At 41.6% G+C, this 114,922-nt stretch overlaps 6 protein-coding genes across 7 annotated transcripts; 3 read left to right on the plus strand and 3 right to left on the minus strand.

Annotated features, from left to right (window-relative positions):
• Nucleotides 1–9,064: 9,064 nt before the first annotated feature.
• Nucleotides 9,065–23,630, plus strand: LOC117257809 (amphoterin-induced protein 3). Its single transcript, XM_033628136.2, has 3 exons — nt 9,065–9,196; nt 15,893–15,989; nt 16,953–23,630. Exon 3 carries the CDS (start codon nt 17,001–17,003, stop codon nt 18,381–18,383), a length of 1,383 nt encoding a protein of 460 aa, XP_033484027.1. The 5' UTR covers nt 9,065–9,196; nt 15,893–15,989; nt 16,953–17,000; the 3' UTR covers nt 18,384–23,630.
• A 6,875-nt stretch (nt 23,631–30,505) lies between these two features.
• tasorb (transcription activation suppressor b) lies at nt 30,506–46,030 on the minus strand. 2 transcript variants are annotated; one of them, XM_078169953.1, is made up of 23 exons: nt 45,634–46,030; nt 43,978–44,123; nt 43,742–43,834; nt 43,582–43,654; nt 42,597–42,688; nt 42,371–42,505; nt 42,138–42,262; nt 41,995–42,026; nt 41,527–41,632; nt 41,200–41,303; nt 40,198–40,307; nt 39,660–39,732; nt 39,470–39,544; nt 38,304–39,173; nt 37,450–37,760; nt 37,241–37,343; nt 36,262–37,136; nt 35,445–35,567; nt 34,981–35,140; nt 34,777–34,885; nt 34,486–34,664; nt 32,736–32,870; nt 30,506–32,490 (listed from the first exon to the last, which is right to left on the minus strand). In XM_078169953.1, the coding sequence occupies exons 1-23, from the start codon at nt 45,914–45,916 to the stop codon at nt 30,965–30,967; spliced, it is 5,838 nt and encodes a 1,945-aa protein (XP_078026079.1). In that variant the 5' UTR covers nt 45,917–46,030; the 3' UTR covers nt 30,506–30,964. The 2 variants fall into 2 exon arrangements, with proteins under 2 accessions (XP_078026079.1, XP_033484973.2); XM_033629082.2 differs by having other exon boundaries at nt 30,506–32,493.
• A 1,961-nt stretch (nt 46,031–47,991) lies between these two features.
• asb14b (ankyrin repeat and SOCS box containing 14b) lies at nt 47,992–52,326 on the minus strand. Its single transcript, XM_033628395.2, has 10 exons — nt 52,237–52,326; nt 51,550–51,712; nt 51,422–51,474; nt 51,201–51,332; nt 50,959–51,117; nt 50,293–50,538; nt 49,903–50,071; nt 48,944–49,478; nt 48,407–48,560; nt 47,992–48,310 (listed from the first exon to the last, which is right to left on the minus strand). The coding sequence occupies exons 2-10, from the start codon at nt 51,672–51,674 to the stop codon at nt 48,135–48,137; spliced, it is 1,749 nt and encodes a 582-aa protein (XP_033484286.1). The 5' UTR covers nt 51,675–51,712; nt 52,237–52,326; the 3' UTR covers nt 47,992–48,134.
• A 2,740-nt stretch (nt 52,327–55,066) lies between these two features.
• On the minus strand, nt 55,067–81,002 carry dnah12 (dynein, axonemal, heavy chain 12). The gene is made up of 74 exons (XM_033629360.2): nt 80,899–81,002; nt 80,500–80,727; nt 79,233–79,320; nt 79,111–79,137; nt 78,816–79,005; nt 78,652–78,721; nt 78,398–78,556; nt 78,107–78,302; nt 77,740–77,928; nt 77,474–77,627; nt 77,294–77,385; nt 77,001–77,179; nt 76,769–76,904; nt 76,544–76,669; nt 76,320–76,454; nt 75,081–75,274; nt 74,756–74,999; nt 74,464–74,649; nt 74,159–74,359; nt 73,809–74,003; nt 73,589–73,710; nt 73,366–73,501; nt 73,133–73,279; nt 72,862–72,981; nt 71,863–72,019; nt 71,594–71,766; nt 71,332–71,484; nt 71,004–71,243; nt 70,170–70,415; nt 69,938–70,057; nt 69,715–69,824; nt 69,386–69,569; nt 69,137–69,277; nt 68,959–69,042; nt 68,606–68,794; nt 68,406–68,525; nt 67,982–68,170; nt 67,753–67,904; nt 67,449–67,587; nt 66,478–66,644; nt 65,968–66,223; nt 65,547–65,843; nt 65,111–65,289; nt 64,704–64,896; nt 64,382–64,543; nt 64,077–64,271; nt 63,670–63,803; nt 63,428–63,590; nt 63,235–63,315; nt 62,968–63,144; nt 62,734–62,865; nt 62,541–62,630; nt 62,260–62,400; nt 61,923–62,164; nt 61,695–61,842; nt 61,449–61,594; nt 61,114–61,328; nt 60,833–61,025; nt 60,341–60,533; nt 60,053–60,225; nt 59,368–59,508; nt 59,071–59,229; nt 58,651–58,946; nt 58,324–58,577; nt 58,085–58,225; nt 57,833–57,970; nt 57,520–57,753; nt 57,249–57,437; nt 57,038–57,141; nt 56,749–56,953; nt 55,895–56,032; nt 55,695–55,786; nt 55,530–55,597; nt 55,067–55,377 (listed from the first exon to the last, which is right to left on the minus strand). The coding sequence occupies exons 2-74, from the start codon at nt 80,709–80,711 to the stop codon at nt 55,184–55,186; spliced, it is 11,925 nt and encodes a 3,974-aa protein (XP_033485251.2). The 5' UTR covers nt 80,712–80,727; nt 80,899–81,002; the 3' UTR covers nt 55,067–55,183.
• Nucleotides 81,003–82,798: 1,796 nt separating this feature from the next.
• LOC117258437 (glucose-induced degradation protein 8-B homolog) lies at nt 82,799–85,385 on the plus strand. The gene is made up of 5 exons (XM_033629359.2): nt 82,799–82,887; nt 83,252–83,381; nt 83,506–83,702; nt 83,825–84,022; nt 84,294–85,385. Exons 2-5 carry the CDS (start codon nt 83,264–83,266, stop codon nt 84,465–84,467), a joined length of 687 nt encoding a protein of 228 aa, XP_033485250.1. The 5' UTR covers nt 82,799–82,887; nt 83,252–83,263; the 3' UTR covers nt 84,468–85,385.
• A 2,426-nt stretch (nt 85,386–87,811) lies between these two features.
• slc17a9b (solute carrier family 17 member 9b) lies at nt 87,812–101,027 on the plus strand. Its single transcript, XM_033630135.2, has 13 exons — nt 87,812–88,443; nt 90,779–90,976; nt 91,478–91,617; nt 93,074–93,173; nt 93,467–93,597; nt 93,708–93,804; nt 94,484–94,580; nt 95,783–95,870; nt 95,966–96,000; nt 96,136–96,251; nt 100,103–100,158; nt 100,299–100,328; nt 100,703–101,027. The coding sequence occupies exons 1-13, from the start codon at nt 88,310–88,312 to the stop codon at nt 100,879–100,881; spliced, it is 1,401 nt and encodes a 466-aa protein (XP_033486026.1). The 5' UTR covers nt 87,812–88,309; the 3' UTR covers nt 100,882–101,027.
• The last annotated feature ends 13,895 nt before the right edge of the window (nt 101,028–114,922 follow it).

Here is a 114,922-nt window from a genome sequence, read left to right on the forward strand (position 1 = left end):
GCAACCCGAGAATGGAGGAGCCATTCCTCTGTTGGAGGGATTTGTGTCACATTAGAGGGATGCTGAGCAGAAAAGAACTGGGTTTCAAAAGATCCCTTAAGGCCCCCGTTCTGTGGAGACAACCTCTTCCCTCTCACGGGCTCCTTTCAGAATAAGATAAGGAAATTTACACTGGCAGAAAAACGTGACATTTTCCTCGTGCAGGAGCTGCTTAAGAGGAGGCTTCATAGGTGGGCAAGGCTGATAAGACGACAGCCGGGATTGGAGGGGCTGGAAAACCAGCGTGAAAAGGAGATGACAGAAATCAGCAAGAGTGGGATTTCTCCCGCCCTTTCATTTTCTTTTTCTCTTTTGAGAAAGATCCACCAACAGGGAGAGGTTCGAGCAGCGGTGACCTGCCCGCACTAGACCGGTGCTCCTCTTCATGCTTATTTCTTTATGGTAATCTCTACCTCAGGGAGCTGTTTGGCTGCCTTTCCTGGCTGAGGCTCATAAGAATCTCACCCTGTTTAGAGGCTATCAAATGGATTACAGACTCATTATCAACAGTGCTGTGTGGCCATAGAAGCCTGCCGTTTACACCACATTTCCACTGTGTCAGCCACAACACCAGATTCCATGGCATGAGAGTGTCGAGGTGTGTGGTTTCTTTTTTGTGTATTTGAGAGGGAAAAGTGCCTGTGCTACAGGCAAGGCTGATCCAGTTTAACACGGTGTCTCATTCCTGAAGTTGGAGCAAAGTGATTGGCCATCGAGTTTACCGACAGACTTAAACTTCATGACCATGGCAGGGAATTACTTGCAAATACATAGCAGCAGTATATTCACCGGTGTATAAAAAATGAACAGACACGACTACTTTCTTTTTCTGCTCTATTTTTCTTTTTACTGCCCTGACTGCAGTGTTGCACTAAACCTAGACATCCATAGTGGCTGCGGAGTGCCGCGGTGTGGCATGTTGGTGTGATGTAATGTGATGTGGAGCTCTCTGAAGGTCTAGGCTCAGCGACGCCATACATGAGACAGTTTAACATCACTAGCCATTATGAATTTACCTGCAAAAGGTGACGGAAGAAAAAACTAGTATTATTCAGCTTGGAAATGACAGCATTGGCCAGAGTCTCTCTAAATCAGATTGATGATCCATTTTCTCTGCCCCGGGGCCACAGTAATGTAAGGGCCTGGGATCCACCGAGGCTGCACAGAGACAGATGGGACCTTGTCTGCTGTGACCTTGCTGAGCTAATATTTCTCCCAGGCCTTGTCTGTTGCCTCATCATTAAAGGTGCCACGGCTATTAACATTGGGGGAATACTTCAAAGACACTGTTTACTTGGACAGGACACAATCCGGGCGGAGAAAAATCACAGCGGTAGAGTAACAAGGCAAAGAGTGATTTGGCAAATGGAGAGAGTGTCGTGTGTATGTGTGTACAATCTGTTTCAGAGATGCCTGTACTGTCTTTGAAAGCATCATAGTGCTGCGTGTGTATATGCAGTGTACTGTACAGGTATCCAAATAAACTGCTTGTTAAAAAAACAAATCAAGTTATTAAGTTTAATTTACGCAATAAGCCACGAGTGGCCATGATTTACAGTGACTTGTCAACAATGTCAGCGTGTCTCCTTTCTTTTTTATCTCCCTCTTCTATCCTGTCCATGTCTTTCAACCACAAATCCATGCATGGTCCACACAGAAAATCAAAATTCATAACAACATCTGACATTCTGCAACAATGGTTAATTAGCCAGTAACACTGTATGATGCTCCACACTCCATATGGAGTATTTTACAATAGCTTTGACCACACCTCAACCAATCATAATCAAGGAACGAAACTGTTCCTTTCAATTTTGTTATTGTTTTGTTATGATTGATGGTACAGCTGAAATAATTAGTCAAACAACAAAAAATGAATCAGCAGCTATTCTGATAGCTGATTGATTGTTTAAAACTAGAGTGTGGGACTTTTGCATGCATCTATATAAATTAAGTTTTGTTACATTCAAGCCCTCGCCAAACAAGTTAACACAATGCAGATTAAGCCTATCATCACCAGGGAAGGCTCTCTGTATTTCTCAGTATACCGGAGTTGCTGTCAGCCAGCCAGAGATTAATTTACTTATCTTACATTAGATTTGTTTTTGTTGTCTCGTTCTGTTTGGCACTGCTTTTCGTTTTGTTTTCTCAATGCTTCATCTGTGTGCATGATTCATTGATGTATTACTGGATCTAGATACTGGACCCCAAGACGGAGCCTATTCAGTTCAATGAGAATTGTTCACCTGGGTTTAATTCTGCAGTTTGCGGCCAACTGAATGTGTGCAGTAGTGTTTCTCCCACTGGCCCCACCTGTGAGTTCCTGCTGGGCCCATAGACTCTATATTGTGATGATGTCACTGATATTTAAATAGCGTTTCACAGCTCAAAGAAAGTTTTACAAATATAAAACCTCCATGGATCAAATATTCATGATAGAAAGAGTCATAATTGACCTTGTTTACAGTTTGAGGTGTTCTGTTAACAGTTTTACAGACATCTCTTTTATAATGGTGGTCCAAAGATAAAATGCTTTTTGGGCCACAGGGGATTTTTGGGAAATATTGGAAGCAAGGCTGAGTGGTGTTCCTGGGGGGCTGGCATGATTTTGATGTTTTGTTCTGATACTATGCTTGTCGACAGCTTGAAATAAAGATTGGAAGGAAGTGGGGAGAGACCATGGCGACAGAGCAAAAGCCAGGAGTATGGCGAGTCCTAGTTAGTTTCTGGAGTGGATGTCTCAAATAAAAAAGACACTCAGTGTTCAGAGGAAGGATTAAAGTACAATAATTATAATAAAAACAGCGCTACTAGGGGCAGGGGAGATGCAACAAGCTCACTTGCAGGCATATGTTACAACCAAGCATCTATAGCGTTACTCTCACTGCCAGAGGGGGAAGACAAAAGTCACACACTCCAACCTTAAGTGATTCTTCAAAGTAAATTAGCAAAATTTAAGTGGTTCCAATTTGACAATTTTATGAAGTCTGCCATCAAGTCTTTTTCGAAATTTTTAAATTCTAGACACAATTGCTCTGAAGTTCTGTGGACAGTTTCACAAAGACACTTGAGACGGATCTGCAGTGTGAGGCTTCATTTTGCTCTTGGATTAGACTGATGATTAGACTGCTCAAAAAAATAATTTTAAGCCTAAAAAAAGCCACCATATCCCAGGTTAACCATGTTTCCATGGTAACAATCAGTGACATCTGCTGACCAGTGTTTCCATGGTAACAATTAGTGACACCTGCTGACCAGTGGCACCAAATGACAAAACAGAGGACAACATGGCTTATGATTTGTGGTTTGGTGGGTAATGAGGAGGGAAAGACTTTTCAGACACCGCAGTAACCTGTTGAAAACATGCAGTGGTGAGAACACTGTCAGTCATTTGACAAGGAAACTATCAGTCTGACTGCAGAGGTAACAGAAGCACCGAGTCCTGCTGCATTAAGAAGCAACAGCAGCTCAGTGCTGCTACAGGAATGAACTGTGTTAAGATTTTATGCTGCTGTATGTTTTTTGTATGGTGACACTCTTTGCTGAATTTTCCCAGTCGAATGCATTTTGTAAGTGTTGAATTCTTCCAGAAGGCAAACATTTCCAATGAGCTGATCGGTGTGATGCAGATGCTTGGTCAGCCATGTTTTTAGTTTGAAATCCAGACTTAATGTCAAATGAATCCTAAAGACAGTCAAGGTCTAAACAGCTTTGTGCAACGAATGAAATTAGACGTCTATCTTAAGTCTGTTAGTTTGATTTAAGCTTTAAGTGTTGTGCCATGTGAGCATTTTCATTTTCCACTTTCATCATTCACACCATTCACATTTAGCCTTCTCATGGCAGCACGTTAGCTCCATGTTCAACACGGCAGTTGATTTTTATCATTTTTCTTTATTGGGCGTCGTTCTTTTGCTGCTTTGTGGGATTTTAAGCCTCAGAATAAATCCACTGACATTAGGAATGGATTGCAATGCAGGAGTCAGACTAAGAAATATGGTCTAGGAAGCAATCCAGCGGGTCACTGTTACTCACCACCAGCCAGTAAGAGAGAGATAAGGAAATAATCAAAACAGAGAGGCGAGGGCCAACTTCAGCCAGACTGCACTGACAGATGGGCTCCCACTTTTATTCGTTGGTACCCCTCTTCTCTTATTTTATCCAAACCAGCCGACGCTCTCCGTGTTGATATGTGCTGGCTTATGGAGACTATTTAGTCTTTTATAACCTTTCCGCACAATAAAGCAAAAGAACAACCCGCAAGCCGAAACTCCTTTATCTCCAGTTTCTTATCTCTCATTAGCTCTGGCCTGTGATGAGTGTTGGGGCTTTGCAGGAGGGGGGATAATCTATTGAAATATGGTTTCATTTTGGATAGACTTTATCAGCAAAGCAATTTAAATTGTGATAATGAAGAACACTGTAAATCCCCCAAGTGCCCTTGTACCGCGGCGTACATACAGCACAACAGTACGCAGCGGGTGGTAATCATTGTGTAATCACTCACACAACAGTGCACATCCAAGCCCCCGAGCCTCCAGCCACTCCCCAGGCAGCCCAACCCCTGATATTTGCTGGGCGTATGATTTGTTCTGGGATCTGAGCAATAAGTAAAGCCTCCTCGTGGCCTTGTAGCCAGATTGAATTGCAAAAACATGTTGCACCTGGTGCAGCTGGAACGGGAAGGAGAAGCAGCAACACTGACTGCATTCACTATCTGATGGCTGCAACCGTATTGAAAATCTGATAATGATATTTGGTGAGCTTAATGGTTGCCCTCTGCAGGCTACAATCAGTCTCACTCAATCCTGTTTTCATACCCACCGCCCCACATCCCCCCTTCTCTTTTTCATCTTCTGCCTCACTTTCACAGCGTGCGGCTGACAGCAAGAGGCATGATATACGGCCGCTTGGCTCAGTTTTAGAACCGGCGGCACCACATCATTTTTCCTTTGCATTTTGTTTTCAAATAGAATTAGTGTCTGTGTTAGTGAATAATCAATGAGAATCACTGCAGGTGATCAGCGCGTGTCTGTCCACTTGTTGTGCCTATTCTGTTCTGTTATCTTCAGGTTAAGCTGCACAACAGCAGGTGTGCCGCTGGTAGAGATTCATTGTCCTGCTCAAGGACACTTCAGCAGCAAAGATGCTAATGTGGCAGAGACTTGAACCTGGACTTCGTCATTAAAGGCAAGTCTTCTCTCTCATCACACCCCCTGCTCCTTTATGTAGGATGCCAATACATGGTATATGTTCAGAGCTCCCCTCTAACATGGAGGTGTAATGACCCAATTTGCCCACAGGGAACATTAAAGTTTCATCTAATGTGTTCTAATGGAGTCATACAGACTTTACAGAAAGACAGTGTACATCTAAAGCCATCTATATGCTGTTGTAGCTGACTTTAACATTTTATTAGGGCTACTTCCAGTGTGAACAATACATCACTTCCTCTGAAACACCTAGAGGCTTTCAAGCTACATTGGCATTTTCATTGTAACACATTTGCAATAATTAACAGAGCTAACTTTTTTATTGTGATTAATAATAGAGTAGAAGATAGCATTATTGAGCCACACATTAAAACCGCACTCATTAAATTCACTATCCTGAATGCACCAACTCAGACTACTAAGCAGGACCGTGGAAAGGTCAGTGTGATCATTATATAATTTAGCTGGAGAACAATTATGAAACAGTCTAATAAGAGTAATTTCTAATGTGCGGTGTGAGAGTGACACCTCCTTCACCGCGAAGCTAATTGTCAAAATGTGAAGATCCATTTCAGAGCTGAGAGATGCAATCCAAACATGGAAGTGCCAAAGTCAAAGCTGCTTAAGGTTCTTATGTACAATTTTACTTGTCTTTCCTAAAGTATTTCCATTGTACCCTATTTTATACTTCTACTCTGCTATATTATAAAAAGAGAATTGTTATTTCAGAGAGAAATGTTGCACTTTTTACTACAGCTGACAGCAATAACAGTTTAAACAGATTAACATTTTATATTCAAACTAGAATTATCGCCTCACAGTTGTATGCCTCAGTTTGCAGTTTACATCTATGTCTGTCTAGACTCATAAGTAGCCATGACAGTTGACAATGCTTCAAATATGGATGTTGCTGCAAAGAAGCCACAAATTCTAAATTCTTCACACACATCTTCAACTCAGCAGCACAGAAGGTCTACACAATCAGCACAGTGTCAAGGTGGGCACCCAAATTTAGTGTCCAACCAAAGGTCTCCCTTGTGTTCCTGAGTTATAGCATTGAATAACGGCAAGGACAGTGTTTTTACAGAAGATTATGATGTCACAGTGAAGCTGACCTTTAGCCTTTTGGATTTTAAATGTCATCACTTCATCATTTTATCCTATCAGACATTTGTGTGAAATTTTGTCATGATTAGCACAAGTGTTCTTGAGTTTTGGCCAAAAACTTGGTGGTTTGGTGAGGTCACAGTGCCCTTGACATTAGACAACCAAATTCTAATCAGCTCATCCCTAAGTCTAAGCAGACATTTGTGCCAAATTTGAGGAAATTCCCCCAAGGCCTTCTCGACATCACGTTCATAAGAATGAGACAGACAGATGGACAACCTCAAAACATAACGCCTCTGGCCACAGCTGTCACTGGCATGGAGGGATAAAAAACATTATGAGCGCTTTTAAAATACAACACATTGTTACACTTTAAACCAGTGGTTGTTAACCTTTGTGTCCTGACCTCTTACAAAAAAAAAAGTGTATAGCTGGGGCCCCTTTCACTTTTCGGATGTCTTTAAGTTATAAGCACTTCCACCAAAGAGATTTTCCCTCTAAACATATCACATTTTTATTTAATTTAGTTTTAGTTGTATTTAAACAACTGTTTAAGGTCCAGCTAGGTCAAATCATCCAATATTTCCCCCAAAAAACAAATGTTAAAAAACCCACAATATAAATACAAATCCGTGTAAAAGAACATAGAGTTTTGCCCTCATCTTTAACCCATTAATCATTTCACAACCACTGGCTTTAACTGCCGAGCTGCAAAAAAAAAAGTAATTAAAACACTAGCTCGCCCTCGACTAGCTGCAACAGTGAAATGCTACATTAGTTTTAATAGTGTAATATGTTATTTCACATCAGTTCCAGACACAATTTTCTGGTTAATGAGAGCGTTTTAGATCCAGTAGCTGCAAAAAGCCAAGTTAACTGTTAATAAGTGTATAGTAAACTGCAAATGAATGCATAATTAAGATGTATTACTCTTGAAGCAACAAAAGCAACAAAAGAACTCAGTAAAGGATTAAAAATGACATAATAGGTACGTTAGCAATGATGTCAAAAAGAATGATTTATTGATACATATTGATTCTGAATATTAATTCCAATACCCATTTTCGGCAGTATCGATACTCCGAGACCAGCAGCGCTTTCTTGCTCTCTATTGTTAATGTGTAGTCCAGTCATTCTGCTATTCTCTGCTACCAACCAAGAAAAGTTATAGCCTTGTTATATTTATCTTAATAATCAGAAATTTAATTTGCATGCCCCCAATGTCAATTTTTCCAGTGGTATCGAAAATGGTATTGAATATTGATGTTTTTCAAGGTTTTGTAACAACATAGTAGAGTATTGTGATAGCACTCTCAGTAAGGAAGACTCAATGCTTAGTCTGTAATGCTTTTACCAGCAATTTATGAGAAACATTGTTCAGCAGTCTGTAAATTCTTCACAAGTTTGTTATCAAGTAAAATGAACAATTAAGGTGTTTGTGATGCCAACACTTGTAGTCTTATCAACATATCACATAGTAAGTACCTTATACAGACTTAAGGGTTTTACTACCTATAAACTAACCCTTATCACAAGGTACCTAATATATAAATACTGAGCACATCATCTTTTGCTGTTTCAAATTTAACTTGATGTTACTTTTACTTAAAGGTGCGAGTCCCAATCAATCCCAGGTGGCCAAATACTGATATTTTGGGTTGGTAGTCAGCCTGAACCACCAACCCAAACATCGGTCTTTGTCGACTTGGGAATGAGACTCAACTATCAATTATCTTTCTCCATTGTTACATACGGCGCCTCTATGCAGGATTTTTTAAAGCAGAACTTTTACTTGTAAGGGAGTATTTTACACTGATGTTTTGCTACTAACTTAAAATATGAGTGTTTCTTTCACCACTGGGGCTAAAAGTTAAACTGACACATACAGTGATCTTTTTTTCACTCATCCTTTTAGAAAAGAAGCCATTCATTCCCGTGTGTGGAGTACAAAGTGGAATCGAAAAATACATTTCAAAAGTTTTGGCCTCTCATCGGCTTCTCTACAAATTCATTCCAAATACAGTATTTTCCCTCCTGTGCAGGCAAATGCCTTTGACACGGGGGGCAAAGTTGGGAATGGTTCCAGAAGACCAACTCTCTATTTTGTGAGCTTCAGCACTCAATAGCTCCATGATTAAAGCCAGTCTATTTTATTGATTGAAAAGGAAGGAAAGAAAACCCAGAGTCTTTCTGCTCCTCAGTCTCCGCTTCTCCATCTGTAAAAGTGGTGGAAAAGCCTCCCCTGACCATGTCCAGGCAATTTGGTTGGAGCGGGCCTCTCCTGTTGCACTCACTGACTCCGGCCATGCTCTGTTACCTCATCTCATCAGCTGGGAAAGTATTTGTGCTTGTAGCTCAGGAGAAGGCGGCCACGAGTTAAATTGAGTTACCTGTTCAGAGATGGTTTCATTTTCCACGGATGGCCCCAGAGATCCTTGATGGAACTGCTAACTGCTCATCACCCCTCATGTCCCCCAGTGTCTGTCTGAGCAGGGAGCAGCGACACGGCGACAGCGACGTGGCTCAGGTGGCGAAGACAGCTGGCTACAGGATCCATCACACTATCTCAACTGTGGAGTGCAGTGAGATAAACCTGCAACACATAAGACACTGCTGTTTTTATCTTACATCTTTCGGTTTCTCTACCTGCCCTCTCTTTTTTAATACATGTACAGGTCATAAACTAACTCCAGCTACTTTCTGTTGCATTTGCTGACTCTCTCAACTTCACTTATTCTTTACAGAACAGCACAGCAGAGGTAAAAGCAACTGTCTGCCTTCACCGCCATGCACAAGGACACGCACACCTGCAATCAAGCCTATCTGAAGATATATGGGTAATGGATTCCCTGAGTAATAAGATAATGATTAATTTTATGGCTGTGATTTATATGAAATCTCTATATTATGTACATTAATCCCTATTGATTAGGACATAATGGATTTTCTGCAATACGTCAATCTGCCCTAAGTGATCTGGAAGGGGAAGAGGCAAGAGGCTTGGCTCATGTCCTGTCTGTCTCTGTTGATAACCGCAGGGCAGGGGATGAAAGGCTGAGAAGAGAGGTGTAAAAAAGGTGATGTGGGGAGATAAGAGTTGAGAGGATAAACGAAAGGAGAGGAGTACAGGATGAGAGGAGAAGGGACAAGAAGCAAAGGAAGGGAGCGAGAGGAGGCTTTAGTGGATGAGCAAAGAGCGGAGAAGATATGAGAGCAGGGGAGAGAAACAAAGAGATGACAAAAAGGGGGAAAAGAAGAGGAAGGAGATGAGTGGATAACAGATAAAAGAGCAGGGGAAGAGCAGACAGCCTGCCACCCCACAGTCACGTCACACAATTTACTATGTTCTGGCCCATAATGTTTTATAGCACAATCACTGATAGCACAGTAGTCAGTAGTGATCTCATTTCACAACCCATATCCTTCGGTAATGTGAACACAAAGGGAGAAGCAGAGCCATTAGCAGTGTCCAGTTCTCATCTACTGCTACTCATGCATAATTGGCTTCCATGGTAGGAAGCAAGAAAGGGTAAACAGCAAGCAATCATATTAACTCCTGTGAGTCCTAATTGAAATCCGTTAACAATCAGTGCAGATGATAGAGGCCGAGGAGACGTGGGGCCGCTCATACCCCGAGCCCTGCTTCCCGCACGCTGCTCTCTGTGTATTGACACGCGTGAAGACGTGGGTTTGCATTATAATCAAGAGTTATGCTTGATTCCTGTGCTCGTAGTTAGCGTAAACACAGCAGCTTAACATCTGCACACGTAAGCAGTCGGTGATCTTTTTTTTTTAAATCAAATTAAAAATTAGCTCTGGTGTCTGCCCATCTTACATGGTGTGAATCAGGTGGATTTAAAACGGGGAAATATCCAGACTGTCAATGTTATAATGGATGCATAAAAAGCAAATAATAAAATAATAAAGTATTAATCTTAAAGGATGGTATGGCATTGTGGGAAATACTTTTATTCACCTTCTTGCTTTAGTTTTAGATGAGAAGATAAATACCACTCTATCTGTTTGTTAAACACAACATTACAGCTAGCAGCCAGTTAGCTAAGCCTCACATTAAGACTGGAAGCAGGGATAAACGGCTAGCCTGACCCTGTGTAAATGTAAAAAAGCCCACTTACTAACACCTCTAGAGCTCACTCATTAATACGATATATTATGTTTGTTTAATCTGGACAAAAAACAAAGTGTAGAAATATGCTCCTTGACACGAAATACCTTCTAAATGTGTTACAGCACTCAACTCCCCAGTAAAACCACAACATGTCATTTTTACACCACTGTGGGCAGAGCTATGCTAGCTGTTTCCCCCTGTTTCTTTTTTTGTGCTAAACTTAGCTGACCGCTGCTGGCTGTAGCTTCATATATTTCCCCACAGATATGAGATATGGTGTCAAGCCTGTCATCTAACTATCGGCAATAAAGCTAGTGAGCCTTTTTCCCAAATGTTGAGCTATTCTTTTAAGAGATACTGAGAATAGCCTTCAGTTTTAATTATGCAATTATTCAAGTATTATCTGCCTACTTGTATTTTTAATTTTAGTTTTTTTTCCCCTCTGATTTTTAAAATTCTTATGTCATTTATTATCGGGATGAGTTCAAAGATTCAATTATAACATTTCAACTTCTACATCAACATCTGAATGTTGCACAATTTATTTATTTATTTATCTCGCATGTCTATTCTTTTTGATTAAACCTGGTATTTCTGCACAGTTGCAGATAAGGATCTGGCTACACTAATGTTATTAGTATTATACTGTTTGTAGAATTAGATTCCAAAGGTGGCTGTGTAGGATTGTTTTTGACACAAGGGCTCCAAACATTTCTAACGACTCCAGAGCTCAATTCAAAGATGTTTTTATCGAAGGAAATATTCAGCCACATTTGTTGGCATTTAGCCCATAGACTGTATAATAATAGTGAAGACAGATGACATGACATCTCCCCAAAACTGAAGCCAAAACAAATCAATTGCCCTTAGGTGGCTGGCTGCAGAATAGGTAGTAAACCACGCCCCTTCCATGTTATCAGATGGGACGTGTCAAACTAAAAGATCAAAGATCACATCAAATAAATTCTTCACAAAGATGGTTTTGGTAATTTTAAGTAGTTCTTATCCCACTGATGTACGTTCAGGTGTTAGTGTTTCTTATAAATTTGGTTTGAAATTGTTATTTGATGGTATAAAAAAGGCAGTTTGACGTCACGATTGACAGCTGTGTGTGCCAGTCAGCGTTGGCACTGGGAATGGTCTGACGGGTGTATGGGTGGGAACTCAATACCGCAGAGATCGCTACTGCACCAGTGCAAGATGGTGATGTCTTTGGCTTCATTTTTGTACAGTGGGAGGCAGCGGAGACATGTTGTCCATCCTTATATAGTCACTGGTTTAGCCTCTTAAAAGAAAAAACAAAATCATTTTCACTGCGATCACAAATTGCTCTCCCACCTGCAGCACATAAAGGGAGGAATGGTCCTGTATTAATGGGCTGTCTAGACACAATGAAACAGCAACATAAATGACATTTATTCATTAAAGAAAGTTATTTCAATTAAAAAAAGAAAAGACAAACTTATTTAATCAAATGAATTTATTCAAACTGGGGATCGACATAAAACATGAAAAAAGCTTTGCTCGAAAAAACCTCAATCGAAGCTTGCAACGTAAAAAAATATCATTTGGTACAACCCTATCTATTATTCACAATTACCTCTACTTAAGTATTTCTTAAAATGTATTTGTATTCTATTTATTCTTATTCTAATATGTAGCACCACTAATAGTCATGGGGAAATGAAAGAGTGCATTGCATGCTTTATATTCCAGTTGAGTCTCACACCACTAGATGGTGTGCTTGTCTCTTCTCATTTACAGTAAACCACATCCCCAGATGGGTTGAGTTGGGAAAAGCTCTAACTGGAGAAGACAGACTCATATTGTCTTTGAGCATTATGCAACATACAAACCCGCTGGCTCACCAGGTTTTGGGGGGGTTTGAGTAAGACGTACTCAAATAATGCACTGCAATCACTATGAATACACAGCATATGGAGCAGCCGAGCAGCTCCTCATGACAAGCAAACAATCCTGCACTGTCTGAAACTCCTTTTCAACAGAGGGCTCATCCAGACTGCAAATTCACCCGCGGAGAGAAAAGAAATAAAACTCAATCCTCCGAATCTTTATCCAGACACTTACTCATTCATATTTGAGAGTCTGGCTGTCAGCCACGCTAACAAAAAGCTGTTGAAAGGCAGAATAAACACTGAACAAGGGGTGTGTATGTTCAGGTTGAGGGGTTCAGAATTGGCAGACAGAGGCTATGGAAACCCTTCAGCTCCAGTGTTTACAGAGTTGCTTTTAGTAGTGTTGGATATTTCAGTGCATGCCCTGTCACTTTGTCAAATATTTATTCAATAAATAACATAGAGCTTGTTTATTTCCCTTTCTTTAAGTTTCAATTTGTATTTTCAGTCACATTACAGTATGATTTTACAGGAAGTTATAAAGCAGCTGGTTGGTATTCAGCTAATATGGATGTTGTTAATATCAATTTAAGACTTGCTCTTTATGAGCCTACCATTAATTTTGAAGTCTAGAGAAAGAGCATCTTAAATACATGTCTGCATTCCTCCATTCCAGTGCTTTAATGTTCAGCAACAACATTCATCTTGCATCTGAGGATATAAAGCTTTATATTATCGACTCTTAGTGAGCTTCGCTGTTTCTCAAGGGCAAGATAAGAGCAGACATTTCCCTGTGCTGTTTTTGTGTTTCTTTTTTCCCTTTCCTCTGTAGCAGATGGTAAAGAGAAAATCACTTTCTGCTGGGGGCAGGATGCATCAGGGTCAGGGTTTAAGCTTTGAGGTCCACTCTAAACCTGGCCGATTTGACAGGACTATTTTGCATACGCTGAGTCTAATCAAATATATGCGGAAGGAGAAGGCGGGATTTGCAAAGCAGCTTGATACAGAGATACTGATTAGTTTAGGGATTTTACAGAACAGCAGGCTGGAGCCACACGGTCCAGACTGACAACAGCAACGTGCAGAAACAAACAGAGACTCACAGAAAGATTTTCAGTCCACACAGAGAGGAAAAAGGGGGTAAGAGATGATGAAGGTGTTAATATTGACAATCCAAAGGACCTCATTCGGTTTAAACCACGTAGACTAATACTGTATGATGAGAGGCAATCAGCAGTAAAAGGCAAAAATAATTGTCTTGCAATTCAAATGAATTGAGGTCTGCATAGAAACTTGACTATCTTTCAATCTTGTTTACCTGTTCATGCTTTGATTGAATTGATCTCCGAGGACAATGACAAATGATTGGACTTGAAAATGACGGATCCCTTACAGAATTAAAGTCAATGCCGAAAATAATGAGGCACTGAAATGTTCAAGTATGTCATTGTTGTGTCAACAGCAGCAAAACAAGGGCTGCCTGAGAAAAATCAACATGCTCCCCGCACAATTATACTGTAGCTAAAAACGAATGCAGCCACTGACATCATGCTGGCACGATGATGCACCTTATTCAAATGCTTCATATGCTCATATTGTTCTGAGCGCAGCACACCATGAATCATTACCAGCTTATGCAGATGAAGCCACTGCTTTATACGTCTTATGTGATCCATTTACAATTAGGGACTTAGAAAAGCACCACATACATGGTTGGAGCGGCCCGATGAACAAACAGGACTGTTACATAATACCTCAAATCAATGAAACATGTATATTTAAAAAGCTGCTCGGAAGGAGGTTTTCTTTACAGTAGGACAAAGTTCATTTTGCAGGAAAGGAGGCAAATTACTTCGAGGCCATTTGAGCCATGATATAAGCCCACATAAACATAACACCTACAAGGAGGGCCTGTTTAGAATCCCTTTCTAACATATCTCAAATGTACATGCGTGGGCATATATATTTCTTACATGTTCCAGCCAAGCTGATGACTAGCCTTGGGACAAGATTGTGCGTAATGCCACAAAGCTAAAGATGGTGATGGCTTGTTCAGTTCGACACAAATACATCCAAATGTGTTTTCTTACCCTTAATCCTATTCTTAAACACTGAGGAGGAATATTCTAAACTGATCTCAGAGTGAAGCCTTCCACCTCACATCACTACTTTCAGTTTCAAGCATCCATCTTCCCGTGGACTCCACATCTGCTCCCATCAGCCCACCTTTAGAGAAGTGAACCCCATCCGGCGAGCCCGGATCCACGGGGAACCGGCTCTGTGCCTCGGTGTGGTGCAGCGTGAGTGAGTGAGTGGGAGTCAGTCAAAGCCCCGAGCACTTATAGGGAGGGGGGGGTGGAGGGTTGGGGGTAGCAGTGAAGAGGTGGCTGCTGGGAGGCAAAGCTAATTCACTGTGACAGAAATCAGAGCTGTCAGGCCCACCATGACCAAACAGCATGGACAGCATATATCCAGTCAAACCCACAGCCAACGGGAAGGAGGGATGTCGGGGGCTCAGAAAGAAAGGGGGGATGTACTGATTAAGGCACTTAGAGAGAAAGAGAGAGTGTGTGTGAGTGTGTGTATGTGTGTGCCGGGCAGGAGTAGGCAAGCAACATCCATCCACTCAAAAACCACTAAAATAGAAACGACAAGGTAAAGAGGCACACAGGTAAGAAGAGACCTTCACAGTCAGCAATACTTTCAACACAGGACAAGAGATGAAGAGGGATGGACGGAATTTGCCAAATTCAAGAAAGAACAGGTGTATTTACAATGATAAGTAAACCGCCATCCACACGGAGTGAGACACACACAAAAAAAAAGAGTAAAATACAGTAGGCATAGCTAAGTTTCAGTCCTCTGGGATTATTGGTGAAAGGTTACCGGATAACACATGTAATATTCATGAGGAAAGCTCCTAGGTTCTACTAATCTGTTATTAAGCAAAACACTAAAAGTTTAATGGAATAGAATATTAATAGAATATTGTGAGAAAACTGATATTGTTGAGAGACGGAGAGGGAAAGATAGAGAGAGAGAAGGGCAGCCACCAGCATCATTACTTAATGATGAGAGAGGGAGACACCAGGCTGGTCTCTTAAATGACACAGAGGAGGAGGAGGGGATTGTGGGAGATTAAGTGAGCTCTGTGCTGTTTGTTATACACTGCAAAGCACTGCAGGATGTTTGTTGAGCGGCAGTCTCATTTGGGATGAGGAGAAAGCCGGCAGGGGGACCTTAAACTTGGCTGAGGAGAAAGGCGAAAGCATTGTTACTCCAGCGCCTCGGGAGGAGGATCTGAGTAGAAGATAAGGATTAGACAGCAATGTTATGGGTATTCATTGATAGGATACAACTTCGAAGAAGAAAAAGCCCAGGAAAGTTGGAGCCTCATGTTGCCGCTAAGCAGTTTACTTTGGATTTGTGGTTTGAAGTGGGTCCCTTTTTTTTTTGAGGGGAGAATGGGATTAAATAAGTGAGCCAAATTGCTCACTTGTCTGGCAGTGGTATGAACTTTTCCCCTTTCTGCCTGCAATTTCATACAGACTTACAAGTCAGTAGAGGGAAATCTTTTTGAACTGATCTCGGATGTTCAACGTCAAGTCACCTGATAATAACTGGGAAGAAACATCTTTTTGAGGTGTAAGTATTTGTGAGTATGACTTCTAAACAAAATATGTTGAAAAGTTTCAAACTTATTCAACAATGATTCACAGCTGCAACGATTAGTCGATCGACAGGGAATTCATTAGGAACTATTGTGATAATCACATTAATTATTTTGAATCAAAGCTCCAGTGTGTAGGATTTAGAGGCATCCATTAGCAGGGATGGTATGTAATATTCAGAACTATATTGTCATCAGTTTATAATCACCCGAAACTAAGAATCATTGTGTTTTCATTGCCTCCGAATGAGCTGTTTATATCTACATACAGAGCTGGTCCTCTTCCACAGAGTACACCATGTTGTTTCTACAGTAGCCCAGAACGGACAAACCAATCACTGGCTCTAGACAGGGTCATTCACGGTTTTACATAGGCCACTGTAATTCTTCTACACGCTTGGCACATAGGAGAAGTTTCAGTTCTGCAACCTGACCACTAGATGCCACTAAGTCCTACACACTGGACCTTTAAAGAAGAAAATGCCCAAATTTTCTAGTTCCAGCTTCTCACATGTGAATATTTTATCTTCCATAGCAGTGAACTGAATACTTTTAAGCTGTCAGATAAAAATAAGACATTGTGAAAATCTGTAGTGCATTTTTCACTGCTTTCTGACATTTTAAAGACCAAATGATGTATCAATTAATCAAGCAGCCCTACAATGATTACTGCACCAAATAATCATTGTACACATAGAAACATCTCTAAATAGTCTGAGGTGAATATGTGTGATTCAAAAGCTGAAAAGATTTTCCTAGGGCAAAAGGGACATTTAAACCATTTTCATCTTCTGCCACACATAAAGAGGGTTCCTGCATGGCATTAACCTTGCAGTCATATTATGTGTCTGTTGAACTGCTCAAACAGCAGGTGGGTCAAAAAAGAATGGCTTTATAAATATATCTTGCTGTTTCTCATTTGATTCTTATCTGACCAGGGGGAATCAGAGGGATTAGAAAGCTTGAAGGATCTGACTTCAGGAAACATGACCTCTGTACTGAATCCAGGCCCTCTCCTGCTGCTGCTATGTCTCCTTCATGGCTCTGAGGAGACCTGTCCCTCCATGTGCCTCTGTGTATCCGACACAGTGAGCTGTAGCTCCAGTGGTCTGGCAAAGCTACCTCAGTCCCTGCCACCCTTCTCTGTCACCCTCGACCTCAGCCATAACCATCTGTCCTGGCTGGGTGCGGGCAGCTTCAACAGGATGCCCAGACTGGAAAACCTTCGGCTGACCCACAACCAGATTGGCTCCCTCGGCCATGGGTCGTTTAACAACGCCTCCAGCCTCAGGCACCTTGACCTGTCCTCCAACAAGCTGCATGTGGTGGAGCAACACTACTTTCAGGGGCTGTGGAGGCTGGAGGAGCTCCTTCTCTACAATAATAAAATTGCACAGGTGGAGGCCGGTACCTTGAGTGGCCTGAGCAGCTTGAAAAAGGCTTACTTCAGCCTCAACCAGATCACACACTTTCCGTTCTTCTCCATCCAAGACCACAGCCATCCTTTTCTATCCATGCTGGACCTCTCGTCCAACCGTATGAGTCGTCTGCCATGGGAGGATGTGAAAGCTCTGCCTGGGTTGGTGCAGCGGGGGCTGTACCTGCACAACAACTCTCTGATCTGTGATTGCTCTATGTACAGCGTGTTCTGGCATTGGGATCTGAGGGATTATGACTCACTGAGAGACTTCACGGATGAGCACACTTGCACCATCTATGGGAACCCACGAGCGTCCATCCGGTTCCTGCGACACTCCCGCTTCTTCCAAAACTGCACTTTAGAGAAAGCAGTGTCAATGCCAGTGACCGTGCTCCTCTCCAATGTGGTGGTTTTAGAGGGAGAAAGAGTGCATCTAGACTGCCAAACGTCCCTGAGTAGCACAGACCTCACATTTACATGGCTCTCCCCCAGCAAGGGGTACATCACCCAGAGTAGCATAAATGACACACTAATTAGCCTGTTTCCTAATGGTACCTTGGAGATCCAAGCAGTCAAGGTCAATGACTCAGGTTTGTATGTGTGCACAGCGGTGGATATTAAACAAGCACTGAATGCGACCCGGGAGGTGAATGTGACGGTGCTGCTGCCCCCAGCAGAGCCCTTCAACACCGGCTACACAACATTGTTGGGCTGTGTGGTGACCATGATCTGCATCCTCGTATACCTCTTCCTGACTCCGTGTCGCTGCAGCTGCTGTAAACAGCCCAAACCTCCAGCCATCCCAATTGCAACCTATGACCCCAGCACTCTAACCTCTGTTTTCTCCCCCTCCATAAGAGACCAGCACAAAATCCAACCTAACAGGCACGTAGCATTCATGGAGCCAATGTTAAGTGAAGAAGGAACAGAATGGACACCTGAAAGTTGATGCTGAACAAGGTTTTCTCCTTTTTCTTTTTCGAAGTGGACTCCTGGACAAAGTAAAACTCCTTACTCAGGAATTAGCTCAGAGATGCAATGAGAGGTGTGTTAACGCTGTAAAGGAAAAAGAACATCATGTCTCTATCCCGACTGCCAGCTGCAGTTAAACGGCCTCCTGAACAAAAAAAGCAATATCTCCTGTTCCAATTCTGCTTCTCTCTGTCATCTAGCCCAGTAGTCGAAATGAAAGTTTCAACTGTGGTTTATTGCCCTCGGTGTACTGACATTGCTAAATCACAGTAGAGCCATTATCAGCCCTAAAAATCAGCTAATAACTTCTCTGTGTACTCAGGTACGGCACTAGGGGGGAATATTTCTCGCGGGATCAGAGAGTGAATCTGGCTCACTTTTCACAGAAAGTGTTTAACGAGGATTAAAACCCCCGGAAAAACGCTGCAAGTTCATGACTGTGACAGACTGCAGAAAGTAAATTCATCCTGTGTTGAGTTGAGGTGCTTTAATTGGTGTGGTAGAGATAGGCACTTGCACTGCATCAGCTGAAGATAACTCATAATATACAGCTTATATTTCTTATACTATGTAGCTTAAACACGGAGCACCTAAACTCTATCCAACCCCTGAAAACTTATGTTGCCTGTGTTCCTAATAAAGGATTTGTTCCCTTTAGACCAGTTGCCTGCTCTGTTGATACAGTTTTGGTTTTGAAGGCAATTTTAGCAAATCCATTATAAAAAAAAAGAGGAATTAAGATACAGCAAGAAAAGCAATGAACATTTCAGTGCAGAAGCCATTGCTTTCAGCAAGCATTTAAAAATCTTATCTAGCAGAAAACAGAGGTGCATCCTGCAGTGATCCATCATACATAAACATATCGCATATGAACCTGGCAGCCAAAAACAATGACTCTCTATCTACACTCTGCTTATCTGGCAAATAGTGAAGTACAGAAATCAGGAGTGTCAACAAACCAAAAACAAACAGCAATTGGACTGCTCTTCAAAGACGACATCTCTTTGATCAAACACAGCAGAGCACTTTGAACACTGCGGAACAAACACAACCACAAAATTTGAGCTGAAGTGACAAATACTTCAAGCAGCTCTGACGCAAACCCCCAAAGAGCATTACTTTGTACAGCTTTGTTTTTTCTTTTTAATTCAGAGTAACATGCTTCATATGACAGAATTACACACAGCAATGCCAGAGATGAAAGATGCCGAGGAAGGACTTGCATGCACTGCCATGAAAGAACATAAGTGTGTGGGATGAGAACATTAAGTCGATGACATGAAAGACCAAAGAGAGCATATGGGTGGTCAGGGATGAAGGGATATTTAAAACCCGATGAGAGAAACAGTAGCCTCAAAAGAAACAAATCAATTTCTTTAAATCCATGCATCCATAATGTTAAAGATTGCACTTTAATCTTAATGCAAACACAGGGTGGGACTAAGGATTGCATCGAGATTGAATAGGATTAGATGTAATCCTTCGTATAATGTCAGAGAGAAGTTGTCTGTAACCACGCATCTCACAAAGGAGAGCATGTCGTTGGAGGAGGGGCCTTTGATTATTTCTAAATCCTTAATTAAAACTTGACTCCTTTCAAGCCCGAGGAGAATATTGTTGTGCAGCTTGAATGTAAATTGAGAGACAAAAAAGGTGGAAATCTAAAATCAAATGTGCAGCCGTGCATGAAACTGGGACAGACAAGCTCTTTGACAGTGCTCAGTTTCATCACTATTAAACTCCCGGGGATTAAGCAAAAATCCGTAAGAGACTAGGAGAGCACTATATTGTGATGCACCACTCTGTTTAATCACACCACTACCGTTATATTTAGCAAAGTTTTCACAGTGGTAAGCAACATTCAAATTTCTGAACGATTATGTAACGCTGTGTGTGATGTAACATCTCGTATCAGAAACATGACCCGTTGTTTTTCAGAGACACTATATTAGAGACATTACATGGTGCGATGCCTTGGGGTTAGGTTTTAGGATATTACCACGAGGATAAAAACCAGGTGCTTTGGCAATTTCAGTGTTTTTAAATCCTTTTAATCAGGTTCCACTCCCTGACACAGCACACACAGCTGGGTTAGGATTTATTGTTTCTGATATGATTAGCAGACGGGTTAAAACATAGAGGACATGATGTGAGCATTTCTATTCAAGGGCTTTCTATTTCACAGAGGGTCCACGGGTGACCCCGGCTGTGTAACCACGCTGCTGATTTAGGGAATCAACCTCAGTGTAGGCAGCATGTCAGAGTCAGAATGAGTGAAGTTAGTATCCTGATGCCATTTGGTATCCAGCATTTCATTTTAACCTTGTGACAGCGAGTACTTTACCGATAATGGGAGGCCTCAGCAGTGCATTTAAAAAAACACAAGTATAAAAAGCACATCATAAATTATAATTTTTTGCTTTACGAAAATCTATACATATTCGAGTCATTTGAAATATAAGGAGGTGGCAGACAGACAGATTTAGTTTGCTGAAATGTTCTGAATAGTCCCAATAATTACATTTTAGAGGAGCTGTATGCGACATTCAGAGCATTAATATAGCAGCAAACAACTATTTGCTATGTACAGATATGGTGCAGTAATGGTGTCCTGAACAGAGAATAAAGTGTGTGCTGTAATCCGATCTTCGCTGTTGTTTGTTGTGGTGGTCGACCCAGATGCAAATGCTTGTTAGTGCATTTAAGTCCCTGTGTGTGTATCTCACTGGCTAGCAGATTGCAGGCATTCTGCACTGTGCTCATACGGCGGTTTCTGCTGCTAAATGGTAAATGGACTTGCATTTATATAGCACCTCTTTAGTCCTCTGACCACTCAAAGCACTTTACACCACATGCCATATTCACCCATTCACACACACATTCATACACTAATGACAGAGGCTGCAATGCAAGACGCCAATCTACCCGTCAGGATCTACTCTAATATTCTGATCACCCGATAAGTGGACGATCCTGTTTTTCCTCCTAAACCACTGCTGCCCTGCTGTCTGGACCCACGGTGGCGTAACGGCATCATCGTGGAAATGCAACATCAACCCTCTGGTTCCCTTATACATTAACACCATTAGCTCTGTCAGTACTGTTGCCTTTGTTAAGGCACTGTTAGCACCATTAGCTGCCGGCTCCACCACCTCCATGTTAAAAACCGTGTGCAGGCAATCCTAGCTAAGACTCTGATTCACAACTCCTTTTACACAGCCAGTTCAAGACAGGAATTTTTTTGTTTGCATGCCTTACTGTTCTTTCTAAAAGGTACAGTCGCAAAATCAAGGTACAGAGCTGTCTCGCCTTTAAGTCAGTAGCAGAGGTAGCAATAGTACCAAATCAATGTCTGTGTGAAAAGGACAGATGGCAGGACGGGACCATGGACGAAGCGGGTGTAACGTGTTGACGACATATAATGTGTGTGACCTATCACTGGGAAATTTAAAAAGCAGCTAGCGGAAGATAGCAGCTAACTTAAAGGAGAAGAAAAGCACCAGAAATGGTCCACAAACTGGGGAGACAACAAGGTCCAGGAGCCGCTTACCCTCCGCTCAGAGGGCAAGATCAGCTGCCATATAACAGGGACGATAAACGATTGTTATTGCTATGTTCTGTCATTCTTATTGTTCAGAAAGCGCTGTATGTTTAGAAAGACGTGTGTATGTTATATAAATCAACAGTCGATTTCCTTCTTTTAGCAAAATCCTAAATGACTGAGTTGGTTTTGTTTCCACGTGGACCTTTATGCTCTGCCATTTCTCCTCTAATCATCACACTGTACCCTGTGACAGGCTGTTATGCTACGATAACTACTGCACAGTCACATATATACATATCACATATATGTATTTTTCACAAGTGTCACGAAGGTTTGTGTGTTACATGTCATGCTCATCAGACCTTCTGTGTAAAAAAAAAAAAACCAAGGACTGTAAAGAAGGGCCATTATAGCAGCCCTATGGCACAATCTCTATGTAAAAAGGCCTATAGATATTCTCTGAATGTCGCATGCAGCTACTTAAAAAAAAACACATCAGTATTTCCAGGCTACACAGAAGGGTGCAAGACTGCATTGCTGTGTCTAAAAATTACCCTGAACTGCACTAATAAATCACACAAATGTAAAAAGACCAGTTGATGCTTTAAAAGTTGCCCCTCTCCAAAGCAAAACACTCCATCAGGCTTCAATTAAAACATGCACTCCCTCTCCAGATTAATTGTTTTCCCTAGTTCATCTGAGCTCCAAGGGATTCGAAATCATCTTATTCAAGAATCTAATTACTGTGTAAGGGGTGTTTTACTCTGAATAGCACAAGTTGAATTGCTTCCACTAGAGGAGGGCTGCCGTGACTGTCAACGGGGGCTATTACTGAACTGTCAAAACAGTCATCAGGCAGAAGTGGAGGCATCCAGCTGTGGCAGATATGTATACATCTTTCAGACGCTGTGACACCCACAAACACAAGCTCGGCTGAGGCCCAATGTCACCAAGCTGACTGAAACCCTTATTTCATTCTAATTGGACACTTTACTTGGAATATGTGCTCCAAAAACACACACACAGCACTTGTTTCAGAACAGTCCACCAACCGGCCATACTTTACTGTAGATCTGTTTTTTTAGGAGGTAAGCTGGTTTGCTTCCCAAAAAAGACTAAAATAAATGTGGACTGCTGCACACCAGACAACAGGCTGTTTATCATACCTCTGCACTGAATATGAACGCAGGCCATTTTCTGTGTTTCCAGCAGGATGAAGCAGCTGGATGTCCAACAAGTCAAACAGGATTCTGGTCTCAGGCCGATTACTGTGGGGGACATTGCACATGACTGCCTCATTAATCACATGCATAGATCCACTCATTTCATTACAAACAAAACAAAAATCATATGCAGTGATACGCCTTTATCTAAGCCATTCAGCATGTTGGAAACAATATTCTGGCTCACTGTCTCTCCAGGGCTGTTATGGGCTTCAGTGAGTATAATTTAGCTGGATATTATAAGATTTGACAAGCACAATGACTCAAAGTATTTTAAGTTTTACATTGTTGCTCACGACCACTTTTCTACAACATCCTCTTGTCTTTTTATTTTTCCTCTGTGCTCAGCTTGTGTCATTTCTTCCACCAGCTTTATTGTACCATGTGGTAATGGTGCTTTCCTTGTTATTATCTGTCACACTTGTCCACTAAAAGACAACAATGAACTCTGATGAAATATGGCTTTATTATTTCCATTAAAAAAGACCTGTGCTGTCACAGACAGTATAGGTATCCTATCTGCAATGTCTTATAGTGTCAGTGATACTCAGTAAAGTAATTTATGGTGCTATTTTCTTTTCTCTTTTTTTGCCATACTAGCGGCATGGCTCTAGGGAAGCACTGTCACTTGGTCCACTACTTTGGTCCAGACTGAAATATCTCAACCACTAAAGGATGGATTGCCATGACATTTTGAGCAGACAGTCATGGTCCCCAGAGAATGAAACTTGCTGACTTTGGTGATTGTCTAGTGCAGCCAGCAGGTTGACATTTATTACTTTTAGTAATATATCTTGACAACTATTGGATGGATTGGCAGAGAATTTGGTGAAGACTCTCATCATTCACAGGCGATGAGTACCTGAGACTTTGGTGATCCGTTGCTTTTCCCTCTAGTATCACTATAAAGCTCATGTTTGTGGTCTTGAGTGAATTCTCAACAACCGGTGGTGGAGCATTTGCCTTGAAATTTGGTACAAACATTCATGAGGTGGCAATTCGAATTCTGGCAACCCCTTAAACTCTCCTTGTGCAACACAGTCAAATCACAATTGCAGTGTGTCCTGCACTATGATTTTTTGACAACTGACCCATCAGTCTCAGTTGTACCTTGTGTTTGGTGCTAAGATAAAAACATTACACCTGGGCCCTTCAGAAAGCAGGTTTAACAAACTCTGAGCCTAACCCTGAGCTCTTCAAAATTGCAATCAACTCTGAGTATGTTCACTGTGAGTTAAGCTTGTGCTCAGTGAATAAAAAAAGCCATCATCAATAAAGCTCCAATACTTCAACTCACCATGGCAACAGGTAAATCTAAGGCAGAGCCTCTATTTTACTAAGGTAGTTGTAGAGATAATAATGTATGCATATGCAGACTCTGCACATTCACAGTGTTTTCACATTGGTCCTTTTCAGCCCTCTAAACAGACTCAGAGCAGTGACTCAGTATTTTTGGATATATGTAAACACTCCGAGAGAACTCAGACCCCTCTGAAGCGAACCACACTCGAACCGAAGTGGTCTGAGTTCAGTTCGCTTTAAGTCTGCAGTGCGGTCCCCTCAGTTACCACAGTAACTGACCAAGAATTTAAGTTACCCCTCTTTCTGGAGCGGAAATCCAGAGTTTCCCTCATCTCAGGGTTCACTAACTCAGAGTTTTCATTAAACCCACTTTCTGAAATAGGCCCCTGCTTAACATCAGCATGTTAGGGTGAAAATGTTAGTGGAAAGCACTGCCATGTCTGAGTACAGCACAACAGAGCTGCTAGCAAGGCTCTAGAATATTAGTCTTGTTATGGTATCACTATGTCACTCATATTTCTAATACTCATATAGATAGCCTCACAAAGCATTACTGGATTAGGCTGTTTTACTGCGCAAATACAGTCATGTCCATTATCTTGAGTGTCTAATCACACCACAAAGTTTGGCGTTTATAAGGACTATAATACTTTTTAAATAGGTCCCTTAGTATTTTCTGTTGGGATGTTTATTGGCGGTAAGTAAGTTAACAAGGACTTGTGTTTTCCTGAAGCCTGTACTACGAAGCAGGACTTGGGGATAGCAAGGTAACTGGGTCCCCCAGGAGGAGCTGGAAAGAGTTGCTGAGGAGAGGGACGTCGAGGGTGCTTTACTTGGCCTGCTGCCCCCACGACCCGGCCTCGGATAAGCCGATGAAAATGGATAGATGGAAATCATTATGGTAACTTATGCAGAACAGCTAACCTGCTCCAAAGCAGGTCTACTTCAGAGGACTGAATCACAACCTGTCAACATCCCAGCCACTGACCAATCTTATCACTGAATAAAAATATGTATAATATATATGTATGTATATATAGGTCAGTAGAATAATTTCATTGTTTCAGCCTTTCCATTTCCACTTCACTTAAAACAGAGCTTCTAACAAACAGAGATTGTTTACTACACTGAACACATGATGATGATTCTAGCTGCATTTTAATTGTGCAAAGTTTATTTTATCCCCGGAGTGATAGCTGACAGTGTGGTTGATTTTACTCTCTGGTTCCATCGCTATAACTCAGAATAACATGAGACAGCTGTGTGATGAGAACAGGAAATAAAAAGATTGTGTTTAACTAGAGAAATAATCCACACACTGTTAATTCATTATTATAAATGCAACATTTTAGTCTGATAGACCTCATCTGTCATTAGGCTAATTACTTCTCCACTCTTTACAGAAAGGCATTGCTTCCAAAGTGTTTTTATGTGACATATTCAGAGTAGTTTCATCATTGTCCAACAAGGCTATATAGCAAAACATACTCTATATCTTACATATATTTAATAACACCTGCACATATTATAACCCTTGGCTTACTTCTAATATTGGGCAATTATTTCTAGTCTTTTCTGTTTTAAGATTAAAGGCCATTGTTTACATTTCACTTTGATGAATATGACTGTCTCTAAAACATAACATTATCATCACCATTTCATCTCATATAATGAGAACGGATGCTACTTAATTCATAGTACTGATGATGTCGGTTTATAATTAACAACCACACCCCTTTCACATGAACACACTCATGGCTTGATAGGAAAATCCACAGTTGAATGAGTTAGTTGATAACCACCTTTGTGATACCAGTTATCCAGACAGCCAATGTTAGACTTATTGATGCCAGATAACCAAAAGATATCCTTGGTAAGTTGAACGGGCAGATAGAACAGGCCCCTGGTCAGGCCCCACTCAGAGGCAATGTTGCCTCATAGGCTGCAAACTAAATAAAACAGCAGATATTGGAGGATTTCCACAATCTGAGGTGTTGAGGCGCGTAACAAGAGAAGTGATACTCGGTTACGCTCATACAAGAGCAGAGCCACATTTCATTCTGGCCTAAAGCCCTACATCCTGCAAAGGCAACAAGAAACTCCACAGCTCACTGATCCCATTTGGCCAACTTTGGAATAGTGCACAAAGCAAGCATTTTCTTCTCGATGTGTTTACTTCCCAATCCAATGATATTAATATATAGATTTTTTAAAAACTGGAATCAAATTACTATTTGCATGTGAAAGAGGTGGCTTGCAGGTAGTGTTAGATCCTTTATTACAAAGATTATAAAGTGAACTGTTTCATTCTGAAAAGCATGGCACAATTTAAAATTTTGTTTCAATACAAAACTCCTCTCGATAGCAGGGCTTGACTCTGGCTGTAGGCGAGGAGAACTGCTGACCCGGGCGGGGATATTGTTGAGCGATGGAAAGAGTACTTTGACAAACTCCTGAACCCGACCAGCACATCCTCTGTGCAGGAGGCAGTGTCTGAAGACTCACAGAGAGCGTCATCAATATACCTGACAGAGGTCTTCGCAGTCGTCAAAAAGCTCCTCATTAGCAAGGCACCAGGTGTGGATAAGATCCGCCCCGAGATGCTGAAGGCTCTGGACATTGTTGGGCTGTCTTGGCTGACATGCCTCATCAGTGCCACGTGGGGGTCGGGGACAGTGCCTGTGAAATGGTAGAACGGGGTGTTAGTTATCACTTTTTATAAAAGAGGGGAATGGAGAGTGTGCTCCAAATTTAGGGGAGTCACATTGCTCAGCCTCCCTGGAAAGGTTTACGCAAATTAATTGTACTGAAAAAGAGGCTCCAACTGATCAAATATGGACCAGTTTACCCTAACCCTGTGAGCGGGGCTGCTACCCAGGGAGTCCTGTGGGGGTACTGTAGGCATGTGGGGTACAAGGCCCTTGCTACAAGCCATCCGGTCTTTGTGCAACCAAAGCGAGAGCTGTGTCTGTTTAGACTGAAACCTAAAAGAAATCCATAGGCTATCAGTTTAAATGTATGCTATATTCAGAATATTTTCACCACTTTATCTTGCCATGAAACAGCTCTTCACAACATGGAACTGAAGCCATTATCTCTGAGACACCAGACTCCACTGACGGAAACATTTTTGAATATGGGAGTTGCTGGTCTACCACTGCCTGAATCTGTTAGTGTGCACAGTAAAGCAGGCAGAATATTCCAAATGTATCAAACACTTAAACTGATACTGATTTTTTTAGGTGGCTCATTTTAGTTGTCTAAAATTGCCTACATTTTGCTGCAGCCCACGTCCGTTACATTGCTTGGCTTCTGTGCCAGGAGGGTTGGTTCATCAAGGTCGCCAGTAAAGCAACACAGTACATAAAACAAGCACAGCAGAAACATCACATATGTTGGACCACCGGCTGGTAGGGGGTCACGGGGTAGACCTAGAACACGTTGGAGGGGTTATATATCTCATCTGACCTGGGAACGCCTCAAGATCCCCCAGGACGTGCTGGAAAATGTTCCTGGGAAGACTGATGATTGGAATGCCGTGCTTAGCCTGCTGCCCCCTGACCTGGCCCTGCATAAGTAGAAGATAATGGATAGACGGATGGATCCTCTATCCATGTCAAGCTACCAATGTAACAATGTCAAAATGCTCCAGCATAAGTTCCTTCAATCAAAATCTAACTTCATTAAAAGTATGTTAGTATTATGATTCTGCAGAAGATCAGCCCTCTAATACTTATGCAGCCAATAATTATTCATGATATCATCAAATTGATAATACTGATGCATCAGTGTGTAAGCAGCATTGTACTGTTGCAGCTGGTCGAGGTATTTATTGTGTTAACTTCTACATATTCAGTTAGTTGTTTTGTCCAGTGGTTTTCCAAAGGAACCACTGGACTAAACAACCTGCAAATTTCCCATCCCAGCTCTGGGGTAGGTCACCAGATAAATCTGGCTTGTCTTAAGATGAATAATCAAGTAGTAAAATTCTGCTACACAGGTTTTTATTACAAGCTTTGCAGTTTTTGTGAAGTACTGGATAATTATACTCCTTTGTGCCTTGAGCAGTTATTTAAATGAATAGCAGAGGTTTAGAGGAGTAAATTATTTTTAATTCTATTCAATTTTATTTATAAAGCCCAATATCAGAATCACAGTTTGCCTTAGAGGGCTTTACAGCATATGACATAATTGTATATTTCAAACAACTCATCAGAATAAAAATATTAAGGGTCTGCATATTGATTATTATTTTTATAGTCTATGGGTCGGACACTGCTGTTTTGTAATGACTTGTAAACCAAAAGAAACCAATGTATTAGTGTCAAATCTTAATCTGCAATGTAACTAGTTAGGCTACAACATCTGTACAACATGTGGCAGAACAGTATATTATGCCTCTGAAAGAAAGTATAAGTAGAAGACAGAATAAAAAAAATACTACAGTGCCTCAGAATTTGGCTTCAATACTCAAGTAACTGTAACGTTAAATGTACTCAGTTACTTTCCATCGCTGAAATAGTGATGAGGGCAGCTCTACTGTAGCAACATAACTCAAATTATTGTTTAATTTTTACGACCCACAACTTAAATATTTTGTTGCACTCTCTTCTCACCAGCCCCGAGTCCAGGCAGATATTTTCAGTGAAACAGCTCTGATATAGCCGTTGAGACACCTGCCCAGTGCCTAACGGCAAACAAAGTTAGCAACTAGCTAACGGTAACGCTAATTAGGCTAACGTTAGCTGAACATGGCGGAGTATTTAGCTGCTAAAGAGCAAGATATTCCCCTCGGGAGTTGATGGAGAACAAAACAGAGCTAAAAGAAGAATGAATATTGAACTTACATCCACCAAGTTGCCGCATATATTACTCCAAATGATTGTTGCTCCATATCTCCTGGATGTGTAAACTGGCAGCTGTATGCTAACAGGTTAGCCTAATCAAACTTGACAGGTGGTATGTCAGTGTTGAGTTTAGAGCCTGTTGGGGCTGCCCCCAAGTGGTTAAAAAATCAGCTCCTGCGGGCTTATTTAAAGCGACAATTGTATATTCCTGCTATTTGAATCCCTATGTTGTATGTTCAGTTTTAATTTATATATTGTATCATATTTTTCTCCCTTTAGTTATGGACACTAATTGAATCAATGATCAATGTTTCCCCTCCATCATTAACATCTCTATGGATTCCGTAAAATTTTGAACGCAATCTTCCAAAGCTCAGCTCTACTGTATCTGCAGTAAGCATCCAGGTGTAAATTTAACTGTGTGGAGATGGATGCTGTAAAAAAAAAAAAAAAAAAACCATCATGCTCGGTGTTTGTATGATGGGTCTTAGCTGCAATTGATTTAATGGGGTAAAAATGTTCTCACAGTTTCCAGTTACCATAGCACATGCATTGCACAACTGGAATGGGGCTCTGGAGATAAAGTGTTAACCTATTTTCCACATTAAGAGGGAACGGCGCCCTCTGGTGTTTAACATCACCAGGCACGCCACTGAGTTAATGACACAGTACAATAAACCCACACAGAGGACATCAACCCTCTTAATGATCCTTTCAGTGGTGAAGGGTTGAGGGGCCAATGGCACTCAGCATGGAGTCTCAAAAGGCTTTTAAGTGCTGCATTTCCTCCAAACTGCTCTCCACACACAGTTTACTCTGCTGGAGAAAATAGATTTAACTGATTTCTACCGCAGTGCCCTGCGCCTTGTCATGGTCAGAAATGATTTACATAATATCTAAAGGCTCTTTAATGCTCCAACCAACACACCCCTCCTCATAGAAATTGACCTCTTGATTCATATTGAAATTTTTCAATTCAATCATTTTACTTTCAGCGTGTTTTCCATATTGCACTTTATTTTGGTCTATTACTATTTGAGGTTTATCGTTCGTCTTTGCACTGCACATAAAAATCGTAGGTAGCTTGAAGTATGGAGTTTGAGTAAAAGGACAGTAAGCCAGCTGTGATTTATATTTTTTAATAGTTTGCTAGACACTGTCATCAAACTGGTCACACAAACAAGATTTGAAATGTTTTATTTTAATAGAATTTAGGACAACCAAATATGTAAAATAAAAAAAAGAAAACCAACAGCAAAAGTGAAATTTAATTCACTAGTTTGTTTTTTTTTTCCTTAAAAAAATATCAGCCTTTCCCCTTGTTCACAAACCGTTTCAAAACCTGGACAAACAGAAATAACGAGATAAATTCCGAGAAGCTGGAAGGCCATTAACATTTGTTGGCAAATATAAATATAGTGGTTTGAACAGGGTCTCAAACAGCTCACATGGAAAGAGTGTACAGTTTACATGGTAGTAGGACACTCGGCACTGCCTGTATCAATTTTTATTAATGTAGAAAACCAGGATCCTTATTTACCGATTTAAATCAATGTGTTTATGACAAGGAAATATATACATTCAGCCAGCTCTAGTCTCTGGAGTATGGCGCTTGTGTTGCCCCTTCGATCACATTGATTGTCTATTCAGGGGCATAATTGTGAGTGTATGTGTAGTCCGAGTAGTAATCCTGTGTCCCACCCCTGCCTGCTGGGTAACCCCAAGAGCAGGGTCCCCCTCCAGTCCCGTCCCCCAGATCATGTCCTCGTCCTGGACGAGGCCAAAGTCCTACTGGTGGGACTCCTCTCCCTCGGTAGCCCCCTAAAGAACCAGGACCCATACCACCCCGCATAGGCCCATGATCCATATGTCCAGGGATGCCACCTATACCACCATAGCCCACACCACACATTGGATGTGGAGGCAGCTTAGGTCTGACTATTGAGCCCCCCCTGGTGGCCATTGTGGGCATTCCCACAGAAGGTCCAAGGTTGTTAGCGCAATTCACCTGAGTCCTGCCCCCCTGATTAACAGGGTTGCTGCCTCCGACGGATTCCCCAATCTTGGGGAGCCCACTGGGGTCAAGTGGGCCAGATGTGACCACACCCTGGCTGCTAGCAGTCTGACAAGTGCTGGTCCCTGCTGTCCCCCATAGACCCTCCCCAGGTCCACTTAGTGTCCTATCATGTTGCGTGGGGGTCCCGCTAGCATTTTTAGCAATGCCAGGCATGTAGCCTGGCTGGGCTGAGTCATTATGGTCTGTGTAGGGGAGGGAGGAGGTGAGCGGAGAGTCCCCAGCAGCTCCAGCTCCTCCAGTGTCCGAGCCATACGTGTGGCCCAGCATCATGAGATGAGGTGGAGGTGGAGGTTTGACCTCCAAAGGGAGAGAAGCCAGGTTGGCTAGAGGTCCTGCAGTGGCCATGGGAGGTGGAGCAGGGACTGTGGCCATGGGAGGTGGGGCAGGGACTGTGGCCATGGCAGGCGGGGCAGGGACTGTGGCCATGACAGGTGGGGCTGGGACTGGGGCCATAACAGGTGGGGCTGGGGCTGTGGCTATGACAGGTGGGGCTGGGGCTGTGGCTGTGGCCATGACAGGTAGGGCTGGGGCCATGACAGGTGGGGCTGGGGCTGTAGCCATGACAGGTGGGGTTGGGACTACGGCCATGACAGGTGGGGTTTGGCCTGGGGCCATGACGGGTGGGGCTGGGGCTGTGGCAGAGACGCTTGCTGGAACTGGGCGGTATTCCTGTTCCTGGGTGCTGCTGCAGGGTGAGGCAGGATAGGCAGGGGAGGCCGCATAGCTGGAGGAGCCAGTGTAGGATGACCAAGAGGCTGAAGGACACAGGAAGCTCTGGTGGGGATTCACTGGAAAACCTCCCGGTGACAAGCCGCCAATGTCTGAAGAGCTTATGCCCATCTGGTTGGAGGCCTTGAACTGAGAGATGGCCGTTTTCAGAGCACTGTAGTCAGCCAGCGTTGGAGTTCTCTCAGGGGTGGCCTGCTGGTCTGGGAGTGGAGGACGAAACTCCTCCGTCTCTGGCGGGGGCGGCAGTGGAGGCTTCCCCTTCTCAACTGCCTGGTTCTGCTGGGAGGGATCTGATATGGTGGTTGGCTCACCATCGTCAGAGTCTAATGACATGTCCTCCTCTTCAACACACTCATCATTCACTACTGGGAGAGCAGGAAAGGGCAGAGGCAGAGAAATGGAAAAGTGGAGAGGAAGATATTATCAAACAAATGTGTTACAGTTGCATTAACAGCACCAAATGTGTTTTAAAAACTCTGCTGGGTAGCACAGACATCTTTAATTGGTGAGATAACAAAACGCAATTTAGCAAAGCAATTACACTGCAGCAAAATGACAAGGAATCCTGAGTGTTTTGGTGTTTGGTCCTGCTGTTGACGCTACCCACCTGTGGAGGGCGGTGTTGGAAGCTCATTCTGATTGATGGAGCCAATCAGACTGTGGAAACCGCTCATAACGTCATCAATGCTCCCTATCACTATTCCATTTCTGGAGTACTGTAGGAACATCTCAAATGGCCTCTCTGTAAAGACACATCAAAACAAGAGAGAATACTTTTTTTTATCATTCTAATAATGTAAAATTTAGAGAATACGAAAGGAAAATACATCACACCAACATCTCAACACAGGCCTGAGCAACATGGCTTGCAAATAATATCTCATATTTTTGGGTTATGCCACAATATATGGTACATATCTCAATATTATTATATTGCCTCTAAAATAACATAACTGTTTGATTCAACCTTTTGATGCGTATGATCGTAACAGTGTAATTATTCTAGTAAACTAATCAGAACTTAGAGGGCGCACAGCTCATATTTAACACTTTAATGGGCTTTGATTTTTTGAGTTCAACATCTGAATGTCCTGATATCGTCTGAATGACGCTCTTAGGTGTGGTACTGTCACTTTGAAGTCAGATTGGTCTTGGTAAATGTATTCTTTGTTAATAATAAGACTTTATTAAGGGCACAGAGAAAGGTCCATGACGCACTAAATAAAGACAATATGTACAAAAATACAACAGATACAATAAATAAATTAATAACTTTACATACATTAACTACATTATAAAACTTTATATGAAAAAGAGAAATCAGGAAACTGCACCCACAAAGTGCTTCCACAGACTTAATGAAAATCCAAGTGAGCTCAGCTCAAGGCCTGAATAATCGTTTAAAAAGCATTCTCATACCATTACTACAGGCCACATTAAGTCTCTGTATGTTGCCTTTTCTACAGGAACGACACAAATGGGCAGTATATAGCAGGGAACAAATTCTCTAAATTAATCATCAGTAGCTGAGCACATGCTGAGTTAGTAAGTTTGATTAAATATTCACACAATTAAAGTTCAATTTTTTTCTCTAAAATACAGTTGGGAGGCTATAGATTTTATTTTTAAGTATTATCAAATATTTCTTCATTTTGTTTTATTTTACTTAGTATATTTATTATTTTTAATTATTGACTTACTGAATGAATGTGAAGTTCAACAATTGCTTTTATTTTGAAGTGAGTTTTTAGACTCTCTTGCCTAATACCTAGTGTATACACATACTGCATAACAATGTGGGGGCTAGTTTGACCGTCTTTTTCAAAGTGGGGACTGGCTTAACTGCTGTGTTCTGCACTAAGTAGTGTTTTAAGTGATGGAACAGATTAATGGTACTGCCACCTTTAGCAGCAATCATTCTGTGGCATATTTTAAGTACAGCAGTCTGTTTTACATCTGCAATCCTGAAACCAAACCACCTACAAAGAGTATAGAAGCCTTTGCCATCTCCATATGATCGGCCCACTCCTGGATCTTCCCCCATTTTGAATTAAGGTGAACTCAATGATTGACATTAAATTGGTGGGCGCATGATTAGTTTAGGGAGCCTGTGTGTGTATATGTGTGAGTGAGAGGGAGAATAACTCTCTTTTACATACACGGGACCCTACTTTTGGGCTGCCTTTTTTCTGATATTGTCATCTGCCATATCCCTCATAAAATGATACTGGAGTATATTAAAAATGTTCGAAACATCACCCACTCCTACCTCCCACTGACACATAACTTTGTAGTTTGATGCTTGTTTCAGAAGACTGGTGGAAAGATGTAGTCTAAGCTGATGAGGATGAAGATACCTGTGAGGAAGATAAGGTGCCGCTGCTGTGTGTGCTGGGCTTGGAGCTTGATCAGGCATTCCAGGTCTGGAGCCTGACGCGACTGGGTGTCACACTCATGGTAAGGGAGGAACTCCACTAGGTGCTTCTTCTGATAGGCTGTGAGAAGGTTCAGCAGCCCCATGGCATTGGTGTTTAACCTTTAAGAGAGCAGAAAAAGTAGATTCAGACAGTGTCAAGATGTTTATTCACAGCTCAAGATGCTTAAGACCATTTTGATTTGATAACTAAAGCTCTTATTGAGACACTCACCTCCCCAGCTCTTTGAGCTTCTTCTGGGACTTGCAGTGCACCTTCCACTGCCAGGGGTGTTCAGGAGTGCTCTGCTCCTCCAAGAACTTCAGCAGGCCCTGCAAACGATCTGCACGAAACAAGCAACATGAGCGCTCAAGTACTGTCCACCTGATGAATTTCCACTGCGCTCGCACAGCTCCCAAGAAGAAAAGTAAAACTTACCCTGTGTGATAAGGTCAGGGTTGAGGACAAACTCATCAGACACCATGAAGCCTCCAGACACAAACAGCTCATTATAAGTGTGGTTCTTGACATCGTCCAGAGTGTCCACTCCAGCAAAGCTCACTGAAGGCAACTTCTTCAAAGACACCAGAGCCGGGATCTGCAGGGGTGGAAAGATGAGGTTTTTACAAATGAGTTCTTCTATTGCTTCTTCTATTAAAACTCTGCTCACATAATCAATCAATCAAACATGTTTTCATGTAACATATATCATGATGCAATATGCATATAATAACCCTGTGAATTAACATAATCTAACAGAGCAACCAGATAAAAAAAAAATAGGCTGAAGCAGATGTTTGAATTCAAATAGAAGGAAGTTATTATTTCTGTTTGATCACTGTCTCGATCAGCTGATGCCATGAGACCGTGACTAAGACGTAGAGGGTGTTAGGTGACCATACCTTGTGCACATGTGCAGCGATGTCCTCGTTCTGAATGATGATGAGGAGTTTATCTAAACTGCCGCTGTTTTCCAGAAATGTCTGCGGGCTGCACTCGCTGTTGCCAAGACTTTTCAAGTACTCCTTTGTGACAGACGGGAAGAGACGTAATTGTTAGAGACAGACAGATGAACGTGTCCTTCTTTCTTACACTTACAAATACTGACTGACTGACATACAGAAAGAGCTGAGCACCTAGACATGGAACACATAGTGACAAAGAAGAGCTAGTGTAGCCTTTCACATTCCCACTGTCGATCTGATCTGCAGTGTCACTTGTGTATGCCTGTGCAGTTTACCACTGCAGAAATCTCCTAAGCTGCTGCAATAAAAAAGTGAACTACATTAAGTGTACAAATGAGGAATATGAGAGAAAATGTATGTGCAAAGATGTAAAATCATTAGTAATAATAACACTGATGTAGTGCTGAAATTATTCGATGAAATGAATCAGAAAATTATTAGATAGCGATTTTAGGGCAATTAAAGTTAAAGTAGTTTCTCAAATCAACCACCAGTTCCCGTATCTCAAATATAAGAAGTTTATATTTAGATGTACATTTAAAATCTTTGGGTTCTGGGTTTCTGAATGGACCAAACAAGCAAATTGAAGATGACATCTAGGGTTCTGGAAACTTCTGAAAGACATTTTTCAGTATTTCCTAACATTTTACTGACTTAACAATTAATTACACAAAACCATCCCACAGATTAATCAATAATGTGAATAACAGTCACTGCTCTGCTTTCAACACCACACTGAGACCACATATCGTACCTTGATCTCCTTGCAGACAGTGCTCTCTTCCCCCTCGTCCCCGGAGTAGATGTAGAATTTGACTGTGTTCTTGGTGACATCCTTAAAGATCTCCACCAGGCTGCTGAAAACTTCAGGCTTCAGCTGACCAATGAGGCTGCCAGCCAGCAGGTTGGACCCACTCCCAGAAGCACGGCCTGGGTTTTGGGACCTGTGCTCTGGAGAGTCTGCTGTGACTTGAGAGGGAGAATAGATCTCTCCCCCCAACTCTGCTGATAAGCCTTCAGTTTTAGACCTAGCAGGTGCCACCCCTTTGATAGTGCCCATTTTACCCCTGTGTGACGCGGTGCTCTTCGACAGCGAGGGCTCCTCTTTAGTTTTGGAAGTCTGCATAGGGGTGGGGGGCGGTGTTGTAAGATTAGATGTTGTCACTGGGGGAGGTGGGGAAGTGACTTTGGAGGGAGCAGGTGGGGCCGGGATCAACTTGTCCATCTTCTCACACAGTGCTTTGACATGCCCCTGAATAGGGACGGGGGAAACGTACGGTACGACATAGTCTGAGAAGCAGCTGCTGGGCTGCCAGCAGTGGCGTGGAGGCAACCGCGGGGGCAGCTGCGACGAATAGCAGATGCGGTGCGTCGTCATGATGTTTTTAATGTCAGAGGTGAGACTGTGTATTTCCTGGTTGAGTATGGTGTCCAGGCTGATGGAGGGCCTGAAGGGAACTTCCTCAACGACTGGTAACGTGGGTGGTGCAGCCGCCTTTTTTACTTCCACTGCTGCAGGCGTCTTCGGCTCTGGGTAGCTCTCTGCCACCATCACAGCCTCCGGCTCTGGCTCAGGCTCTGGCTCTGGCTCGGGCTCGGGCTTTGGCTCAGTGAAAGGCTGTGCTTTGTCTGGAGGAGAGAAGACAGAAGAACTTGTCACAGTAATGCCTTGTGAACTAGATCTAAACATGCCTCCAGGGAGAGATCTGTGTGCTACAGACTGCTTTAGATACCTTCATCGGCGGGGTTGACCCAGGCTGGGTTGTCTGAGGTGTGTGCTTGCTCTGTTGGGGAGCCAGCGCTGAGTGGACTACCAGGGCTACAGTCCATGTCCTCCTAAACAGAGGAAACACCAGTGGTTATTTTTAGATGCACAAACACGTTTAATTCATGGTAAAATATTCCAAAACAACAACCCTAGTATCAGCTGTTCACATCTCACCTCTGTGTAGTTTGTTTGAGATGCAGGCTCGTTTTGTTTCTTCACATCTGGTTCAGGGAAGGCGGGTTCCCCCCTCCCTGGACCGGTCGACGGTTCGCCGTGGTTTGACTGTGCAGACACTGAACCCTGAGCCACAGCTTTGTTGAGAGTAGCCAGAAGGATCTTGAGGAGGCGCTGGGTCTCGTTGACCGTAGAGGCGTTGGTGTTGCCATGAGCCCTCAGGTCAGTGTCATAGATGCCCATGCTTTCCATCACTGCTGTCAGATTGTCGCTCTGTCCACCCTCGTCTCCCATCTCATCCGCTTGGGCTCCTAGCAGGATACACACAATTAATTAGAGGCATGTGTTAAATCTGGTACATTAGCGTACAAGAATATCCTAAGCTCCTTAATAACCAAAGCTCTGTGTGCAATATATAGGGAGTGTAGAGAAGGTGCTATAGTTGAAATGTTATTCACCGTGGAAACTGAAACTACCTTTATTGAGATGACAGATTTTTCAAGTTTTACTGCACTGAACTCTACAGTTGATGCACTGGCACACAGGAATAGGAACAGCTATCTGGATTAGCAACAAAAATGCATCTTGACATTTAAAAATGTAAACGATCAAAGTAATTTCATTTGTAAGCCAATACACAGGCTGCTTGTTAATCTAGTGCCAATGGGCAGCAATGTTTTTTTAATTTGCAATGCAATTACTGAGAACTAATCAGACTGTGTTGTGAGACTAATATAATATTCATTCTTTCAGAGGAACTGACTTTGGAAGCAGTAGGTGGAAACTGTCCAAAAACTAAAATTAAATTACACATTTTAAAATTAAGCTGCACAGACATCTGCAGCCCCCCTCACCTCGACTGGGTTCCCCGTTGCTCAGCGGATCTGTGCGTGGGTGTTTGTTCGTGCCCCCCCTCTCGTCTCCCTCAAACTTCCTCTTTAGACTGTTGGCGTCCCAAGCCACGTCCTCACCCCGTTCCTTCCCAGGATCCTTCACTAGTGCTTTCTTATGAAGCTGGATTAGCTTAAGCAACTGTTTCATCTTGTCTTTATCATACTCGTTCTGAGACAGTCGCAGCCTCTGAGCGGGCTGCGGCTGGGGCTCAGCGTCGGACTTGTGCTGTGGCTGGGCCCCATTTGAATGCCCCGACCCTTGCCTCCGTCTGGTGCCGTCTGAGGGCGGCTTCTCCTGTGCTTGCCTTTCTGGAGGCGGCCTCTCCTGAGGCAACCTCTCTGCGGGTCTCTCTGCGGGTCTCTCTGGCCTGTCTGAGCCCCTGTCCGAGCCGCCCCAGTCAGAAACGGGACTGTATTCCACTGGGGCCGGAGCAGGTGTGGGTATGGGCATAGGTATGGGTACTGGGTTCCGTATTCTTTCAATGATGTCCTTTGTCTTGTTCAGAGATAACATGTAGTTGGTAGGGTTGTGGATGTAAGAACGCAGCACAGCTTCCATGTTAAATTTGGGTCTGGGCACTGGGAGCGGGTTGGTCCTATCGTCCACGTTATATTTGTAGTCGGGCAGAATGAACGGCCGCACTGTGCCCGAATCCATACGAGTTAGGTAATCAGTGGCCTGACGCTCCACCCCGAGGCTCAGGTCCTTGCCCGGGTTGGGGCGCAGCTTGAACAGTGCGTAGTGCAGAGCAGGGATGAAGGGATCCATGGAGGACAGGATAGCAGGCTGGGGCTCTGCCGTCAGTGGCTCCGGCTCGAACAGTCTGGAAGCTGCGATGGAGGACACATATATTAGTGTTATGTTAGGTGAAGACCTGCACTATGAGTCTTTAGAGACAGGATCTTATTAACAGGAGTCAGTGTTGTGACATTGAAGCCTCTCAACTCTTTTTTTGATGTGCTTTTTATTTTAAAAACAGAGGAGCCTTCAGTAGGCAGATGTGAGAAAGATTTCTGTTGTATTTCAACATTCTCCCCTCGCTAATAAAACATTCCAATCGGGAGCTTCATGCAGACGCTGCCACTGGGTCAGAACCAGAGATGGATAGATAGCGAATAATACTTACAGTACTTGACAACCATCCTTGACTCCTGAAAGATGAATAATGCTTGCAGGTTCTTCTCAACGCGCCCCCGCCGCTCTAAAAAACAAACAGCACAGATTTTTTTAAAGCTTAACCCTCACCGAAGGCAACAAGTAGGTGTTCAAATGACACAGCAGAGAGTTATGAGAGGAGAGTAAAAGCTTTTCGGCACCTTTGGACTCAACCATCTGCGCTGAGGACAGCAGGAAGAGAAAGCCCCTGTCGAACAAGGACTTCACCAGCACCTAAATAAGGAGAGTATGCATTACAGTCAGGAGCACCAGGGTGTATCATTACCAGATAATGTGAGCCATTATAATACAGGTTTGCACTTATTCCTGTGTGTATACTTGTATACAGATTTATTGTATTTGTTTATAGTTACTAAAACAGTTTGACAGATGTTCTCCCTGCACTAGTTTCTTGTTAAATAGTAAAAAAACTCTTCATTGAAAAATTAATTACATCAAATGACGATGCTAAATGCAACACTGTGTAACTGACTTTATATTTATTCTTATTCTTTTTATTCTTCTCAGATTTTGAAACAAGAAGGATCTAAAACACAAACTTTCCATTTAAACTGGACACCCTAAGTCCTTGAATTAAATTAACCACTGAGTATATCATTGGCAAACTGATTCAGTGAACTGATTCTGGGGGTTTTCATGCATGAGAGCCTGGTAGGTAACAGCTACAGCGTGACTCACCATCCTGTCCCTCTCCAGTTTGTTGACCAGTGCTGCCAAGCTGCCGCTGGTTGGTTTGCCTTTTCCATCCACCACCTCAAACAGGCTGCAGGACATCCCACATTTCATCACTGCGGACAAAGAGAAGCATTTTGGAATACAAAGCAGACCTATAACTCATTTGTGGTGTACCGAATAGTTCGAAGCTTCATTCATAACCTTGGCATTTGAATTCTAAATCGACATTTGGATGCTGCGCAGCTTTTATTTGTAGGTCTATTCATTCTGTTTAAACCGGGTATTTCTGTACAGTTGCAGATAAGGATTACACACGCTACACTTATTTTATTAGTGTTATACTATTTGTAAAATCAGATTCCTGTGTAGGATTGTTTCCTACTTATTCAAACAATTCCAACAACTTCAGAGTGTTCTGTGGTCCAAAGGTCAAAATTTTATGGAAAAATGTAGATGTAGTCGTTTGAAAAATTAACAAAACGGTTTTTATCTATCAAAATATTTTGCTTCACTACATATTAGCTAGCGTTAAGCCCTTCAAAAACAACATTTTCACAGCAGTCAAATTTTTTTTGTTGTATTTATGTTGCTGAGACTTAACAAAGATCACTAAGTCATTTAATATTATGAACCACTTTATTCAAATTGAGGACTTTTGATTTTTGCTTAAGGGCGATGACATCATAAAATATGATAGGAGAAAGCTTAATTTGAAAACCTCAATAGCAGCATGAACATAAAAAAAAGAAATCTGGTACAGCCTTTTAACTCATCTATGTAGTGGTTCTTTTCTATAGGCTTATTTTTATCTTAAATAATGCAGAGCACCTTGTTAATAATCATATCGATGTCTTTAGTAGCCGCTTCTCTTGTACATGATGCAGCGTATGCATTTAGAAAAACTTTATGGATTTAATTTCAGGTAATGCATTACCATCTACATCCCCAGGGCGATTTCCTATCATTTAATCATGAGGTTCACACATAGGTGTGGTCAGAACTGACCTTCCCGTGATGCAGTGTAGGTGTCCCAAGAAAAGAGCACGGAGGGAATCTTGCGCTTCACCTGCTCCAGCTGCATGCCTCGACTCACCTCCAGCTTCTCAGGCCTTGGTGGGGATTTATCAAACAGCAAATCACAACAAATTCCAAGGAAAAAATAGTCTGTATATTGAACAAGAAGTGAGTTCTAACTTCCTCTCAACCGTGTTAAAGGTCAGCACATAAAAGTATTTTGTGGCAAAAAGTGTCTTTAATAATTAAGAGTGGAAACTCTAATAGCACTGTGGAGGTTTTCTGGAGATACACAGAATTATATAACAGTTTACTCACAGTTTGAAAGGGAGGTAGGGGCGTGAGGAGGATCGTAAACAGATTGGGAACAACTCCTGGCCCTTGTTTACTAGTGGACCACTCCACACAGTGTAGCAGCTCTTCCCTGCAACACAATAAAAAGCACAGGTCAAAGGTCAGGAAAGATACAAAGAGAAAGCATCGTTCATAGCTTTTATTTACTGCTGGGTTGTCAATGAAAAGGCACATATTTTGACACACACACACACACACACACACACTTCTTTAAACTCTTATGAACTGGCAGTTGTATCTAATTTGGATAATTTTGGGGGCGCATTACTGAAAATGCACTCTTCTATTACTGATAAAAAAGTGTGCGTGCAAATCAAAGTGTTTAAGATAGATCTTGGGTAGCTGGTTAAAGCAGTGTTTCCACTCCTAGTGTGAAATGGCTTGTGATTCATTAAATATTTATCAAATATATAAGTTTAAGAAATGTTTTACCTCGACTTCCTTCAGGGGAAATAGTGTTAAACCTGTTACGGAGAGGAAAAAAAAGCCTTGTTACAACACAGAACGCCGTGCATACCTCCCCAACCACCTGAAGGTACTTGCTGAGTTTTACCATTTCCTGCAGGAATACGTACCTGTGTGAAGTCATAGGAGTCGCTGCAGCTTCCTTCCCTTTGTACTTAAAGGAAACCACAGCATAGGGGTACACATGCCTGGGCCGATTCTTGATCTCATCAAATGCAAACTCGAAAAAATATTGCTACAAGACAAGAAAGATACATCAAAACTCACAAGTTCTGTTCAAGAAACAAATGACTTTGATAACACAATATGTGCAGTAAGTGAATGTAAAAGAAGCCATGTTTACCTGTGTGAGCTCAAAAGCCCTGTAAGACAGCAAAGATGTGACCCTGTTGCCACTTTTGGACATGTGACAGTCAAACTTGGGAGTAGGTTCCATGGCATTCTTAGGCATGTTCTCATGAATGTGCTTTATTCGGCCCTGGGAGACAAAACACACTGGTCAGCTGAAAGTCCCGTGAGCATCATAAATCAGTCAACATCTCAAAATGAAAATAGAATGGCAGCCATACCCTCATAACTTTAAAAACGATCATGTCTCCAGACGAGCCGACTTCAAAGGGATTCATTTGTAACAGATCAGAATATTTGGAGACATAAACACCTGCAATGACAAACAGAAAATCATCATACTCTGTCACATTTAAATGTCATATTCACACTCTAAAAATCAAACTAGGGTTGGGAAATACATCAATATTTTATTGATATTGAGATGATGAAACTAGATATCATATTAGATTTTAGATGGTGCTATATTTAGTGTTGTCTTTTCCTGGTTTTAAAGGCTGAATTACAATAATGTAATTTTCTGAATTTACCAGACTGTCCTAACTGTTCTATTATTTGCCTTAACCCACTTAATCATTATCTCCACATTACCGATGATTATCTATCAAATGTCTAATTGTGTAAACATTTTGTGAAAGCACCAACAGTCAACCCTAGAATATTGTCGCAACATCAATATCAAGGTACTTGGACAAAAATATTGTGATATCAGATTTTCTCTATTAATCACCCAGCACGATATCAAACCATAACAACCATGTCAATTAGAAAAAGACGAAACTTTCATTTCTGAGTAGGCAGCTGTGAATCAGCATTTAAGTGACATATTGTTGGATAGATCAGAGTCATTCCCAGCTGTTGATATGGCATAAGAAAAGATAAGATAAGATACACCTTTACTGATCCCATAAGCTATCTGTAGATGTAAGTTTATCAGGTCAAAGTGTCAATAAAACATATATTGTTTCAAATAAAATCCATCAAAACAGAAAACTAATGAGACCCGCAACCCTTAAAACAATATCATATCTCAATACTGGGAGAGGGATCCCTTCGCAGTTACTTATCCTGAGGTTTCTTCCATTTTTCCCCTGCTAAATCCACTCTAAGTGTCCAAGGACAGAGAACATAGTATGCTGCAAATCCCTCCATTTTTAACAATAGTCTCCTTTCGAGGCAACAGCAACATGCAAGAGAGTAATTTACCTTTTAATGGATTCCCTAGTGTAGTTATCCTGGCGTGTCCAACCGACAGACCCTTCTCACAGATCAAGTGGAGCTAGACATACAAGAGAACATACAAAGCTCAGAATCGTCACATGACAAGAAAGAACACTATGCTTTCTAACTTGTTTATCATCAATACCTTGGATTTGTCTGGGTAAAGGAAGCAGTACGACTCAGTCAGTTCTTGTTCTGTCCGCCCTTCCTGTTTCATCTCTCTTCGCTTCTCGATGAACTGACAAAAAAAAGGGCAGCAGCACTGTTATTAAATGTTGCTCTATTTGTTCCTTTAAACCTACAAAAAGGTTCCATCAGTAACAAAGGAGCAACTAAAACGTTAACGCTGACATTGTTGGATACAGGAAGACAATCACTAACCTCCTTCTCAAGCAGCTCATTGTGAATGAGCCTGGCCTTGCAGTAGGAGAAGGTTCCTCGTGATGATGCATCTAGATAAAACGAGGACACAATCTTCACAAGGTCCTCAAACTCCCGGCTGTCAGGGGGCAAAAACTGGTACAAGCCTGCACACAGAGAGGTGAAATCAGTGGATTAGCATATAGCATCTGCAGCAGATGTGCCCATGTGCAAAGGAGGACAAGCACAAGTTGCATAGCATGCCAAAACTTTTAGTCAGACCCCGGCAGACAGCAGTATCATCCTCTTCTTTAATTTATAGGGTAATATTGGATGAATATATCAAGTCTGAAATGTGATTTTTTTTGTACAAGAAGAGGGTAGACGTGACCTGTGTTTAAACTCCAGTGCAATGTCAAAAAGTCACATGCCCCCGTGTATACGACATTAGGTACAAGAGGAAGTGATATGCCTGCAGGCAAGAACTCTTTGCGTACTTTTAGTACAGCTCAGTGAGGTTGCAATGAACCAGCAGCATCCCAGGCTAAACTTGTTTCTCATGTGCTACAGCCAGCTTGTGACAACAGGTTGCTGCCCTTTAGAGAAACAGTTGAACATTGATCAATAATAGTAGCTAGGTATCCCTAACATCAACACATCGCTGTACAGGTGACAAGCCTTGCATCTGTCTGTGTTTACATGGAGCTCATTATGTTGATTCAACCACATGCAAAGAAGAGAAACCACCACTAGCAGACTAAGGGATGGTGCATCATCAGCCTGGGGTGACAAGTAGTAGACATCTAGCGTATGAGACAAAGGGGTGAAAACACACACAGCCAGGTCTGTCTAACAGTTTCCAATCAAGCAGTAAGATATTTTATACATTATATATGCAGCCTGGTGAGTTGGTCAGATACTGCAAGAAAACTAGGCTTCAAATATGAAGTCCAGCAACTCCAACGCAGCTTTGCATATATCCAAATAACAGATGCATGATAGCAGAGTTTGTAATCTCCACGCTGCTCAGGGTGCCGCCACCTATTTGACATGTCGGGACCAGTGTGGTTGTAGTTTACTGTGAGGACTACTGAGGTGAGGTGCAGAGGGGATGCTCTGATATAGCAGTAACACCCCTTATAGGATCTCATTGACAGTGGCATGGGGCTGTGAAAACATTTTAAATAGACGGGTCGGGTGGATAAATCCATGCCCTTCACTGAGGTCAATGAGACACGCACATGTTGTCAGATGATGGCTGCAACACACTCATGACACCAACAGCACCACTCAATCACACCACGGTCCCATGAAAAGGTGAAGAAGCCAAACAAGGTGGCCTTTCACACGGGCAGTCCTCAAAGTGTTGCTTTCAGGCGCCTTCACAGGAAGGTAACGTTAGCTGCCCAACGTTAATGCTCTGTGGTAACTTGGATACCTGGGGTGGGCTAACAAAGCTATGTGTGCAAAAACATGTCACGCTGCATCTGTCAAGACCATCCGCGTGCTTACACAGTGTGACGTTGCTTTAATCTGAACCTAAAATATCCGTGAACGTTTTGTTAAACTCGTTAAAACTAGCGAGACCAGCTAGCTAGCTAGCATGGCTAGCAACATGCAGCAGAATTATGAAAGACAGGACAGTCTCTGTTCAAAATAGCAGCGATATAGCACCACCTTTCCGTTCCCTGGTCTTCCTTGGGATTTGAAAATTCGGTCTCTGGCCCGGCGAAGGAGAACTGCTAAAGCTCCGGGCGTCTGCCTGCACTCTCCTCCGCCGCTCAGGGGCTTCTTGGTCGGGCATTACACCGTCTCCACATCCAGGCTGATCGCCATTTTGGTTGGCTGTGGCCGAGGTGGCGGCTGAATTCTTCGGGGGTTCGCCGCCTTCCGGCTGGAGATCGTCCGTCTCGGTACATTCTGAGTCCCTTTTCCCCACCGCGTTGGGGTTCAGGGCCATTTTCGGGCACCGTGCACGTTTAACGGGCAATGGAGCTCTAACGATTACGGCGCCGCTTCACACACACACTCTCCTCCTCACCCAGCCTCCGCCATTGTGAAAATGACGTACACGTTCTTCTCCACCACTGCAAAACGCTGCCGTCACTATGTTTACATACGAGAAAATCCGCGCCACCCAGCGGCGGATGGATGTACTGCAGCTTTCCACTATTGGGTGATGGACGTGAACATGGAGATGAACGGTACAGTAGGAATAAAGTGGAGGATGCTGCTGTTCTCTGCTGGACTGTTGGACTGCTGGATTTTACACCTATTATGTATACCTTTCTATATGTTGATATATTCTGCAATTAATTATATTATATTTGTATCATATCATATCATTAATATATGATACTACACTATATTACATTTAGTGTTTTATATCATGTATATCCTGTCTATTAATAGAGACAAAACTAAAGTCTGTTAACAAAGGCTTACTGACTCTACAGCTTTTAATCACTACTTTCTGTTTACCTTACAAATTTTGTTGTTGTTTTCTATTTTTATTTTACATCGTTATATTATATTATTTGAATTATATAAATTATTATTATTATTATTACTAAAAATAAATACAAAATTATTATTGCTTTGCTTTCTATCTTTTATCTGTACTATTGCTGTCCTTGTGCTACAGTGAAATCCACATTTCCTCTGCAGGGATCACTATCTTATCTTATCTTATCTTATCTTATCTTATCTCTTTTAATCTCAACTGTCTCTTCACCTTATAATTTTTGTTGTTTGCTGTTTTATATTTTTTTGTTTTAGCTATACTACTACTACTACTATTACTAAATATAAAAAATGAAAATACTATTATAAATTATTTTGCTTTATCCCTTTTATCTGTACTATTGCTGTCCTTGTGCTACAGTAAAATCCACATTTCCTCTCAAAGATCAATGGAGGTTTATCTTATCTTATCTTGAAGCCTTGAGTGCCCTGATTACTGATTACCTTATTTCAACATCTTTAGCAACATATAGCTGGTAGGTGACATCTGATACAGGCCTACACACACATACTGTACAGCCCAGGGTACATCACTCAAACATTCTCAAACAACAGAGAACGAATACCAACGTCCTCATGTTGGCAGTTGTCTTAGTATATGTTTTTACAACTTACTGACTATGGCACACAGATCACACCGGTCCAAACAAAACAGCTGCCCAAACTTAAGTCCAACAGTTGACTACGAACACTATAAACACACAGAACAAATCCCACTCTTGTAATATTTCATTCTACCACCAGGTGATGACAAAGAGGCGGAGATTCCTCCATCCATCCATCCTACAAGAAAGACCTCAGTACTCTGCGGTTTTTAATGTTTTTGATTACGTTGTAAATGTTTTACTGGGTTTATGATGTCATGACATGTCTCCTTTAAATTTTCTATATTCACATCATAAAATTGACTACTCTCTTTTTAATAAGAATCTGGGTGTGACATAATCATTCTTATAATAATAATAATATTGTTATAATAATAGTCCAGAGACATGCAGGTTAGGTTAATTGGTGACTATAAATCACATGTAGGCATGTAGTGATTACTAAATGAGCCTACTGGGCACAATAGTTAGGCAGCCTCCTGGCCTTCACTTGCAAAATGTCAGGTGTCAAATTAACACCGACCGACCAGGAAGAAACTTAAAATGAACAAAAGACACACAAAATTACCCCAAAGAAACAAAAAACGACCACAAGGGAATAAAATCCCACAAAACAATGCGTAACGGCCACAAAGAGACACAAAACTACCACAAAGTCTGCGTGTCTAGCTCCTGTGTAGGACAGGTGACGTGGCCCTTTGCATATCTGTGCCCAGGGGCCCATTGTCTCATTATCCGCCTATGCCCCTAGGTGTTAATGTGAGCGTGAATGGTTGTCTGTCATAATGTCTCAGCCCTTTGATAGTCTGGCAACCTATCCTGGGTTTACCCTGCCTCTCGCCCTTTTCTGTAGGACCCATTTAACCAGGGTAGTCACTGTAATGGTAAAAAGGAAAGAACTCAAAAGTACATACATATTTTATGCTTTGCAATATTATGGAAAACTACATCATTTCCAAAACACATAATATCAATGCAAACAGATGATGTATACTGACTTTCTCCGTCCCATTATCACAGTGATATCTGGCAACTGTCAATGTGTTGTCACTATAAGTTGACCATGCTCCCCCTGCTGTACACATCAAACTCCTTGTAGCGTAGGTAATCTTTCAGCCTGGGAGGAAGAGGAAGGTAGCTGATGAAAACTGGGGCTCTCAAGCGCAGGCGACTGAGATGCTCCCTTATCCGCAACCGACAAAGGTGCTTCAGGCTCCGCGTGTTTCCTAAGTGTAAATAAAGTCCATTAAGTCAATGAATGCACATAATGATCATCAATACACTTTGGGTGACAGGTAGAAAATAACTAACGCTGCTCTCACTTTGAATGTGGCAGATCTCCAGCCACTGTTGCTGCTCCTCCAAAGTGTCCTTCAGTTTGGTGCACAAGGGGACATGGTCGGTGTAGTCCAGCATGATGCGCACCACTTGGGCAGATAAGTGCTTCAGCCAGGACACTGTAATCACCTCACAGAACTAGAGGGAGACAAAGACATGTGGCAAAGTTAAGACGTGAAAGAAAATGTTATTGTACTCCACTGGTTACCCCATGCAGTTCATTCATCTTGTTTCAATGCTTTACACCAGTGGTTCCCAACTGGTCCAGCCACGGGGTCCAGATTCCTTGGTCTTTAGTTCGAGGTCCCACAGTGTAATGCATTCGGCAGCATACGTGGCCATGTTGTTGAGCTAGTTTGCTGTCTCTGTCAAGAAGCTGCCCAGTCACTCTTTCTGCAGCAGGAAACTTTACTTCAAAATTAAAGGTTAAGAATGGACCCACAGCCTACTTTGGGGCCGCAACCCACCAGTTGGGAACCATTGCTTTACACTATTCTCCTTTCAGACAAGCTTCGCCTCACCACCATGTCTTTGATGACTGAAGTTGTCCAAGGACCGTAGTCATGGGAACTGTCGCCATACGGACAGTCGAAGCAACGCTTTACATCATACCCGTGGTTCAGAATCATTCTCAGCATAACCTCATCTTTCAAGGCGTACTGCAGTGCTGAGGGGAAGTGAGTGGTGTTGACACGGGAGTAGTAGTTTACATTTGCCCCAGACTTCAGCAGTGTGTTGATCAGTTCATAGTTGCCCTGTCTAAGAGCCACCTGCAAACAGTTGATAGGATCCTGGTTCACCATTGCTCCAGCCTCTAACAGCAAGCGGGTGCACTGAAGATCATTGTTGGACACAGCGAAAAAGAGGGCAGACCTGCGCTCATCATCATAGTTGCGGCGCACCCTGGGGTGCAGCATGAAGTTTGGATCATAGCCAGCTTTGAGCAGCATCTCCACACAATGGGCATGTCCCCCAGCAGCTGCCGAATGGAGAGGACTCATCCCACTTTCCTTTACAGCCTCCAGCTTAGTGACTGGGATGAGGCGCTCCAGTGCCCTGTCAAAAAGGAGTCGTTTTTTTAAAGGGACAGTTAACCCCAAAATCCAAAATACATATTATTCCTCTTACCTGTAGTGCTATTTATCAGTCTAGATTGTTTTGTGTGGCTTGCCCAGTGTTGGAGATATCAGCCAAATATACTCCCTCCTGCCTTCTCCCAAATATAATGACCTTCTTGTAAGCAGTTTCATGTAGGAACTATTTTCTTTCTTCTACACTATACTGTCCAAATGTATCACTGTGCAGAAGGAAGCAGCAACTCACACCAAAACAATCTTGCTTGATAGACAGCACCACAGGTGAGAGGAAGATGTGTACTCTTGATTTTATGGGGTGAATTGTCCCTTTAAAAACATGACAGTGGTTCAAACTCTATTTGACAAGTGGGAAAGCTAAATGTTGTAACACAGATATTCCTCACAGTATGTGTCCATGGTAGGCCACACGGTGAAGCGGGAGGTGGCCACTGTAAAGAGGTTGGTTGGGATCTGCTCCATGTTCCAGCAGCAGGGAGATCACGTCAGGGTTTCCTGACGCTGATGCTTCAAACAAGATGGTGCCTGACTCCGATTCACACCACACATGGGCACCTACAAAATCAATACAGATACTATAATAATATGTATCTAATAGGTGATTTTCAGTCCTGGAAAACAGTATGGAAAGATATCTGTAGAGTCTTGCATAAATAATTTTTTTAACCTCTATTACTGCTCCATCAATTGTCGGAACAACTAAGTAAGTGAAGTAATGGAATCCAGATATTTTTTGAAATCTTTAGTGGGAGTTAAACCACCTGTATCTCATATACCTTTCTGTAGCAGGACCTCCACCACGTTCAGATGTCCATTCTGTGCAGCCAGAGCCAGTGGGGTTTTCTTTTTGATGTCACATGCATTTGGGTCCGCACCAGAATCTAGGAGCAGATAGACAAAGTTCTCCAGGCCTAAAAAGGCACACTCATGTAGTGCTGTCCTGTTTAGTGGTCCTGTTTGGTCTACCGTGGCACCGTAGCGAAGCAATAGTGTGGCCAAGTCGTACTGGTCATTCAGAATAGCTGAAAGCAGTAGGAGAGAGAGGTTTTAAATTAGCAAATATCATTGGTTGTCTGTTAAAGGTCCAGTGTGCAGGATTTAGTGGCATCTAGAGGTGAGGTTGTAGATCTAAATCTTCTCCCGAGTGCCAAGCCAATCCCACTCTTACCTAAACCAGCTAACTACTAACTACTTGGTGGCTTAGTGGTAGAGCAGGCGCCCCATGTACAATGCTGTTGCCACAGTGGCCTGGGTTCAATTCCAGCCTGTGGCCCTTTGTTGCATGTCACTCCCCCTCACACTTAGCTATCCCATCAATTGAAGGCAAAAAATGCCCCAAAAATATCTTAAAAAAAAAAAAAAAATTCTGCATATAGATGCCCCCTAAATCCTTCACACTGGACTTTTAAAAGAAGTGCATTTTTCATTCAGACGTCATATACCTGCAACTAAAGGTGAATCATGCTCATCATTCTGGAGATCCGGGCTACAACCGTTCTGTAACAGGAATGTAGCGTTCTCTCTGAGTCCATGAACCACAGCCAGAAACAATGGCGTCTCACCCTTTAGAGTACGACACTGGGCTGCACCCGGGGATGATGCTGGAAGACAAGTCAACTAATAAACCTGCCAGAATTTAAAAAGGGGTCCAACATTACAGTCATACCTTTAATAGCATCCCTACCTGAGAAGATAATCTCTAGTATCTTTTTATTCTCGCCTGCTGCAGCCTCATGCAGCGGGATCCATCCTCGTTCATCAACTCTGGACAGAGTCTCTGGTTGCATCGCCAGTCTGTTCAGTGCATCTTCATCACCTAAACATGAAGACAGGATGTTACATCGGAACATCTGGCAAGATTAATAATAATCTGCATCAGCTCCGACAGGTTAAAGATCATCTTACCTTCCTTGATTGCTTTGAAAATCTCATCAGGGTCTTCACTGGATTTCAGATCACTATTGAAAGAAATTTAAATGATCAACAAGAGATACACAACATAGAGAGAAAGATTTATGTGGTTGGAGATTAACCTTGGATTCAGTCCTTTGAGCTTTCTATACTGAATCAGACTTTGTTCAATTATGTATTGTGTTGCCTCATCTTCATCCAAGTCATCCTCCGACTGATAAAAGTCATCTTCAGTCTCCGTGTTCATCTGTTAGTCCAGAAAGGGTCTACGCACAAGAAGTTGCTCTGGGGAGAAGCCACCATAAGGTAAACAAGACCATTAAATCTGGCACATGAGAACTCGCACACCACTTGCAGCCCTGAATGCCAACAGGGAAAAGTAAACTACAGCACAGTGCAGCTTAACACGGAATAACAGCAGTTTTAGTCCTGTTGTTGAGTTAGATGTCAGAGTTTAAGTGGCACTCAGATGCACTCAAGATATTGAATTTAACAGGTCCTATCAGCATGCATATTTTGTTCTAGTTTTTTGCCCTATAGCTCTGAACTTTATAGGCCATTTGAGAGCAAATCTCCAGCTGACAGTTTACAATATTTCTTTCTTGTAGCGAAGAATTCCTACTGCACAAATACCTGCCGTGAGCCTTTCTTAAATCTTAAAGCAACACAGGAAAAGTCATTAAGAAAACTTAGGCCACAACATGTAAATTCAACAGCAACAAATCATAAAGCTTGTCTATTCTGCAAACTCCACACTAACAACTAACTTTTTCTCCACAGGCATTAATTATTTATTGTCTTGTGTTTACCTTCAGTGAAATGGCTGTGCACCTTCGATGGCTTTTACAAAAGTTGAGCCAGCAGGCTCCACAGTACGCACACACACTGCAGCTATTTATATCCCTCCCCCTATAAATATCAGATCACGGGGTCTTCACAGCCAGCTCCTAGCTTTGACTCACTGAGCACTGCAACAACTGCCCCCATTCAGCTCGTGTGCACATTCACTCATAACACAGAAGCTGTTATTAAAAAACACAGCAGGCCCTTATTTACATATGTAAATAAGTTAGTGTGAGTGTAAATTTCCATATGGCATGTATCAAGTTCCTTTTTGTTTCCACTTTGTATTCAGGGATCATTCGTGAAAGCAGTTTTACCCATATTGTTGCTGTACTATTTTGGGTGCACACCGCATAGCCTGTTGTAACAAAGACAACAGATGATAGCATACACATTAATAGCTTGTAGAGTATTCAGGTTTGTACATACACAGGGTGGAATCAAGAGGAAGGTGATGAACAAAAGCAAGTTGGCGCTGAGAAAAGGAACAAAGGCCCTAACACGAAGGAAGAATGGAGAACATACAGAGGGTAAAAACCAAAAAGCAAGATCATCAAGTTTTTATGGCAGAGCTATTTGAACACTGATGTCTCTAGTCACTAGTATTTCTAGTTCTCATTACAAGCCAAATGTTTTTAATTTTAGAAAGTAGTTTTGTTTGTTTTCCATTTGGCATGTGGCTGCACTACTGTTACAGTACACGGCTGTAAATATGTTCCAATAGCATGTTACACATTTACCCAGCTTGATGCCAGAAATGAATTCTTGTGAACTGGTGTAAAAACTCAAACGGCAAAAGTGAAGAGCCTAAATTAGTAACAGTGTAAGTGTAATTAACATGTAAGTTGTGTTCGGGGAGGCGGCATGAAATATATTTAAAACAAATGCAGCACACTTTTTACACTTGTTTTGGAATCACTTTAGGACTTGCTTTGGATTTAAAGGTGTATGTTGTCATCCTTTTCCATTAAAAAGTTATAGTGCATCTGGTACACATTTTGTTACTGCCATGTTAATACAGTCAGGTCCATAATTATTTGGACGATGATACAGTTGTCGTCATTTTGGCTCTGTACACCACCACAATGGGTTTTAAATGAAACAATGACTACCTGCTTAAAGTGCAGACTCTCAGCTTTCATTTAAGGCTTTTTTCAAAAATGTAGTATGAACCGTGTAGGAATTACAACCATTTCTTCACACAGTCCCCCAACTTTAAGGGCTCATAAGTATTTGGACAAACTAACATAATCATCAATTAAACAGTCAGTTTTAATACTTGGTTGCAAATCCTTTACAGTCAATGACTGCCTGAAGTGTTGGACACATAGACATCATCAGATGCTGGGTTTCTTCCCTGGTGATGCTCTGCCAGCCCTTTACTGCAGCCGTCTGCACTTCCTGTTTGTGTTTTGGGTGTTTTGCCCTCAGTTTTGGCTTCAGCAAGAGAAACGCATGCTCAATTGGATTCAGGCCGGATGATATGACTTGACCATTGCAGAACATTCCACTTCTTTGCCTTAAAAATGTCTTTGGTTGCTTTTGCAATATGCTTCAGGTCAATGTCCATCTGCACTGTGAAGCATCATCCAATGAGTTTTGAAGCATTTAATTGAATCTGAGCAGATAATGGTGCCCCAAACACTTCAGCTTTCATCCTGCTGCTCTTGTAAGCAAGACAAGACTTCACTAGAATAAATACAGAGGGTTTATCACAAGATGCAAACCATTGGTTAGCCTTAAAAATGGAAGGCCAGATTAGAGTTTGCCAAAAACCATCTAAAAAGCCTGTACAGTTGTGGAACAGCATACTATGGACAGATAAAACAAATATCAACTACCAGAATGATGGGAAGACAAGAGAAGGAAGAAAGGAAGGAACTGCTCATGATCCAAAGCACACCACCTCATCAGTGAAGCATGGTGGAGGTACTGTTATGTCATGGCCATGTATGGCTGCCAGTGGAACTGGTTCTCTTGTATTTATTGATGATGTGACTGCTGACAAGAGCAGCAGGATGAAAGCTGAAGTGTTTGGGGCACCATTATCTGCTCAGATTCAACCAAATGCTTCAAAACTCATTGGACGATGCTTCACAGTGCAGATGGACATTGACCTGAAGCATATTGCAAAAGCAACCAAAGACATTTTTAAGGCAAAGAAGTGGAATGTTCTGCAATGGCCAAGTCATATCATCTGACCTGAATCCAATTGAGCATGCGTTTCTCTTGCTGAAGCCAAAACTGAGGGCAAAACACCCAAAACACAAGCAGGAAGTGCAGACGGCTACAGTAAAGGGCTGGCAGAGCATCACCAGGGAAGAAACCCAGCATCTGATGATGCCTATGTGTCCAACACTTCAGGCAGTCATTGACTGTAAAGGATTTACAACCAAGTATTAAAACTGACTGTTTAATTGATGATTATGTTAGTTTGTCCAAATACTTATGAGCCCTTAAAGTCGGGGGACTGTGTGAAGAAATGGTTGTCATTCCTACACGGTTCATACTACATTTTTGAAAAAAGCCTTAAATGAAAGCTGAGAGTCTGCACTTTAAGCAGGTAGTCATTGTTTCATTTAAAACCCATTGTGGTGGTGTACAGAGCCAAAATGACGACAACTGTATCATTGTCCAAATAATTATGGACCTGACTGTATAAGTGCCTTTCAGTTACAGTTTTTCGGGGGAACATTATGACAGAAAACTCTATGGCTTTGTATTTTGCAGCAGCAACTGAACTACAAGGCTATCCCCAAACATACTTGACCCATAGTTTTGAAACACGCACTCTAGTTGGTCACAAAAAGAGGTTATGTTTATTTTGAATTGTGAAGGAAGAGAGACCAAAAAAGGCCTCAAAGTGTTTAAAGTGTTACAGTAAAGTGCTCAAGTCTTTAACAGTTTGTTAAGTCAGTCATCAAGCTGGCAGAGCATGGCCACACCACGCTTGATCCAGTGTTGAGGGCGCCTGCTTGTGGGCAACACCATGGAAATGACAAAATTGGTGGAGTGGCCTGTGGTGGAGAGGGTTCCCTTCCTCTCACTGGTCTTGTAGAGAGGGCAGACGTACAGCTCCTGAGTCTGATTGATGCTCTTCCTTTCAGCTGTGGGGGGGGGGAGGACACAAAGAGATGAAGCAGAGAATCAGGAAAATGACTTAAACTTAAAGGTTTGAAACAGACACCTGAAGACATAAATGGCATGCTTTTCATTTGTCAGGCATTTGGCAGTGTAGCCAGGATGGCAATGTACATACTGGGTTTTATCCAGATGATTGGCAGCACATCAAACAGGACTTTGGGTTGCTGCTCAGCCAGAACTCCACTAATAGGGAGACAAACAGTTTTATCAAGTCTCCTTGCACTTCACTGTTACAATGATTTATAAGGATCTTTTTAAAAATAATCCTAGAATTAACTACCTTTCTTTGTCCCATCGGGCTCCATCCAGAAACAATCCCTTGACGTAAACACCATCCTTAGGCGATGTGTCTGACTCATCAATGGGAAGAACCTGTAAGAGAAAATCATGAAAACAGAACTACAGATCAATTTACTCCTGGGACTATGAGAAAATCTTTGAAGTGGAGACAGAGGGATTACAAAGTGTTCATCTTTTGACCTGAAAATCAAAGCCTAGCATGTCAATGGGGACGTGGTATTTCCTGGCGTAGTTCTGCATAGCCCCAGTCAGGAAGGCCTGGGTGAAGAAGAAGCCAGACAGCCAGAACACGTTGGGTTTACTGGTGTCGTACCAATCCTACAAGCACACAAGGTAAAAGGGAAAGTTTAAGTGGAGTAACAAACTCAACATAAATAACCATAGTCCTGTCTGTCTCCTGTTCATCTAAATGTTCTTAATTAAAGGAAGAGTGTGTAGGATTTAGTGGCATCTAGTGGTGAGGATGGCAGATTGCAACCATTGTTTCGGTTTTTACAAGGGGCCAAATTATCCACAGAGGTCTCTTCCTCCCCAAAACAAATGGACCAGGTGATTAAATCGTGCAAAAACACTGAATGAAGCAGTTTCAGGTTACACATCAGTGTTCCTGTGACACTAATGGGCCACTAGCTCAGCACCTGCTAATGGGTGCTCATCCTTTTTCTCTGATAACTTACGATCCAGACGTTCAGGGGGTTCTAAGTTGGAGCTGAATATCCACAGAGGTTTCTTCTACTCCAAAACAAACAGATCCCATAATTTAAACTGGTAAAAACACTGGATAAAGAAGTTTACGTTAAATATGAATGTTTTTCCGACGCTGTTCGGCATTTTGCAGTTTGTCTGTTTTGGCAATCCCCATAGACGAGGACCTGCTCCCTATGTAGATATGAACGTCTCATTCTGAGGTAACGTAAACACAACGATTCCTTTTCAGGTGATTATACACTAAAGAAAACATGCTTATTATCTCATATTCCACTCTGCAATATATCGCCCTAAATCCTACACACTGGACCTTCGAGCAGTCTCACCTGCAAAAACTTGAGCCTTGAAAGAAAATCGGTAATGTAGCTGCCCAAAGGCTTGAGGCTGGGGTAAGAGCGCTTGGCCCATTTCTCCGGGACCTTTCCAACTATCAGACTGACTGCAACTGCCTCCAGCTCTGCATCCATCACCACCAAACCTTTAATGGCCTTCAACAGATTCTGCAGACTCACGCGGATCGTACTACACAGCCTGAGAGAGGGAAAGAAAACAGTAGGTCATACAGGTGATGATGCTGTATGTCTTCAAGTTCTGCCCTGAGCTGTTTGTCCATACGTGTTGTAGCGCTCCATCTCTTGCACAAGCACAGTGTTCATACTCTCCTCGTAGAGCACTGGGAACTTCAAGAGAGCTGCCTCGGTGTCAAAGTTGGCTGGAAACTGGGGGAAATAAAGTGGGCTAGTTAAAAATGTACGATGCAGTGCGTTCAGATTACAATCTAGGTGAAGGAAACGCCAACAGAAACAAAGGTTTGATTAGTTTATACCTTAGTAAGGATGTCATTCGCTATTTCGTACAGTGTGTTGTCACTCCCAGAGCTAGCCCCTCCCTTAGCTCCTCCACCCTGGGTGAGTAGCAGTGAATCAAACAGCAGCTTTGTCTGCTGGAGATCTTTAGAAATGTCGACATTTTCATGCATCCCAAACACCTCTGGATGCTGGCTGAAAGGAAGCCCCTAAAATACAACAGAGATATTGCTACTCAGTTGGAAGTCATTATATAGAAATAAAAAAATGTGTTATCTCAAGTGGCTTTACCTTAATAAATTCAAGGTAGTCTTCATAGATAGATTTAGGTGGGGCAAAGTATTCGCCGCTGGGTGAGAAAGGGTAGTTAGCTTTCTCAATGATGTCTTTGTTGTAGAAGTCGGCCAAGATGGTCATCAGGAGCCGCCTATCCCAGTCGTCTGTCACGCGGCCGCCATAGTTACACTCCCCGGTCAGGTAAGTTATGGCTTCAAAGGGCACCTCTTCATATTCATTCACAAACAGCTAAAGAGGAAAACTAATTAAATGCACTTTTAGATTCTTGTGATGCAGAAACATGGTCACTGAAATACTAAATGAATACCTGCAGCTGTCTGATGCTTATGCGTAGGTCAGACTCATTGAAACCATAGGGAATATTCCAGCCCAGTGGGCCAAACTTCTTCCTCTCCTGAACTAGAGCATGGAAGAAGCAAAGTCCATATAGGAGCTTCTCCCAAATCTAGTGGAGAAATTCAAAGTTCAAAGAACATCATTCATGATGATAAACTTTCATCTGTTAACAAAAGCTGATTTCTATCACATACAAATCTTAAATTTGCATCCCCCAACTCACCAGCTCCTTATTGGGACAGTTATTGAAGAAGTTTGTGTCGGAAACAGGATCTGATAAATAAGACTGTAGCAGGTTGAGTCGGAGTCCTGTCGGAGACTCGTTTGTCATTTTCACCCCATTCTGCAGGATGGTCACTGGAAACTGATATCAGAAAGGTTGTTTAGGACTATAATAAAAATAAAGCTCTGTCTTGCTGCTAATTCATACACATGTGCTAAATGAAATGCATCTAGCGTTACCTTGGATGAAGGGTAGCTTGTGAGCCAGAGGCGGAAGTCTGGGTGGCATGTTGCTGGACTGAAGTCCTCACAGGTTTTCTCTAGGGTGGACATCCAGGAAACTGCCAGGTGACAATTCTGCAGACACACCCACGTCCCATCCTTCATAGCTGTGGATATCATTTGGGCTGCGATGGGTCCCTGGCCCTGCCCCAGAGAGATGGACTGGAACTTTGCACCACCCATGTTCATGTCACTGGCAAACTTCAGTAAGCCTGTAGAGGGACATTGTTATTTGTAATGATTTTGGAACCTTGACAGTCAGTCACTGGTACTGTAGGGACTTACTAGCCATGGGATCAGCTCCTGCAGACAGCACGAACACAAGTGGGATGGTGGAGTTGGAGTCCAGGTAGCTCTTACTCAGGTCAAAGGGAGGTGGCTGGACAAAATTCTTTCCCAGTTTGCCCTTCACAAATTTAGTCACAGCTGGAACTATCTTATCAGGCCTGAGACAGCGAACAATGATCATCTTCTGCAGTTCATTCAGTTGTTCACACCATGGAGCAGGCAGAGGAGTGTTGCTGGGCTCTTTGCTGTCATAAATAGGTTTAAAGTCTTGTGGGTTTTCAATGAAAGCCTCTCTGTGGAATAAATAACATGTAGATTCACTTCATTAGTCAAAGGGAATTTATGACAAACAGGACAGTGAAGTTGTAAACATGTCATAAAACAAGCTTTTTTGGTTGAGTTAGTGCTGTTTGTTACTTTATTCCCTGTAAGCCCGGCAGTTCACTGGCTCTACAGATCTCATCCCAGCTCTTGTCCTGTAGCCAGATGGGGTCAGGGTTAGCGATGGTGTTCTGCAGGCCCACTCCTCCGGTCAGAAAGAACATGAAGTCAGAGTATTCAATCTCCCCTTTTGCTCTGAGTAGAATGAAAGAAGATGGCACAAATTCACATAGTGTATCATCATATGAACATGTGGTTAAAAGCTGAAATCAAATTCTAATAATATTCTGTAATTTATGTGACCAATATCCCTGCAGTAGCTTTAACACTTACAGGAGGAGATTGCAGCAGAGGAGGAAGGAAAAGAGGAGTTTGTCCTTCTCAAACAGAGAGCGACAGACGTTACAGTACAGGTTATAGGTGAAGTGACTGATCAGGTATTGAAGCCTCCTCTCCAGGATCTTGGACTTGTTACTGATGAACAAAAGACAAAACATAAGAAGCTTCAGATGAACACGGACTAAAAGTTATGTAACCCTATGCTAAAAGTTCATGTTAGCTAAATCTCTGCAGACTGAGTAAAGTGCTCAGTCTCTTGCCACTAGTTGCTTTCACTTAAGACAAATATGCTTAGAGTACAATGAAACAGATTCATAATGTTTACAATTGCTACTTGTGATGACATAGTACAAAAATGCCTATGCATCATTGTGTGTACAGGGCACGTCTGCAGCTCCACAAAAAAAAGTTTAATTTGATCCCTCCCACTTGCAGCAGGGTGCAAACCACAGGGGAGCCAGGCAGAGCTTGGCCTCTTAATAAGACATGAGCTCCCCCGATGACATGATTTGGAAAGTTTTGGGGGGGGTCTCTAAAATATTGACAATATGCTATTTTTGCCATGTATTTCTATTTTTGTCTGATTCTCAGCACTGAGTGACACAGCAATAAGAATAGAGGGGAAATGACAGAGCGTACAGGTCCAGGTAAAAAGAATACACTTTATGTCCTCACTCACCTGTCTTGTATAGAGTTAATGTAGAGGTTAACAAACCAGCTAAGAGAGTACTGGTACATCGGGTCTATGTTTGTGAGGTCAGCGATACTGAAGAACAGGATTGAAGAGTGCTTGGCGATTGCTCTGTAACCCTCTCTAGACTCTGCTATCTTGATCTCCGTTTTCTCTGCAATCTGGGGAGTAGGTAAACAGTGGGAAGTTAGATTACTAATGATTAGACTCTTGTTTACAGTCTGGATCTCATTTTCTCTCGACAACATTTAAGACTTATTTGTGCATTGCCCACACCTGCTGTTTTTTGCTGATCTCACTGGACATGATCTTTGCGGAGTCTAGAATCTGAATGGCACTCTCATCCTCCAGGATATTTCCCTCAGAGGACTGCAGCGTCTCCAGGATTTTGTCCTCAATTTCCTTAAGCTGCCTCTTATTGGCAGCTGACTGCAGGATTAGTGCATTTCTCTCCTCTTCCAGTTCTGGCCTGCACAGCAGATGAAGCAGAAAGTATGCTCTGAAGAAGTGATGCAAAGTATTTAAGCGGTATAGCTGAAGGCACCAATCTCTAAATACCTTAATCTTAAGACATACATTTTTATTCTCTTAATCAATTTTATCTCAATTTTTTAATTTGTTATCATTTCCTTTAATTACTGTTTACTTGTATTGTATAATTTTCATTGTATTGTCCAGCACCTCATGGTGCAATTTTGCATGAAAGGCGCTACATAAAAAAAGCTTTATTTGATTTCATATACCATGTGACCATTTTATGATCATTACCTCTCCTTGGCAACCACAATCCCCAGCAGCTGGTCCTCCAAGCCCTCTGGGGTGATCATGAAATTAAGTAGAGACACCTTGGTGGCCAGTTCTGGGAGGTAGTGTGGGTTCCTCAGCTTAGTAGTGATGTAGAAACGGAAATCGCTGGAGTACTCAATCACACTCTCCCCCAGCCTGATGCAATCCACACCGCCTTGGTGAAACAAAAAATGAGTGAAGTTAGAATTTTCACAGTTTTAAATTCAAATATCACCCTCAGAGCCATCTCATGTTCACAGCACCTTGTTTGAAAGTTTGTTTGAGCAGCAGTGGTTCCAGAGAGGGGTCAAGCTCCTCCCCGACATTTTCCAGCAGCAAGGGTGTTCCAAATTGAATACAGTTCTCCAAAGTTCGCATGTAGTCCCCGTCTGTTAATTTGATCACACTCAGGTTGTTTTCTTTCTCTGAATTCTTTACCCACTTGTTGGCCTGACCCTGAGGGTCAATCATCAAGGGCCTACGAGAACACAAACACGAGGGATGAGATTAAACATGGGTTAAATTGTACACGTTTTCTTAATATTTCCTTTAAGGTTTAACTTAACTTTAAAACAATTTTTCAGCAATATGGACTCACCATCTACGTGAATTGCTGACAATGACACCATTATCAATAGAGAAAGAGTCACTGGGAAGGCCTGCGATGTTCCAGGCCCTGATCTTGATGGGATCTCCAAGAGTCTTACTGAGAGAGAAGTCATCTGCTGATGGAATGTTCTTGGACTAGAGATATCAAGGTAGGTGAAAAGAAAGATATCAAGCAGTTAAATATTTCAAAGAAACTGACAAAAAAAGTATGAGTACAGAACCAGAGGACTGTTACTTGGCAGAGCTTGGTCCACGACTTGGTGCATTCCTGCCTGAAGCCAGCAGTGAAGGCCCCCAGGTAGGCGATGACACCAGCGGAGATGAGAACATCCCCAGTCAGGTTGTCGTACGTGTTCTGCAGGTCATCTGCTGCCTTTGACCATCTAAAGAAAGAAATTAATTCAGTCAGTGGCATACTGTAATTACCCTATTTGTAGAAAATAATAAAAAACAGAATCCTGACCTGGTCTTCTCTCCACCCAGACCACCAATGAGTTTCTCGGCCCTCTCCAACTTTCTAGCACACAAATCCACCTGAAACTCCAGCTGGGCCTTCTCTTGTGTCTTCTCTTCAAAGGTTTTCTGAAGGGCAGCCAAACGGTCCTCGACCTCCTTTAGCTCAGCTCTTTTCTGGTCGAGTAGGGCCATGGTAGTGGCAAGGGACTCCTGCGCCTCTGCGAGATTGGCCTTCTTAGGAGCCACGACCTACAACCAAAGAGTGGTTGAGCTCAAAGAATAAGTGAAGTATGCATGCATGCATGTATATTAAGACTCACGCAAAGCTAGAAACATTACTGCACCTTTGCCACCCTGTCATACACCTCCATTGCTTTGATCCACTTGCACAGGCCCTCTGCTGCAGAGGAGGCTTTGGCCACTATACTTGGGTCAAAGTCAGGATTAGTCATGTACTCACTACGGATTTTTTGCATCACAGAGACCTGAAAAGAAATAGAGGAGTTAGTCAGAGCAAAATACAACTGTAAGTGTTTAGAAAAAAAAAATAAATAAAGTGGAAACAGACAACACCCAAACAAAGAATGTGTCTATTTCCACTTTAAGAATGTAGCTTTACACTCACAGGAATATTGTCCTTGTCATATTCTTTAAGATCTCGTAAAAAGTTCATATCACCCAGCAGCTTCTTGCTTGGACCCCAGTAGTCTAAAACCTGGACAACAAAGAAAACATGTTACTCAAATTAGTTGTAATGATAAAATGCTTTTGGCAAACAATTATGATATCTTTATAAGACATTTTTTCTTCAGTCTAACCTTTTTTCCAGTTCCAGCTGGGTCAGCTATCTTATCTGGTTTGATCTCCTTCATCACACACACAGCAGACATCACCAGCTTCACCCCCGAGGGAGGATTTTTCATCGACTTCACAATTGTGACATCAGAGGGCTGAAACGAAACAGGCAGCTCAACTTACTCAACTGTCTAAACTGTGCTGGATTGAGTGGCTAAACTTGGTGCAGTGAAGCAGTGCAGTTGAAGTCTGCTCACCTTCAAAGTGTCCAAGGCTGACAGAGCGGCCTCCAGGGCAGGGATGGCCTCAGCCAAGTCACTCTCACACTCGTTCTTCAGAGCCTGAGCCTCATTGGCTTTTATAGTTGCTGCCTCCTCGTCGACACGCACAACTTTACTTTTGGCTTCCACCTCTACAGATTCCACTTCAATCACCTGAGAGTCACCACATTAAACAATTACATTCAGTAAATTCATATACACTGGTACTCTAGGTTGATGTTGAGTCTGAATTAAGATATTCACCTTCATCATTTTGTTGTTGTCTATCTTTGCCTGTTCCAGTTTGGGCTGCAGGTCTACAAGTTCCTTCTTCATTTCACCAACCTGCAGAGAAACATCAAATGAGTTAAACAACTGTATTTACAATGTTTTGTAATTAAAAAGAAGTAGACAAAAAAAAACAATCAAATTCCTGCAAAAAATGAGCTGCATGTACCTGAGATTCAGCAAAGGCTAGTTTGTCCAGACCGTTGGTATACCTGAGTTTTGCTTTCATGACAGTGTCTCTTTTCTGAGTGAGCAGCAGACGGAAAGCTTCAATCAGCTCGAGGTAGGACGTGGGGGTCACATAATTATGGCGACCCAGCTCAGACAGGAATCTGCGATGAAAACAACAGCGGGATCAAGGACTCTGCTCTACCATTAAATATACAAGTAATAAATAACCAAGTGTCTTACCTCTGTGAGAGCTGTTTGGCAGATGTATGGAATGTTTTGCAGATGGGTACGACCTCCTGCCTTTCATTTTCACTCATCTCCAGTGACTCCAGGAAGGAGTTGGCTACTCGTTCAAGAGCTTCCTCTGGCCATGGCTGTCAGAGCAGAGATGAAAGGACAGTGAGGATAGCAACTAAGGCGAGAGCATGCAAAGACAGACTGCTGACACTGCTGATAATAGTATCGATAAACTAATCTATGTCTCTTTTTTCTATGTCATCTCTGGTCCAGGAAGCACACATGACTACAGTACAGTAACTGTCTGATTGACTGACACACTGTCACTATCATCTATCATATGGTACATTTTGCGCAAGACAAAATACAAAGTACAAGCAATCACGCCCTTCCTAATGCCTATACAGTACCTGGAACCAGTCAATGGTACAGCAGTTGATAAGAGATGGAAATTGGCGCAGGCGATTTCGAAAGGCGTCTCCGATAGGACTGAAGGCCACAACAATGTGCAGGTTCTCTCTACAGCGTGCCACGAAGAAAGCGAACAGAGTCAAAGGACTCAACTCCAGATTCTTATTACCAGCCTGAGCAATGGGTCGTACTGTCTGGATAAACAGAGATGAAGTGAGAGTAATATGAAACATAAATGAGTATGTCTTTTATACAAGGTATACATTGCATTATAAATGTATACATACAGTTTGTGACAGCCTACCTCCATGATCCCTTGCTTCTCGTCTATTGCAAACAGATTGGGCACCTCCCCAGTGTTCAGAATGCTATCCACGTCTTCTAGAAAAGCCTCATCTTTGATCTGAGCATCAGTGAGCAGGAACACAGTCTTCTGACCTTTCAATCCAGCATTTTTTAGCAGCATCTAAAACAAAATTAAAGCAGGGAGACAGGGTATTGTTGAAATCTTCCACAATTGTTTGAAAATGCAAAAGAATTGCAAGCACAGTTAAAAATGGAAAAAAATACATGTGATGCATTAGAATTAAAGGACACAAAAGTCTGCCCTAAACCACGACGCTGACCTTGAGGTCATCTCTCCACTCAGTTATCCCATAACTCTTAGAGATCTCAGGCTGGAACATGGTCATGTGAGCCATGGATGTGGCCAGACGAGTTATAGACTGACGTCCGCTGCCTCCCACTCCCACGAGTAGAGCATTACCTCGTGGCTGCTTCAACACACGGCTGATACGGGACAGGTGCTCCAGGACATAGCTACATAGTGGCAACATTTTTTTTTCTCAGTTAATCAAGTTTCCATGCGAAGACAGTTATAAATTTCACAAAACTGGTTGAGTCATTTGGTTGTTGTTCATTCTAAAGCTCTTATTTTTGATTTTGTTTTTATTAATGAGATAACTAACAGCTTAGGACCAATATTTTTGTGGAGCATGTTGTTGAACTGACAATCAATATCAAAGCTTTTTACCGGAAGATGACGAGGTTCATGCGATTCTTGTGCATTTGGTTGTATTCCTGAAGACACGACTCCACCACTTGAGAAAAGCTTTCCATCGAGGGCACCTCAGCGTACAAGCGCTCATCATCCTCCAGGTCAGGGTTCATGTAGTCACCAAACAGAAGGTTCCGCATGTCTTCCTCAACCAACTGAGAAAGGAAGAAAATGTATGATATAAATTAAAATTTTAAAAAAATTCCTACTTGTCTCTGAAGTGAAAATTCTGTATCAGTAGAGCAGAAATACAGTCAATGTATCCAAAAAAAGATATCAAGATCTTGGGCAGTGAGGAGTGAAAACAGGCCAAAGCAGCTTATCTTCTTTCCTGCATTTCATAACATCCTGTAAAACATGACAATAGTGAAGCACATGACACTACAGGAAATAAAACTGAATCTCATCCTACTCTGCTGCCTTGTTTAAGGTGATCAAACACTTGTTCAAAGGACTCTTTGAAGTGATCTTTGAGGATGCTGCTCATCAGCTGGTAGAGCCACGCTTGATCTTTGTCATCCACCAGACGGTCATAGTAGACGCGGAAGACCTCATGGACAAACAAGCGTATCATAGTGCGTTTATTCTCCAGAGAGTCCTTCTTCAGCAGCAGGCAGCCTTGGATAACACGTGAGAAGTCCCGCAGGTTAAAGGTATAGTGAGACTTTGCTGGAGTTGGAAGCAGGTTCTCCATGGCTTTCTTATACACCTTTGAAAATTAAACACATACAACGTATTAAAGCATTGATAAAGACTAGATATGACTGATAAGAGCCTTTTACACATGCACAAATAACATCCACCTCATATTTCTGTGTTTTGGGGGGACTCACTTCCATTGTAGCTGTCACTATTTGGTTGCCAACGGTAAAATATTCAGGAGGGAATTCATTATTTTTGAGATAGAAGGCCACCATGCTGGAGAAGATGCGAACCATGGTGTCATCACTGAAGGCATTGATGCTAAAAATGTTGAAGTGCCGCAGGAAGCGGGATGTCACAGCATTTCTTCCACCACCAGGGGGGCCCATGGCTGAGATGAGCTGGAGGTCGACAAGGGAGATCCTGGAGGTATCCTTCAGGTCATACCTGCCAGAGCATAACAGATAAGGTCTGTCTGTTTACTGAACCATGCTTAAAGTCCCCCTCCACTCAGAAATGTGTTTTTCTTATGTTTATGTTCCCTTAAATGTCTGACCTTGACTATATTGATTTGTGTATGTGCAAAGCTAGAGTGGTGTTTTCACATTTTTTAACTGAAGGGGGCGACGTCTGTGCATTTGCCTAATATTTGAGATTGGGCTGAAACATGAAAATGGCATCCAACAGTGGATGGTTCATACCAGTGTCCATGGTCTATATACTGTCGAAGAAGCTCCACAGGAGGCTGCGCTCCAAACTGCTCAAGAGCAGGCATGTTCATGTCATCCACAAAGATGATACACTTCTTTCCCATGGGGGGCCCGTACACTCCCCTCCTTCTCTTATCCAACCTGGACATGATGATATTCTGGAAGATAACAAATACAGAATCTCAAGTTAATTTAAAATTAAAGATTTACCCTTTGTTTGTTTTGATAAGGGGTGCCCAATTTTTTCTTTGGCAGGTCAAAACTAAAACTTAAAGGGGAACACCACCTGAATTAAGAATTCCAACACGTTGCCATGGCCCAGGAAAGTTAAATCAATATTTGTGAACATGAGCGAGTAGCCAGGAACTAGAGAAGAAAGCCTCAAACTTGTAATGTCATCAGGTATTACATCAGGAGCTGCTCTATAGACTATCTACACTGTATATGGAATACATATTGGAATAATGTGAATTTTTAAAATGGGAGTAGTTCCCCTTTAATGGTAGGCCATAGGCCAAAGGCTAGCACCTATTGTACCATACTGTATTGTGTTTTTAATTTGCAAAATGGTACAAGGATCCTAAGTTACCTTAATTGAGAAGCCTTCTATCTGTGTTCCACTGTCTCTGCATCTCCATTTTTCTTCTTACCTCACTCAAACTGACTTCCTGCGCTAAGTGTCACACTGCCCACGAGGCTAAGTTTATGAGAAGGGATCCTACATCTTTAAAGAGCATTTTACCTCACAAAAAAAGTAAAACAGCATAAACAGAGAGTTATGTTTTTGCTAGAAACATCTCACAGTCAAATTCAAATCTTTTGGCAGACCAACTTTGGCCCCTGGGCCTCTGGGCCTCACTTATGACAACCCCGATTTAGATTATTACATCTAATAACATTCTCCTAGCAATCCAGACATTTCTGCAAGGACATTTTTGCATCCCAGCTTCCTAAATGCTGACCTGAGTTTGGTTGGCGCTGGTTCGAGCTGAAAAGTTGATAAAGAAGGGTAGATAGCGGTCTTTGTCCAGATTGTTCATCAACTTCTCCTTCACATAAACTGACTTCCCAGTGCCAGTAGGACCAACAAACAGGAGAGGCCTGACCAGAGAGACAGAAAAAGGGTTTTGAAAAAAAAAATACATTTGATCAGATAAAATGTAAATAAATTCAGTTTAAAATAAAATGAGAACTACTTTAAAGAAATCAGTATATGGCACAGGTAGGAGTCAAACAATAATTTAAGGAAATAATGACAATACTAACACTCCGTAGCTTATGCAGAGGTCCATGAGGTAGGTGTAGCGAACTGTGTCTATGGTAGGAACAATGATCTCCTGCACTTTGGTGTTTTTGTCCCCCAGGCTGACATTCATGATGGCATCATTCCAGTGAACCCAGCGGCCTTTTCTTTCAAACTGTCAAAGATATAAAAGTATGATTTACTGATTCAAACAAAAGTGAAACACCTGTGAGTGATATAACTACACAATACCTGATAGAAATAGTCATACACCAGGCCTTTCTCATCCATTGGACACTCCCATTTGCCCACAGTGGCAGGGATAGGATGCTCTTCTGTCTCTCCTGACACAGCCGCCCTAAAGAACTCACTAAACTTCTCTCTGCTGTCTGCGTCACAGCTGCCACCCACAGACCACACCAGGGAGAAGGCAAAAGCTGCCTGCGATCATAAAGGAAGACAAGCGGGAGTGTTATTCAAAAATGTGATTTCACTGATATGGAAACATTTTGAATAAATAATATTTATGATTCCGAAATGGGTTATTCTGCATAATGATTACTTATACTATTGGTACTTTAAGCACATTTTGATGCTAATACTTCTGTACTTTTACTGAACTAAGATTTTAATTTTCAACACTGATTCCAAATAACAAATAATTCAGTCCTTTTACCATGATCCAGGTGCGAATATTTTTATCCTCAGGACTCGTTTTCACAGGTTCAGTGAGCAGCATCTCAAACAGTCGACACAAGGACACCACAGTGTTACTGTTGTTCGTGGAAACAACTTCCTGCAAACAAAAACCATAATCAAGGATGACAAACTTACATTTGTAAATGTTCTACAGATATTTGTGTCTTGGTTACTTACTCTGCAATGTTTTCGCAGCATCCTGAGGGCAGGCGGCAGCAGCCATTGGAAGAGCTCCAGCAGCAGGGAGCGGTTGTCCGGGGTCTGTAGAGCATCGGGAAGATTGTTCGTCCAGGAGATCACTAAGGGCTCCCAGCCCAACTGAGACGGCTCCATGTAGATCATACCACATCTACTGACTGTGGCAGGCTGCAGCGGAAGAAGATAACCAAATGAATAATCAATCAATCAAGCTAGATACATTGTTTATTCCCACTGGATAGTCAAAAGTGTTCAGCATCTGAGGCAATTGTTAAATTTTAAGAAAGGATAGTGAGATAAATAATCTATTAAACTCCAAACATGTAACTCACCGAGGCCTGAGACAGATCCATTGCTTCAAAAATCAGACTCATCTGATTCGACATCTGGATGATCTCACCACTCATCAGGCACAACTGTGGAAGAAGAGAGAAGCAAAAAAGATCTTACTCAAGTATATGAAAAACAAAAAATTATAAATATCAAATGTTTTTGCTGTGTGTTATGAACCTTTTTGTTGTCATCCAGCACAGTGTTCATGCTCTCAATCCACAGTGTGTCTATGGGACCATCAAACACCACCCATTTACGGTCTGGTGTGTCAGCAGAGGCAAACTCACGAAATGTGTTGGCCACAATTCCATCCGTCCACTTAGAATGAGGAAAAGGAAAAAGTATACATTTATACTGTAAATACACAGATCTTTTATTTATCTGGGATGCAGAATAAATACAAGAGGATGTAAGGCACAGGTCTACCTCATGGGAAACTAGGTCAAACTGTCCAAAGAGCTGTCCCATGGTGATGGACTTTGGGTTCAACGTTCTGAAGATGATCCTCTCTGCCTCAGCACACCCTCTCTCATTCATGAGAGTCAGCGTGTCAGCGAGAACATGCAGCACTTTGGTCTTCCCAGCAAAAGGTTCACCCACCAGCATGAAACTTATACAAAAAATAATATCTTCACAACATATCATGTTTCAAATATTCCTTTCAAGCCCTGTCCCTGTCATGTGATAAATGTATACATGCTATCATAATAACAGGTTATCATAATATGATACAGTGAAATTGAAATACCACATACCCATGCCTGACTATCATCATCTCATATGTCTGGATCATCTTTTGTAAGAAGACCTGCGTTGGCTGTACATTGTGATTTTTACAGCACTCTCCAGCAGCCTCCAAAAACAGCTGTCAAAGACATGGAAAAACACTGATTATAATTTACATAACACTATTAATAAACACACAGATATTGTTACATTCAGGACAAACAAATAAATAATGCCATCAACATATCTAACCTTATAGTCAGCCTCAGGCAGGGCGATACCCGGGAACAAGTCGCTGGTGATTCCATTGAACAGCGGAATATCATGGGAGAGAAACTTGGGCTCATTAACATCCTTTATAGACCTCAGGAGCTGGACGTCACAACATGTGGAAAAAGTGAAAGGGTCAAAAACTGACAAACTAGGGGAGTACATAATTGGGGCAAAATCACATTTAGAAAATGCACTGAAACAGTGCAAATACCAGTATGTCTTCATTCTCATCAGGGTACTTGAGCTTGAGGTTTCCTGCAGCCACAAGAACAGCTTTTACGGCCCTCATGCCGTAATCGTAATGGAACTGGGAGGACAGCTGCTCTGAACAGAGCCTGTAGGTCATCACAATCTTTACTGACAACGGTTTGGCATTGAGGAAACCGTATGAGTACAGAGAGATCTCTGCTATAAGTGCATAGTTGGGGACCATCATGGCCACGGTTCGGAACAACACCTGCACAGAGAAGTGGAAAAAGGTTTAGTTTAAGTGTTACTGCCAATGTTAGACACTCACACACTTCTTTCTATTATGTTTGATTATACTGAAGGGGAGAGCTGGGATATATGAAGAAAATCAAATTTCATGATATTTTTTAACAAATACCTTGATCAATATTATGACTATATTATAAGGCTGACTATCTTGCTTTAATAAAACATTTATACAATGAGATTTTTAAGAAATAATCATCAGTAATGTGGACATAATGACTAAGTGGGTAAAGGCAAATAATAGAACAGCTAGAGCAGTCTTGTAAGTTTTGAAAATGACATCACTTTGCTGTAATGCAGCCGTTAAAAATACAAAAAGACAACATTTACGATATTACAATATACCAAAATCTAAGACATGCTCTACTGAAGGGGTATAAAAGCACCATCAATGTATCACAGTGATGTTGACAAGCTAACTGGAGTGATTTAACGATTTGGGATCAAATAAAGTAGAGTATATTAGCAATTTTGTAGACGTAGTCACAGACAATATTTTTGTACCTGTGCCAACCCACAATTCATAATTCATAAGTCATTAATTAAAGACCTTGAGGTTGTCTGGGAGTTCTGAGCGTCCTGCATAGCCAGGGTTCATTGTAATGGACACAAAGCAGTTGGGATTGAGTTTGAGCATGGTCCCTTCGAAGTCAAAGTGCTCCAACTTCAGCTCAATGGCCCTCTGGATGCAGAGCACCTGCTGGGCCACTACGGACAGCACCTCCAGCTCAATACGGTTGAACTCATCAAAGCATGCCCACGCACCAGATGAAGCCAGACCTTTAAAAAACTGAGAAAATGCACAAAAGAATTGGTTAAAAAATGTTTTTGCATTATAGTTTTGGCATTGGAGTCAAGAATATTCCTGCTGGTGTTACTTTGCCCATAGCGAGGTAATCCAGTCCGTCAGAACAGTTGAAGACGACACACTGCACAGCTAGAGCTTTGGCTAAATCTTTGGTGGTTTCAGTCTTTCCTGTTCCAGCTGGACCCTCGGGCGCACCACCCAAATTCAGGTAGAATGCTCCAATCTAAAACAGAAGGAGAGCTTTGGAATTAAATGTGAGAATACATGATCACTCAGCATTATTCCAATTAAAAAGCATAATGTTTAAGCAGGCTATTTGTAAGATATTTTACCAGTGTTCTGTAGCATCTGTCAGTCAGCGGAGTGATGACCAGACGTGGCGAGTTCCCCAGGTACTCATAGGCGTACTTAACATCACAGTTGATGATGTGAACACGAACATTGTCATTGCTCCAATAGTAACGGAGCTGGGCCAGCCACTGGAAGTCTGTTTCATTTGATACACCTGTTTAAAACGGACATGTACTTTTATTTTTCAAGCATATTTTCTTGATGCTATTTCCAAATTATGGTTCACATTGTCTTTGGTGCCATTAGTGACCTTTCTCGATAAGCTCCAAGACCACGTCCCTGGCATGGACATCAATAGTGACCAGTGCTCCCAGAGTGGTTCGTGTTTGTTTGGGAAGTTTCCCTCTCACCAGCTCCACAATGTCATTCAGCTGATTCTGGAGTTGCTGATGATAGTTCTTTAAACCCTGCAGAGAGCAAAAACCCTATTACTATTTTTTTTTTCTCAAGGTGACACTGTGATGGTGTCATGCTCATCAAAAGAAAAATTCAGGTATGTTGGTCAGCAGTAACACACATCACTGCTTTGTACCGCTACACTATAAAAATTCCATCCAAAAAACACTAAACATATTCATTAAAAGAACAGTTCACCCCTTAATCAAAAATACATGTTTCCCCCTTAGCTTTAGTGCTGTTCATTAATGTAGATTGTTTTGGTGTGAAGATAATAGCTAAAAATATCCTGAATTCATGACCTACCTTCTTAAGATAATCCACATACCTTGCTGTGAGCAGTCTTATGTAGGAACTACTTTCTGTCTAGTGAAGTGCACCTGCCAAGCATATCACTGCACAGAAGCTACATCTACTCATGGATGAGAGGCCCCTGCTTTTGACAACGCGAAAAGTAAACATTAATTATATCCTCCTCTGCAAAGCTAACTCAGTGGTGCTAGGTGAGTGTAAAGTAGATGCATGTTTCCTTTTGCGCGGTGATACGGTTGCCAGGTGTAGTTTGGTGGAAGGAAAATAGTTCCTACATAAAAATGCATACATAGTTTTTCAAGAGTATATTGTGGCACTTTGAGCACCACAAGCCGAGTGCAAACCAGTTCCATTATATTCGAGAAAAGGCAGACAACTCTACGGACAGTATCTCCAGTGGTCGGCAACTCACATCAAAGGTGGGAGGGAAAATATGTATTCTTTATTTTGGGGTTAACTGTACCTTTTAGCTGCAATTAGTAGTATTTATAAAGCCAACGAAAAAGTAACATTTTCAGAGAAAGAAGATATAAAAACCTACATCAGCTCCTGCTCCGATGGCTTCATGAACCTCCAAGGTCCAGAAAATCTGGGAGGTGCAGAGCACCACCTGCCCGGGCCACTCCTTTACCCACTGGCTCCGTGGAGTCTCAGCATAGGCCTATCAGTACAACCACACTCACTGACTCAGGTTATTGTTCACAGATAAGGGGAACCTCAGATGTAGATGTATCCATACACAACATGATGGTATTAGAGTTAACAAATCACAGCACTGTTTACTATCTAAAGTATGGGAACAGTGATCTCACCACTCTGGACCGGGCTATTACATCCCTGACACTGCAAAGCATCACATCCTCCACCTGCACCAGCCACTTCTCCACAGCTCCTTTGGCTTCAGTCGTGGAGATGAGCTGGATCAGTGGGACACGCTCCCCTTCACTACTATACATGGCCTGGGCAAGAACAATAACTTTAACAATTAAATAAAAGTTCATCAACCATGGTGTCATGTAACAATAACAATGTGTGACTGCCTTGCCTGAATATCCAGATTGGGTAGAAAGTCCAGTTTGGAAATACCCTCAAAGCACTTCTTCAGATGGGGCTGCACTAGCAGTGGATCTTTGGTTTCAGACAGAATCTCCAGCATTTCATCATTGGACAAGAAGAAGAACCTGGCAGTGGAATTGACAGTCAGTACCAAAAAATGTGATAATAACAAAGCATTGGACACAAGAAACACTGCAAAATCTTTTGTTTACCGTGGAAAGAAGAGACGCTTTTTCTCCAAATAGGCATTCAGTCCTTTCATGATGCTGTCCAGGAGGGTGTTAGAATTTTGCAGTTTCTCTAGCAAACCAGGCAGCGAGGTTGCTGGCAGAATCTACAGTTATAAATCATCAGGTAACACAAAATGTTCATCTTTAAAATTTTCTTTTTTCAAGAATAATGTGTCCACCATAAACTTTTTTTGCTGACTACCTTAGGGTCCTTAACGCAGTGCCTCATGACCTCTTTCCAGTTTTTGTCAACAGTTTGGAAAAGTCGTCCCTCTTCAGGAATCTGCTGCATTATGTCTTGAGAAGAGAAGATGGGCTCCAGGTAAAGCCACTGGGCCTGCACCTTCAGCCACTCATCTATGGTTTCCTGGATATGAAGCAGACGCTCCTCCCATTGCTGAGGTAACAGAACAAACAGTTAAATCTCTGCAGGACTGGGTAAGGGCAAAGTTAAAATTACTCCCATGTGGTAGAACTCCTATGCATCCTATGCAAATTGTAAATTTGTTTATGATCATTAGACGAATAAACTCTCTAAAACTTTAACCTAACCTTGATCTCATTTTCAAAAGGTTTGACGAACGGTGAGCCCCTCATAGTCTGAGTCTTCACAATCTGGTCATCTAGCATTGTCTGAATCTCATCCAAGGAGGTCAGGATGGACACTCCAGTCTCCCTGTAAGGTTGATGGTGGAAGGAAATGCCATCCCAAATATGCATCATGGTTTGCATAGCCTTCTCCAGAGAAAACTCCTATCGAGACACATAGTTGGGGTTTATAACATTTAGCACATTGATTTAGTATTAAGGTTTTTATCAAACTCTGAAGAAGCAACACAAATTTCAAGAGTTCTCACTTTACTAGCTGCGGTGCTGATGGACTCAAACTCTTCCAGGTAAGAAGCCAGGTTTTGTTTGAGAACTTTGCGTAATGTGGTACCAGAATCAGGAGTGAGATCATACCCCACTATCTCTGACATCTGGTCCCAGTGGCGACCTCTGATGCCTGGATTACACAAGATGGATACCACGGGGATATGGTCCTGGTGATACAAACACATTCCACATAATGGTTTAGCATCCACTAACAAGACTTCACCTACTATAAGACTTGATTAATGCGCTCCTGTGAAATGTTATATACAATACCTTGAACTCTTTAATTTGTTCCATAACAGTGGAGCACAAAAGTATTGTGGGGCTTTCCAGTGTCGTTGGTTCATCCTCACCGGGTCGTTGCCTCATCCTCAAAGCAATCTTCTCCATCTCTTGCCCAGCCTTGTTCTGCTTCTGTTGGAAAACCTTGAGCATCTTGAAGATCTCCCTAAAGAACTCATCCACCTTTACCTCCATACTCTCACCATCCAGGTCCTGGAATGAACCATCCATCCATCTATTCACAAAGAAGATTAAAGGTTATACGGGGAAATATATTTTCATTAAAACACAACAGCCCATCAAACTGAAACCAGACCTGTTCTCTGTGCGCTGCCACTTCAGCACAAATCCAAACAGCTTCTGATACGGGTCAATACTGTCTCTGATGACCTCAACTTCTGGGTAACAGGTTTGGTCCATTTCATAAAAGGCCTCTTCTTTGTTTATAAGGACGATCTCCTCCTCAGCCTCCTGGAGAAGTTTCTGAACTGTCCTGACATCTGTCATATACTGCCCGAAACATAATGACAAGACAACTATCTTACAACTGATTGTAAAACCACATTAAAATACAATTATTGATGGTTTTTATACCATTCTGATCACTACTTACATTACACTGACACTGACAAGGAATTGAAAGGCATATTTTAATGTTTATCAAGTTATTTCAGGATCAAGTTCATTTGGAGCTATAGTCTACACCACTTTCACATCCGTCTGTTTCATATGGAGCTGGAGCCAGCCGGCAGATAGCTTAATGTAGCATAAAGACTGTAATGTGGGAAACAGCAAAAAAATTCCCCTGCGGCTCAAGATGCACTTTCTCCATAGATCCCTATTATAAAAGAGGTGTTTGTAAACTACTGACAGGACACCTTGAACTGCAAAAAGGTCGGTTATGACTCTTTCTGTTAGGATATTTAGATTCACTGAGGTATATTTATTTGTAAAACTCTCCTCAAGGCAAGAAAGCGATTTAAAAATCTGTGACATCACAATGAAAAGTCTCTGGGCCTAGCAGGAACTTGCAGGTGGGGCCAGTGAGCAAAACACTACCGTACATTTTCAGTTTGGGGCAGACCATGGAAATAAACCCGCAAGGTAGACACTTTTTTGATGTGTGTGTCAGGAGAGCAATTCTCATTGGACTAAGTAGGCACCATCTTGGGGTCCAGTATCCAGATCTAATAATACATTCAGGGTCTGAAGCTAACAAAGTAAACCTAAACCTAACTAATTAACTATTACATACAAAAACTTAAGTGTAAAAACAACAATTTTAAGGTGGGTTAGGAGACTATTTGTTGCCCAGGGACAGTGACAACCTGAAAGTGCTGGTTGTACAGAGGCAGTCCAGCTGTTTCCCCTTATTCAAGTAATTATGCTAAGCTAAGCTAATCAGCTACTGGATGTAGCTTCATATTTTAGTGATAAACATGAGAGTGGTATTGATCGTCTTATCTTACTCTCAGCAAGAAGGTGAATACATGTATGTCTCAAAGCGTCAAACATATTTCTTTAAGGTTATCTGATAGTGCTAATGATACCGTACCTGTTGCATCATATCCAGCTCAGAGCAATGTGGGAACTCCTCTATCCTGCGCCCCAGCTTTTCCAGCTGTATCATTAATCGTTCTCTTTTAGCCAGCAGCTCCTGCTCCCCTTTCTGCCTGGCCTTCTGCATCACCTGGAAAATGACACAGCCTTTCTAGAATGAGGTCATCCTTAAAAAACAATGATGATATACTGTTGACTGCACTGATAGGAGAGCATTACCTCATCACTGAGCTCAAAGACTTGGAGTAATTTCTGCGGCCAGAGAAAGACAGTTGTATTAAGCTCCAGATCTTCTGGCTCAATGATGTGGACATCCAGGAGGTAGATGAGTCGACAGTAAACTTCCTATCAGAACACAATGTGGCAGTAAATTAGGTTAGAATACGTATAAGATAACTCAATATGCTTTGGTGTGAGATACAACAGCATCATCAGGTTATTTACCTTAATTCTTTCATTCAGTTCTTCAATACCCTTTGTCTTATTGAAACCAATGTGATCAGTGATCTGAGCCATGTCCTCTGTACTCTCTGGTACTTTCAGAACATTCTTGCTGATGGTTTCAAATTCAGAGCAGATCCTTCGAATAGACACAAAAGGCATTGTGAGAAACACTTTAGCATTTTAAACACAGATGGATAGTTTAGTAAAAGAGTGTTACAAAAAAGTGACTCACTGTAGATTTTGCTCTCGGTGGCTGGTGATCAGCTTCTTCAGAAGAATTTCAGCATAGTTTTTGGCTTTGTTGGCCAGCCCCTGTTTCAGCTCTTCACAGTCCAGATGGACCATCGAGAAGTGGGCTTTTGCTGGGAGGCTGATAATCTCCTTTGACAGAACACGAAACTCCTCCACTTGCTTTATACAGCAGTGAGATTACACACATTGACAGTCATCAGCAAAGAAACTGATGACAAGGCAAGAATAGGTCTTTAACATATGCAGCATGATTTAACTTTTATGATTTGTTACCTTAGTGTACTCATCAAAAGAGTGCTCCTCTTCTATGAACTTCCCCACCCGAGCCTGTGCAGTTCCATTGACAAGCCAGTCATAGTTGCTGACTGCAGAATGAAGCAGAAAAGTCAGCAACAAATGGAATTAAAATCAATGGGGCTGAAGATTGGAATTTATTGCATTATAAAACATCACCATAGTTCTGAAAATGTTTGTCAGGTTCCTCTAGATTCTTGCACACAGCAGTCTTCACGGTGACCTGAGCCCAAGTCAGGATGTGATCAGCCACCTTGGCATCCACAAATGAAGATGTGGCTTGTGTCAGCCATGACTGCACCGTCTGTACTTTCTATGGATCAATGTCATAGAAATCAGTACCAGCTCAAAATCTTTTTTTTTTATGAAAAAATGGGCCTTAAAGTGGTAATTTTCCTTTAAATGGCTAATAACCATAACCTTACCTGCAGAGTGTTTGTGATGGCATTAAGAATCTCAAAAACAGAAGCCTCCAGATCCTGTAAGGTGGGATAAATTTCCATCTTTTCATCATCAAATGTCAAGGCCATACGAAAGAGGGGTACACGGTCGTGATTGCTTGGATCAAACACACTGACAAACTCCTCTACACTTGTCTGGAGCAGGGATTTCAACTGGGAATTGACAAAAGAAAAATGTCAGTGAGTAACATACATACAAACAATGCTACAGTATCCATGTATTTTATAAAAAAAAAAACACACCAATAAGTGAAATAACCTTAATTCAAATAGTATTAAACTGTTCATTCTGAGTCTTTTCAAGCTCAAAATCAAGTCAGCCTTTTCTCACCTGATTGGAGATGAGGGTGGACGCACAGTCAAAGAAGGAATCCAGTTTCTCCTCTTTAACTCCCTTCAGTGTTTCTTTACTTGTTAATAAGTGGATGACTTTGGGAAACCAGGTATTCATGATATGATCCTCTGTCCTCTTACACTCCAAAGCCATTTTGTTCTGTAGGCTCTTACAGTCCACAGGTCCCGAAGCCCTGAAGCCAAAATTAAATCAAAAATCAATGTGAAATATCGCTGATAGGTGCTTATTTTAGCAGCCGTGTGTTGCATTTGTGGAGTCTTTACTTACCTGCATTTTGAAAGATCAACCAGGATCAGTGGAGAAAATGTCACGTAGCCAATATCCAAGACAGTTTGCATTACCGGATGTAGTATGTGCAAATTTGCTTTTATCATCTTGCGGGTTCGGATGAAGTGATCATGCCAGGGCTTGGAGAAATCAAGAATTCTGCAAAAGATCGCAACATACAGAAGGGCATTAAAGATAAACCAATCATTATTTAGTTAAAGTGAAGAAATCATTTGTGTACATTAGACACTCACTTTGGTTGGGCAGCTGTCTGTTCATCTGAGACTGATCCTTCTGTCTGTGGATTCTTCAGTACTGTGTCCACTAAATGGAGTGAATATGGCATCATAAGACTTGGCTTGTCTACATGTTCTCTGTGAACATACACGTACACAAAGACAAAAACAATTGGCAATACCTGTGTACTTCACAATCACATTGTGGAAGTTGTTGCTCACTTCCTCACAAAGCTCCTGTAGTAGCTTATCTGTGTCAGGGCCCTCTTTAAGTTTGGGAGAGACTCGGGCAACAATGGAGTCCAACCACTCTTGCTGGATTGGAGCGATTGGGCGGCTCTCTACACACTGCTTCAGGAACATGTAGTTCATCTACAATTGGGATGAAATTTAAAAAAAAGAAAAGAGGCAGGATATGCATTTGAATACAGTTTAGTCTCTACACATGTGAACTTTAATACTGAAAAGAAAACATACCCTCCGTTTCCGCTCCTCACTAAGCATCTGTAAAGGAAGTTTTGAAACATACCACATTATACTGTACAATATTTTTATATAGATATATAACAAAAATGTGTGCATCTAAATAACTGTCATACAGAAGGTGGGAACTGTGGCTCTGGTGACTGGCTGCGCACTGCTCCCCTCTCTTTGCTCTGTCGGTATTCCTCCATTGCTCTGGACACGCTGTAATAATTCAGTCAACAAACTGTCACACTGCAGGAAACTCAATGATCTAGGCCTACATGATTTCTGCCTAAGTTTAGAGACTGTTCTTTATTTGTCAGAGGAGGGGGATGGCTGGGGTGTGACTTTGAAAATGCATGACCCTCCCTTCTAAACTCAGATTTAGTTATGTTTTATTCCTGACTGAAGTGTTTGTCGCACATGATGTGTTCAAGGACTGTTGTGAATTTAAAAATCCAATTATAATTTCTGTTTTTACAGTTTCTGACAATGATGTAAATGTCTAAAGGTTGTAATTTAGCAGATTTTTGAAGAAATTATGCCTCCAAACTGCGAGTTTGAAGGGCATGTGTTCTTTAAAATAAATACAAAATAAAACCATATAAATATGTATGCCCCTCCCCTAAGCCAAATTTTAAAAAAAACCCAAGTCCCTCCCCAATAGAGCACCTGACCGAAATCGACCCGAGGGCGAGACAGTCATAACTGAGCCTGGCCCGACTCCAACAGACTTTCTGATTTTTAAGCCAGAGCCCGACCCGAGTCAATCCCGACGCAGTTTGTAACCTGACAGTTATCGTGGTTACAGCTTGTCTGTTTACCGTGATCACACATGGACAGTGTGTAAATGACCATCAAACAGCTGCTGTTACACACAGTCAAAGACAAATGTCAAATGCCTCCATACCGCCAATGATCCTGCAGGGTTTTTGGCAGTTTTAAACTTGTAGATAGCAAGTTTTGTCTAGCGTCCTCCATTTTCATTAGTTCAGTCTGAATATTTACCACCTCCTGCCTGAAATGTAACTATTGGCCTGAGTTGCATTCAGGGGTTGTCACATAAATAACAAATTCCAGCACTTGAATAAGCCATAGCACAACACAGCAGTATGTCAAGTGTGCTGAACCTGAACTGAACCCGAGCAAAATTTCTGATTTGTTATCCGAACCCAGCCTGACCTATCGGGTTCCCATGGGTCCCGTCGGGCTCAGGTCGGGTATCCATATGCTACTCCCCAATGCTTAAACAGTTATTTGACATGTCTCACCCTATTTACCCCACCCCCTTCCCTCTCATAAATAACGAACAGTCCCTTACTGAGATCATTCTTTACAGTTATAGCTTTCATTGAGGTGCTGACAAAACAACTGCAACGTCTGAGCTGAAACACAACATACAATATCATATGGAGTTGCTCCTGTTGCACTTTACTCCTTCTGTGCCTCAGCAGTCTCCTCTGAGCCTTTAACTTCCTCGCTATCTCCTCCTTCGCTGCAACGGCTTGTTCAACCTCACTCCGGCCCTGCGTGCCTTCAATCGGGGGCAGGACTGGAAACTGTGACATGCCCTTCACTGCTGGGGCTTTGAAAACTCCGGGGGAGGAAGCCATCTCTGGCAACAAGATGCTGAAAAGAATCACAAGGAAAAAAAACGTAACTTAACGGATATTGTAATTAACGCTATGCTAACTTAGTTAAGCTAACGTTAGCTAACTAGCTACGTTTGACCCTAAATAAGCAAAAGTTATGTCGCAGTAGTAACTTCAGAAAATAACAACAGTGTAGCTGTCACTTTACCTGGTCGTTCATTCAATATCTTCTCTCTTTGGTAAGTTTGATAACAGCTAAAGTTATTTAACACAATTTAGCCTCTAAATGAACTCCTGAGGCTAACGTTAACAGCGTGGTTACCATAGAAACAGTAAACATGGTAACCATGGGAGGGAGGCGGGGCTAGTCATGTAGCTGCTAACGTTTATGAACTAAACCAGAAACACTACATACAAATAGACAACATAAATAAAATATAGCTAATGTTGGAAAGTAGTTTGCTGCTGGATAAGTCAATGTATTAGTCTAGGAATATTTTTTAAATAATATTTTTTTATTTCTAATGTGTAGTTTGCAAAATTAAATCCCCTTTTAATCCGCTATATCAGTCAGCAATATCACCCACAGCTCCCAGACATTTTTCTGATGTTCAGACAGTGGTCGCACACATTGTACCCATTTAAACTGAATCATTTAGCCTGGATGTGGGTTTATTTTTTTTTAAAAAAATCAATAAACTAGGAGCTATACTTATGTAATAATGTGAAATGCACTGCTGATAGTTCTGCTCTTTCTCTGTCTTGGTTTAGGGAGGGGTTGTGATGTCTGTAGAGTCCCTCTGCTACCTAAAGCAACCTACAGTTTGTTGTATTTCATGATTACACCAGTAGAGGTCGATTTAGTTCCCCTTATTTCAAGTGTCAATTGGACTGCTGTGTGTGATGCACTGCCATGGCAGAAAAGTAGCTATAAAAATCAATATAAAATATCAATCTGGTATGTACATACACAGACACACTCCCATTATCCTCCTCTGAAAAGCAGGATTGATGCCTGCTTGTGCCCTTAAAAGAAATTTAATGCAGATACAGTACATAAAGGTGAAGAGAGAAAGAGTGAAAACATAAATAATTTAAAATACATTCATAAAAAACAGGGAGTGAGAGAGATGATTGGGTATTTGATATGACATTCAAGATATAAAACCAACAGTTTCCATTTGTAGAAAGTAATCACTCATGCATTGTACTCAAGTCATTTTATGGTACTTGTTTACTGGGTTTTTTTAATTTTATGCGAGACCTACTTTATATGAACAAAAATCTAGTTGTTAAAGTTTCCAAATAAATTATTTTCTACCCAATGTCAAAAACCTGTACACATTTTGTTGTTTTCTTTGAATCTTTTGCCTGTCTAGTAAGATTAGCATAAATCAAGCCTATATGGGGGATTCACAAACACAATTTATGGCTATAATAAATGTAAAATCACAGTGGTTATCCACTGTAACACATTATTATATGAATTTAAAGAGGATATTTCTCCAATATGTTCTTTCTTAAAACAGAAATTGATTAAATGTCTCATTTTTGTCTATAAGTGTACCTACTCTCAAGAATTGTTGTTTGAGCTTCTCCGTTAGTTTATCTAAATTTTAAGAGATTGACAACAATATTAGAAGGCATGATCATGTTTCTTAATTGTTATACAGGCTCACAATCTACTGATAATGCTCTCAAGCTTATATGGCTTGTTGGCAAGTATCACATCAATATGGTTAGAGTGCTTCAGATTACATTGAATATCCGTCTGTCTTTGACTATAAAATAAAAACGAACAAGAAAGCTATTACAGCCTCTCAAATATTTAGTAAAATGTATCTAATAATAACAACGTGTATTATATCTGGGTTTTCATCTCCCTCGTGCAGTTTAATGTATGCATTGATCTTTATGTTATTTTCTTTTGTTGTATTTAATTTTATTATTTAACATGTGATGTTTAAAGATAATCTTTAAATGTATATAATAAAATATGTTTCTGTGAAATATGATCAATAAAAAACAAAAATACAGTCATGCAATGCTTTGAGTCGCCTCAGGAGGGCAGCAGCGCGTACTTACAGTGGAGATTACGGTACCGGAAACAGACAAGAGGAACAGGAACAAGAAGAAGAAGAAGCTCTCCTCCGCTAGCTAGCTAGCTACTGCTGGGAAGTAGCGACAAAATTTCAAGGTATTGTGAATTATTAAACGATATTACTCGTATATGACTGTATATACACGTCGATAGGAGACAATAAAATTAAACAGCACTCGACCCGGATGTGTGTATCCGATATAAATGCACCTAAAAGGTTGACGTTGTCTTTGTTTTGATTCGTGTTGTCGACACTCAGGCTTCAATGTTGTGTTTTTCATCGAAGGCCCGAACTGTTGTGACTTGTGATTTCCGCTGTTGCGTTGCTGTCAAACAGAAGAGCTATGTACTAAAACGGTTATAACGTTATGTGATTGCTATTATACATTGAATTCAGTGGTTTAAATGCGTGAAATGTCATTCTGTCAACTCACAATGTAATCTCTCTGTACTCGTTTAGGATATTACCATAATGAGTTATGCAGAGAAGCCGGAGGACATAACAAGGGAAGAGTGGATGGATAAACTCAACAATGTCCATATTCAGAGAGCTGATATGAACAGGCTCATAATGAACTACTTGGTGACAGGTGAAGTACCGATTATTTATTTCTCAAAGTTTGTTTTCGGTTGTCTGTAAAGATTAATTGCGCAGATATGCACGGTGCTTGGATGTGAACTGTGCAGGGTTTCACCACGGTTTCTGTTCAACAGAGGGCTTCAAGGAGGCAGCAGAGAAGTTCAGGATGGAGTCCGGAATAGAGCCCAGTGTTGACTTGGATTCCCTAGATGAAAGAATTAAGATCAGAGAGATGATCCTGAAGGGACAGATCCAGGACGCCATAGCGCTGATTAACAGTCTGCACCCAGAGCTGCTGGATACGAACCGTTACCTCTACTTCCACTTACAGGTAAAATAACAGAATGCCCGTCACTTTGTAGACATCTATGTTTTGTGCTCTTAACAACTCATTCTGCTGGTCTTCTCTTGTTTTCACTGACTGTTGCAACCTCTGGCTTTTTATATTTGCAGCAGCAGCACCTGATCGAGCTGATTCGTTTGAGGGAGACCGAAGCCGCCCTTGAATTTGCCCAGTCTCAGTTAGCAGAGCAGGGGGAGGAGAGCCGAGAATGTCTGACCGAGATGGAGAGGACACTGGCCCTGCTGGCATTCGACAACCCCGAGGAGTCACCCTTTGGAGATCTGCTCAATATGATGCAGAGACAAAAGGTAGGGTCAAAGCATATTAGTAAAGCTTATACTTCTCTTGTCTTGCACTTGGTTTTTCTGAATTTATATTTCTTAAGAATCAGTTCAAACTGCATGGCACCTGTAATTCACACTAAGTTAAAAAAGCTGTACCATTCTCTGCAGCATGGGGACACTGTTCAGTGTTAGTGTAATTAATAACATATAAAGGAGGACTTGATGTCAGGCTATGATCCACTGTCCATATTTATAGTATACAAAGCAGTAACATGTCTTTGTCCGTGTCTTTCAGGTATGGAGTGAAGTGAATCAGTGTGTGCTAGACTATGAAAACAGAGAGTCGACACCCAAGCTGGCCAAGCTCCTGAAGCTACTGCTGTGGGCTCAAAATGAACTTGACCAAAAGAAAGTGAAGTATCCCAAAATGACAGACCTCAGCAAGGGAACCATCGAAGACCCAAAATAAGGACCCCCCAGTGAAAACATACCACGACATTACAAAATGGACACATTTCCTTTATCTATTTATACCCCAACAAACTGACTCATATAGAGTACAACCTTTTCTTTTTTTGTAAGGGTTGCTTTTTGATACTTTAATAACTTAGAATGTGCAAACTGGATCGATGGCATTTTAAAATGACCTCTCACACTATAGTAACATGCAGACCATTATTTACTTGGTATTATGATTTACATATTTGTTTATGTAAAATTAGTATAATTCAGTTACACTAGTTTTTCTGTCTGTTGGCAGGGAAAGATGTTGGCATAGGAGGTCGTGAATAAAGCCTAAATTAGGCTGTCACTTTCTGTGTGTGACCAGTTTGATGTTCAGGGAAAATGGTTGGCTCGGTGTGCACTGCCTCAAATAAACACACACTTTTTTCCTTACAGAAGACATACACATTTCAACTAGTAGTTTTTAGCTGGTACTCTATGTGACGGCAATAGCCAAAGCAAGATACTTGGGATCTTTCAAACTACTGTGACTTGAAAGTTAGATTCAGCGTAGGACTCGTACTGCATTACTGCTTGATACATTATAAAACGATGCTGACATAGACAAGAACAGAGAAACTTTTATCGCGGTAGCACATAACAAGCGGGACAAGGCAAGATTCCTGGAATGCTAAATAAGTTTGCAGAATACTGTGACTGTGCGAGCTTAAAGGCAACCTCAGTTTCATACGTTATAAAATACCACGGATAATATTAAAAGATGTGAATGGTTAAATCTGTGTCCACAGACTTGGAGACACTTTTACAGATGGATTATTTACATGTATGGAATAAGTAGCTCTTTTGCAAAATTTGATGTGCTTTTTTTGCTGGGATATTATTTTGCAATAAAAGTGAATTTTTAAACTGCGCAAGTCATAAAGGACTTTAAAGCTTGGTGTGTTTTTAATCCTGGGATTTTCAAAGTGGTACAGCAGCAGAGGTGGGACAGTAACTCAAGTACTGTACCTGTGAACAATTTTGGAGTACATTTACTTTAGTGTTTCCATTTTATGGCACTTCACTACATATGAGAGAGAAATATTGTACATTTGACTCCAGTTATACGACAGCTATGGTTACTGGTGACTTTGCAGAGTAATTTTTCTCACAAAAATATGATCAGTTTATGATATATGATCCACTGTTTCAGACTAAACCCAATTACCTAAATAGTTAAAATAAGCTCCACTCTGGCCAGCTGCAATATGAAAAATAATAATCCTATCAAATGTATATTATTGGGTGCAGAATTGAGAAGAAAGGTTTCACATTCTTTAAAATGTAGAGGTAGCAATACCATTATATTAAAAATACTCCATTACAACTAAAGGTCCTTTGTTGACAGTGCCACGTAAGTACAAGTATGATTACAAAACATATCTAAGTATAAAAGTGAATGTACTCAGTGCAGAAAAATGGCCAACGTGAGTGTCATATCATCATACTTCATTGGAGTACTATTACTGATACATTAAAGTGCTTTCTTGGCAATTGGAAGCAGTGGAGCTTTTTAATTATGCAATGTACTTTTTGTGTATTATAATAGTACATCATATTTTATGAGTTCACATGTTTGTTTCGTAAAATCAACCTGTAAAGTAGTAAATAAATCTGTCAAATAAATGTGGAATATTTAACTCTGAATAGCAGTGGAGTAGATGTATAAAGAAGCATGAAATGGAAATACTTAGCCTAATAAATATGTTCAGTTATTCCATAACTATTAATAAATACTTTAACATAAAAGATACAAATGATCTTTACTTAGGTAAAATGTGTAGAAAGTAACTCAAGTACTTTACAAAAGATTTTAACATTTCAAGCCCATTTTCATATATACAGCTTATTTGCTTTTTAGTTTAAAATTCACTACAAAGACAAGAAAATAATAACTAAACATTAAAAGAGATGTGGGCTAATAGTAGAAGATAATAACTATTAAGTTCTTATACAATGTACGCATTTTTATATATTAAATACAATGATTATAGTAACAGTCTCTCATCTTCTATAAAGCACCTTTCCTCAAACAACTCTTCCCTAATCCTTATTTTTGAGTCACTTTCTCTGTGGATTTTACTTCTTGAATCATACTTTTCCATTTTATTCAATTTGGAGACTTAGTTTTTTTCCACCCTTTATCTGTTTCAATGCTGTGATTCTCAAGATTGCGAATAGGTATTTTTCATCTTGACTAAGAGTAGCTGAAGGCGTTCCCAAACTGATGTGCTCTGCTTTTAAATACAGAGTTGTTTTTTTTAATCTTCCATCAATGTAAATACTTTGAACCAATATGTATTTAATACTTTACACGAGTAGAAAATATGTAAATAGTTAGCATGGTCTTCTCCACAGTTCCTCAAGCACTGAGCTTGAGCTCTTCTATTTTGAGATAATGTCTGGAGTCAAGAAGTAACTCATGTTTATCCTCCAAGCAAATTCCCCCAAAAATAAGGAACTGATAGTTTTGTGCATTTCAGTGAACATCTGTTCCCATTTTGTATCTGTTATTTATATTTCCAACTCCTCTTCCCTTTTTTCATCATGATATTGGTTGTATTTCCTTGTTTGCCTTGTAGAATTTAGTATGCTTTGCTCAACTTGTTTTTGTGTTTTCCATTATAGCTCATAATATGTTTCAGAGGAGGATGAAAGTACAGTATTTTTAGTACTTTCCACTTTGTACTACTTTATACTTCTACTCCACTACATTTTGGAGGCAAGTACAGTATTTTCGCAGATTTGCAGATTTAGATTAATACAAAATATAAATCAATTAATGAATTAAAATAGTATTAAAATTTAAGCTACCCAGAAGTATAATAAGTAATATAAATAAGCCCCACCTTTACCAGCAACACTGAAGTGATGCACACATCACATCACTAATCTAATAATATATGATTCTGAATGGGCACTTCTGCATAATGTGTAGCCTACTTTACTTTACTTTATTTTGATGCAAATACTTTTGTGTTACTTAAGTAAGATTTTGAATGCAGGACTTTTACATGCAGGACTTCCCCCATCACTGTGTATCACATGTATAACTTGAGTAAAGGATGTGAGTACTTCCTCCAGCACCATCCACCCTGTATGGAGCAGCTAAAAGTTGTGCTAAATGCAGAGTCTTATATAACGACTGCCTGCTATCTTACACTGCCAGGGGCAGACGGACCATTTAAACAACCTTGTAGGCACACTGCGCATATCTGTGCTCCACACAGCAGCTCCTCAGCACGGGCACCGTCACGTCTCCATCCGGCAAGGACGGGTCAGGAGGAGACTACATCCTGGTGCTCGGGCGATGCTCCCATAGACGACACAGTAACATTTCTATATTGCACCGTCATGACTGGAGAGGGACCAGAGCCAGAGCCAGAGGCGTCTCTCTGGCGTATTGGATGATACGGAATCGGCAAGGAAAGACAGTTGAAACCGGTTTTGGGGAATACTAAAGAGAAAACACTTCCAGATTAACCCTACCGATCAAAAGAAGAACTGCGTGGCCGGCGGCAGGAGGAGACTGTGGTGAGAAAAACTGACACGTGGATTACTCCTCCTAGGGCATCAGGAAAAACAGACTCCCTCCTCCAGCTCAGTTCCGTGACCATCGCCTGCTGTGTTCCCGTCAGCCCAGCCGCACAGGTTATGGACCAGAGTTACGCGTAGAGATATGATTGCGCACACACTTTATGATAAGGTCTGATTTCTGTCTACTTTTCTCTGACTGATTGACCGGAAACGCATCGAAAGTAAACAGCCGAGGCGGTTGAGAGGAGGCTGCTGGTAACTCGCTGTTGAATGGCAGTTATTCAAAAATATGGCAAGAACTATAGTCCAGATTTGGTCTGTCACAAGGAAAACCATCCGTCTGACAAGATCGGAGCTGCTGGGTGTCACAAGAAGTGGCCTGAACACAACACCAACTGGTCAAGGTAAGGCTTTAATCCCAGCAGAGACACATTCAACAGTGCTGCTTCTCTTTTTCTTTCCTCTTTAATCACCAACGTCTTAGCTACTTAGCAGGCTAACTAATGTCCCCAGAGAAATGTGATTAATCCAAATCAATACCGATACTTTTTGAGCAACTCTTTCCTCTGTAACCCTCTATGTTCCTCTATCAGTAATACAGCCATTTTGCAATTAAAGCACTTCAACATCTGGGGGTAAAATGACACGTATCAACTATGGCGCTTCATATAGCAATACTCTTAAGATGTAGTGGCAGTGCCACATAGATCAAATGGCTCCTGAAGTAGGAAGTAGTCACCATATTGTTTTGGCTCCATCCTCTTAAAGTCATTTCCTTGAATTTCAGCACATGAAATCCCCCAAATTATAGCTGACACATGTATGAATTTAAGTTAAATGGAGATAGAAGAGACTTTAAAGGGAAGCTAGGCCCATTTTCATAAATTCATACATGTTACTACTGTGGCCAAAGACAGTCCAAAAAATATTGTTAAACATGAACAACACTTTCACAAGTCCAAAAACTAGAGTGCTAAACCTTAAATTTGTGATGTCATAGGGTATGGAGTAGGGTCAACTTACACTTCTTTTGGTTGTCTGGCTTCACTAACCCTAACAATGATGTAGCCTCCTTCATATTATATGAGATAAAACGGTGATGATAATTATCTGCGGGAATGTTATTTTTCATCAGAGTGAAATGTCAACAATAGCCTATAATCTTGAATGGGTGGGGGAAGAAATCGATACAGCACAGTTTCACGCTATTTTTGTGTGGCAGTATCGTATCGTCACACAGCGCCAAGTATCGATTTTTTTAATTACATAAATTACTACATCACAAATACAAATTAAACATCAGGTAGCCTGCTAGAATAATGAATAAATACATTTTGCTGCTGCAAAAAAAAAATGTCTGAACAGATGTTGGCAATGTTTTCCTTTGGGTAATATACCCCAGTATATCGCAATATGTGTTGTCGCAATACTTAGCATATCACAACATGTTTAAAATCGCAATAATATTGTATCGTGATTTAGATATTGTGATAATATCATATTGTGGATCCTCTGGTGATTTCCACCCCTAGTATTTAGTCTGGAGCTGCTCCATAGACAATGCATGGTGATATATGTTGTAGATGACGTCAAGGGCACCTTAGGGAAAGTCCTGAGTACAGACTGAATCACAAGGATAGTTTACAATGACTTCAGGGTAGAAAATCTATGTGTCGCATACATAAAATCATATGACTCTTAGCAAACACTGCCTCAATTGGCTGGTTTTAAGTAGTCATGGGAATCACCAGAGGATCTACGATACAATATTATTGCGATTTTTAAATATGTTGCGATATGCTGAGCATTGCAATAAAATTTATTGGGATTTATTACCGTATTTCAGCTGTAAATTATGTTCCCCAAAGAAAAACTTTGTCAACATCTGTTATATCCAATACAATAAAGTTTTTAGTCTCACTTCAGACTTTTTTTTTGTAGCAACAAAATGTATCTAGTGGATTTAAGATTTAAGCTACCTAAAAATGGACCACCTAAAAATACATATATATATATATATCAGTTTATATCAGTTGTTATATCAAAGCCACCAAACTCCTTTAACAGAAACAGTAATGTTACTCAGCAGAGCACTTGAGATGCTGGGTTACTGCGGCCTCAGTTGGTTAGTGTGTAAGTTAAAGTGGAGCAAATATTCAAACATAGTTTACACTTACACTAATAATGATTGTTTTATAGGTGCCTGAAATACATTTAGCTGCGGCCCTGTCCACAGCAGTACGTTGGTTATCGTCCGTGCTGGTAGATTTGGTTTATAAAAGGTGATAGCAAAGCAACAGAGTTCATAAAATAAGCATAGCAGAAACATGAGGATGGTGGGACCAAAGTTTATTACTATATGTCTTTAAAAGTTACAGTTATGGCTGAAAATGACAACAGAAAGAAACAAGGTTGCTGACTTTACATATCTCCGCATTTAAAATTAATTACCAGTTGTCCACCTGGAAGTGATTGCTGTTATGTCATGGTGATTTTCTATGGGTACATTTTCATGTTCACAAATATTAATTGAACTTTCCTAATCCAAGGGAATACATCATTGGACTTCTTGAATATGGTTGTGTTCCCCTTTAAAACATGTTGCATGTAGTGCAGACAAACTTGGAGCAGTGCCTTCCCTCCCAAAGTTAGATAAGACCTCCTTAACTGGTTTTAAGTCCAAAGTTTGCCCCCACACATTGCCTCTGCTCAATCTATTCTGTTCTCCCTCTCGTGCAGGCCTGTAGCGAGGGTATGGACAGTGGTGCTGCTGCTTGGGACATGCCTCCTCTACTGCGCCCGTGTGGCGATGCCCATCTGTGCCGTCAGCATGGCGGAACAGTTCAGCTGGAGCAAGAGGGAGACCGGCATGGTGCTGGGCAGCTTCTTCTGGGGCTACTGCTTCACCCAAGTGCTCGGAGGCTACGTCAGCGACCGGTGAGGAGCACTGGAGCTAAAACAGTAGTCATGTTGTAAGATAACAGTGGCCCTGGTGAACTGAACTCTCCTGTGTGTTACCCGGATGAATGCTGACAGTCAAGCTTGTTTTCAGTTGGCACCTGTTTGAGCTTTCTGCTCATCAAGTGTCATTTGCATGAGGACATTATTGGCAGTGACGCAAACAGCCCGTTTGTGTTTGCTCAGAGTTAACTGATAAAACAGTGAATGAAGCGAGATGTTTCCTCTGTAAACACACAGTGTCATCAACAGAAGAGAATTTATTTACTTCAGAACTGCCACACCAAAGCTAATAGTAGCAAAAGTGTAATTTTATTTGTGTAAGTGTAACAGAGAAAATGTTTATGGTGGGAAAACAGTGCTACTAGTGTTACGAGACATCCAAGAGGTCAAAGTTGTGCCACCTCTCATAACGTTTAGCTGATAAAAGCAACTCTAAGGTTAAAGATTATTCAGTATGTCTGTGTCCTGTGTCCACAGGGTGGGAGGTGAGAAGGTCCTCCTGCTGTCTGCAGCAGCCTGGGGGTCGATGACGGCCTTCACGCCCATCCTGGCCCACTTCTGCTCCCAGCCAATTTTCTCCATGACACTGGCCCGCTTCCTCATGGGCTTGTTGCAAGGTGAGATGGACAGTGTGAATGAGACGAATCACATCTCGAGGTTACTGTAAGTCGTTGAGGTGAAACATAATCCAGACCTTGAAAAATGAGTGTATGTGGTTTTTTTTTCAAAGTCCGGAAAGGGCATATACATTCATCTATTTTTAAAGTCTGCTGTCTGTGTTAGGGGACTGGATACAGGCAGACAACGTGAAAGCACATATAGACATGTTAAAGTCATAGTGTTGTTTTTCTCTAAAAGTACATTGTATGGTAAATTTTTATGCAGTGTGACAGTCTTGTTGAAAGACACTTTAAACTGAAAAGCAGTCCAATTTTTGTATTTATCTAAAGAATAAATTGATGACTTATTAATTTATTGAGTAACCATATCTAAATAAAATAGTCATTCATTTCCTCTTTAGATAAATACAAATTGAACTGTTTGTTTATTGAGTAACCATATGGGCAGTACAGTGGTACAGTGCTTAGCATTGTCTCTTCACAGCAAGAGGGTTTCTGGTTCAAACCCGGGGTGGGGGTCATTGTGGGTTTTCTCCGGGTACTCCGGCTTCCTCCCACAGTCCAGAGACATGCAGGTTAATTGGTGGCTCTAAATTTGCTGTAGGTGTGAATGTGAGCGTGAATGGTTGTCTGTCTCTATGTGTCAGCCCTGTGATAGTCTGGTGACCTGTCCAGGGTGTACCCCGCCTCTCACCCAGTGTCAGCTGGGACAGGCTCAAGTCCCCCTGTGACCACCAACAGCATAAGTGGCTACAGAAAATGATTGAATGAGTAACCATATGACATTCAAGCCTCGTTTCAACCCAGCAGTCCGGTTAAGTTTGTTACACATTAAACAGTTTTTTTCCCATTGTCAGAAGCTGTGGATGGTACCAATAAAATCCCTCTGCTAGCACACAGATCTGATACTAAAAGTTTGAGCTAGAAACACATCAGTCTGTTGATTGGTCAAGAGAGAATCATCACTCGTGCTTTACAAGGACTCAGTGCACGATCCTGCTGTTTTTAAATATCCCATTGATTGTGGCATGGACTGCAAGCACTCCTTTTTGTTCTGAGAATGTTAGCGTGTGACCCCGTTGTGTGGACCATCAAGAAGGTGCAGACATTCCTCTGCATCGCCGGTGAAAAGCAAATAAAGGGAAAGCTTAATGGAGCAGTTAGTAACAAACACTCTGCCTACATTAAGAGTGCGTTAAACAGATCTACCATTTAGAGACATGTCTTTAAATTCATTTTAGCAGCACGCACTTGTTTCAAAACCTAGGTGCTTATGTTTCAGCCCGTGCCAAATTATTTGCTGTGTCCTTCACTCCTGCCCTCATTTCCCCTCAGATTTATATGTTTGTCTTGTGTGTTGAGGGTGGTAAAATCCTGGTTTTATTGCCTTGTTTATTCCTCCCTTTAATTTCTTCCAAACGCTAACCAATTATGTTTTGTGTCCTGATTTCAGGAGTTCATTACCCTTCTTTGGCGAGCCTGTGCTCTCAAAAGGTGGTGGAAAGCGAGAGAGGCTTCCTCATGAGCACCGTGGGTAGCGGTTCCTACCTGGGGTGAGTCAAGCGTTATGCAATAAATGGGGATTGTGGGAAAGAGATGAGTGTTTCCTCCGAGGAAATCGCTGTTGTCAAGTGCAAAGAGGAGGGCTTCATTTGAAAGCAGTGCAGATTGTGATATGAAATATTGATTTCATTATCTATATGCAGATGTGTAGACAGTTTTATTATGACATCCTGGTATTTGTTTGCATTCAAAGTTAAGCTCATGGAGTGTATGCGTCTACTCGATAAGAAGGGTGTGTTTTTTTGACTTGTCGTGTCTTGTTGTGACCTTTGATTCTCGCCAGCACTCTGGTGATTGGGGGGGCTGGCTCCCTCATGTTGGACCTGTACGGCTGGCAGAGTGTTTTCTACGTGTCGGGTCTCCTCTCAGTCCTGTGGGCCTACTGCATGTGGAAATATCTGCTCAAAGGAGAAGGCAAGCGAGGCTTTTAAATGTGTCCACGGTATCTTGCAGCGGCTTATTTGTACAAGAGGAGTCAGTGTCCTCTTGTGTGCTCACGTGTCTGTGTTCGTCTGTGTTTGCAGGCCCTATCATCACCCTGGAGTCCCTGGGAAGCGGTGGGCCCCAGTCCAAACTGTCCAAAAGACACTGGTTACGGCTCCTCAAACAACCTGCAGTCTGGTGAGATAAAGATAAAGGAAGTGTGTGGAGTGTGTGCGAGTGCAAGTGCAAACCTCTGTGTATATGTGTGCATTCTGTACTCTGTGTAGCTCCCTCGCCCGTAGGCATAGAAATTTAGAAGAATAATTTAAAAGGAAGAATGTAGAAATGTATAAATCACAGTTTCTGTACACGATGATCCAGCTTTTATATGCACCAGATTTCAGAATAGCGAGCCCAGTCTCTGGCTGCCTTTAATGTCTCTCCTATCGAGTTCTGACGTGTCCTTCCAGTCTCTCCCTATTGCCTGGATATTTATATACTGTAACGCAACTGATATGCTCCATTTCCAGTGACAGGGAGAACCTCTGTGGTTTTATTTGACGTATCTGATCCACCTTGAGAGAAACCGGTTCGATGATAGTTTGATGGCTGTGAGCTTAAAATAGTCACAAACTCTTGATCCTTTCAATCACATGCCACTTGTCTCAACACGAGTATGACTCATATACGAAAACAATAGATGACGAACATGTGGCACAGACACAGGTTTCAGTCAAATCTTGAGAAGGAGCTCAAAGAAATGGGACGATGCCTTTGTTAACGACAACACCGTGCAACCTTTGGTATATCTACAGTTTTTATGAACATAGTTTCAATGTGCTTATTTTGTTTGTTTCTCTCTCTTCATTCTGAACAGTGCTGTGATCGTTACACACCTTTGCACAGCGAGCACCTTCTTCACTCTTTTGTCATGGCTGCCAACATTCTTTAAAGACACTTTCCCAGATGCCAAGGTAACCTTATGTGAACTTTTGATCACATATTTGACCCCAGGATAATAGGAATAAGTAAAGTAAATAGCCACGAGGGTTGAATTCATATTAACATGACTAAGTGTCTACTGTGAGACTGTACTTGGGCGTAGCAGTGCTTTGGGCTAACAACAGCTAACAGCTATTGCTTATGTCAATCAGCAGCCCAGTCACCAGAAGAGAATGTTGGCATTGTACGTCTCTGGATACCACAGATACATTTCTTTTGCACTTTTGTACGTACCATATCATAATTTCTGAAGTGACGTAGAAGGCCTATATGAGCGGGCTTTGTTATCGGGAGGTGGAGTGGATGGTGGATGCCTGACATCCACCATCCAGCCACGCTGTCCAACAAGTCCAACAAACAACAAAACAGATTTTTTTTTAACAAGTCATTGCCGTGTTTCAAGCGCGACTAATGCCACAAAAAGTGGTTGTTTTTTACCGAGATGTGACTGCCTTTCCAGCGGGGTTTGTGCCCTCAAATTTGGTATTTTAAGCCAAAGAATGATCTTTTCCTAACCATAACCAAGTAGTGTTTGTGCCTAAACATAACCACACATTAACCACAGTGTTGTTGAAATGCTGTGATACATTTTAAAGTATCCGCTACATCTGCCACATCGTAATGTGCAAATTTCGTGGTTTGCAGAAATGTACAATGCCATTTTTTCTTGTGATTGGGTTGTAATCACGTATGACGTTAACCATGTTCACCATCTTAGTTTGGCCTGTTTGCATGCTAACATTTACTAATGAGCACTGAACACAAAGTACAGCTGGGGCTCGTGGGAATGTTATTAGTTTTGCAGTTTTGGTCATAAGTATTGGACACATTTAAATTTAGACCTTATGGTGGTGCTTGAGGAAAAGTAAGGTGACTACAGACATAATGGTGCATCAGTTAGAAACCTGAAAATTTAATGCCAATCTACCTGGTAGATGCAGAGTTTTTTACAGGGTAAATAAAAACTTTTACGTGCTGGTGGCATTACGTAGATTAAAAAGTCAGGGATCATCAAAGTCATTGGATTCATCCTCTGGGAACCATGGATAGCTGATATCTCAAATTTCATGGCAGTCTACTTAATCGAGACATTTCAGCCGGATGGCAGTGCGAGATAAAAATTTAGGAGATGTCTGATGATGTCTGTACCAAAGAAAATATGTTGTCTCTCCAGGGTTGGGTGTTTAATGTCATTCCGTGGTTGGTGGCCATCCCGTCCTCCCTCTTCAGTGGCTGCTTATCTGACCACCTCATCAGTCAAGGTAGGGCGACTGATGATGAGCTGATATCAGAATTCTTTTTAGTGACAATGCAGCTGTGTAATTGCCTGTTCTTATCTCTCTCCTGTTCCCCACAGGCTTTGATACAGCCTCTGTGAGGAAGTTGATGCAGGTACGATATTTGACAGTTGCCTTTTTAGTGCATGTGTATGCTATTTGTTAACTGTATGAATGTCTCTTTATACTCCAACATAATGAACTGTGTAACATTGTATTTGATTTGTCTTTGTGTGCACTTGTTCCTTAGTTTTTCTCCATGGGTGTGTCCAGTGTGTTTACCCTTCTTCTGTGTGGCAACACCACCTTCCCCTGGGCTGTAGCATTTGTGTCTGCCACCATGGGCCTCACCACCTTCAGTCACAGGTACTGGCACCTAGAATATCTGTACACTGTTATCTCTCACCCTGAAACCACCACCTTTTATTAGATTTAAATGTGGTGTTGCCCAAGGCTCATTTTTGTGTTTTGTATTGCTGCCTTGAAACCATTTTAAAACCATTACATTCATTTCCAGTGCTATAAGTACTGCAGCACTTAGCAGCCTCTGAGACATGCTGAATTCGTCAAGAAAGTTGGTTAAAGCTATTTTTTCTTGTGCATGCCTCAGGTGAACAAAGAATTTCAGAAACTGAGAAAATTCTTGATGAACAGGAGTCACAGAGGTCTGTGTGTAACAACAGCACAACTATATCAGTTTATAAGCTCTGACGCAACTCATGCAGTATAATCCAAGTCTCATTTACCCAGGCAGATGCTCAGTACTCACAAAAAAATTACTATATAAAACACAAATTGCAGGTGCACTACTCGTCTGTGCCAAGACTTTTTATGCAGAAATGTTTGTGTTCGGGAAGTACTGAGCATATGACATGGTAAATGAGACTTGGGTTAAACAGCACGAGTTGTGTTAGAGTTTGTAAACAGATGTTTTTAATATAGTTTTGCTGTTGTTAATCGCAGACCCCTACGACTCCAATTGATCAAGAATGTTTACTGTACTCCTCCATATTCATTGTAACATAGGGTGAGTAACTGACATGCAAATGGTCATATGAGAGGGTGAATTATTCCTCAAGAGTGCAAAATATTCCACCACCTCCCACCACGAAGTGTGTCCCAGGCTCCACTGAGCTTAACTAGGGTAGAATTGGCAGCATCTCAGCTTATATTAGGCTTCAGTTAGAAACTTTGGTCTGCTGTTTGACCCACCAAGCGCCTCTGATTCACTGAATGTCTCTGTGTTTTGCAGACTTAATCTAACCACATAAGGAAAATTGCCAAATGTATTATTCTTTAAAAGGTCATGGCTGCTAAAAATGGGTCACTGATATTAACTGTCATTTTTAATGAGACTTTCATATCCAGAAAGTTTTTAGAAATCATTACTCAAATGGAGGTAAATAGTACATTGTTGTGGACTATATTCAAGTGCAGATTAAAGGAATACTTCGCCACCCAGATGACCATTTGTATATCAGTTACTTCTTTCTTAATGAACTGAAGTCATAGACAGCTGCATTTAACAACAGCAAAACTATATCAAAACACTATACTACAAACTCTCACACAACCCCAGACTCCATTGACAAACAGTAATTTTACTTCATTGAACAATAAAGCTGCTGGTCTGCCGCTGTTTGGATCAGTGCGTTTGTGTTATTGTGTGACTTTGGTGAATCCTTAAAAACTAAGCCTTTAAAACACTAAAGTCAAGGCAGTGGTGGACCAGCAGTTCCCAAGTTCAGGGAGTAAAATTACTGTTTATGTAAGTGGAGTCTGGCTTTGAAGAGCATTTAGATAAGTTTAATTAGGTAAATTTCATTCAATGTCTGAAAGGGCTGTCTGTTTGGGAAGTACTGAACAGGCAACTGGATACATGTGACTTGGATTATACTGCACAAGTTGTGTGAGAGTTTGTAAAAAGACACAGACTCATGTTTATAATAAGACAAGATACATATATCAGTAGACTTAAACTTTTATACTGTGAGTACATGTGCTTCACTTTACAAAACAAAAACACAGTTTCATACAAAGAAAGGATGGGTGAATAATCTTGGGTGTTTTGTTACTGAGACACAACCAAACGATGACGAAATGTGACCACAAGTATGGGGAAGCGTCAGCTGTGTGGTTGGTCTTGTTTTTCCTGTTTGGTGCTTATACTGTCGATTGAACAGTGGCCCAATATTTTTAATTGTCTTATTAGTTAATTTCTAATTCAATATGGATGTTTTTTGTACTTCATTTACTTCTCTGATGTTAAAAAGTCATACTAATAAATGCTACTAAATGTAGATTTTATTTCACATTTGTGGAGTCCCTCCAGGTCCACAGTAACATCACTCTGACTGGATATTTGAAAAATTCCAATACCAATACCAAAACCAGTACCCATAAAGTGATACCAATACCAAGAGTACCTCATCTGATACATTTTTTCTACTTTACTCAGTACCCATATGTGAATGAAATTATTCAATTGCATAAAATGCCACCACCACTCCTCCCCATCCAAATGGTTTTTACAAGAATACATTGTAAAAGTGTTCAGATTATTAAAATATATACTCACCAGCCATTTTATTAGGTACACCCGTTCAACTGCTTGTTAACACAAATAGCTAATCAACCAATCACGTGGCAGCAACTCAATACATTTAGGCATGTAGACATGGTGAAGACAGCCTGCTGAAGTTCAAACTGAGCATCAGAATGAGGAAGAAAGGTGATTTAAGTGACTTTGAATGTGGCATGGTTGTTGGCACCAGACGGGCTGGTCTGTCAGAAACTGCTGATCTACTGGGATTTTCACACACAACCATCTCTAGGGTTTACAGAGGATGGTCTGATAGAAAGAGACAATTACAACCAAGGTCTGCAGAAGACCATCTCTGAACCAACAACACGTCAAACCTTGCAGCAGATGGGCTACAGCAGCAGAAGACCACACCAGGTGCCACTCCTGTCAGCTAACAACAGGAAACTGAGGCTACAGTTCACACAGGCTCACCAAAACTGGGCAATAGAAGATTGGAAAAACGTCACCTGGTCTGATGAGTCTGGATTTCTGCTGCCACATTCAGATGGTAGGGTCAGAATTTGGTGTAAACAACATGAAAGCATGGATCCATCCTGCCTTGTATCAGCGGTTCAGGCTGCTGGTGGTGGTGTAATGGTGTGGGGGATATTTTCTTGGCACACTTTGGGCCCCTTACTACCAACTGAGCATGGTTTAAACACCACAGCCTACCTGAGTATTGTTGCTGACCGTGTCCATCCCTTTATGACCACAGTGTACCCATCTTCTGATGGCTACTTCCAGCAGGATAACGCACCATGTCACAAAGCTCAAATCATCTCAAACTGGTTTCTTGAACATGACAATGAGTTCACTGTACTCCAGTGGCCTCCACAGTCACCAGATCTGAATCCAATAGAGCACCTTTGGGATGTGGTGGAACGGGAGATTCTCATCATGGATGTGCAGCCGACAAATCTGCAACAACTGTGTGATGCTATCATGTCAATATGGACCAAAATCTCTGAGGAATGTTTCCAGCACCTCGTTGAATCTATGCCAACAAGAATTAAGGCAGCTCTGAAGGTGAAAGGGGTCCAACCCAGTACTAGCAAGGTGTACCTAATAAAGTGGCTGATGAGTGTATATTGAATAACTGTACAAACAACTTTGTCAAATAGACCAAGCTCAGCCTCAACCCACCACAGATTCCATGGGTTGTAGCTGCTGCGGTAGTGGGCCAATCACATGCCACATTAACTCAAAGAACGCTTGAGGTGATTGGCTGCGAGCAAAATATTACGAATAGTCTTTTGTCCTTGATCTGGGCACAAACAGGATCAAATGCAGGGTTTGTTTGACTGGAGAAGTTTCAAGACGACTCGGTACTGGGTTAAAGGTATCAAGTAGTGATACCCAGCCCTAAATATAACCCCTTTTTTTTTAGCTTACTTTGTAAAGAAAGAAAATGGATTGGTTTCATTCACAATATAGATGCAGTCTGATAGCAGGCTGGGAGCAGAATACAAACTGTCTATGATACATTTCCCTGAACACAGACATTTATTTCCTCCTCTGCTTCTAATCATTTTGTGGCTGAGATTTGTCAGGCCGATTATTGGTATTACACTGATGCAATTCGGAGTCAATTTATGGCTGATGAAATGGCTAATGAAATGTATTACTCTTACAGCGGCGTATCTGTAAATGTTCAAGATCTTGCTCCGTCCTGTGCCGGAGCTTTATTTGGTAAGTTAAAAAGCATTTCCAGAATTTTTATGAAATTTTCATTCATACCAAACATTTCATTTGATCATTTTTTTAAACCACAGCTGCAATTTTGATAAAGTCTTGAATTTTACATCTGTGTATCTGCATTTCTTTTACAGGTGTTATGAATACATGTGGTGCTTTCTTAGGTGAGTTTCAGGCAGGGACGTCGGGAACAAAATACTTGTGATGAATCTTTCACCAGCAGTTGCTAAATTGCACCAATCTATGAAGTGAAATAATTCACCGGCTTCTTTAAATTCAAACTTTGAGCTGGTGTGTCTGCTGTCACGCTGGCGCCTATGTGCCATGCATATTTCATCAAGGGATCATAATGGCAGTGTGTGTCAGATGAATAATACAGGGAACAGAGGATGACAGTTTGTGGTCCTGTGAGGGATGTGTAATGGACTGTGACATTTTCTCTGCGGAAAAACTGAACAGTCACATGGAAGATACTGAGAGCTCTGTTTAAAGCTTTGTGATAATGTACTATTAATGGTGTGTGTGTGTTCTTGTGCAGGGGTCCTCCTGGTGTATTTCTCGGGATATCTCATCGAGGCCACAGGCTCGTGGGCATCCGTGTTTGCCCTTATTACCACAGTCAACCTGCTGGGCCTCTGCACCTTCCTGGCCTTTGCTGAGGCCCGCCGGGTCGACATTGACTCCAGTAAAATCCGCCACCACAACATCCACATCTAAATCATCACGCCATCAGAGGGACTAGCGTGCTAACCCCTCAAGGGAGATACGACCTTGGGCAACCAGCAGCTAGGACATTACCCACATTGGAAAACCAGCCAATGGATGGCAAGTGGCACACGGATAAAGCCCACATATAATGTGGGAAACTTTGACTGGCTCTGTGTCTGGTTGAAGGAGTACTGCAGCCGTTACTGAAAAGCACACAGCACAGCCTGCACACTGTAACTGAAAAATCTTGTGGAGCTAGAGCGTCTAATCCCTAGAAAAACACAGCTGTGTTAGAGGATGCTCCTTTAGTTCAGGGTGGAATGGGAATGACAAGAGTCTACACTACCTCCAGGTCCCAGCTTGTGCAGTACGCGGTGGTTAAACAGGCGCCGGGCTGCTGTTCACGCTCGTCATTTGTTACAGAATGTGTTACTTGGAACGAGATGGAAATTGTAATTCATGTGTTATCATACATGAGAGTGATGGATGTATTAGTCTCAGGAGCTTTTTGACAGCTGTGACAGACCAAGGTGGTGTGTTCTTACCCTGCAGGGGTGGGGGAGGCGGTGTGGGCGCACGTGGGTGACGTGGGGAGAGTCCAGCCTCTCCTACCTGAAGTCTTTTATTAGTACGCCCCACTCACCCATCACTGTCTGAGTGACACCTCATTACCCAGCCACTAATTACTCGGCAGGCGCTCTAATGTCCTGTACGATCTACCGTTTATAGTCCCCCGTCTCCATGGTTACAAGCCCATCTTATTGTTACAGTCGGAGGAGGTGAAAGGCGTCATGGGGAGCTGAACAGCAACACAGCCTTGATGGAGTGTATTCTCCCTGTTTGTTGTCTCAAAGAATATGTTTTGAGTAAGACCAAAGGTAATATATTTTTTTTCTTTCTATGTGGTTGCATGTAATAGAAATACCTCACTTAATTATTTTAAGAACTTATGTATTTATATGGCTTTCTGATTTTTTTTTCACACTTAGGTGACAGGAGAAATAAATATATTAGCTAATATGACCGAAGATTATGTAAGTTATCAACAGTATGATGCAGTATGAATGACCTTAAAGAGAAACTTTGGTATTTTCAACCTGGACCCCGTTCACCTGTGCTTTTTGTCTAAGTGACAGTTTTTAAAGCTGGTCCAGTATTAGGCAAAGACAGCTACAGCCGCAGCAGTGAAGCAAGCTGCACTATTATCCCTGTGGGCATTTGTGCGCCATCTATTTACAACCACTAAAAGTGCTTGTTTTTGCCACTGATAGGCTCAGATGTTTGATATTGTTACAAAGTCTCGCTCAAAGAGAAGTCTCGTTCTGAAATCTCGCACTTTCCCACATCATTGAAATCCGTTACATACGCAACATGTTGAAAATCTTTTAGATAACATTAAGCTATAGTTTCCACCATTGTTTGTACTGCAACAAGTCACCTCCCGCAGGATTTCAGAGCGAGACTTCTCCTTGAACTGTTGGGTCTTTTCCTCAATATTGTCAGACACTTCTAATAACAATCTGAGCCTGTCAGTGACAAAATCAAGCACTTCTAATAGACGTAAATTGATGGTGGACAATTGCCTGTTGGTATTACATTGCAGGCGGCTCTCTCAATACTGAACCAGTTTCAAAAATTATCTTCATCAGTCACTCAGACACAAAAACATGGAAATATGAGGTCCAGGTAAAAACATACCGAAGATTCCCTTTATTAGACTTGTGTGCTTGTCTAGTTTCCTCACTTATTTTCTTTTCTGACCTGCACTTTGGTCCATATTATCATTTTGGTGAAAACTTGATCTCTAACTTTTTTTGCATTAAATCATCCACCTTTATCATCGCACTTAACTTATGATTGTTACCTAGACGTTGGACAGGAAGTGAGTCAGTATTTTAGAGGGAGATAGTTAGCGCAGGATGGTTGTCCATTCACCTGTCACGGTGGTGTCAGAGCTAGTGTCTGTCCATTCTGTCTCATGAAGGCAAAGTTAAACAGTCTCCATGTTACACACTGACACGATGAATGTTGTGGTGGCAGGTGGGAGAGGACTCGAAATCAGGAGAAGATTTGGCGTATTGCTGTAACTGTAAAGTATGTAGCAACGTAAAGCAAGCTGCATAGCTCTGGCTGAATGTTGAAGAGATTGTAGCATTTAGCTTTAGCTCAGTCTTAAGATTTCATTTTCATTCTCAATGCTTACTTGACACGCGTACCTTTAAATCTATGCATTTATTATTTTGTGCCTGATTTAAGCAATGAGAGAAGATTTATTGACTATTGTACATCGCTACATTTTTGCCTTCTTCGTAGGAGTTGTGTTGCTTCTGTGCGACTCGTCATTGTTGTTCACATACGTTTACATTGATGTTTTCTGTAAACACTGGGAAGTGTATCCTTTGGCTGAATATTTTGTCGGTGTAGATTACATTTCTGAAATGCCCGGTATGTTTCTTACATTGTCTTGGTCAGTGGTTACAAAAATTTGGGTATAAGAAATTAACAGGGTTTATTCAAACCTTCCGAATAGGGCCGGGCGATGCGGAGAAAAATAAACTTCACTATATATTTGACCAAATACCTTGATATCGATATTGTGACGATATTTTAGGGTTGACTGTTGGTGCTTTTACAGAATATTTACGCAATGAGATTTTGCTAAATAATCACAAGTAGGTAAATAATATAACAGCTAGAACAGCTTTATAAGTTCAGAAAATGACATCACTTTACTGTAATGCAGCCTTTAAAACCAGGATAAGACACTTGAGATGTTACGCTATCTAGCCTCATATCACAATATCGATATAATATCTATATTTTGCCCAGCCCTATTTCAGAGTAAAGATTCTGTTTAGAGTAATTTATTTTGATATCTGATTGAAATCGGATATCTGCGGCAAATGTCGCTCTGATTCTGTACCTTCACTATGGTTTATAGTGATCATACTCGACTTGTATGCCTTGACCTTTAAGATACACCATTTAATTACATGGTACAAAATACTCAGCCTTCAACATTTATTTTTTTAAAACCAAACGCCCCACATTCCTCAGATGTTTTACTCGCCTCAGCAGATGTGCACTCTTTATAACTGCCTTCACTGCTTGTCCCCTTTTTTTCTGTTTACTGTGCTGACATCCTGCAAAATGTAAACATGTGAAATGACATGTGAAATGACTGAGTTCTGTTCACCAACATATCTCACTGTAGGTTCCTGAAAGCCTTCTGACAAATCCTTTTTGATAACAACGTGTAAGATACGTATGATAAAAAAAAAAAGAATACAACCATTCAAGAAAATGCAGTATTCTGATGCTTTTAAGATGTGTTGTATTTAAAAGCATATATTAACTTTGAATAAAAATATATTTTGTCAGCAGTGGTGAGTTGTGTCAAGTCAGTCAGTTGTGCTGCACTGTCTGTGTGTATTTCCTCAGTGGTGCCACAGAGAGGCAGCATAGTATCGGCAATGAGGAGAGCACATGGTGCCATCTAGTCCCTGAATACTTTAAGCTACATAGAAGGCCTCCATTCTACCATGGTAAAAGAAAGTTTTCATTAATATGACTTAAAGTGAATATTCACGATTATACAACAGATTAATTTCATACACCTGTGTACACAAACAGATAAAGACTGAGGAAGGTTTTGCCACTGTGAAGCTGAGACATTTGTCTGTACATCAGCAGCCAATTCTGCGTATGGATCAGCTGCTGAACATGGTCTAGTGCAGGTCTGTCCTGTTCACACCAGCGGCTCACTACAGGCCCAGATCCCCGAGTCCGGGGCTAGCAGGACGTATGTGGTGGCACCATATGGCAGGATGCTGTGTGCCATGTTGGCTAGCTGGCACTGCCCACGTGCGAATGGCCAGACGCTAGTCAACCCAACCCACTCCCTTCTCATGGGACCGAACGGCTCAGGTTGCCATGGAGACGGGTGGCTTGTGGCTGCCGCGTGGCAATGAAAAGAAAGGGAGGGGGTCACAAGTGAGTGAAAGTAACAAGTCAGATAGAAGTCAGCAGAGTGGAGTGGAGTTGGCAGAGAATTTGGCTTTTGATGTATAGTTCATACAAAAACAGCCACGGCGCTAAAGAGGTGGTCAGTCACTTATTGGAGTGCTCTCGCTGACGGAAAATGGTGTTGTAAAAGCAGACATAATCATGATGAGTGGCCCACTATTTAATTAGCAGAGATGAAACACTGTGAGGGTGAGTGTAGAGGAGAGGGGAGATAAACCCTCCCCCAACTTGTCGGCTGGTAAGAGTAACCCAGTAAAGGCAGGCCCCATCAGAGAGCCAGAGATACATGTAAATGAAATAGCCCCATTAATTAGTAATTAACATCAAGTTAATGACATTTCACTGTGTCGCCATCTCATCCTATGTCCTTCCTCTGTGGTGGAGGGGCTGCCTCTGCGGTCCCTGATCTGAATGCTAATTAGCGCAAAGCTAAACTGCCATATAGGGCTACCTAATAATATAGAGGCCCTGTTTAAGACTGGTCATTGTGTGGGAAGGATTAATGACTTTGTAGTGGTAGATCAGGAGGCTTTATAAGTCTGCCACTCCTTAGAGGGCTGTGATATTGAGGGCCATTGACAGGTTTTATGTGCTAATTGCGTTGCGCCTGTTAGCCTAATGTTGGGTTATCCCTTATGACTTAGAAGAACTTTAACCATTCTCCTACTTTTCAAAAATATATCCAAGAAATATTTCTGTTAAAGGTTCAGTTTGTAGGATTTAGGGGGATATATTGGTAGAGATGGAATATAATATAATAAGTATGTTTCCTTTTGTACATAATCACCTGAAAATAAGAACTGTTGTGTTTTTGTTCAGACCAAAGATTAGTGACGAGATGAGTTGCTTGCAATGTGCCGCTCTGCAATGATCTAAAAACCTGCCGATCCACGCCGATGCAACTAGATGAGACGGTGTATCATCTCTATGCAACAACTCTCTGTACTTCTGTTCTGATTTCCAGCCTTTTTGGCTTATTTTGTGACTGAATATAATTTGTAGCTTGTTAAGATATGAATGAGAACCGTGGTAGTGAGATACTGGCTACAGTTGCATTTGTAGTAGTGATGAAACGGCGAAAAACAATATTATAAATAAGCAGCATCAATTAATCAGTCAATGAGAATGTGTGTGCGTGAGGGGACGTAAGCACATACAGCCAGCAGAAGCAATGACCCACTGTCTGACACTGGCACACCGTGAGGACGAATACAGAGGGCTTGGCGAAGATGGAACTCCTGCCGCAGCAAGCGAACACGCCGTCTGCAGTCATTTTGACTCGACCAGCGGACTTCTCTACACCTGGCTGATGAAACAGGTGACGTGCTCTACATTATAAAACCAGCCATCAGCAATTTGACCAGCTGAGTTGCAGGTGACACCATCAACCAGACTGAGTCAAGCTCAGACGGCCAGTTCACACCACTGCAACTTTTCTCTGCAACGTTCTAAAACGGTTTCGTCTTGTCGCGAATCTTTGGTCTGAACTGGTCTTCAGAATGAGCCTTTTATATCTATGTAGGGAGTAGGCCCTCGTCTGCGGAGATTGCCATGTTGCACCACCTTGTTTCTACAGTAGCTTGGAAGGGAGGAACCCACTGCTGGCTCTAGATGGGGCCATTTACTTTTGTGTGTGGGTGACCGTAGTTAGCAGCCCCTCTGCAATGTTTTTACCAGTTTAAAACACCGGGGCCGAGAGGAAGAGGCTTCTGCGGATGATTCAGTTCCCACTAAAAACCTCCTCAACGTCTGGATCTTAAGTCATCAGAGAAAAAAGGTGAGTACATATTAGAAGATGTTGAGATAGCAGCCTGTCTCTGATGAGCTGATCAGCATTGAAGAAACACTGATTTTTAATGTGAAACTGCTTTATTCAGAGTCAGATTAAATCTCCAGGTCCAGGTGATTTGGAGAGGAGGGGACAGATAATTCTCCCGATAAAAACCTCCTGAACACTGAAAAAAATCTAACCGCAAGAATTTTCAGATGGCTGTAATCTGCAATCCCCACCTCTAGATGCCACTAAATCCCTCTAAATTTTACCCACTGGACCTTTAAGTGAGCATAAAATGGTTTGGTACGTCAAATCTAATTATTTCAGTGTCTCGCATGGATTGATGAAGTTCGAGGGCCCTGCAGTGGATACACTCATTTGTTTTGGGTCCCCTCCTGAGCCTGAATCAGCTCCGTGACAGAGGTAATTTTACATGATTTGACTGCAGCCAGGGACAGTGTCTCTGTGAAGCGAGATGAAACATGAAGTTAACACTCTGTACACAGCGGTGTTCCTGGAATGGACAAGAGTGTCAGCTCCAAAATGAAGGAAATGTATTCACACATTGATGTGCAGGGTTATGTCCTGCAATGCTAAACTGTGCTTTGAATCCGTGGCAGTTTTCTCTGTCTCCATTATGAATTAGTCTTGTTTCCCATCAATATCTCTGTCTGTGTCTGCCTCTGCCTCTCTTCTCTTTTGCCCTCTTTCTTTTTTCTTTCCAAACTCTGTTCTGATACACAATTGACCCTTTAAAGGGATCCCCTGAGCCCAAGCACGTCCACCATTAGCACACCACACACTCAGACCCGCGCACACACACACACACACACACACACACACACACACACACAACCAAATATGTTGATTTCTGTCAATTAAACCCCATCAGCTGTTTGCCTCCTGCTAGACATATGGCCTGTGTTAAATCTAAAGAGCAAATGGAGCCACTATTGAGAGGGGCATCATTTTAATGGAACCCTGAGGGACAGGACCCACACCTGCGCAATAATAACATTAAACCATGCTCAACCCACTGGCCAGATGAGGACAGTGCTGGTTTGTGTGTGTGTGTGTGTGTGTGTGTGTGTGTGTGTGTGTGTGTGTGTGTGTGTGTGTGCATGGACATGGTATCAGCACCACCAGCAATAGGAATATTAGTTTTTACAGAACAATATCTGACCCTGACAGTTTTTGTGAAGCTACCATTGCTGTAATGTCTGCCTCTATAGGCTCCACAGGTATGTTTGGTTTGAATCCTTCTTCACAGTGTTTGTTTTGTGGTTTCAGAGCTGCACCAGGAGAAGGGCAGCTCAGGCTGTTTTCAGCCTCTAATATTTGTTATTATATAAGCAGAAAAAAAAGAAAAGAAAGAAAGACACAAAAGTACTCCATCACTGCGGTCCATCTCTCCCCCCTGCAGACAGAGTGAGAGCACAGAGTTTTCTTGTTTTTCCTGTTCTTATTTTGCCAAATGAATGGTTACAGAGTTCACAGGTCCTAAGTCAGAAATGGAGACAAATGACTGAACAAATGTTTAGAAATATAATTTTAGAAAACAATATGGTGCTATGCCTTTGGCAGGGAGCATCACATGCTTAAGACAAGAGGAGAATAAATGAAATACTCTGTGTAAAAAAAGCAAATCTTTCTGTAACTAAACTATTTTTGTTAAATGTGAATCTTACCATTGACTGTGGCAAACATAGCAGTAGAACGATGATTGTATTATTATACTTAAATACAAGGGCGTAGGTTTTGTTTCAACACTGGGGGGGGGGCACATATGAAACAGGAGGTTCTCTGCCAGAAATTTTTGAGCATCAAACACTTAATTTCCTGCATTCTGGTGATTTTTTGAGCACCAATTAGTGCCTTTTCTCATCAGTTTATTGTGTAAATGTCTTTGATTTAATTTTACTTTCATGTGTTTATTGGGGGAGACAAATGCACATGTTCATCGTGTCCCCTGGGTTCCCACAGAAATCTACACCTGCGCTTAAATATATTTTTAGTGTGGCTGCAGCTAGCAATTATTGCAATTATCGCTCAATCTGCTCAATTAATCGCTTGGTCTATAAACTGTTAGAAAACATTCTAATAGCAGTCAGTCAGTTTGCTATCACACAGGACAAAGAAAAGCAGCAAAACTTCACAATTGAGCAGATGGAGGCACAAAATGTTACACATTTTCGCTACAAAAGGATTCATTGATTATCAAAAGGAGTGCGGGTTAATTATCTGTCGATCGACTGTTTGCTTAATCAACTCATTGTTTCAGCTCAAAGATAATGTAAAGTGCACGTACAAGCAAGTTTCATATTGTCAATCTGTTGCTATGTCTTGAATCGAGAATGATTGATTATGGATGATAGGTATATTTAAGTAATGAAGACAAATCAGGTGAGAAATCGGTTCAGATAATAAAAGTAGTGAGTTGTTTGCCACAAAAAACATCCTAGATTTTTTGTAGCTTGTTATATATAGATGGCCTGCAGATCTTTGGCTGCAACTAACATTTACTTTCATTATTATAAAATCTGATGATGATTTTCTCAATTAACCCATTACAATTTCCCAGAATCCAATATGATGTCCTCAAATTGCTTGTTTCGTTCAATCAATGGCCAAAATTTTGCAACGAGAGGCAATCCTCAGTTTGGAGAAGCTGAAATCAGAGAATATTTTGCAGGCTTTTTTTTTTTTTTTTTTTAATTTCTCTACAACTGTTGTATTATTAAAGTAGTTAATTTTTTGATGATCAACTATTTGATAATTTGACTTATCAAGGGCATAAATTTCATTTCAATTTTGGAGCACATACATATGAAATGGGTAGTTTAGTGGTTCACCGCTAGAAAATTTTGAGCATCATACACAGAATTTCCTGCATTCTGTTTTTTTATGCACTATTTTCTGCCCTTTCTGCACCAATTTATAGTGAGAATGTATTTGATTATGTTCAAATAAAGGTCCTTTGATACTTTCATGTTTTTCAGGGGAGCAAATGCACATTTTTTAAATATTGACTGGGACGTGTCCCCTGTGTCCACCCCAAAATCTATACCTATGCCACTAATCATTGCAGCTCTATGCAGATCTTTCCTATTTTTACTAAAAATAAGAAATACCAAATGATCCCTCTTTGCAAACAAAACAGAGCTGTGTGTTAACAACCGTGGTTGGAGGGAGAAAATTGATTTCACACAGGAGAAAGCCTGACTTGATAAAACATTTGTTTAAACGCTCCCTTTTGCTTATTATTTTCACTCCTAGTTCCTAATAATCTGCAGCATTCTGTTTGTGCATGCACGCGAGGAGGTTAAATACCCCACCCCCGTCAAGCCCCCCACCCCCACCCGCGCCGCCCTCAGCACCCCTCGACTCATCTGTTCCAGCTCTCCCCGGCTTCACACCGCTCACATCTCCAACACCACCAGATCTCCCCTTTTTTCCTGCTTGCTCTTTACTAAAGTTTGGCTGTCAATCAGCACTGGCCTCAGGCAACAGGCACTGATGAAAAGACCCCTGAGACAAGGAGACCCAAATTAGATTTCAATAAGGATGTTGAATATTCATATCAGGGAAACATCTAAAGGTAAACGCTTTTTGATCTCCGTGCACAAATATCACTTGTGTGCATTCCCAGGTCCTGGCGCTCTGGTTCTACAGTGTTTTCTCCCCCAGCCGGGTCCGGCCCCGGCCTCGGCTCTGCCTCACTCCTCGGGGGATGCGATGGAATAATGATGATGGGGCTACAAAGGAGAAAAAGAGCCATAATGAATGTTTATACTAAAGGGACCCAATAGAAAGGGCATCGGTACTAAGTATTCAGTAATTAGTATTTAGCAGAAGTTGATCGCTGAGTGCACACATTCAAACACACACACGTAGAGACACACACATATCCAGGGCAGAATCACTGAAGCATAATCATTTGCTGTGTAAACTTTAGACAGGGGAACCTCCCTTGACAGCAGCAGTCAAAACACAGTTTTATTTCTCCTGTCAACATGTTTACTTTATTTTTATAATTGACTCCACTTAGGATCTTTCTCCTCAAAATGTCAACAGAATTCACAAGGTGGCTGCTTATTTTTCTGAGCATACCTGCTATGTGCTGCTCAAGAGCGCTCTACAGAATCACAATTAACACGTTGACATTGCACATTGTGGATGAATATGTCTCCTAACCTCAGTGCTAAAACTGTCCTTTTTTGTCTTACCTTGATGTGCTTTTTGCTTGTCAACTGCACCAGTTATGAGAACTACAAAAAAAAAAGGGTCAACATCCTCCTAATACCCTGAAGAAATTGCCATCACTTCCATCTTTGTGGAGATGGAAATGTGCGGGGATGGTTGGGGGGATGCTTTGGTTTGGAGGGAGGGATGAGAGGGGGGGAGACTGCCTGAGGCTCTTTTCCCCACAGAGAGTCCACTTCGCTCGGGAACACACTATGAAGCGCGTCCCGAAATGAGACCAAAGGATGGGAACACCGTCTCCTCTTGACGCAGGAAGGGACCATCCAGCTAATAGTCCACATCAACTTCTATCATCAATAATGCGTCAAGAGTGGCCATGATAGTCCCGATCAAGCAACCATGGCTCATGATGCAGGGAGACAAGCCAGCTCCATCCTCCAACAGGGCTAATAAAAAGAGAGCCATTCTCATCTTACATTATACTTTTTCTCTTGTTATTTCTCTCACTCTGTGTTCCTCTCAACCTCCCCCCACCCCTTCCTTACAACATGATGGTCAGTCCATTGCCAGGCAATCTGGTCTGTGATGTTGTTCACACCTCCACCGAGCCAAAAAGACAGAAAAAAAAAATCTTTGACAAGATATGATGACTTGCCCAGGTGGTGTGTTTCACTGGTCTCTTGGTCTTACAAGGTGAGGGCAGCCAACCAAGGTATGTGTGTGTGTGTACGTCTGCCTACAGTATATGATGGTGTGTTTACCCCGGGCCCTGTGCTGTGGTGCTGTGATGCCGAGTGTCACCCTGCTCCGGCCTGAGCCCTGCAGCCAGAGAAACCAGCTGTGAAACTGACAGGTTTGTCTTCTGCACTCACCTACACTCTTTCTTCCCCTGCACACACAGGCACACACACACAAACACACGCACCGATACATCCACATGCAACCACAATCCACATAATGAGCCACACATACAGACACACACACTTTCATGGCCTGAGGTTTAAGTACACATGCACACACAAGACCCCCCCCCCCCCCCCCCACATCCACACATATCCACAGACCATCACACAAGCTGCAGGCAGTCTCTCTCATGCCAGCTACAAACACAGTGCAAAAGGAATATGCTTACAGAGCTCCGATATATAGTGGCTACTTCATAACCTGAACACATTTTTACAATTTGATGAAAAAGATATCGAATATTCAAGTGAAAAATGTTTCCCATTAATATCTATCATCATTTAGGCACTTGACCGTGCTATATCTTAATCCATGTGATTTTATTAAGCTGTAAATAAGAAAGTGCAGCTATTTAATGTCTTCAGAAGATTTAAATAAATTTGAAGTTAGTGCTTCTTACTCAGGAAACAGGAATGGAAATATAATCAAAGCAGTTTAAGGTTATATGTGTGAAAATACAGGTCGATGTCTATTTATGACAGCCTGTTTCTAACCTGTTTTATATATATTATATAAAGATACGTGGACTTAGAAAACTTGAGCATCCCCAAAGAGGCAATTTGAAACACAGAAAAACAAAAGACCATGTTTATAATCTGTCATTTAATAAATAAGATGTGTTTTGCACATCCCAGTGTATTTCACGCCCCCCCCATATCCATGAGTAACATAACCTCCTCCTGACCCTATATTGCACATCAGATTTTTTGTTAGACTTACGCTGTTCACAGATAATTAACAGCGTAAACATAAATTTTACATGCATGCTAATTATCTAAAAAAAAAAATATATTTTTTTTTTTCTTGTGATTATGCGCAGTTGTAAATTTATTGACCATGCAAATGAACCAGAGGAGAAAGGCTGCTTTAGCATACCATTTCACCTCAGTTTTAGAAACATTATTAAGTCCAGTACGTGCATTATAAACTGTTGTCTTTTGCACGTTTTATTTTCTACGGCAACCTTCATTCCTTGAGAGTTTCAGCAACGTTTAATGAGAGCCCAAACCCAATAAACCGCCCAGTCTTCATAAACGTTGACACGAATTTGCATGATCACATATGACTTCACTCTCCCATGTGAGTGCGTGAATCTTGCCGTGTACACATGTAGGTTTGCACGGATGTATGTGCCACATACGTGTATGTGTGTATTCTGTATCATGTAGGTCAATGAGGACATGCAACATTGCCACAAGCATCTGAACTTGTGCTCCATCCAGGAAAAGCTGATGAGTTACCCTCAGGAGATGCTGCCTTCCATGGCACCTTCCCCCACACCTAACGCACACCTAGCACACAAACAATCACACGCACACACACGTGGACTTTGACACACAGTAGTGAAAGATGCCATGTGTATCCAGGTGTCTGGCTGTGCTGTAGCACCCTTCAGATGTCACAACGGCAGAAATCAGTGTTCTGACCAGAAAGTCTGCAGGCAGCACGCGTGTGTTACCGTGCCATATTTGGGTACACAAGTGTGTGTGTGTGTGTGTGTGTGTGTTGGTGCATCTGTGCACGCATATGCACTTGTGTGTGTGCTTGTGGTTGCTTATTCCTAGAGGGTGGGGGGGTGAGAAAAACAAGTGAGAAAACAGCAAAACAAGTTAAGAGACAATGAAGAAAGCAGCACTGGCACCTGCTTCCCCTGGTGTGGAGGGCGAAGAATCCACCTCAGAAACTCCACTTCCTGGTCCTTTGATGTACTCTGCCACTAATGATGCCACTGATAATTTCATCTCTGGATATTTCAGTCCGACAGCATGCACTGTATCACCTTTATCTCTCCCTCTAACCCTCCACAAACATGCTCCCTTCCAAACACACATGCACACTTTTTTTTGGGTTCAGTTATGTGGCCAGATGTCCAAGTTGACATATCGCTTAAGGCGTTTGACTGGATGAAACAGTGCATTGGCTGCGGGTAAAGAGGGATTAAAACAGGGCCTGAGGCACTTGTGTTATATTGAAAACATCCTGGGCTGCTTTGTATGGAGATTTGCATACATTGGGGTCTGTGTGGCGATGGCCCATCTGCTGAAGTGCATTGTCCCCAAACAACAAAGTGTGTTTAAATATTTCACATCTCCATCTACTGGGACAGAGGTAGGTAGAAATGAGTGGAGAGTGAGTGAGAGGAATAGAGGGCGATGGAAGGGGGTGAAAAAAAAAAGACAAAAAAAGGAACGAGTAGATTGGCACAGCTTTGAATTTGAACTGCTCCCAAATGTGCCTCAGTCAGAGCCACAGTAAATAACACTATTGCCGGCCAGGATCCGAGAAAATGAGGAGAATCTAAATATAATATGTCGTAAATTTGAATTCAAGTGGAAAACATAGTTGTCCTAGTGCAGAAATGAGGATGTGAAATATATGTTTTGTCCCTTGTGCAGAATTGTGCTTGAAATATTCAGCTAAATATAAAAGGGTTTTAATAGCACACATGGAATTTAACAAACTTTGCATTTGACTTTTGAAACTTTCTGTATCATGATTTTCACTTGATTTAAATGATTTATTTTATCCTGCTTGCAGTTGCAAATTAACTCAACAGAAGAAGACACTGACTATGTTGTTATAAAAAAAACTGGCAAGTATCCATCGCAGACAGTTTGTTACAGACTGGTCCAGTATTAAGTTATCATCCCTCTGGCCCAAACCCTCTTTATTGTATTAATGCCATAACTCTGGATTTCTGTGACATTTAATGGCACTGTAAAATTAGATAATTACTGTAATATATCTGTGTACTCATGCCCGTTTCCGAGGTCAGAAACATAAAAATTAATAAGGAACAAGTGGGAGAAAGAGGACAGAGTAGAGAGATTAAATGAGTGTGTGTGTGTGCGCAAGAGTTTGAAGTGACAAAGATGGCAAAAGTTAGTTTTAATAATGCAAAGAGAGCACAGTCCGAAGTTACTTTGACATCCAGTGTTTATGCCTCCTGTCTCGATACCCCTGCATTTTTATTTTCACTCTCCTCTCCCCGTGTGTCTTTCATTTCAACCAAAACACACATCAAATGAAAAACATGCTCAGGGCAGTGGATGGTGGATGGAACAGTAAGGTGATTTAACGACG

Source organism: Epinephelus lanceolatus, chromosome 8 (genome assembly GCF_041903045.1).
Source record: "Epinephelus lanceolatus isolate andai-2023 chromosome 8, ASM4190304v1, whole genome shotgun sequence".
Classification (NCBI taxonomy): Eukaryota; Metazoa; Chordata; class Actinopteri; order Perciformes; family Serranidae; genus Epinephelus; species Epinephelus lanceolatus.

Bases quoted from the DNA above. Each gene is read 5' to 3' on its own strand.
- LOC117257809 (XM_033628136.2), top strand. From the start codon at position 17,001: ATGACCTCTGTACTGAATCCAGGCCCTCTCCTGCTGCTGCTATGTCTC.
- tasorb (XM_033629082.2), bottom strand. From the start codon at position 45,916: ATGGCCCTGAACCCCAACGCGGTGGGGAAAAGGGACTCAGAATGTACC. The intron at 44,124-45,633 runs GTGGTGCTATAT...CTCTGTGTGCAG, and splicing joins GAAGACCAGGGAACGGAAAG to GCTTGTACCAGTTTTTGCCC. The intron at 42,263-42,370 runs GTAAACATGGCT...CTTGTCTTGTAG, and splicing joins GGGCTTTTGAGCTCACACAG to CAATATTTTTTCGAGTTTGC.
- asb14b (XM_033628395.2), bottom strand. From the start codon at position 51,674: ATGAACACGGAGACTGAAGATGACTTTTATCAGTCGGAGGATGACTTG. The intron at 51,333-51,421 runs GTAAGATGATCT...CTTCATGTTTAG, and splicing joins TTTCAAAGCAATCAAGGAAG to GTGATGAAGATGCACTGAAC. The intron at 48,561-48,943 runs GTGAGGCGAAGC...GTCTCCCTCTAG, and splicing joins CAGTCATCAAAGACATGGTG to TTCTGTGAGGTGATTACAGT.
- dnah12 (XM_033629360.2), bottom strand. From the start codon at position 80,711: ATGGCTTCCTCCCCCGGAGTTTTCAAAGCCCCAGCAGTGAAGGGCATG. The intron at 78,303-78,397 runs GTAAGTAAAGAC...TTTTGGCTTCAG, and splicing joins GTTGATCTTTCAAAATGCAG to GGCTTCGGGACCTGTGGACT. The intron at 55,378-55,529 runs GTATGTACATTG...CCCCCCCCACAG, and splicing joins AATCATCTGGATAAAACCCA to CTGAAAGGAAGAGCATCAAT.
- LOC117258437 (XM_033629359.2), top strand. From the start codon at position 83,264: ATGAGTTATGCAGAGAAGCCGGAGGACATAACAAGGGAAGAGTGGATG. The intron at 83,703-83,824 runs GTAAAATAACAG...TTATATTTGCAG, and splicing joins ACCTCTACTTCCACTTACAG to CAGCAGCACCTGATCGAGCT. The intron at 84,023-84,293 runs GTAGGGTCAAAG...CGTGTCTTTCAG, and splicing joins ATATGATGCAGAGACAAAAG to GTATGGAGTGAAGTGAATCA.
- slc17a9b (XM_033630135.2), top strand. From the start codon at position 88,310: ATGGCAGTTATTCAAAAATATGGCAAGAACTATAGTCCAGATTTGGTC. The intron at 93,805-94,483 runs GTGAGATAAAGA...CATTCTGAACAG, and splicing joins CTCAAACAACCTGCAGTCTG to TGCTGTGATCGTTACACACC. The intron at 100,329-100,702 runs GTGAGTTTCAGG...GTTCTTGTGCAG, and splicing joins TACATGTGGTGCTTTCTTAG to GGGTCCTCCTGGTGTATTTC.